Below are 112,142 nucleotides of genomic sequence, written 5' to 3' on the forward strand. Positions count from 1 at the left end.
TGGAGGTGCAGGACCACGAGCTGGGAGCAATTTGTCTCTCCAGCACTTCGACCCTGTCTGAAACCCAAATCAAATTCAAAACGAATTAGACTTGCTTCCAGACAGTCCTACACCGTCGGCGCAAAAGGCCAACAAACGGGAATGGGGGGAAAAGGCCGGATTGTCACTCACCAGACAGGGAAGTTGACTTCTATTTACAGATGCGTCGCCAGCCAGGAACTGGATCCCGCGAATACGCTGCTGGGCGCGGTCGTTTTCTAATTTCAAAAAAAAATTAAAAGATAAAAAAATAACTATTACATTTTATACTACGCAGACGGACTAAACTACTTGAAAAAGATTATAGGGATAGCATCCCTCATTTAGGCGACTACGTAGTCGGTTGCAGCCGGATGGAAGTTTTGCAGAGTCTCGTCGACTCGCCAATAATCAAACGGTCCGTCTGCAGTCGCGGCGCGAAGTGTCCCGCGGAGAAACGCGTCTCGTAATTAAAAGTAAAACTTGAATCAAAAGTGGAGGGGAGGACTGGGAGTCCGGACCGAAAGGTCCCGAAGTTCCCCGAGTGAGGGCCATAAAAAAAAACTCTGATTGAAGTCTCGAAGCTGGTAGCATTGCGTCGACTTTAGCGCTACCTGTTGGGGGCTGTCTGAAATAAAAAAGAATCGACTCGCCCAAGGCGTCTGCTTAAACCAAGGGTTAAAGGGCGCAGTCTAGTGCTACATTCTGGCGGCCTACAGGGTAAGTTGGCTGGGTGGTTAGCGAGTTTGCCGCTAGGTGTCGCGGGGTGGTCCATCTTGGCACACACATTTTTTTTAATGCAAGGCATCCTGGGAGACGGTCGCTGTCTGCTGGGGTTTCTGACCTGTCATTGGCCTTAGGCGAATTCTTAGAACCGAAAGAGGAGGGGGGGAGCAAAAGTGCAACGACGCTGAGAACAAGCGTCCATGACGTGCTTTTCGAGGAGAGAACCTAATACGTATTCGTGACCAGACTTACTTCTCTCAGCAGCTCTCTGAGAAGTAGCAGCTTGCAGCCCAGAAGCTGCTCTATGCAGTTTTGGTCGTGCAGGGAATTAAAATTACAAACTCGGGACGTGACTGCAGGCGAGAGAAATTTCAACTGGGCTGACCATGTCCACATTAGACAGCAAAATATCAGATTGGCCCCCTGGGAAGGGGCTTCGGTCCACTGGCACAAAGTTTAAATACGTGGCGTACACCAGCCTAACAAAAAGTAAATCACCCCCATTAACAACCAGATAAATTTAAAAAAATAGAAACCCCAAAAAATTTTAAAATTATAGATTAAATTAAAAAAAGTGACGAAATGCCTAATTTCCGGCACAGTGTCGTGCAGTCAGTCACTTCTCTCGCGTGCGTGTTTTCTCCGGCAGTTTACGAGTCGCGGAGTTCTTTTGCGGGCTGGATTTTCGCCTTCGTTTGCACGGTAATTTTCGGGTCTTGCTCCTCACGAACGGGACATCACGTATTTTCCCATACATTAACAGTGCGCGGAACCGGGCTCCGCCCTACAGGATCGGTCACAGGCGGGAACGCGGCAGCCCCTTGTAAAGGGTTTGATTTTCCGTACATAAAGAACCTGGAAACCGTCTTTGAGTGTATTAATTGCTATCCTGGTGACTTAGTCCCTTGGCCACGCGGCCCGAACCCTCTCTACCGAACACTGAGTAGCCGGCTAAATACTATCATTCAGGGGCTAGTCGGCCAGGCGATGACAAATTACTAGTATTACGTAGAAAACAAAAGTCCCTTAGAGGTTACACATTTTAAGTTAAGTGGTGGCGAGCTCAAACCGACCGGAGGGTGTCGTGGAGTCTAGAGAAAGTGATTAGTAGAATTTACGCTATTGAAGTTAATGGCCAATGGAACAAAGGTTGATGGACTCCGATGCGCACGACGCAGCTTACCCTGTTGAGACTTGGTGATGAACTGCCATCCAAAATGGCCTCCGCATACCTCCAAGGCCCTCCTTCCCGCTGAAACGTGCAGTGTGCAAAAAATAATACAAGCCATGCTTTCGCCTGGTCGCGCAAAGACACAATTTAATAATTCTTAAATTTAGGAGTGTTTCCATGATTGAAATTGTTTCTTTGAAGGCCCTATGGATAGAACATGATAAATGATCTAGCGGCATATCGGTGACGTCACTGGGCCGGTTTATTGCGTTCGGAGTGCCACGTGCACCCGCACGACCCTAGCGTTCACTATGCTGCACCCGATGACACCCGCATTTCGTCGCACACGCACCCCAGAGAGGCGCCGAGGTGGCATAACGTACTACGCGAACAAAAGGAGCCCTTGGGCGACGTCAATATACATTCACTCTATTTGACATTTTTTTTTAAATTCAAACTAACTGGGTTTTAATTTAAAACACTGTAAAAGATACTAATGATAGAACAATATCAGCAATGTTTTATTTTACATCAGTTCCTTCACTTTGTAAAGACCTCGGCTGCCAACCTTCTTGGGTTCACATATGTGTTGTACAATTTCTTCTACCGAGTACTTAATTTCGTCAAATTTTTGTGGCCATTTCCAATACATTCCACTCTTTGCCATGGCACTTATCATGTAGCTCTCATTCTTCACATTTGTTATCTGGCCAGGGTATAGTTCACCCTCAAAATTTACAATAACATATTTACCTGCTAGCAAATTTTTACCTGTGTCAACAGCTGAAGGGTTTTCGGGAGGAAAATCCAAGTTGGATTCCTCATCTTCCGACAGATTCAGACTGCTGTCAGAATTATGGAGGGAAAAAGCTCCACTGCTATCACTTTTGTCTTCGTCATCAGGCTCCACAACTTCACGAGTTGACTTTCTTGTAGGTTGTATAGATTTATGTTGTTTTTTCCATCTTTGTCCAGATGTACTGGGTGCATCAATCATCATCAGATTGCTAACAGCAGCAGTGTCATTCAAATCAGCTGATCCAATGCTCTTGCCTAGTGGAACATTCAACTTCTTTCGAGTTTGATAGATCTCTTTGATGTTGTTTCTTCTCTTTTCGTCTGAAGATGTTGAATGAATGTGTCTCTGATGATGTCACTTATGCCTGCTAAATAATTCTGCAGGATTGCAGAAGGTAGCTTCCTGAAAACTTGAGATTTGTCAAGGGGGTATATGCCTGTTTTCTGGAAACCAGCCCGCAAATTTTGTGCTGTTCCACTTTCAAAGGCAGCCATCAACTTCTTTAGGAGCATCGGAAATTGATCCTTTGGAATGGATGTGCACCGACTTCCTGCAACACTCTCCTTCCACTCAGAAAGAACTTTCCACCAGTGGCTCTTCATCGGCCGAAAGAATGTCACATCTAATGGCTGAAGTAGATGTGTGGAGTTTGAGGGAAGTGCAATAAACTTGATGTTGTTCGCCTCACATAATCGCAGAACTTCCAAATTGATATGTGAACTCAAGTTGTCCCCAATAATCGCTTTAACGCCTTCTTGTTGTTTAAGGATTGGCAGCATCAAAGATACAAACCAGTTCTCAAAAGACTGTTGGTTAAACCATCCCGACTTTGTTCTGTTGTATCATGCACCATGTGGACCATTTTCTGTCCATGTCGTCCACAACTTATCAGCTTTATTATTGACGTAGAGAGGTGCCACCTCACCTACTGCATTGCCATACACCATAATTGAAGTGCAGGATTTCGAGGCATTTCTTATTTGCTCTGGCTATTTAGTTCCTCGTCGCGTTATCACTTTTGTGCTGCCTGGGTCATCGACTAAGTTTATTTCGTCGAAGTTTCATATGTTCTGTGGATGAATGCCATCCAATTCACATTCAAGATTTTCAAAGAACATGTTGATTACTTCTTCGTCATTAAAAGCTCTTGTATAGCTTTTATTTTTCGACGTTCGTTGTGACAGGACAGCACAGTGTCGTTTCATGAATGCATCCCCCCAGTCCCGTCCTGGAAGACTGTTCGTAAAGCATTTTACTCGTCTTCCTGTCCTATCTAGGGATGATTTCACAAAACATCTGAGGTCGAAATTTGTGACTGGAAATCCGTACATCCACATGACGATTGTATGTCCAACAAACATACGTTCCTCTTCCTGTGTGAATACAGGTTGTCCGCCTGGCATGTTTGTAGCCAGCCCCTTTGTTCTCAGCCACAAAGTGTTTTTGGGAATGTTATATCTGAAAAGAAGCATCGTAACATTAAGGTTTAAAATTAAGCACAATTAACAAACTGGCCTCACCTTGAGGGTGATTAATCATAAATGCATACCTACCTTTGTGAAGCCTGTCTCAGTGACAGTTTTTATTTTTCTTTTAACTAAATTCACAGCCTCTTCCAGGTGTTCAGTGGTGTAGTTTCTATAGGGTCGAGCACCCTGTTTACTTTTATACGACCTCGGCATTCGTACCGGCACCCTGTAACAACAAAAACCTGTGGTTAATTATGATTAATGGTAGGTAACAACTAAGAGGGACTGAAGGAAATATTACAAAAACCTTGTAGAGTGTTTACATTTTGCCGTCAGCTGCGGTCTCGTGTTCAATATCGGGCGCAGGTCCTAACAGGGTGGCTGGCTTTCTTAGAGTTTTCTGTTCCGGGAGGGCGCCAGGCTAGCTCGGTGTCTAACCGTGTGATGGTCGTGGGTTCGTTGCCCCAGCGTGGTCCGCTAGAACCGTCGGCGGTGGTGAAATTTGTTTCCTGATTGGGTTGGGTTGTTTAGGTTAATTTACATACACTGTTCTGGTTGTTCTACGGGTCGCACGTCACGCACGAGGGGTACGGGTGGACTTTTTATTGTTCACGATTGACACTGGTTCATTACATTGGGCGCAAGGTTTACTCGGCGGTACATGACTGCCAATGGGGCATCGGAACACGTAGAAGTTTTGATCACACTATGATTACAATTACACTTGATAAAGAGGCACTCTGTGGTGCTTTTAAGTACATGGTTACACTGCACACGTTATCTGAGAGGGACACCTGCGTGCCTCTACGTGTGTTTACTTATTAAATCCTCACGCCAGTCGCAGTCGAGGGAGAGCGTTCAATTAGCATCGGCTAATTTCGTAATCTGTAACTGGCGACGCGCGGGCCCACCTGTGCGGACCGCGGCTCGCTACTAAATTAAAACACGTTTAATCTTGAATGTAGCCTGTGCCTGTGCACTAGGCGATTAAATGAAGTTCTGGGGTGGCGAGAGACGGCCCGTACCGTATACTGCACGGCCCCATGTAATGCTTTGTGTGGGGCGTGTTAAATTGATGAGGCTGGGTTAGGCCCTACACCGGAAAAGGACCGGGCGCACACGGGGAGTATTAAAAAAAGGTTTTGGTTGTGACTATAATTACCAGATGGACGTTCGTTGAAACAAAGAGATGCTGCCTCCCCGTGGGACGTGCGTCCGTCCCGGTCCGCGAGTCGCGCTGTACTGGCGTGCAGCCCTGGCTCGAGGGGAGGGGTGTGCTCCCTGTCGCGCCAGAGTTTCTAAAGTTCCGTTATTCGTAAAAATCTATATAATTAACTAAATTTAATTGGCTCTAAATTCACATAATAAAACATAATGATTAATTTAATATCTATATACATTATAGAATTGATATTTAATAAGTTTGTCTAAAATAAGTTTGAATATTAGAGTCAAGCTGGAGACTGTCTGTTTCTTGAAAACTACTCCAGTGGCGAACGATAATGCTAATTTGGAGTGGTTTGAATTACATCACACGTTTCACTACTGAAATTAGGCTGAAGGTCGCAAGGGTTGCACTCACAGCTGTTTTAGTAGAAAACTACACGTGAGTGACCCGGGCACTCCTACGTAGCACTTAATTAATTAAGGGCTTTTGTTTGTTTTTGATTACGTTATTATTGCGTGGGGAATTTTGTAGGCACGGTGAGTGCATTGCATGCGTAATTAAAATGGTTCGCTATTCTCTACCTTGGGCTGCAGTCCGCTCACTTGACTCAGGTGGGCCATGGCTAGGGGTGCTTTCCGTTAGCGGAGCCGAGTGCTGGCGGGTGCAGGTCGGGCTTTGGGGTGGCCTTCGGACGTATGATTTTAAAACGCCCCCCCCCCCCCTCGAGAAGCCCCACCTTGCGCCGCGAGTGGCTCCGCCACGTGAGGGCGCCCCTAGCTTCGGCAGCAGCACCGCTTCAGTGGTGTCCGTGATGGCCGCAGCTGGAAGGCTCTGCGTCCTGGGTCCAGGTCGTCCCACGTCGATTGTCCGGGTGCTGGCCTGTTGACGTTGGCCCTCAGCGTCTGGTACGGCGTGGATGGGTACAGCCTCCTCTCCCGTTCCGGTATGCCGGGCGGGTTTGGAGTAGAGGCCTCCTCGTCCCCGTCGTCCAGTTCCATCACCATGAGGGTGGTGTCGGCGTAGTCGTTGTGCGGTTGTGCCTTAAGCACCTCCCTGGAATCGTTCTCGGGGGGTGGCAGTTGTTCCGAGTGTGGCTGCGGTGTCTCGCAGCGTGCGGTGGTGCGGTGGTGGCCAGGGTGCCGGCCGGCAGGGGCGGCGGCGACCAAGATCAAGCGGCTCTCGGCAAGCGGGCAAAAGGCGCGGGTGGTGCTCGGCACGGCCCGGCACAGCTTTGCCGACATGCAGGCGTTTCGCGGCCCGTCGTGCCAGATGGATGACAGGTGTCATCGGCCGAGTGACGGTCAGGTGCGGTGGTGGGGCGGTCGGGCGTCCAGGTGCCATGGCGTCGTCCTGCATTGCGTCGGGCAGATGCAGGGAGCTAAGGAGACCCGGTAGCCGCGGTGACGTCACGAAGTGGTGGCGCGGTGGCTTTGGGGGCCAGGGTGCGCGTCGCCTCGGCGGCTGCTGTGGCAGGCCGACCGAGGGGTGGCGTCGTGGCGCCTGTGGTGGCTTGAGTGCGCGTCGCCTCGGTAGCTGGTGTGGCAGGCCGGGCGAGGGGTGGCGTCGTGGTGCCTGTGGCGGCTTGAGTGCGCGTCGCCTCGGCAGCTGCTGTGGCACGCCGGCCGAGGGGTGGCATCGTGGCGCCTGTGGCGGCTTGAGTGCGCATCGCCTCGGCAGCTGCTGTGGCAGGCCGGCCGAGGGGTGGCGTCGTGGCGCCTGTGGCGGCTTGAGTGCGCGTCGCCTCGGTAGCTGCTGTGGCAGGCTGGCCGAGGGGCGGCGCCATGGCGCCTAGGGGGTTCCTGATGTCGCCTCTTGTGGTGACGAAGACGGCGTCAGCGTCGTGCGCGTCTGTTTCGTTATGGCGGGTTGTATCGACTGAGGCTCGAAGCCAGGCGTGCACCGCGGGGCGAATCCAGGCGGCGGGGCCTCGCACAGGCGTCTCGGTGTCGTGGCCCTGGGCGTTGCGTGGTCCAGCTTCCCTTTATGAGACCGCGTACTCATGTGGCAGTGATGACGGCTGCATGACGTTGAAGCTAGGCGGTGGCGACGGTGTGGCGCGACGTTTCGTTGTCGAGTCTGGTGGCGTCCCGGATGAGGCGGGTGTCGGAGACGATGCGGGTTGCGTCGGAATGGTCCTTCGCGGCACTGTGACGGTGGTCAGGTGCGGTGGCGTGGCCATCCCGGTGTGTTGAGGTGTCTCTGACACGAGGCGGGTGCGGGACGTCGTGACAGACTGCGGTGGAACGGTCGGCGTCATGCGTCGTTCGGTCGGCTTCGGCGGGTCAAGCGTCGTCACAGTCATGTTGAGTGGTGTCTGGTCTGCAAGGGGTGTTGAGGCTGGTGGCTTTGGGCCCAGAGTTGGAGGGAGCAGGATTGGCGGCGAGAGGTTGTCGAGCGTCGGCGTCGGGATGGAAGGCGTCCTTGGTAAGGCATGGTGCGTCGGCGTGAGTGGCGTCAGGTTGATGAAGCGTGGTCTCGCTGGTGACTTGGGTCGGGAGGCGTCAGGTCTACGAGGGATGCCGAGGTTGGTGGCTCCGGGACAGGAGGCGACGGGAGCGGGATTGTTGGCGGCAGGATGACGGTCGTCGGCGTTGGGACGGTTGTACGTGACGGTGCGGATGTCGTCGGGGCGTGCATTCGTGATACGTCATGCGTCTGCGTGAGTGGTGTCTCGATGTTGTGAATCGTCGTGGCGTATTGTAGGGGAGGAATCGTTAGCGTGGCTGCCGAATACTGCACCTGGGTGGCTCGTTCTGCGGTACATCGCGCGCACGTGAAGGTGAAGGACTCGCGCCGCAAAGTTCCTTCACGCTCGTTGGTACAGTCACGATGCCATAGGCCGGCACACTCGTCACAGTGGTAGCCCATGCTACTTCCTCCGGGACACGACAGGTTTCCACACATCGTCATTCCATATAGGCGATACTCTTGACAATAGCCACACTCGTAACCCGCGGCGGTCCTGCCATATGGGTACCAACTCGGGCAGGGATGGTAACACCCGATGCATTCGTCTGCATACATCTCTTGTTATCGTGCGTGTTCAGCTGTGTCATTTCGTGTTTTTCACTCGTGGCTCTGTGCGCACAGTGCAAGTCCTCGCGCGGGGTCGCGCTCACCGGCTGGGCAGGTGGCCGGACAGCCGCACAAAACAGAGGCCGAGAATGGCCGCGGCGCGGGCAGGGGTGCGGATGGGCGTGCGAGGCGATGGCCGAGAGCGCCCGGACAGCCGCACAAAGCGGAGGTCGAAAGTGTCTGCGGCGGAGGAGGGGGTGCGGATGGGCGTGTGAGGCGACGGCCGAGAGCGCCCGGACAGCCGCACAAAGCGGACCGGTGGAGGATTGGGGGAGGGGAAGGGTGTTCGGCCCGTCACGCGAAAGAGAAAGCGGGATGGTGCGGATGTGAAGAGGGGTTGGGGGTGGCCGCTGGGCTGTGACGTCGCTCGCCTGCATCGCGTGTTCTGCTGGAATTTCGTGCACCGGGGAAGGGGGAGAGGGATCCTTTGTCCGCTGCTCCTGGCGCGTCAACCTGTATGACCCTCGCGCGACCAAAATGGCAGTTTTCTTGCATTTTTTTCGGTTTTCACGTATTTTGTTCAAAATTTAGCCACAAGCAGGGGCGCCATTTGCCGTCAGCTGCGGTCTCGTGTTCGAGATCGGGCGCAGGTCCTAGCGGGGTGGCTGGCTTTCTTAGAGTTTTCTGTTCCGGGAGGGCGCCAGGCTAGCTCGGTGTCTAACCGTGTTATGGTCGTGGGTTCGTTGCCCCAGCGTGGTCCGCTAGAACCGTCGGCGGTGGTGAAATTTGTTTCCTGATTGGTTTGGGTTGTTTAGGTTAATTTACATACACTGTTCTGGTTGTTCTACGGGTCGCACGTCGCGCACGGGGGGTGCGGGGTGGACTTTTTATTGTTCACGATTGACACTGGTTCATTACATTGGGCGCGAGGTTTACTCGGCGGTACATGACTGCCAATGGGGCGTCGGAACACGTAGAAGTTTTCATTACACTATGATTACAATTACACTTGATAAAACGGCACTCTGTGGTGATTTTAAGTACATGGTTACACTGCACACGTTATCTGAGAGGGACACCTGCGTGCCTCTACGTGTGTTTACTTATTAAATCCTCACGCCAGTCGCAGTCGAGGGAGAGCGTTCAATTAGCATCGGCTAATTTCGTAATCTGTAACTGGCGACGCGCGGGCCCACCTGTGCGGACCGCGGCTCGCTACTAAATTAAAACACGTTTAATCTTGAATGTAGCCTGTGCCTGTGCACTAGGCGATTAAATGAAGTTCTGGGGTGGCGGGAGACGGCCCGTACCGTATACTGCACGGCCCCACGTAATGCTTTGTGTGGGGCGTGTTAAATTGATGCGGCTGGGTTAGGCCCTACACCGGAAAAGGACCAGGCGCACATGGGGAGTATTAAAAAAAGATTTTGGTTGTGACTATAATTACCAGATGGACTTGATGTAAGTTTTTGGACATACGCCATTGCTAAGAACTTTTTCTGTTGAAGAAAAACTAATAAATAAAATAAATAAATAAAAATACTCAAAAATAAGGCAAAAAACACACAAAATCAAGCAAACAATTGGTGTTGTTTGCTTAATTTTGTGTGTTTTTTTTTTTGAGTATTTTTATTTATTTATTTTATTTATTAGTTTTTCTTCAACAGAAAAAGTTCTTAGCAATGGCGTATGTCCAAAAACTTACATCAAGTCATGCACTCCCATTGCACAAATCTTTTAAAGATAATACCAGATGGACGTTCGTTGAAACAAAGAGATGCTGCCTCCCCGTGGGACGTGCGTCCATCCCGGTCCGCGAGTCGCGCTGTACTGGCGTGCAGCCCTGGCTCGAGGGGAGGGGTGAGCTCCCTGTCGCGCCAGAGTTTCTAAAGTTCCGTTATTCGTAAAAATCTATATTATTAACTAAATTTAAGTGGCTCTAAATTCACATAATAAAACATAATGATTAATTTAATATCTATATATGTTATAGAATTGATATTTAATAAGTTTGTCTAAAATAAGTTTGAATATTAGAGTCAAGCTGGAGACTGTCTGTTTCTTGAAAACTACTCCAGTGGCGAACGATAATGCTAATTTTGGGTGGTTTGAATTACGTCACACGTTTCACTACTGAAATTAGGCTGAAGGCCGCAAGGGTTGCACTCACAGCTGTTTTAGTAGAAAACTACACGTGAGTGACCCGGGCACTCCTACGTCGCACTTTATTAATTAGGGGCTTTTGTTTGTTTTTGATTACGTTATTTTTGCGTGGGGAATTTTGTAGGCACGGTGAGTGCATTGCATGCGTAATTAAAATGGTTCACTATTCTCTACCTTGGGCTGCGGTCCGCTCACTTGACTCAGGTGGGCCATGGCTAGGGGTGCTTTCCGTTAGCGGAGCCGAGTGCTCGCGGGTGCAGGTCGGGCTTTGGGGTGGCCTTCGGCCGTACAATGTCAATTTAAGAGATAAATCCTGTAACAAATAAGCGATAAATTATGTAACAAATACCTATTTCATTTACAAGTTTAATATTTTATTAGGACTTCTTAATTCCATGGGAATGGATTTTATTTATTTAATGTAATATTTCAATAATTTTTATAGGTACTAGATAAAGTTCTGTGTGGGGTGGTTATCAATAAATTGCAATCATATCTTTGAAAAGTCAATTTTTTTTATTTAATTTTAATGATTATAATGGTAAGTTATTCAATATTCATAAAGAATAATAATATTTAAATAGCAAGATTTATGTTAAATGTTGTTATAAATCCTACATATTTAAGTATGGTAGGACAAATATAATAACATTATCAATAACAATTTCCGTGGGGTGACTTTGGGACAGGCAGTTGGTGTCACAAAGTACCTCCGCAAACCTAAAACATTTTGAAAAAATTCCTTCTAATACAAAAATAATTATATAGATCTTAATCTCTTTACATGTAATCACTCACAAGACATTACATTTCAACAAATAATACCTGTTGAATGCTCCGCGTAAGTGATTCGGTCTCCACTGATGAAATTATTCAGCATACGAACCAGCAGCAGTCATACAATTATTCACTTTCAAATGGCTCAAATTCCAATGCCAGCCAGAATAGGTTCCCAAATCGGAAAATAGATAGCATTGCGTGTGTCGCTATCTGTCACGCCCGGACTTGATCTACCAGCGTAAATAATCGATTTGCGAGACCTCGAAAACTAATTTGTCACAAAGTAAACCCTCCAATCATAAAGTCACCCCCCCCCCCCTCTACATTCTTAGGGATTGTTAAAAATTTTAAACAATGAGGGTAAATTGTATCTTGACAACCAATGAACACCACCTTCCATCTTTTAAAGTCTTATAAAAATCCTTAATTTTTATATAATGGATGTTAGGAAATGAAAATAAAAATTAGATGATATTTTATTAAAATTGTAGAATTCCTTTATCCTAGTTCCTTGTCCAACTGGGAAAAACTAAATTTCATTTGTATTATGCTGTGGGGTTGGTAGTATTAATACCATTAGTGACCGATTTCAAAGAAAAAGAACAATTCAAAATTTTTGTTTACTTCTATACTTCTTGGTACAAATAGGAATTATTGTTGGTTATAAACGCTGTTCTCAGATTAAGTAGAGTAATAATTAGTGTCCGTAAAATATTTTCTGGTATTTTATTATTTTATCTACGGAAAATTCGTGATGTAAGGTAAGACCATATTATTTACAACAAACATAACCAACTGATATGAAGCTAGCGTCAAATCCCAGCTCCAGATCGGAACAAGTACCATAGTTGTACCGCGCTTCTCCGCCGGGTTTAAGAGCCCGTCTACAATAGTCCGAACCTGTGCGTGGTCCGTGTCCTTATCCGAATGTGAGTGACGTCACATTGTCTCACCGAAAACTGCCCTATCCACAATTGTGAAGTTCGATGTCCGAATGTATTTATTTCTAAAGTTGTCACGAGAGCGCAGTAAATGTGCCAAACCAAAATTTTTTTGTTTATTGCTTTGATGCTTTGTAGTTTGAGATTGAACTTATGAAAGTTATGTAAGTTATAAGTGACTTACAACACATTTCCTTCAATAAAAAAACAAACACCACGTTTTCAAACGGGAACCGGAAATTCAAATATTGTGAGTGTTCTGTTCTTTTTCTGTGTCTGAAGTACACAGGTTGGGACAAAAAGTTCAAATTGACGAATGTCTTCGGACCAGGTAGGTTCGGACCTTCGCCCACTTGACGCATGACGTCAGAGGGTCACGTGGACCAATCAGCGACGAGTGTCCTTGGGACACAGTTTAGGACATTGTTATTGTAGACGGGCGAAGGTCCGAACCTACCTGGTCCGAAGACATTCGTCAATTTGAACTTTTTGTCCCAACCTGTGTACTTCGGACACAGAAAAAGAACGGAACACTCACGATATTTGAATTTCCGTTTCATGTTTGAAATGTGATTTGATTTCATTTTTTAGCATTTACATTTGCCACTTTGCCTTACTGAATAAATATATAATATTGAACTCCCACAACTTTCATAAGTTCAATCTCAAACTACAAAGCATCAAAACAACAAACAAAAACATTTGGTTTGGCACATTTACTGCGCTCTGGTGACAACTTTAGAAATCAATACATTCGGACATCGAACATCGCAATTGTGGACAGGGCAGTTTTCGGTGAGACAATGTGACGTCACTCACATTCGGATAAGGACACGGACCACGCACAGGTTCGGACTATTGTAGACGGGCTCTAAAGATCATAAAATAAAAGTATTTTGGATTTAAAAAAAAAAAATTCACACATATCGCTCAACTACATATTTACCCAAATAGGCCTATAAACTTCTACTGTGTGTGCAAATCAGGATGGGACAAGCGCGGGTATATGGTTTGGGCAGGGAACGGTATAAAAAAACGTGTCATGAACGGCGATATCTCCTAAAGAATTTAAATTTCTTATTTCCGCCGGGTTTAATGAAAAGAGAAAGTTAAAGAGCATATAATAAAAGTATTTTCGGATTTTTAAATTTTTTTTTTTTTGCAAATACCACTAAACTACATATTTACCGCAGATATTTTATCTTACGTTTTAACAACCCTTGAAATTGGCAGTTTTTGGTGTCAAGAGTTTTCAAAAGGCCTTTTTAAGGGCAAGTATTTATAAATTGGATGGCGGTCAATTTAGTACGGTGAAAGATCCCGGGGACTAGTGCGTTTTATGATTCCCTAACATTACTAATGACGTCACGTCAGGGCGACAGCCATTCCCTCTCTGGTGTTTAGCTCCGGAGACTAGCCGGGCGCTCTTTGCGGAAATTCACATCCACAACACTGAGTTCTCCCCGAGGTTTTGGACACAGCACCGCCGGTGATGGCACAATAACAAACTTAAATCCTAAGTGAAAGAACTCAATCTCTTATTTTCATTTAGGCTAACAGGCATGTAGTTAAGTTCCTTGAAGTGTTATTTTATTTATCAATTGTATATGACTTTCGTTTCCTAATGTAATATAGGTTAATTTTTTTGTTCAAGTTACTTGTAATCATATCATTTATTCTTATTATAAGTAAATCATAAAGTATGTCACAAAGCCTATTGAGTATGAAATACTAAACCAATGAACTACCTACTAAATTCATTTAAAACACTTATCAAATTGCTTCAGCACTTCATACGGGATTTATGTAAGTTAAATACGAGTTTCTCTAGAATCAGCCATTTTCTACACTGCGATCTGAACAAGCAATTGCTTCAGAAATGGCTGCAGCAGTCATGGCAAAGACAGTCTTATTCATGTTCTTAAGCACAGTCTCAACGACTATTTAACATGCTTCTGCGATGGTGTTCTCAAGCAACGACTATGAGACAGAAGAATGCCCTCTCAGAAATAAGAAACATGGGACTATCATAACATGGTCATCATCAAGACTGTCTTGTTTGCGATCCCTTGAGATTATCTCAAGCAATGTCTATGGCACACAAATATTTAAATAAGAATGCATATGAGAATTTCTTGACGAAGGAATTGCTCAAGACATAAATATGAATACCATCCCTCTCTGTAAAAGGTGTGTGCAATATTTTAGTTTACATTTTGATAGCCCTCAAAATTGGTAGTTTGTGTTGTCAGGAGTGCTCATCAGGCATTTTTAAGGGCGGATGTCGACAAACTGGGAAGCGGTCAGCCTGAAACTAATATGTATTCTTATAGTGGTAGGTATGTATACTAATGCATATGTACCTACTATAATGTACATATTTTAGTTTAAGTTTTACAAGCCCTCGAACGTGGAAGATTGTGTTTGTATGGAGCTCTCAACCTGCATTTTCAAGGGCACGTTAACACAAAAGGGGAGGCGGTAAAAACCTGAAGCTGATACGTTTTCTTAATTTGGTAGGTATGCCTAATACTTCACACACACACACACAAAATATTATAATATTAAAATTTTAGTTTACGATTTACTAGCTCATAATTGGCAGTTTGGGTTGTATGAATCTCTTAACAGGCATTTTTAAGAGCATATATTTACAAACTAGGATGCTGTCAATCTGAAGCTGTTATGTTATCTTATAGTGGTAGATGCTACATGTTTTCTTATAGTGGTAGATGCTGCTAATTGCAAACCAGCAGAGAACCTTTTTCTAGCCATATTCACATTGTGAATGGAGGCCTTTAGAGGGTGAAAATACTGTGTTCATGTTATAGCCGCTAAGTTAGCCCGATTCCGATATAAAGTGCAGAATGAATTTGCATCCCGGAAGTAGATACGTATGTTGATTTAAACCAGAGTAAGATAAGGTAAGATTCCCCCAGTACAGAGTACAAAATCCTATTGTAATATCTTAGCCTGTTAACCGTGGCGATTCAATACTGGATTCCTTTCAAAAGTACCAAGCGCTTTTCATAGTTTATTTACCAATACATTTGTTCATAATACTGTTAATTGCATTATTATTATTTTTTTCTTTTCGTAAGATATGTTTTATGTTATTTTTGCACTAAAGCCCCGAGTTTGTCTCACTGTAACATTATAGTATTATGGTATGTGTTCCAACCACTGCTAATGTCACCTAAGTACATAACCATTGGTGGTTTACATTCCATTTCTAACTTAATTCCTTTCACTGAACAGTCTCTGTCGTCTAGGGATTCAACTTTAACGTCCACTGATTTATCTTGTTCTTCCTGTGTTCTTGCATGTTGTCCATTCTTAAGGTTTTTCCTGTGACATACCTCATAAACCAGAGCAGGAAATGGTGAAGTCTGCGAGGACACATCTGGCGTGTTGCGTGCTGTGTCTTGCAGATGGCGACAGAACGCATGTGCCTCGAGGATCCAGTGAGGCTGGAGCCGTGTGACGGAGGGTTGTCCAGCGTGAAGGAGGAGGTCAAGGTAAGGGCTGGTGATTATCTACATTGCCGTCTTTTCCCTGGGGGGGGGGGGGGGGGATCACATAACGGGGATGGCCTTCATTTCCCCCAAAAACAGTTTTTTGAATTCTTACTAGAGCTGTAGCAAACCGTATGTATTCGTTACTGAGTAACGAGTAACGAAACGTTACACACGAATGCATTTCGTTACTCGCATCTTTCGTATGTTTCACGCATGCGCGCGCGTATTCGTTACAAAGAACGATGTTTGTTTATTAATAAAAGTATAATTTGGAAATTCGTCGTCCAAGTTTTTTACTGTTTATTAAAGGTATTGTGTGTGTAGACAAAGGGCGCGGTTACACGGGAGTCTGAACTACTTCAGGTGAACATGTTCAGCTGTTGAGTGCGGTTACACACAGTCTGAACATGTTTCGTTCGAGGCCATTTCTCATTTAACTTAAACAGGTTGGCAAAGTAGTTCAGATCGACATATCTTCTACATTAGCCTCTGATTGGCTGGTTAGAATATAAACAGTCTTTTGCAGAAATTCTAGATGGAAAGTGTTTCTGGCACAAGTTCGAGTAATATTTTACCGAATGCAACAAAAAAAAAACAACAGATAATTACATATATTTTTTAATTTATCCTGACCTTAATTTTCTTAAAACTGAGATAGGTACTCTCGCTCAAAAAATAATAAAAAATAAGTTTAAAAATTTTACTGTGCATGTTTGAATTCCCGATTTGTAAAAAAAATATTGAGCAATATGTAAACACATTTCATTTCTGCTGATACTGCTGTATAAACAAGTGAGAAAATCCCGCGTTTTCTGGATGCAATTAAAAAATAGAGATCAACAACACAGTCATTCGTTGACAGTAGACAATCGGTTTTAGAGCTAAACACACTTTTCAGCAACTACCGTGTAACCGCACACTTTCGAGTTTGTAAACGTACCTGAAGTAGTTCAGGGTCCCGTGTAACCGCGCCCAAAGTTTTAGATTCGAACAGAAACAACGTAAGAAAGTATTTTTTTACAAATTATAAATATGTATGTTTTTGTTTTTTATAATCGCGTATTTTCACGTTTTATGTTCTTATCTTAAAAGATATATTATAATAAAGCCGCTCTAATGAGAGTTAATTGTTTCTTGGTTAACAAAAGCGGTTAATTATCAAATATTTTTAATTGTTTATATTCGATTTATTTTTATTTACGCGACGCCATACTGTACGCGTACGAAATACGACTCGTTTCGATGCTGTTACATAACAAAGCATGTGCCATGTCATGCGGTATCAGAAGTAACGAGTAACGATACGAAAGTAACGAGTACTAATTGTTATAGTAACGAATACATACGGGTACACATTTTTTCGTTACTTTTACACCTCTAATTCTTACTTAATTGTAAGAAACTCAGAAGTGGGTAGGGCCACGAATTTGAGGGGAATTACAGTGAATATAAAATCTTACATCAATATTTATTCATTTACAATTTGCTGAAACACACCATTTTCCCCAGCCTTCAAGGCTGTTTTGGAGGATTTTACGTCAAATAAGCAGTTTTCATTTCAAAAACCACTGGAACCTCTTGGAGTTCAAAGAATTTTTCAAGAATGATTTGATTTGATTTTTTTTATTCAGTCAATTTTATAACATTACAATTTAAGCAAATAGAAAAATCTTTAAATTTTGCATATATTTGATATTCTGGTCACTCAGGAAGAAATGGTGTTAGAAAGCTCAAATATATCTCATTTTAATGAATTTTCATGTGACATGCAATTTGATAGAGTATTATATATAAAAAAATCATGAATATTTCAAATTTTTATTGTTCAAAGACACACTTAAAATAATTTGAAAATATTTGAATTACCTTTTTTTACCATATGAATTTCATCTTTCTAATATTGTTATGTAAATTTAGGGAATAAAACAGAGTTTGAAAAGGATAGCCTAATTAATAAATTTGTTTATTTATTAACTCTAATACACAATAATATTTACAGCTATCTCTTAATAGCTAAGTTCATTTACCCCATTAAAACATCTCTGTATGCCTCCTGTCCTCTGTGTCTGTACACCACTGTTGCCATTACTCAGGTCCTCGGAGCCACTCGGCGCCAATAAACCCGTCTGCTTGCCGCCATTGACTTGCGGAACTCTCCTCTGTGCCTCGCACCTCGCAAGTCACTCGCGCCTCTTCTCATTGCATGCGCACACGTCACTCAACCACACTCCGCTCGACTTCTGCTCCGCTCGACCCTCGGCACTTGTTGCCAGGTGTTATATAGCTCCCCCTCGCCAAGGCCTGTCAGAGTCCCAGGAGCTGCACTGCGCAGCCAGGGACGACGGTCTCTCGGAGACCCTCAGCGCCAGGCGCCCCGGGGGTCAGGGGGCAGAGCCGCCCAGAGACTCGGTGGTGCCCAGGTCTTGGAGAGGGACCGGGCATGTCCAGTTAGACGGACTGTCTGCAGGCTTCGCAACAGTATCATTGAGGGATCGTTATAGGTTCATGAGATATCAGGCGTAAAGCAGTGGCATCAGTCGAGGGCAGGTAATTTAGTAGCACCAATTTTTTTTATAAAATTATTTAGTTTGAACTACTCTCTATTTTTAGTACTCACATACCAAGTCATTCACTTAGATACGTAGGCCTACTATTTATTAGACTGCTAACCAATTTTAAAAGTCATAATTTACATAAACTAATGGCTATTTGTGTGTTATTGTTCGCTCTCACTAGGCATGACTGGCTATGGCATAGATTTTCGCAAGAAAATAAATTACTGGAGAATAATAATTCCAGCATCATATTAGTACTGTGGCATTTTCTCATCCTTACAGCAAGCTTCAACAATTCAGACACCTATCTGGGAGCAACCTTAAAAATATGCTAAATTTAAAATTAATTTTTTCTTATTTTGTAACTTTTGCACACATCTGCACAAGGTGATCCAATCAATAGATGTCCTTACAAACAAATTATTTACAACACTAAACCAATAATTAAGTAAGGTGCCAATCGGAAGAGCCTTAATGAAAGTTAGGGAATAACCTATATTTCAAAAATATTTTTTTGTGATAGACACCATTCTGATTTTGAGCACTATGATAAAACCAAGTTTTGGATTTCAAACTTAACTAACTCTATAATGGTATATATAATCCCACCAAAAACATTCTGTAAAAAAGTTAGCCAAGTCTTGATGGAGCTGCTTGTTTATCTCTAAAAAGTAATGAAATCTAGACAAAGTCGTGCCAAGTCTAAGGTTCCTTACTGCAATTTCTTTATTATTATAGTTAATGTTGTGTGACTTGGCCGTTGAACATTCTTTATACGTTAGTGGGTACAAGTCAATTTTGTTTACACGTAATGTTATATCTGTTTGTTAAGCGAGATAATAGCCCATACTGGTATTGGTAATTTGATGCTAGTGTCTCATTTTAGGCTGTTGTTGATTGTGCAACACATGCATTCAGCATTGACAATGCTGACTTCTGCTCTCTTCTTTTTGGAGTGTCAAATCGACCACCGATCTAACATAAAATAGACGTACAGACGGACTTCTATCAATGATTAGAAGTCTGTCTGTACTGGAAATAATTTTTTATACTGTTTGTTTCAGGCTCACCTACAAATAAGTATTTTTGAAATACGCAGCTTTATCAAGCCTACAATTGACTGGTTATTAAATGAACGTTTTCCAAGTGGCAATTTTCCATCGTCAATGGGTAGCGGTTCTGGCGACAGATTGGTGCAATTGTGTCATTGAGCACCTGGTTTTGTACCCTTGTGTACCCTTCAATAGCCAAGTCACACAACATTAACTATAATAATAAAGGAATCACAGTAAGGAACCTTAGACTTGGCACGACTTTGTCTAGATTTCATTACTTTTTAGAGATAAACAAGCAGCTCCATCAAGACTTGGCTAATTTTTTTACAGAATGTTTTTGGTGGGATTTCACTTCTTTTTGTAGAAACGTGGGCATATTGATTCATTTTATTAGATTTTCTTATTTGACAATTTTTTTTTTCTTTTTAAGAGAATTTTTTTATTATTACAAATCTTTTTTTTCTTTTTCTTTTTTTTTTTGTTCTGTTTCTTGTACAGTAGCAACAGTTTTTCGTATTGCCCATTCGCGTTCATTATTTATTCTTTTAGACGGTTAAGACGGTTTAATTTCTGAAAGATCGGCGCGGTATATACGCCTAGTGGCCGCTTAAGTAACTACCGGTAAAATGTAAACACTTTTTTTGGCCAGCATCGCGAAAGGAACCTGTTAGTATACCGTTCTCATACACTTCAAAAGTGAAGGGAAAGATTTTTCCAGCAGCCATAAGCTCAGAAGCTGAGCCGTAGGTAGTGGGTTTCATCATATCGCTCGTGTAGGATTGCGCACTCGTGTATACGTCACCATCAGCATCACACGTGTACACTTGCATTTCGTCCCAATGTTCAGCAACGTATGCAACTATAGCAGATATGATACTGCAAGTTGAGTCAGTTCTACCATACACCAAGAAAGATATTGAATGGAAGAGACAAGACCCGTCTTTGGGCGTACCAACTACTTGGTAGCCACTAAGTTCATCGTCGTCTTTTAATATTATCAACATTTTTTACGTTATTATCTTACGAAATCAAACACAAATAAACTGAACGACCTTTAGTATAAGGACAACAAATCAGAAATACCGATAATATTTAGACTAAAACAATAATAACCTATATCTTTAAGACTTCTTGTGTCTTAATAAAAAAACTCAAAGATAATATTATACTCAGCATTATCAACATTTTTTACGATATTATCTTACGAAATCAAACACAAATAAACTGAACGACCTTTAGTATAAGGACAACAAATCAGAAATACCGATAATATTTAGACTAAAACAATAATAACCTATATCTTTAAGACTTCTTGTGTCTTAATAAAAAAAACTCAAAGATAATATTATACTCAGCCTACTCAATCTATACAAACTATAAACAAAACATTAACTCTTAATTATTAGACAAGTGTCAATATAATTAATTATCAATGAACTTTGTACCAAAGGTATTACCTACCTAGTACTGAAATACAGCTATATTAATGATATTTTTAAACGAAACGAAGTAATATCTACCTACATAAACTAAACCTAGAATACTAGAAAAGTACTTATAAACACGAACACGATTCGAAGTACTGCCTAACTGTAAATGAAACCTAGAAAACTAAGAGTACTAAATAAATAACAATTAAATAAAGTATTCAATTAAAAGTACTTTTAAATCTAATAATTAAGTAATAATCAGTAATCCGTCACTAATTATAAATTCCTAACCTATTCAAATCTTCGAATTGTTTTAATAACAACCTGCTAATTAACCTTAGCAAACCTCACGAAATAATAAGCGAAATCAACGAAATGCAAATAATCCCTCCTAATCCCTAGCAAACGTTTTCAAGCGCAGTAGAATAATGTCGTAAACGACTGTAACGCGGCCGGTGCCACTTCGCCATATAAGGTTATCGGAAAAACAAACGTAAGCGCGTTTTAAAATACAGTCAGCGCCATCTAGTGACGTGTGCGGGTATCACTGCCACTCTTAGTCCAATGAATTATATTTTGAACAAATTTTGAGCGAAATTAATTAATATTTTAGTGTAATTTGTTTATTTAATTTGTGTAATGTTCGAGTAGAATAAAGTTATTTGTTCGACTATTTGTTCTTGTAAACTTGTAAGTATAAGTATGAAAGCCAGTCTAGTCTTATCCAGAGTTTTCCTTTAATTTTATTTATATGCATATTAAAAGCAGAAGGGGAGGCTATCGCCCAGCAGTGGGAAGCAATAGGCTAGATTAAATTAGATGTGTCCCACTACGCTGGATTTTTGCAATGTCAGTAGATTTTTTTATGTACCAATGTAGAAGGGGGCATTACCATATCTCTAATACAGCTGAGACAAGCTGAAGGTTCTTCATCAGATAATTCAGACCTTCGATTTTTGACTTCAAATGAAAAGGCAAACAAAGTTGAATATTTTTTGTAAAGGCGGTATGTCGATCTTTAATAGTTTGGTTGGGCTCTTGTGTTTTCAAATAAGGGTCACCAGGTACTCCAGATCTTCGATTATCCTAGTTTTTATAGTTTTCCCTTTATGTGGCCATTAAACCCTAACTCTGTACCAAATTTCAGCTCTCTGAGTTTATGGGAGGTACTAGTTCTATTCTGATGATCGTGAGTGAGTGAGTGTCATAGATGCGAAACTTTGCTTTCGCTTAACTTCGGAACTAAATGACCTAAAGACTATAAATTTTATTTTAAGTATGTGATTTTATAGCTTACTGGATGACAAAAATTTCTGCATTCTGGTCTTATCCAGAGGTTCTCAAATAGGGGCCTGAAAATGCGGTGAAATGGTTCCAGTAAAGGATGGTACGGCAGTGTTTGCTTCGCGCTCGACTTGGCGGGCCCCCCGATATACACAAACATTTGTGTAACAATAAGGTCTAATTTACTAATTCAGTTAAAATTATTATTATATAACTCCCAGGGCGCCCTGGTGGGTTTCACTTGCAGGGAACAGTGTGTGGACGGCTCGGACGGCCGTTCTACTGGAGAGAGCAGACGCTCCCAGGTCAGTCTGTGCTCCTCACCTGGAGGGCAGGTTGCTGCTGGTTGTTTATACTTCTGTGTTGTTCGCAAGGCTCGGTATATTGCAGTTATTCAGGGAATTTAATATCTTACGTAGCAAGTTAAAAATTACAATGATATTGGCATTTTTAAAATCATGATATTTTTAATAAAGTATTTATTGTTAACATGCTATTATTTCATTACTAAAGGTTATGTGGAATATATTTGTTTTGACAGTCTCATGTTAAAACACATACAACATTTTTTAATTAAGCTCCCATCATTTATGGCACAATACAGTAGAATCCCGCTGATGCGACCCCTCACGGTTTCCGGAAAAACGGACTTATAAACGGAATGGTCGCAATAGAGAATTCGGGGTGTCACCGCGTCGTCGGATACATCGTGTGAATGCCGCTCGGGCAGTGTCTAGCCGAGCTCGGCGCATCCACTATCGCACGAAAAGCCGTCTCAGCTGTCATGTTATCTTACCCGCCTGCAAGAAAAGCCACTGTGGTAGCTTACCTTCTGCGTGAGAAACTGTCAGCATCCTCCTCCCCTCCCACACCGCGTGCGGCAAAAGCCAGGTTGTATAGTCCATTCTCGGTAAAATAAATATTTTTATGGGCTTATACGACTGTCCTTCGCCATTAATAAATACTTTATAAGTTTTTATGATAAAATTTGTTTATTAGTCACACAGCAGTTTCTGCTGAAAAATCACTAATACTTCAAATTTTATTGAATAGAAAAATTTAGCAGGGCCGTAAATATATTTATTTTACTGCATAGTTACTTTTCCGTCTGCATTCCAACATGTTTTTTTTTCTTCCTTTTTTTACGCTGTGAAGGGCCGTGGAAAAGATAATTGCTTGAGCTGTCAAAATAAACATCGCTGACGGCAAGGTCGGGAGCGCATCCTGTCGGTCTGTCGCTGTGATTATCTACTCCAAAAACATGTCACAGCATTTCAGGATAGCATTGTTCTTATATCTTTCGTTTATAGCCGAATGTTTTCTACCTGATCCACACAAGTTCCTTCGCCACGTTTTGAACGAAAATAACCACCAGCCGGCTAGCATAGCCGAACTCGCGTGACGCGAGTTCACTTAGCGCGAGTATTTATCGGAACCCATTGTTCGGGGTATGCAAGTCCGAGGTGTATATCATAATTCCACACAATTTTTTTTGTTTAGCTGCGCATGTGCGAAGTCTGCGATGTTATAGAAAAATAGACGAGAACCAAACACCTGGCGACGTCATTAACACAGTGAACACAGCCTTTTGTGGCCAGTGACACCTGAGATGCAGCTGGCAAGATCACATCACACTAACCAGTTGCAAGACAAAGGCACGGGACCGGGACGGCAATAGACGTGCGCGTAGATGCTATCAGGTGATGCGCACAGTTTACCGGTACTGGCTAGCGTGGACAGTCTAGAGGGGTGGTATCTATTTTTAGCCGTCTTTTGTATGCCTGCCTGCTTACAGTACAGCGCTCGCCAAGATAAATGTGAACACACAGCGCCCAACAAAGTGCAACAGACTTGTTTTTCAGCCGATTTTACTCAAATTTTCGACTTTCTCTGCTCAAATACTTCACGGTTTCTCAAAAAATGGTTGTATAAACGGAATGGTCGCATCGGCGGGATTCTACTGTATTAGGTATTGCGTAAGCAGTTTCACCTTTAGACGAATCTTACTTCGCAGTTGTATTTTTTAAGATGTCTGCTTTTGTACAATGTAAAAAAAAATTAAATAAAAAAAAAACTCCAAGTCTCGTTTTCGTAGCGTATGTGAGAGTTACCAACACTTTAAGACCTAGGTTCCTTTGCTCCTAACTCTTACAACTCCTAGGGTGCAAAAGAGACTGTGAGTATAACAAGCCTATTTACGGCCGTCTAAAACGGGGGAGATGAAGCACAATATTGATAATAAAAAACCTGCAGCAGGTTTTTGTGATGTCTTGTGTTATTGGTGATCCATCTCCGTCAGGTCTTTGCGAAGGCTGGCGAAGTACGGAACACACTGGTCGAAGGTTATGGGGAATGTCACAGTTCGTCGGCACAACTAGAGGTTATTCGTCCAAGCTGACGTAGTGCAGGACTGAGACATCACTAGTGGAAGTTGAAGAACATTTTCAGATCTCCTTGCTTCAGGTAATGTGAGTCACTCCTCCTAGATTACAAGTCCAGACTTGTACCGTCCCCTCTGCTTCCCGGTTCTGTGTTAATGTGAGAGTATTAGGTGGCATGTTCCACTATAAAAATAACTTGTATAGTGGAAGGGAATTTAACCAGCATTTTTCTTGACTCTTATATATGTACAAGACGTCTAACCCCGAAGGGAAAATAAAGATAGGAGGGTAGGTCTCAATTGTTTTAACACTTTCGAATAGGCAAACCACTCTTAACATAATAAAGGCTGAGAATTGCATCAAATATGTGGTGTTCGCTTTTTCCTGACTGCCAGGATTAGCAAAAGTTTTTGATGCTTGTAGACAAGAAATGGGAAACCTGAAGTGTTAATGAAGTTACTGACGATTGATATCTTTAGGGAACTAGCCAAGCAGGGTCTTCAGACTCGGCAATAGATCGGGATGTGTTCTTCCGTTCATAAGCTTTCCAAGCTCTCTCATCAGTGAATCAGGGAATTTTTTTGCTAGCAAAAATAAGTGTGATAAAAAAAATAGAACAGAAAACTTACGAAAATAAGCACTACAATCCAGCGAAACTTATATGTGAGTGCCGATAGTTACAGCAATGAATTTACTCAATCTGAAGATAATGTAATTATAATAACCTCAGAAACTACTTCAATAATTGCACTTGCAGAAATAAAGAGGTTGTGGTACGATGATCTTCACCTGCGGAAAGTTGGCACGAGTGCAAGGTAATGCGTGAGTTCAAAGCCTCGCATCACATGGTTTGCCAAGCCAGAAAACTTCCGTTATAATTCATGTAAATGCTGTCCGTTAAAATAGGTCTGTAGCCCAATCGATATGACATGTGTAAGTTATTATGAATGTCTTAGTATGTGAGTAGGTACTTAGAATATCAACATTTGTTCTTTAGTGTAGTAAAAATTAAATAATTTTTACAAGAAAGGTGCCTTCAACTCATGCCACTGCTTTATGCCTCATATTTCATGAACCTATAATGATCCCAAAATTATATTAAATGGCTAAAATAAAAATAGTACAAACAATTTTTTTAAATGTGTAAAATTGTCACTTAATGAGAAAAACCAATTTGAAATATTCCATCTCATGTTTTTTTATAAAGCAACCCCTGTGAAGTTTTTTCATAAAATTCCATCAAAAAAGCTTAAAACTGGTACAATTTGATATTTCTAACTCCAACCATTCTCAAGTGTAAATTTTAAACATTAAAATTAGAGGTTTTTTTAAATTAACTTTAAAAACAAACTCACAATATTAAAAAAAAAAAAAATCATTTTTCATTTACTGCAGATATGTAAGCTATGAACAAATGAGAAGGTATTGTAGAATGTCTGTGTTGATTTTACGTGGAATCGCCCAATTCCACTTCCAAATTTCCTAAAATATCATGCAATCAGGATCAAGTATAGAGGATTATTAATGAACTGAACTAAACCAGGAAGCAAGATTATCAACAGTGTCAATGTCATCAGGATCGGGGTATTACTTGTAGCTCAAAAGTGCAAAAAACAGTGAACACTCACCTTTGTCTGAGCAGTTACATCTTATTCGCTTTGAGCACAAAACAGTGATGTTTTCAGTTGCCTAGAACCTTTGATGAAACATGAATTCCCCAAGGTACCCTCCGTAAAATGAGAAATTTGACCATTTAAACTCTCTCAGAAACATCGGCCAGACTCACATTAAGAAATACCCCAGTACCAAACTGACAACTCCTCCAGGAATGACCATCAATTCTTGCTCTTAGCTTATTGATGTTACACCAAGCAAACACCTCACGAAAGGGTACGCAAACAACTAATTCAATTTAACAATTAATTCTTGCCTACATTCCGAACTGTTTGCCACTACATGAGTCGAGCTACGTCATAAAATACATGCAACGCAAATAAATTCACAAGAATGCAAAAAATTTAAACTAATTTAAATGCAAAACCATAATATAATCAGTATTTATAGTTTCAATCTCGTTTTCTTCTGTAAAAATATGAAACAAAATAATTTTCATAATTTAAATAAAACCACACTTTACAAAACTCCAATGAAAAACTAACCTAGTTAAATGGCACTCATAAAGTACTTATATGAATATACCAGTGCTCATAAAGTACTTACATGATTATACCACTTGAACTGTTAACCTTTTTAAGATAATTAAAATATCATAACAGTGCACTCCTGTCTCAAACCATCCACCACAATGGTAAGTAGATCTAAAACATAACTTATTTAAATGTTTTTTTGAATGAAGATTCGCCATTCTAGGTAAATATCTAAGTGCGGAGTGCAGTTACCACGTTACTCTGTAACTATGCTCAAGGCAGTCAGACATTGATCATAGAAAAGTGCTTATTCTGTAAGAGATAAAAGAATTTAATAAAATGTTATAATTTTCCTCTTTAAATAAAAGGACACTCACTGATTTGAGACAGTCTCAAGTTTTGAGTTTTGCTGCAGCTGTTAAAGTAAGAATAATAATTTATAAAATAATGTATTAAAAAAGTTAAATTGGAGCTAGTCTTAAAATATTTATAGATGTGTATCTCATAGAGACAGTTGAAGATGTGCTTAAAATAATTAAGAATGAAAGGTACCTGGGGTGGAAAAATCTGATAGTGAAATCAATAAATTCTCAGAAAAAGTAAAAGTTGATGACGTGGGTAGGGAAGTGGACCTAGTAACATTGAGCAGTAAGGGAAATTTTCAAAACAGGGTTTGTTAAATTGATGTGTACCTACCAGTGATGAATAACATTCCTTCTCGGTCTATAGTCTTTTACTGGACTTGGCTTTATTCTTAAGCATGAGAAAAGGCTGAAAGCGAAAGCCACCTACCCTGACACTCAACATGCATGACTTGAAGGAAGTATTCAGGTAGGTCGAACCTTGTGGACTCCTGACAGTGCGTAGTGGTGCCTAAAATGTCTAGGAATCCTGACGTCAATACCTAGTCAGAATCTGTCACCAATTCTTGGTTTGTTTTCATACCAATTAATGTGGTAATACACTATAATGAATACTATGATTTTTCACAGAATTTTGGCTCTGAAAAACTAAAGGGAATACTTTTGTATCAGATTTTGAGTCATAAACGTTCACAGTAAGTTAGTATTATAAATCCTTGTCAGGGTAAAAAATAGTAATGAAGAAACAAAGGACAACCCTATGCCAAATCAGTGCTACTTTAGGCACGATTTTTTTTATTTTCTTAGTTTTACAAAATTTTAAATTTTTTTATAACTTTAATTTTCCTCCTTCGCCCGCTGCTTTCGCCCCCATCCAAACTTGTTCGGTCGAGTGTACCGGCAGGTTAGCTTGTTGAGCAGTATAGTGCTCTCACTGCCGTTTCCCACCAAATTTGCTGGGTCTAGCCGACTACAGGGCTATCATCAGCAACGGTATCCACTGGCCGTCGCGTTTCGTCACGAGTTTAGCACTACGCGTGACAAAAGTAGCCGCCCTAAGCTTCCCATGGTCACCTCCACCCCTTCTCGGAGGTGTGCTGAAGTTTGCGGTCTCTAACACGTTTTGGTGTCCTTTTTTCAAGCTCCGCCGCACGTCCCGACGCCTGGCCGGCGAAGTCTCCCAGGGCAGGTCATTCACCGGACATACCCCCCACCCCGTCCTGGTCCACAGCGGTCATCGGCCAGCCGCGGCAATGACCAACCTCAAGGCCAAAATCCCCCCCTCGTGCAAAATGGCGGCCACCAAGTTCCGCGATGGTCTCTGCGAGACTCCGATCTGCATGCCCACGCCATCTAGCGGCGAAAGGACGAACCAGCTGAGAGCGAGAGCGCACTACTGACCACCCTATCCCCACCAGGAGAAACAGTCGACCTCACACTCAGTCGATAGGTCGCCGGAGCCCTTTTTTTTCTTTCGGAACCATTCGGGTTCCCTTCGGGTTTTCCGAAGCCCCTCCCCTGGACAGGCGACCAAAGACAGCTTTAATTAGGCGAGCCGGCGCCATTTTTGACGATTCGGCAGGCAGCACGCGGTAAGGGCGGATCTCTCTTCGCAGCCCGAGACAACGCGCTTCTGAAAAGTCGTGAACGGCTTTCTCTAAAGCATGTAGTTGGTTATCGACTAGGCCATGTGCCTTAGCACTCAATTTATAATTTTTCTTGCTGCCCGAAATAGTTTATTTTTTGAAATAGTTTTATTGTCTTTACTTATTATTCTTCATGGCGACAGCAATCTTCCGCGTCGTGCATCACCTGGCCATCTCCAGGGACCGACCTGATCTACTCCACCCCGCAGCTTAGGTAAGTTATTTCGTCGACCCACACACACCTTTTCTTTTCCGGTTCTCGTGGGCTTAACTTCGCCCAACATCAGCCAACTGTTAACCAACCTAATTTGATGGGAATACTGGTTGCAGGCGGGGATCAAGAACTAGGATGAGAGATTCCGCTCCAAATTCAACTCCCATGCAGTTCATGAGTTAGTTCACCGAAATTCATCGCCTCCTGCAATTGGAGAATTTCTCAAGAGTGCCAGCTTTCAACATATTTTTCCCTGAGTGGAAAAAACCATAAAATAATTTATAATTCTGAACAACCAGTTTCAGGACACTTTTATTCATTTAACGAGTAAATGTAATTTTTTTTATAATTTGTCTTATGAAGAGCCTGCGCGCTCAATATTCAATGGCCTGTAAAGTTAAGAAACCAAATTACCTTAAATTCAGTCAAATATAACCATGGTTACTTATTATAATATCTCGCCCCGGGGCGTCCCATTTGGTTTATTGTTTAACAATATTTAATGTATTAAGTATAGCAAATAAGGTCAACAATTTTCTTGGTATTTTGTTTCGGCTGTAATGCCATGGGTTATCTTCAGTGGAATAAGGTTTGTAAAGTAGAAATAACAGCAACAAAATCATTAAGTAAATGCCAATGTAAACCAAACCAGATATTATTTTCTTATCCTTGATCACGATCCACATAACCTTACCAAGTTTTAAGGAGGTTAATCATAAATTTTGTTGTGCGTGCGCTGTGCCCCTATGGGTAATGTGTTTAGTACTGTTTCTGCCTGGCGCTTCCACGTCAATCTATATTTGTTCTTTAGACGAAATTTCATATTGAGCGCAGCGGCACGTTACAACCCCACAAGGATCATTGTCAAAAAATTGGACAAACCATAAAAACTTGGAATTGATGTTATGTTACTGATCCCAACATGGCAATAAAATAAATGACAAAAGAAGTTGACAAAGAAGAGAATACAAATATTGAGTATAGTTGTTGGTTCTTGTTAGGTAATGGAATATGCCTAGTTAAATTCTCATGCTAGTAATAAAACATATTTTTAAAGCTAAGACTATAACTCTAGATGCATGTGTATGGAGGTATCGTAACCATGACCATGGCTGGGCACAGCGTCTAGTTGAAGATGGTGTCTTGTGTGGACAGCTGGAAGGAGCAGTCTCACTTGCAGGCAGTGACTGACTGTTGCAGAGTGAAGACGAGGCAGATTGGAGTACTGCTCCAGCCATGACTGTGACAGGGCCCAGCATCAAGGTGAAGGAGGAAATGACATTTGAAGATGGCGTATTGATCGGACAGCTGGATGGAACTTTCTCACTTGCAGGTAGTAACTATGTTTTTTTTTTTGCCTTACCCTAGTCGTTAATTATAGAGGATGTTTGCCCAGCATTAAGAATAACATATGACTATGTGTGTGAGGTGTGCTGTGTAGGCAAAATATTATTACAATATACACTTTAACTTGAATATATAGACACTCACTACCTGACCTAGGAATTGAGGACATAGCTGCTCACCCAAGGCTGTTTGTAGTGGACGCCACCACGTGAGTGGGCACGTGGACCGTTATTCTTATTATATGATCCCGCGCCAAGGGTTATTTTTTAAGGAAGACACAAAACACTCATAATTTATAGAATCCCTCATCCGGGCTCAGAACCTTAAATATATATTAATACTTAAATAATAATTGTTGTTATTGGTTTCTGGTGACGTCGCACTGCTGCTAAGCGCATGTCTACATACGTCGGCGTACGAATGCCGGGAAGGAGGGAACTGGACAGTGGAGTGGGACCAGGCTTAGGGGGGAAGCCCCGGCTGACGTCAGAATATAGACACTCACCGCCTGCACTTCAGTGGACCGTAATGTAAACATGGGTACTTATTACAGGCTGTCTGAAATAAAATCATAAAATGTTAGTTTGGTTTGTTATTAATTTTTTATGATTAATGGCTATTTTGAATGTTTTGTTAAGTAAAGTAGAAGCAGAAAAAGTAACAAGGCTTAAGTCTGGTTCTCCAAAAAAAAAAATTCATATTGAAAATGGCCAGTGGAAAATTGGTTTCTTTATTAGTAGTTTATATAATTTTGCTGTTTACAAACATGGCATGTTATTTCCATTTTTTGCATGACAAAACTATTTGGGATATTTTTATAATGTTTATAGGTAATTTCTGTCTGATATCTGTGATAGTTTGACCGATACTAACCTGGTAAGATAATTCACATACTGTTTAACTTGGCTGGTATATGCTTCAGACATCTGGTGGGGGTTGGTTCAAGGAGCTGGACAAATGGAAGATCCCCGACCAGGATAGCCACTGCGCACTTAACAACAGGCGGTGATAAAAGCTAAACTGATGGCAACAAAATTTACAAATTATTAATAAATAAATTTAGTTATGAAGTTAGGATGCTGGTTCCACTTACCTCATAATGCAGGGGTATCCAGAGGTTAGTGCATTGTAGAGCGAGAAAACTATAACTAGATAAAATCTACTAGAAAACTATGTTACCATAGGAAAAAGCAAAAAATTGAAAAGTGACTAAATCTGTAGTAACAGTACAGTAATTACATAGTTGTTTCTATTTGAAGTTGCTCGTACGAATTATCTGAAGCAGATATGTTGGACTCTACTTGGATGAAGTAACACAGAGACTACCTCAATGGGACTAGAACATACAATTGTATGTTATCTTTAAAAGATTTGTGCAATGGGAGTGCATGACTTGATGTAAGTTTTTGGACATACGCCATTGCTAAGAACTTTTTCTGTTTGAAGAAAAACTAATAAATAAAATAAATAAATAAAAATACTCAAAAAAAGACAAAAAACACACAAAATTAAGCAAACAATTGCTGTTGTCAACAAGGATATGAACACCACAAAATATTCCGAAACAGGAATATGGTCAGCAAACAAACAAAGAAAAACAAAGAAAAATGTACTAAGAGAACGAAAAAATCCCCACAAATGATGACAACACAAAAATATTGAAACCCAAAATAATTCAGCACAACAGTTGAAGCGAGACAAAAAACATGACAAAACGAAAAGACAAACAAATACAATAGTTTTACCAAAACAGAAACAAGCGACGTTTCAGGAACTGCTATCTGCTCCCATCCTCCATGTGCGTCTCTGCCTGAGGACGGGAGCATATAGCAGTTCCCGAAACGTCGCTTGTTTCTGTTTAGGTAAAACTATTGTATTTGTTTGTCTTTTCGTTTTGTCATGTTTTTTGTCTCGCTTCAACTGTTGTGCTGAATTATTTTGGGTTTCAATATTTTTGTGTTGTCATCATTTGTGGGGATTTTTTCGTTCTCTTAGTACATTTTTCTTTGTTTTTCTTTGTTTGTTTGCTGACCATATTCCTGTTTCGGAATATTTTGTGGTGTTCATATCCTTGTTGACAACAGCAATTGTTTGCTTAATTTTGTGTGTTTTTTGTCTTTTTTTTGAGTATTTTTATTTATTTATTTTATTTATTAGTTTTTCTTCAAACAGAAAAAGTTCTTAGCAATGGCGTATGTCCAAAAACTTACATCAAGTCATACAATTGTAGTTGAAGATACACTTCAAAGGGCAGGGGCCCGATTCTTGATGCTGTCGGAATAATTCCAATAGCAGATTGATGTGCAAGTTTTATTCCCACAGACAGCTAAATGTCTATTTTTGAAACTGCAACAGCAGCCATCAGAATCAACATTGTCGGGTTGACGAAAAGTCTCTATGGAAGCGTGGCAACGTTGTTTTCTTTGTTGACGTCACTGGTAGGAGGCCAATTACGAGGGAAGGACCATTTTAATGGAAGTATATTATAATTTTTTTTTCATTATGTTCATCTTTTTTCTCTAGTTGATGGACGTGGAAGTTAGGTGTATAAATAAATAAGTAATAATTAAAAATGAGTTGTAAAGTTATGCCTGAGAAGTGGAAAATTCTATGACATACGAAAAAACAAAATGTTTTAAGCAGGGTAATATACTGTGTAATGCAATTGTAAACTTTATATCTTGTTGGAAAAGGTACTACAAACACAAAAATATTTACTAAAATGTTTACAGATTCATGGTTTTGTTTGACGTCGACCGGGGCTACGCCCTCTAAGCCCGATGTGCCTCACGTCTCGCCCTTGCAGGCCCCTCCTCCCACCTCCACCCTCTATGACCCGGGCGTAGTGACCCGCGCCCACCGGTGTGACGGCAGTGCTTCGCTCCCGAGTGATGCCGAGCGAGGACGAACATTCCCGAGACAGACTTTATTTAATATTCAATTAGTTATGTAATATAATTTGTTTTCAGACAGTAGACTAATTTAATGAAGGGTTTATGTATGTTAATTCTAGGGATGGGTCGATTCGATTCTCCGATTCCTCGATACCACCGATTATTAAAAAATTTGGGTACTCAGTATCGGGTACTAAAAAAGGGCAAGGTAGGTTAGGAATCGGTTAAGTTAAGAAAATACAGAAGTAATATATTTTCGTCTGAACTTTACTTACTTATTTTAATACATCTTACCTGCCGTATGCGCATAAAATTCCTAATAATGCTCATTATTATTAAATATTAATTTTATACGAATAAAAATAAATAAAAACAATGTTACCGGGCATGTTTAACCTCTAATTAAAACTCCACGATCGAAGAACATTATTCCTCACTCATGTATTAGACGTAAATAAATTGTAAAAAGACTTATTAATTTTATTTGCAGTTAAGAAAAGTCCATTGTTTTTTGTGAAGAAAGTGACGGTTATGAAACGAGTTCACATCACGTGTCGTCACCATTTTAGTTGTGAGCCATTCAAGCATAGAGTAAGTAAAGGGAGAGGCGCCACTCCCATAGTAATGATCGTTTGCTTAAATTTGTAAACAAAACCCTTGCGATCATACCATTTCTTTGCAACTTGACAACGAAAAAATTACAGCCAGATACAACCTGAGAAAGGTTTAGCGTGTGATAGTTGGCACTGTTGGCACCTTTGTTGTTGTCATATTTTATATTTTTTTCGATAAAGGCTACTGATATTGTAAAATTGCTTTATGTTAGTCCTTATAATGGGACGTTAAACTATTTCCGCAATAGAAAAAAAAATGTATTGATTGAAGGTAGATATGAACTCTCAATGGTCACTTTCAAGCCATGACGCCTTTACCCACAAGACCACCAATCTATCTTACAATTGATTCAACAAGTGTATGTATTTATAAAATATTTTTCTGCACTAGTAAAGTCCAAATTAATTATACAGCCAGATTGAAACTAATGATCGTTTAGTAATGAATTTTATTTCTGTTTATTATATTTATTTTCCATTCCATTTTTAATTTTTTTTTAATTTTCAACTTCAAAAACTACAGTAGCAGCCCTAGCAGGTAATATGGAGAACGACAGGCCAACGTGCTCTAATTTTCGTTTTCGGCAATATGCCACGCAGCATCTAGTTTTCAGTGACATTTAAAAAATATATACTTTTACTTTCAAATCCCATTATTACCACGAGACAATACAAAGATGGCCGTATGTAATTATAATAACTGGATATGTAATAAACTAAAGAGATCAAAAATTGTAATTTTTTTTCCGATGTTGGTGAAACATGGTATGATCTCATTTTTAAGGATTCAGTTTGTCCTATCTACTGTCACCCCCCTGCATTCAAGGATGATGGCCTCCACAAAATCTCTGGTGGCCATAAAATATAAAGTCAAGTCGAAACGTATCGATTCGTTGCGTACGGGACAAATTGTAAAATGAAAGCAACAATCGATTTTAAAGAATTCTCTGGCCATACCGCCAACAGAGGCTCGTGTTTATTTCTTGCAAAGGAAAACCGTAATAATTACTAGAAAAACACTTGAAAATAGTTTTAGCAAAACAATATTTGTGCCAAATAAATAGCATAAATGCGCAACAATTCACAGTAACCTCAATAGCACGACGGTGAATTACGGAAAATAGTTTTAGCAAAACAATATTTGTGCCAAATAAATAGCATAAATGCGAAACAATTCACAGTAACCTCAATAGCACGACGTGCTATTGAGGTTACTGTGAATTGTTTCGCATTTATGCTATTTATTTGGCACAAATATTGTTTTGCTAAAACTATTTTCAAGTGTTTTGCTAGTTTGTTAGTAAAAAAAATGTTCGCCGACTGTCGTTTCAAATTACGATGCGAATGGTCTGATATTGTATCAACATGTCTAAAGTTTGGGATCATTTTCGCATCAAAAGTGAAAATGACAAATATGCAATTTGTAATCATGGTAGTGCGCAAATTTCACGGAGCGGTACTTACAAATCTACAACCAATTTAATGAAGCATTTGAAATCCCGGCACACATTACTACCAGAAAAAATAGTCTTTGAAGAAAAACAAACTTTTGTTTACAGCACTGTCACCAACTAAGTCAAAAGGTACCACAGAAAAAAGTAGTGCTACCTTTGAACCCATTTTGAACAAAGATGTTATGTTATCGGCGTTATCGCCTGTTAAAGAACCCTGCGAACTTCTTTGTGCACAGCCTAGTACTTACTAGCAAACAAACTTTATGTGAAGATGTTTCTTCACTGGTAATTGAAAAAAAAAACCCTCAACATTTAATCCTAAGTTTATAATTATCCTTTATACATGTTATTATCATTATGTAATGCATTCAATTCTTAAGTAGTTTTAATTATGTGACCAGAATTACCAGGAATCGAAAACTGGAATGACTCGGAATCGAGAATCGAAATTTAGGAATCGGTACCAGTATCGGAATCGAAAAAAATGTGTACTCAACCCATCCCTAGCTTAATTCCTTTTCCGGTGGCACGCTTGATATAAATACATATTAACAGCTGTTGGCCGTCGCTGCCTGAGGTAAGGAGCTTCACGCGCCCGTCGTCTGCAACTACTACTATTACTGATCTGCGTCCATCTGGCTATTCATTTATAAATCATTTTCTTTAACTTCAGGACTTACCTTGGGCAGTAGACTGTTTTATTTAAGTTTTATTTAACTAACAAATCAGTGTGTTTTGTGCGTGTGGCCACACAGGGAGAGCCTTTGAGAGCCTGCCTTATTGTGTGTTTTAATAAATAGCGAGGGGATGTAGTTACGTGTTGTAATTGATGCTGGGGGAAACAGGCCTCGCTGCACACGGGCGACGTCACGGCCTGAGAATAGAGTCCCGGGTCCACATGCCTGTAACACATGTGATGGTGTCCTAGGTGTAAAGCCAAGTACTTATATCCAGAAATCTGAACCCCCTTTGCGACAGCAAAATATATATACTGTTACGATCGCGCTTGGCTGCAGTGCTTGGCATCGCCGCGCTCGTTCGGCCTGTCTGCGCCCCCTTCCACCTGCATCCTCTCCCTGGTATCTCGTGTCATACTATCGCGCGACATCCTGACCGTCGCAGCGCGCACCTGCCTCAGATCGGGTTACTTAAAAGAGGCCGCACTGCGGAATAAAATGACTCAGACGCCTTTATCGGCGTTCTTAGAGCAGCCACCGCGTCCTTCGAGGACTCACGACGCGTTTCTGGGCATTTCGACGGCGAAGGTCGCGAGATATCTCGGAGACATGCCCGATTGTTCTGGATGGGAACCCAAGGGCTATTTAAGGAGGTTGGGCCGACCTTCGAGTCAGTCAGTCAGAGACTGAGTGGGAGTCCTCCCGCGGCGGAGTTTCCGGGCGATATAGTGGCGAAGTCCTTGGACGAAGGTTCCAGGGCAGGGAGTGAGTGAGTTCAGTGGAGTCGGGAGTTTCCGGGCGATAGAGTCGCGGGCGCGGCGGAGTCCCGAGTGAAGTGGCGAGCGAGTCGTCGAGTGGGATCTCGGCGAAGGGTGTGACGGCGGCGGCGGAGTGCGGCGACGGAGTCCCGCGGCGGAGACCCACGAGGGGTGCTGCGCCGAGAGTTGCGCCGGAAGTGCGGCCCAGTGAGGTGTGTGAAACGAGTGACTGGGGAATTGACATTTCTTTACGTGTAATTAATTATCTGCCAATTTAGAAGATTATTTGTAAGTGACAAGTAGTAGTAATAAATAAAACTGTGTGTGATAAAAATCTTTAATTGGGCTATCCTTTACGAACCCGCAGGGAAATCGTAACATTTTGGTGTCAGAAGTGGGATAGCCCTAATTAATAGATTTAGGATTCAGTTAGAGTATTAGAATAAAAGTTAAGGATAGAATTTAGTTTACGAGAATATAGTTAGTGTTTAGAACTTTAGTGAATTTGAAATTTTCTAGAGTTAGTTTGAGTATACTGTAGTCAGTGTTAGTTTTGAATGTAATAGAGTTATTGTTAGTTAAATTAGAAGGTTCGGCTAGGTCATTTAAAATTAAGAACAGTATTAGAAAAAAATTTATTTAGGCTTGTAGTATATGTGGACAAGAAAGATGGCTGCCGATGAGCTTAAGAATGTCCTGGCATTCTTGGCCGAACTGAAGAGTGGCCAGGAAGAAATGAAGAATGAAATGAAGAGTAACAGGGAAGAAATGAAGAATGAAATGAAGAGTAACAGGGAAGAAATAAAGAATGGCCAGGAGAAAATGGAGAATAGGCTGGACGAGATGAAGAGTAGCCAGGAGAAAATGGAGAATAGGCTGGACGAGATGAAGAGTAGCCAGGAAGAAATGAAGAATGAAATGAAGAGTGGCCAGGAAGAAATGAAGAATAAAATTGATAATTGCCAAGAAGAGATGAAAAAGAAGATCGATGAAACCAGCAACCAGTTGGAAGGCAAAGTACAGTGTTTAGAGCAACATGTGGCAGAACATGAAGAACTAGTAGCACAACAGCTGGCCCAACTCGAGCACACCACAGAACAGCGAATATCAGCGGTAACCGAAGAATGGCGCCGGATGCTCAAGGATGCTACATGTGCTACGAAACGAAGCAGTTATTCTGGAGATGTGAAGGTGGAAGGCGCAACCTGTCATTCAAAGTTCAAGCCACCCACCTTCGATGGCCAAACCTCGTGGGCTGTCTACAGAAGACAGTTTGAGGCAGCTTCTGAGGTAAATGGCTGGGACGAGGAGGAGAAGGCTACAGCACTCGTCCTGGCCCTGCGAGGACCTCCACTCGAGCTGCTTCAGACCATACCAGTACCAGAGCAGAAGAACTATGCGGTACTGGTGGAAGCTTTCGAGTTAAGGTATGGCGACCGACACATGGGCGAGGTATACAGAACAGCCCTGAAGACACGTCAGCAGCGGCCCTCAGAAACATTCCAGGAATTCGAGGCAGACATCGAGCATCTTGTGTACCTCGCTTATCCAGATGCACCAACAGAATTTCGACAACAGCTGGCAACCAGTGCATTTATAGACGGGATCAGAGATGCAGAAGTACAGCAGACTCTTCGTTTGGCCCGGCACAAGAAGAGCTGCGATGCCTTGGTCCATGCCTTGGAAATTGAAGCGGCACGCAGTGCTTCAAGAAACACCAGCATTAGGACAAGGAGAACTGGACTGGAGCCATATACTGAAGGAAATGCCAGAAACAACACTAATGAAGGAGATATCATCAGGGCATTGAAGAAGTTGCTAAATGATTCTCCGGGTACCCAGGCCCGAAGAGTAGGACGCCCACGGTGCTTTGTCTGCCAAGAATTAGGACACATCCAGCGGGAATGCCCGACACACAAGAAGACATCACAGAAAGAAGACAAGCGAGAAGAACAGGGAAACGGGCAGTAGCTGGTGTGAGGGGGCACACGCCAGCTCTACGGAAAATGGTAGCCCCTAGGGTTTTCCCAGTATCCTTACTTCGCAGAGGTCAGGACAGTTTGTTGCTTAATGGATGGATCAATGGTAGACAGTGTTTACTCACTGTTGACACAGGGGCATCAGTGTCTATCATCCGCTCAGACCTTGTGAGTAGGGACAAACTGAAGAGAACACCCATTCCATACAGGCTTAAAACAGCCACTGGGGACACTGCACCAGTGCATGGATGGTTGGAATCGGAAGTAAGGATTGGGACTTGGACATTACCACGGAAATTTCTTGTTGCCGATATCACTGATGAAGTAATTCTAGGAGTGGACATAATGAATCAGTATGGATTTGTTATTGACATGGAGGGACAGGTACTGCGTATAAAAGGGGAAGAGGTGGCTTTGTTTACCCCTGATCAATTGGAAGTTCCTGTAATGCAGGTAGTAGTTAGCGAATCTGTGTCAATTCCAGCAAACCATGAGCAGATTGTAGCTGCTAGAATAATGGGAGACCCTAGGGGCAACATGAGCTACCTGATTGAGCCGGATATGTCTTTAGGATTGGAGAAGCTCCTGATTGCTCGAAGCATTGCTAAGGTCGGCGAGGTTGTACCAGTCAGGGTAGCCAACCTTGATTCGCGAACGAGGGTTCTGAAACAGGGAGACCCAATAGCTAGCTGTGAACCAGTCTCTTGGGTAGGCCTGTATGAGTCTTCTTCACCTAGCATACATACCGAGCAGAGACTTAATCCTAATTTAGAACAGTTATTGGAGCGAAGCCAAGATAATCTGACAAGTGAAGAGATGGAAGAAGTTACTTCTTTCCTGTTGAGAAATCAAGATGTTTTTTCCTTAGGGGACACTGACCTTGGAAGAACCAGCATCGTGTATCACCGCATTAACACTGGCGATACCGAACCAATCCGACAAGCACCACGGCGACTTCCTCTAGCGAAACAAGAAGAGGCAGAGAAGATGATTGCAAGTATGATGGAGGGTGGTGTCATAGAGCCTTCTGCAAGTCCTTGGGCTTCCCCAGTCGTTCTGGTAGCTAAGAAGGATGGCCAACTGAGGTTCTGTGTGGATTACCGGAAGCTGAATGATGTCACAAAAAAGGACAGCTACCCCCTCCCACGTATCGATGACACACTTGACACACTCTCTGGCACCAGATGGTTCTCTACGCTGGACCTAAAGAGTGGTTACTGGCAAGTGGAGCTGCACCCCGAGGATAAAGAGAAGACTGCTTTCTCAACAGGAAGTGGGCTGTTTCAGTTTACTGTGTTACCATTCGGATTATGTAATGCACCCGCAACCTTTGAGAGATTGATGGAACTTGTGCTGCATGGCTTGACTTGGAAAACATGTCTAGTGTACCTGGACGACATTATTGTGGTGGGAAATACTGTAAAGGAGCATTTAAAGAACCTCCAGGACGTATTTGACAGGCTTCGCCATGCACAGCTCAAGTTAAGTCCAAAGAAGTGCTTCTTGTTTCAACATGAGGTAACATTCCTCGGACATATTGTATCACAGGTTGGGGTCCGAACAGACCCTGAGAAGATCCGGTCTGTAAAGGAGTGGCCACGGCCTGAAAACAAGCATGATGTAAGGAGCTTCTTGGGTCTCTGTACCTACTATAGGAGGTTTGTACCTGGGTTCGCAGCCATTGCAAAGCCTCTGCATGAGCTGACTGAGGAAAGGAGGCAATTTCTGTGGACGCCAACATGCGAGACTTCCTTTCAAGACCTGAATAAAGCCCTGTGTACAAGCCCTATTCTCGCCTATCCCCGTCAACATGGAGACTATATCCTTGACACAGATGCAAGTGGAAGGGGGTTGGGAGCTGTACTTTCCCAAGTCCAGGATGGGAATGAAAGAGTCATAGCATACTACAGTAAAGTTTTGTCTAAGCCTGAAAGTAACTATTGTGTCACAAGAAGAGAACTTCTGGCTCTAGTAAAATCCTTCCGACATTTCCACAAATATCTGTATGGTAGGAGATTCCTTTTACGAACTGACCATGCTGCACTTAAGTGGCTGTTACAGTTCAAGAATCCAGAGGGACAACTTGCTAGGTGGATTGAACAGATACAGCAATATGATTGTAAGATTGAACACAGGAAGGGCCGAATTCATAGCAATGCCGATGCTCTTTCTCGAAGACCTTGCAAGGTAGACTGCAACCACTGCAAAAGAGCAGAGAAAAATGAGGGAATCGAAGATATTCGGCGAACTACTATAACAAACGGTGAAAACAAATGGGACAATGCCAGCTTGAAATCGGCTCAGCATCAAGACCCTGACCTGGGACCCATTATAAGCTGGATGGAAAAGGGTACTGGACGTCCATCATGGCAGGAGGTATCTAGTGACCGAAAGGAAGTGAAGGCTTATTGGGCACAATGGGATTCTTTAAGGCTTGTGGATGGGCTGCTCATGAGGGCATGGGAAAGTCCAAATGGAAAAGTAGTTAAGATGCAACTATTACTTCCAAAGAGTCTAGTAGCAGAGGTTTTGAAAGAAATCCACGATGGTACTTCTGGCGGACACCTAGGAGTTAACAAAACTCTGGGTAAGACCCGCCTACGCTACTATTGGTTGAAATGTCGCCAGGATGTGGAGGCATGGTGTAGAAAATGCGAAACATGCTCGGCTAGGAAAAGACCACAACATTGTAGTCGCGGAAAAATGCAAGCCTATAATGTGGGAGCTCCATTTGAAAGGATAGCAATCGACATCGCTGGGCCATTCCCCAAGACTAAAGATGGTAACCGGTATATTCTGGTAGTGATGGATTACTTCAGTAAGTGGCCAGAGGCTTATGCACTTCCCAACCAGGAGGCTACCACCATTGCAGATACACTAGTCAACAACTTCATTTGTAGATTTGGGGTACCAATGGAGCTTCACTCAGACCAAGGCCGCAACTTCGAGTCCACAGTGTTTCAGGAGGTGTGCCGGTTACTAGGCATAAATAAAACCAGGACTACAGCCCTACATCCTCAGTCGGATGGCATGGTGGAAAGGTTCAACCGAACTCTAGAGGAACACCTTGCCAAGGTCGTGGCCGAACATCAGCAAGATTGGGATCAACATATTCAGTTATTCCTGATGGCTTATAGGGCCGCCATTCATGACTCGACTGGGCAGACTCCTGCAAGTATTGTATTTGGACAGGAGTTGAGGCTACCCTGTGACATCAAGTTCGGTCATCCTCACCAAGAGTCGACCAGCACTACCGACTATGTCAATCGCTTGGAGGAACGAATGACATTTATACATGACGAAGCCCGTAGGAACCTCCGAATAGCAACAAACCAAATGAAGACAAGGTACGACATGAAGGCTAACTCGGCAGGATACCACGAAGGCGATTTAGTGTGGCTGTATAACCCTCAGCGAAGGAAGGGCAGGTGTCCTAAGCTTCAGACAGCATGGGAAGGCCCGTATGAAGTATTGAAACGGTTAAATGATGTGGTGTACCGTATCCAGAGGGGGAAAAGAGGACGAATGAAAGTGGTGCATCTAGACCGATTGAAGGGATATGCGGGAAGAAATGAATTACCTGTTCGGGACGAACAGGTTTAAGGAGGGGGCAATGTTACGATCGCGCTTGGCTGCAGTGCTTGGCATCGCCGCGCTCGTTCGGCCTGTCTGCGCCCCCTTCCACCTGCATCCTCTCCCTGGTATCTCGTGTCATACTATCGCGCGACATCCTGACCGTCGCAGCGCGCACCTGCCTCAGATCGGGTTACTTAAAAGAGGCCGCACTGCGGAATAAAATGACTCAGACGCCTTTATCGGCGTTCTTAGAGCAGCCACCGCGTCCTTCGAGGACTCACGACGCGTTTCTGGGCATTTCGACGGCGAAGGTCGCGAGATATCTCGGAGACATGCCCGATTGTTCTGGATGGGAACCCAAGGGCTATTTAAGGAGGTTGGGCCGACCTTCGAGTCAGTCAGTCAGAGACTGAGTGGGAGTCCTCCCGCAGCGGAGTTTCCGGGCGATATAGTGGCGAAGTCCTTGGACGAAGGTTCCAGGGCAGGGAGTGAGTGAGTTCAGTGGAGTCGGGAGTTTCCGGGCGATAGAGTCGCGGGCGCGGCGGAGTCCCGAGTGAAGTGGCGAGCGAGTCGTCGAGTGGGATCTCGGCGAAGGGTGTGACGGCGGCGGCGGAGTGCAGCGACGGAGTCCCGCGGCGGAGACCCACGAGGGGTGCTGCGCCGAGAGTTGCGCCGGAAGTGCGGCCCAGCGAGGTGTGTGAAACGAGTGACTGGGGAATTGACATTTCTTTACGTGTAATTAATTATCTGCCAATTTAGAAGATTATTTGTAAGTGACAAGTAGTAGTAATAAATAAAACTGTGTGTGATAAAAATCTTTAATTGGGCTATCCTTTACGAACCCGCAGGGAAATCGTAACAATACTATCAAAAGGTAAATCAAGTGTGCTTTGGTTGGTCTTTCCCTGTAGGAACCAAATATGCAGGGGAACTGAACGGAAATAAGGATGGTTCGATAACATCTTTGTCCAATAAATAATGTTATGTGATTGTGTATAGTTTTCAACTTAGACCTAACAGCTGATGTGGGTGAAATGTGATAGGGGTACGATATGGGTTTGCTGATTTTAAACACAATGTTTTAAACCACGGTTTTAACCATGGTTAATATCAGTAAATCAGTGGTTTTTTTAAAACTGTATTTTTAAATAGAATATCATAATAAATTTTAATGAAAGGTCTAGTTTCACTAATAACAATAGTTTGCTCATTAATGTTTCTTTTGATTTACGTGAACAAATAATTATATACTAAAAAGATCTCATTATTTAAATTATCTGAATAAGTTGAAATTATACCCATCTAAATACTACTCTAAAATTTTATTAATTAGTAAATTGTAGTCAAAATTGTAAAAAACAAAAAAAAAAACTTTTTTTGTGTGAAAATACCAGACTGTACTGTAAATCCCATTTCTGTGGGAAATACCCATTCAATGGACAGTCCTCCTCCTGTGGGGGAACACCCTTTCTGTGTCAAGTCCCAGTGCAGATTTGCTGGACTTCACTTCTCTGATGTTATAATTGTTCTGGTTCAACATGAGTGGCAGAAAGAGGGATGTTGTATGGCTTTCATTTGAACATGCTGAGAAACATAGTAACTAGTGTGATTAAAAATACCTGGTTTAAACAAAAAAAAAACTTGTCTAACAGAAAAAAAAACATGTTGATTTAATTCCAACCCTGGTTACTATCCAAAAGTTCAATGTCAAATACAAAAAGGTGGGTGCGTTCCAATTTTTTTGTTAAAACTTCAGAACAAAGATTTACTGCATACATTTTGGATTGCCAGTCGTATCACTTTGCTGAGATGGTCCAAAAGTAATATATTTCCATCTTCAGCACTGGGTAGCATAGCAACAGCATGCTGTACCCTTGCACCACAAAAGGGTTATAAACTTGCATATTTAATTTAAAAGTAAAATTTTCTGCTTGGAATTGATTACTAGGCCTGTTTAACAATGTATATAGGAGCAGGTATATCATAGGTGCGTGCGTGTGTCTGACATGACCAGAAGTTCCACAGATTGGCATTTCAGTGTAAACACTGGCTATTATCGTATCAAACAGATACAAAGTCGACAACCTGTGCTGGCACAAGAGACATTTGGATGTGACAGTGTGAAACGTACACACTGTGTTTATGTACTTACATTAAATTCTGTTTCATGTTCTGACATTTATCATGTTGTCTTTTGTAGAGCACGGACGAAGCAGTGACTTGTGCAAGCAGGAAGGGGGGACCGTGGTTGCAAGAGACACGGAACCAGCCGTGAATGATCACGAGATGACAGCACAGTCCCGTCGCTCATTTCAGCCGGCTCATTTGGATATGTTGAGACCGAGTGTGGAGGAGAAAGACACAGAAACAAGACAGTCAGTGAATCTCAAGGGAAGTGCATCTGTGATTCCCAACAAAATCAGTGGTAAACACAACACTAGGAGACCCTTCACATGTTCAGTATGTTCTGCTACATACACTTCTCAGGGTATTCTTAATAGTCACTTTATGAAACACACTGGGGAGAGGCCATTCTCATGTTCATTATGTTCTGCTACATTTGGTGAAAAGAGTGGCATTCGTAGACACTTTATGAAACACACTGGGGAGAGGCCATTCTCATGTTCATTATGTTCTGCTACATTTATTCAAAAGGGTTCTCTTAGCAGCCACTTCATGAAACACACTGGGGAGAGGCCATTCTCATGTTCATTATGTTCTGCTGCATTCACTCTAAAGAGTGATCTGCGTAGACACTCAATCATACACACTGGTGAGAGACCATTCGCATGTTCAGTATGTTCTGCTACCTTTGTAGAAAAGAGTAATCTTCGTAGACACTGTATGAAACACACTGGGGAGAGGCCATTCTCATGTTCATTATGTTCTGCTACATTCATTCGAAAGAGTTTTCTTAGCAACCACTTTATGAAACACACTGGTGAGAGGCCATTCTCATGTTCATTTTGTTCTGCTACATTCACTCTAAAGAGTAATCTTCGTAGACACTGTATGAAACACACTGGTGAGAGACCATTCTCTTGTTCAGTATGTTGTGCTACATTCAATCAAAAGAGTGATCTTCGTAGACATTCAATGAAACACACTGGGGAGAGGCCATTCTCATGTTCAGTATGTTCTGCTACATTTGCAGAAAAGAGTTTTCTTCGAAGACACTGTATTAAACACACTAAGGAGAGTCCATTCTCATGTTCATTATGTTCTGCCTCATTCACTCAAATGAGTGATCTGCGTAGACACTCAATCATACACACTGGTGAGAGACCATTCTCATGTTCATTATGTTCTGCTTCATTCACTCAAAAGAGTGATCTGCGTAGACACTCAATCATACACACTGGGGAGAGACCATTCGCATGTTCAGTATGTTCTGCTACATTTGTAGAAAAGAGTAATCTTCGTAGACACTGTATGAAACACACTAGGGAAAGACCATTTTCATGTGCTCTGCGTTCAGCTAAGTTTGCTGAAAAGAGTAATTTGAGGATTCACATTAAGACAGTACACTTAACTGTGTAGGCTTTTACAAGCAGTTAGCAACAGAAAAGGAAAACAGCAAATCGTGGCAATTGAAATGTCTTAGTAAAAACCTAAAAATTAAAAATTAAAAAAAAAATTAAAATTGGGAGTTTATTTAATTAAGTTGAGATTTTTTTCGCAATATTTGTGTAGTAGTTGTGTTATTGAAAATGGATATAATGGCAGGATAATACTGTATGTTTCGCATTTTCAATCATTTTAGTGTTTTGTCATTAACGAACGGCAAACACTTGTTGCTTATTTTGAAAGTGTAAATGAGATTTTCATTTGATCTTATTTAATTGATATTTCATTATATTCAATCTCGTCACTTTTATTTTTATAATTTCTTTGCATAAGTGAAGTTAAATTTTTTGAGTACTAAACAATTATGTAGCACCTTTAAAAGTGGAAGTATATTACCGAAATACCCAAATAAACTGTTCACAATTTTTCTTAAAAGTGTTGAAATAGCGCGGTGTGCAGTTTTTTCAAAACTTGAGAATGCCGCTTGGCAACACTGCATAGCACAGGTTACATCAAGCTGCAAGGTTGCCGTGGTTCACCTGTTTTAAGTAATGAATGGACAACGGACATCTTGCACAGTATTTGTTAGTGTGTGATCATGTGAGAATGATGTTGAAATATTTACAGAATATTTGTGGTTTTGTTCACATATGGTTGCTGAAAAATTTCTAAAATGATTAACATACTTAAGATTTGGGAAATTATGCTGCAGGAAGAAAGTTCGCTCACTATGTGACAGAAGGAAAAAAATTAATATTGAGTGATGGTAGTATTGTAATAATTATTTTAATTTTATAAGTGAGCATTTGTTGTGTCTGCTTCTTCAGCAATTTCGTAAATTAATTTGGTTTCATTTTTTGTAACATAGCATTTAAACTGTGCCATAAATTTAAGGGACTAATGCATTTTACAATTCCATAACATTACTAATGATATCACCAAGATGGTGTCGCTTACATCATTACCACCCCTACATTCTTATGTGACAAGTGCGGGAAATTGGGGGTTTTAAGCAGAGAAGTATAAACACACTACCGTATTTACTCTCATATAGGTTGCCATCGCATATATGTTGCACCCATAATTTGAGGTCTTGAATTTGGTATTTAAGATTCCCCCCATACAGGTCGCACCGGTTATTTAATGACGCGAACGGCTGGCGCGCCGTGCACGAAAGAGTTAACAGGTACTGTAAAACTCCGCTACTACGAGAGCTGTTAATGGCGTGATAAATTGTTTTAACAATAAGTACTCGTAATAACCGAATATAGAAAATTGTAGTCAAGTTAGATTCCTGACTTCTTAAAATGTCTTAATTGTAGACTATAACTTGAAAACAGTGCTTTGTATTGAAAAAATGTACAGAATAAAAGTTGTAGTAAATTTCATTACGAATAAAAAAGGCTTGTTATGATTTTTTATATCTACAGCGGTTTTCGTTTTAAACGTGCGATTGGTCTGACGCGTGAGGAAGTTCCCGACACAGATAAGATAGTGGCTGGGGAAACCATTGCTTCTCCCCTTCCCTTTTTCTATTTGTTTGCCATCCAGGTGCAACATCGCTCTTCGTTTACCATTTTTTTTGTGTTTACTGTGTGAACATTTTCAACAGTTTTTTTCCCCTTCTTCGAAGATGCCATTTAAATCTTTTGTACTTAAGGAAGGGCCAACAAGGAAGCACTCGTAATTACCAGTTTAATTTAGGTAGTATAATTTACGTAGACACTCTGAAGATGCATTACAAAACTCGTAACTACGAATGTCTCGCAACAACCAGCACTCGCAGCAATGAGTTGTTACCGTACAATTAATTGAACAGCGGTAAACAAAATGGAACACCCTGCTTTCATGTGGCGTGTGGTCCAGGTTTCACCATGTAGGCGCTTATCATTGGTCCGACCTTGAATGGAATGTCCTAATTGGCCGTGTGGGAGAAAGGAATTTGAGCGTGCTGAAGATGCTGTGACGCAATTGTTTTATCTCGTTCAATTGTGTTAAGGTAGTAGAGTGATAACCAGAGTAATTTTTTAAGTGATTTGCATTATGGAAAAGCGTAATTCATATTCGGCGGCGTAAAAGTTGCGAGTGATTGTTTTTGCAGAAGAGAATGGGAATCGGGCCGCGGAACGGTCATTTTCTGTTGGTGAGAAACTTATTCGTGGCTGGAGGAAACAAAAGGACGACTTGAAAAACACTAATTCTATGAGGCGTGCGTTTAGAGGACCGAAACGTGGCAAGCTTTCTGAAGTTGATGTGCAAGTGACTCAGTACATTCACGAATTACGGAACAATGCCTGCAGCGTTTCGTTAGAAATGATAATGTGCAAGGGGAGAGAGATAGCACGTGCACGGGGCATACCACACTGTAATTTCATAGCCAGTCGTGGGTGGGCAACCAGATTCATGCGACGTGAGAATTTTTCTCTTCGAAGGAGAACATCACTCAGCCAAAAATTGCCGAAGGACTTTGAAAACAAAGTGTTAGAATTCCACCACTATGTTCTGTGGATGCGGCAAACAAATGACTATGTACTTCCTCTCGCAGATTGCAAATGCCGATCAAACGCCAGTTTTTTTCGACATGCCACAGAACACAACAATCAATGAGAGGGGGCAGTCAAGTGTGACTATCCGCACTACAGGAAATGAAAGAATGCGTTGTACAGTAATGCTGGCAGTGACGGCCGACGGGCGAAAGTTACCGCCTTATGTAAATTTTAAGCGCAAGACTCTGCCTAAGGGAGAGAAGTTTCTTCCGGGAATTCATGTCCGTGCTCAAGAGAAAGGTTGGATGGACGCTGAGCTCGTAAAGGATTGGCTTAAAACTGTGTGGGAGCGCCGGCCAGGGGGTCTTCTAAAACAAAAGGCCTTGTTGGTGTGGGATAGCTTCCGCGCACATTTGGTTGAGGGCGTTAAGGCGAAACTGCAAGAGTCAAGGACAGACATTGCAGTTATCCCGGGTGGCCTGACGTCGATGCTACAACCACTTGACGTCTGTGAACAAGCCTTTTAAGGGGCAGCTCCGTCGCCTGTATGGGGAGTGGATGGCCAGCGGAACACAAGAGTTGACGAAAGGCGGGAAACTGAAAAGACCTTCGTTGCCCATGGTGTGTGAATGGATTACGAAGAGTTGGGCTCTCATCATGCCTGATATAATTGTGAGGAGTTTCAAGAAAACTGGAATCTCCTGCGCGATAGACGGTACTGAAGACGAAGCGATCTGGGAACAAGACGACACCTCGAACGACGACGTTGATGACCCAGCTGAGTCTAGTGCGTCTGAGTCTGACTCAGATAACGAGTAGGTAAACACTTGGTGAGTGTTCAGACCATTATTTGGACTGTGATACTGTGATAATCCTGTAAATAATGACATATTTTTGATTGATTTTGTGCGTATTTTTGATTGATTTTGTGCTATGTTGCCTTTAATTTTTTTTTGTGTGTTTGATTTCTTGTTATGAAAATTCGCTTGGTTAATTAACTATGTGTACATAGTAAATAAATTTGCCTATACCTATATAAACTTCTTTTTCGCATTTTAAAGCAAAATATTGCAAGAAAATTCCTCAAAAATTAAAAAAAAAATTTTCTTCACATATAGGTCGCACTTCATTTTTTTCCCATCAAATCTGGTAAAATTACCGCGACCTATATGCGAGTAAATACGGTATTTCTCACATATTGCATTTTTTTAATTTTATGTTGTATATGTATTGTAAACATCACTATAATCCCCTATTGCTTTAGACTATTTTGCAATACTGAAATTTCATTATCAAAGACACTTATTTCTGTAAATGAAATTAATTACATTGGTATTGTGAATCATAACAACATGACCTATTTATTGGAGAACTTCATGATTATGAAAAATAAATACTGTGGGAGACGTGAATTATAGATAATTAAAACCAGTATCGAAAAATACACTACACCGGGTGAGACTGTAGTCTACTTCTCTATTCCTAGAAAATATTTCATTACCAAACAATCAATGTCTGTAGACATTATAAATTACTGTTGTATCGTGAAATATAACAGTGCACCCTATTTATAAGTAATCTTCATGATACTGAAAAATAAAAGGTGCGGGAATCGTGACTTTACATTGAATTAAAATTATCACAAAATACAGTAGACCGGGCGGAACTGTAATGTACTTCACGTTACAGTGAATATTTTTGCTATTAGTTATTACTATCAATAAATTATTTACTGGTATTGCAAAATACAATAGACAGGTCGGGACTTTAGTCTTCCTTACAATGCAGCAAATATATTTCCTATAAATTCTTACTTTCAATATATTAATTATCAATATCTCAAAATATTTTATACTGGGTGAGGACTGTAGTCCAATTTACGATACCATGATTTCTTTTTCCTATAAAAAACTTTATTTTCAAATAATTTTTCCCCGTTTTAATACATACAATAAATAGACCGGGTGGAACTGCATTCTACTTCATTATAACTGTAATTTTTCTTTAAATGATTACTTTTGACAATTTAATTACCAGTATTGTGTTATAGACTATACCACGTGGGACTGTATTTTACTTCACGATACCCATTAATTTTTAGTTTTGAAACATCTTATTTCTAATTAAAGAAATACTGGTATCAGAAATTACACTCAGTCTACGTCATACCATGAAGGTTTTTTCTTATAATATTTTTACTTTCCATAATTTATTTTCAAAGGACTATAGTTTGCTTCACAATATTGCTAAACTTTAATTGGAAAATGTCTCTCTTTCACCACTTTAAATTATATTATCCCTAAAGAATATAGTTTGAAATTAAATCTACTTTATGGTTATCTAAACCATCATCTCCCCTGAATTAAAAACACTACTGTCACCTAACATGTACTGTGTTTACTTGCATAATCGTTGCACATTTTATACCAAAATCAAGTTTGAAAATTAGGGGTGCGATGATTATGCGGGAAAAAAAAATTGTTAGGTAAAGTTATTCATAAAACAAAACCCTTTCATAGAATGTATGTTTATTTAAATAAAGTTAGAGTATACAAGAGAACGCCAAACAATTTATATTATTAATTCATGCAACAAAAACCTTTCTTCAGCTTTAAATAGAAAAACAAAATCTGTGACCCAAACGCAAGGGGAACCACACATAACTTAGAAACACACAACTTAGAACAGTCATAACTTAGAAACCTCGAAAAAAATCCATATAACTTAGAACTGTCATAAGTTAGAACGATCATAACTTAGAAACACAAAACAGAACCACACAACTTAGAAACACGTAACTTAGAAACACACAACCCAGAACCACACAACTAAGAACTGTCATTACTTAGAAACATGCAACGCAGAATCACACAACTTAGAACTGTCATAACCTAGAAACACGTAACTTAGAAACACGCAACGCAGAATCACACAACTTAGAAATGCCGTAACGTAGAAAGTTATAACCTAGACCTATCTCAACTTAGAAACACACAACTTAGAATTTTCATAACTTAGAAACACGTAACTTAGAAACATGCAATGCCGAAACACACAACTTAGAATTTTGGATGAGAAAGCGTAAGTAATTTGAAAGGGCTGTAGTGACAGAAAATTTTTTGTACTCTCCCTGAATTCAGAGCTGCACTCTTGTGGTGAAATAGTAACTTTCGCATTTAGTTTGTATCTCAATCTATAGGTGGTGCTGTCAGTTGCACACATAGCTAAATGAAGATCAGGTAAGGGGTTGTCCATTAATCACGTGATGTTTTTTTTAGCAAATTTTTAACCCCCCCCCCCCCTCCCCCTTAGTGATTTGTGGTGAGGTTTTAGACTTACCCCCCCCCCCCCCCCCAAATAAATCACGTATATTTTTTTGGTACAAAATATTTTTTAAAAATTTCAGATTATTATCTTTAAATATAGGTATAATCTAATTTAATTCTGGAAAATTAAGCACGGTGATAAAAATGTCCAGACACACATTAAGGTTGCAGGTTTATTCTCACTTGCATAAAAATAATAAAGGAAAGGCTTATATGTGAAAAAACATATAACTTAATAATTAAATTGGTACATGGATATATTTAATGGAAATATTCCTCGGACCACGGACTAGTGAGTCTTTCTTCAACACAAACAAGTGGATAAGAATCTTGCAAGTCAGCTGTTGGCACTGTGCTTTGTTGAAGATCAACGTCGGTCTAATCAAGCCACTCGGCGGCATCATTTTCGCGCACTACGCAGAGAATCTCTCTCGATCTAGCGATCGATCGTCGCATGAGAATGCGCGAAGGTCGAACATTGTGCATTTCAGGACTATCATTGCTCGGATCTTTAGGTTGCTTGTGACATGAATTTACATGTGCCTTGACATTCTTCTTTGTACAGAAGTACAGTCCACGCTGCTAGCATGCCCTTCCCACAAGCTGCTGACGATCATTCTTCAGGCTAGAGCAATACATGTCATAAGGCAATTTGTCAAAGCCCTCATACGTTGGTGTAGTTTCAAGAGACCGACGCAGAAGAAATGTAGCAAACGTCTTGCCATCATGCTCTTGAGGCTTTGGAATATATAGGCCACTGGATGACTGCAAAATCGGGTAAGGTGGTGTCACGAAGCGTTCCGGAAGAACGCATCGAAGAGAACTCCGCATATATCCACAGCAAGCGTCATCACACTTTACTACTTGGTTATGAAATTAAGATATTTTAATTGTATTGTCATATTAATTAAAAGAAAAATAAAGGACAAAATAATAACAGTGATATTTTACTACTGTACCTGAAGCAAATTCTGGCTCTCTCGCACATGCTCGCTATACCACTGCGGAGAAGGCAGGTCTGGAATAAAGCTTTCACTGCTGTCATCAGGATCGACATACTCTGCTACGACGTCATGGCCGTCTATAACCGTATTATTCCATACTTCTGCAAGAACTTCTCCAGCCTTCTGAAAATTCATTTTTTCAAGATCATGATCCATGGTTCTTCCTTGTTCATCAAGATGGATTACATGTGAATCATGTGGAAGTATGAGTTGTAATGCCCCCTGTGTTCAGTACCACTTTACTTCTGTAAGGCCCTTCACAGTGACAGAGTTAAAATTCTCTCTATAATGCGCTTCTTAACTGTTAATTGTTGTTGGGCACCAGTATCTGAATGTACCCATCTTAAGTATTTATTTAATAATAATTATATTATGTTTATTATTTAACATTAAAAATTATATGACACAAAATTGAAAACAAGGTTGCTTTATGGGACAAGGTTGCTTACACCTATTCATAAAAATAAAACATCACATTAATTAGCTATTAAAATTACGTTTGGGCACAACAGATACAAGAGTTCAGTTGTTTGGAGATAAAAATAAAATTTGCTAGTTCAGAATTTCGTCGGTTCGCATGAGAATCAAAATACATCAAGACCTTTGATTGAAGTCGTATAAAAACATTAATTGTGCCATAAATTCAAGAAACTAGAGGCTTTAAGAGTACTTAAAGACGATTGATTTAAAAACAGTTTGATTTATCAAGCAGCAGATGGTCACAAACACAATTTGTGCTATGACTCAGGATTTAACACAGCATAGTCATACCTGATTATCTGCTGATATATGGTTTTCAGCTTAAGCCCCAATAAAACCAATATTACCAAAGCTTTGCCGAAGCTCGGGGCGTATTTTCTCACCAATTCGGGAGACGTAGCGATGCTTTGAACTATTTAAAATGCCGTGTCGGCAAGGCCTGACGCGACAGAACACACACAAGCCACAAAATGGCACACCGAAGCTTTCTTCTTCTCTATTAAAATTATAGCGTCTCTTACAACAATGTCTTTAAAAGATCTGCCGATCTATCGGCCAATCACCGGCCTTGATTTATGTATTTAAAAGACATAACATAATAGTGTCATTTCCTTCATTTGCACAGATCGGTTCAGAGACGCATATCGTAGGAAGTTTTACAGGTCGACTTGGCTCAGTGGATGTAACTGACGAAATAGGATTGTTCTTGCTGGCAGTCTGAAAATTTAATAATTATCGTGCAAGTAAAATAACCATCCCCAGATACTAAATTTTCTGACATAATAAGAATTGTAAATGGCCACAAACACATGCACAATCCTCATATTTTCCATAATAGGTATGTATGCATAATAGGTACATATGCATAATAATATGAGGGCGTACCGGTGTTGAAATGTGAATATCGGAAGGAATTAATGGGCGCCACCACGTGAGTGGGCACGTGGACCCGGCTGAAAGACTCTACTCAGGACGTTACGTGGCCCGTGTGCGGCGAGGATATTAGCCCTCAAAATGTTATACGCAGCTCCTGTCCCTACCTAAGCCCGCTCTCAGCGTCGGGCACGCTCCTAATTACCGCAGTGGGCTCTCAGGGCGTCCCACACGCCGCTGGCCAGGTGAGGAACCCACGTGGCCCCCCCGAACACAAAAACACGTAACACAGTTAATTGGCTTTTATTCTACTCATGGTACACGTCCTTACACGATCCTCCACTGATAAAACTGTAAAACGCCCGAGGCACGAATCAGATTAGGTGAGGAGGCGAACCACGCACGTGGCCGCCCCAAGCCGTTACTTAATACACCGGTGAGATAAAAACTCCGAGGAGTGAATAATTATTACTTAAACAGTCTCTCCGACCGAGAGAGGCCCCGAGGATGAAAAAGAAAGCGATTTGAATAAATTAAGTTACAGAATTACTACTCGGTGAACCAACGGTGATGTCCTCGGGGTGTCTGCAGAGACGTCCGCTCTCGGCCGGCTGTAGAAGGAGACTGGGCTGAGCTCATGGCTTGCGGGTGGCAACATGGCGCCCTTCGCGCCGAACACAATTACCGTTACAACTTTGCTGTAGCGTGCCCCGGGTTACTCTTAGAAAATACATAACTAATTTTACAATAATTATTAGATTACTTCCATGTCCAGACCGTCTGTAATAATTACTTATAAACATAAAACAGGGTTCAAATGTGTTTCATGCTAGTTCCTCCGTCGCCCACTAGGGAGCGTCCGTGTTCGTGCTTGGACTTATAAAAAATAACAACAGATCATGAAGTTATTAATTAAAAACACATACATGCATAATCATCGTTACACTGTTTTGGGGCGGAAAGAAAAAGGGTTACAGTATTAATTAACATATTTAGGGGTGCGGCGCACTGCAGCTAAGCGCCCTCTTGCTGTAGTTCATGGCACGCAGTTTGAATCGCACACGGCTACGTACGTTACGACACAAATGCCGGGTAGGAAATGTGTTGGGAAAGGGAACGGAGGATGATCAGGCTCGTGGGGCGAAGCCCCGGCTGACGTCAATTGCCCCCCTCTCGAATAGCCTGTCATGCCGACGTTTCCTTTCGTGCCCGGTGGGCGTGGTCGCTCCTGGTGTGCGCGCTGTCTTCCAACGTCCGTATCGCACAGCAGCTGGGTTCTCGCGCGGGCACGCGGGTTCGCAGTTGGTATCGTGGTGCCGGGATCGGTGTCTTCGACACGGGATCTACCACCGCCCCCTGCGCCGTCTCGTCCTCCGGCGGCTCCTCCACTGTCACACTAAACGTAGCGTCCGCCAGAGAGAAGTGTAGCGGCCACAGCGGCTCGTCTGGTGATGCCGGTCTAATCTCCGCTCCCTCTGGCTCCCATACGAGTGGTTGGGGCTCTGGTTGGTCTGATGTTCCGGCCGTGTCACTGAGGAATCCCCTGAAGGGTGAGGCCCCGTCTCCCGAATCCTCAAACAGTCGCCTTGGTCGGGTAGTCGTCGTTGCCGCGGGTGTCCCCCGTTCCGCCTCTACCTCCGGGAAGCCCCTGAACCCGTCCCCATCCGCGTCCGTTGGTGTGTATACCAGCTGGCCGGGGCTCAAGTCAGGTGGTGGGCGTGTTGTACCGGGTGTTCGCAGTGCCTGGTACGCCTCCTGGTTGCGTCGCGCGGCGTCATGCGTCTCGGCCAACCGCCTCAGGCGCATCTCGGGGCTCTCTACATCCACCTCGATCTGTTGTTGTTAGCGCACGTGGTATTCCCCGGGGAGAGTGAGGTTCCGCCCCTGGACCATTGTGGCCGGTGTCTCGCCGGTTGCAGCATTCACCCGTCGTCGGATGCAGTACAGTATGTCGGGGATGTGGGCATCCCACTGGGCGTGGTCGTCCGAGAGTCTTAACCGCAGCTGCACTTTCACCTCCTGATTCCGTCGCTCCGTGGTGTTTGCGCGTGGGTGATATATGGGTGTGGTGTGTAGGATGACCCGCCACTTGCTCCCCAGCTGCGCCCACCGGCGCCCGGCAAACTGAGTGGCGTTGTCTGTCAACAGGACACGTGGGTAGCCCCACCTAGGGAAAAACTCCGTCTCCAGACTGCGCGCAATGATGCTGGCCCAGGCGTTCGTGAGGGGGTACGCCTCTACCCAGCGCGTATAACAATCTGTCACGACCAGCAAAAAACGTTTCCCTCGCGGCGATCGTGGGTACGGCTAGGTATCTGCTGAGCTGTCCCATCTGTACGGCGTGCCTTGTGCCGCTGACAGTGCCGGCACCTCCGTACACAATCTCGTACAAACTGGTTCACCCCTGGCCAGTAGAATTGCCCCCGTACGTCGTGACGCGTCTGGTCTGCGCCGGGATGTCCTGCTAGTCGGTTCACGTGGAACATGTCGAAAACCTCCCGCCTCGTAGTTGACGGTGCGAATGTCCGCCATGGGTCGTCTGTCCCCTTCGGTCGTGCCTGGAGTAGCCTGTCCACCACCCGGTACCCCTCGCATTCCGCCTCTCCGCAGTGACGTATGAGTCCTTGTGTGTTTGGGTCCGTCAGCTGGACCGCCCGCACGTACGCGTCCAGGTCGTCGAGCTCCGCGCCTGGGGGTAGTGTCGGTGTGGTGATCGGCCCGATTGCGCAAAGTGCGGCGTTCTGTGTCGAGGTGTGAGCCCACTGGACGGCGGTAGCAGTTCCTCCCACTCGGCATCGTCGCGTGCTGTTATCGTGACGTCAGGGTTGCGTGACAGCTCGTCCGCTAGGTCGTTATGTTTCTCCGGCACGTGTTCGACCTTGAAATCTAGGGCCTGTAGGAGCATGGCCCACCGAGTCAGTTTTGAGCGCCGCCCCTGCATGGTGGCCAGCCACTTCAGACATTGGCTGTCCGTCCTAAACACAAAGGACTGCCCCTCCAAGTGTGGGCGGTAGCGCCTCAGTGCCCAAACCACGCCGAGACACTCCCTCTCATTAACGCTGTACCGCCGCTCGACGTCACAGAACTTGGCGCTCGCGTATTCGATTACCTGGGGTTCGCCGTCATCGCTGAGTTGTAGGAGGATGGCCCCTATTCCCTTCTCGCTCGCGTCCGTTTGTACGATCAGTGGCTTGGTCGGGTCCAGTCGCGCGAGTAAATGACACCGCCGAAATCTGCTCTTTAACTCGTCGAAGGCGTCCTGGGCCTCCGCAGTCCACCGGAAAGGTCGCTTGGGTGACAGCTGTTCAGTTATCGGCGCGGCTATTACTGAGAATTCCGGAATGAAGGCCCGCAGCCAGTTGGCTAGTCCCAGGAATCTCTGCAGCTGTTTACGCGTGCATGGGGGCTCTTTGTTGACAATGACGTTAAGTTGTTTTTCCGTGGGCCGGTTTCCCTCTGCGTTCACTACCAAACCCAGGAAGTCCAGTTCCGTGGTCCCCAAGTGACATTTCTCGCGATTACACTTGAGGCCGTGGCTTTCCAGGCGTTCTAAGACTAGCGCTAGGTGATGTGCGTGCTCCTCCCACGTCTGTGACCATATAATTATGTCGTATAGGTATGCGGCTGCAAACTTGCCCGAATAATTATCCAGAACGCGTGTCATCATCCCCTGGAATGTGGCTGGGGCGTCTTGGAGTCCGAATGGCATCGCGCAAAATTGAAACCTACGCCCGTCTGGGGCCGTGAATGCTGTCTTGGGCCGGTCCGCCTGCCGTATTGGCACTTGCCAATATCCCGATTTTAAGTCAAGGGAAGAAAATATTTTGGCGTTTCCCAGTCCCGTTAGTGTGTCGGCTATGTTCAATAGAGGGGGCGGTGCGTTAATTGTTACCCTGTTAATAGGCTTAAAGTTGACACAAAAACGTAATATGCCGTCCTTTTTCTCCGCCAGCACGACCTGAAAATTGTATGGGCTCTCGCTAGGCTCAATTATCCCGTCCTGTAACATGTCCTGAACCTGATCTAGGATGGTCTGTTTACCGGCGTGGCCGTAACTACCGGGCGGGATAAACATTGGCTCATGAGGATGGGTTGGGATGGCATGTTCAGCTATGGTGGTACGTTTTAGCGGATCCGCGGATGCAAACACATTACACTGGTGATCGAGGACCTGCTGGATGATGGCATGGAACTCGGGGGGTACCCCGTGCTGAAACTCGTTGAGACTGACCTTGTTTACTGCTGGTGGAGTCGGCCTACCCAGCCCGTGGATGGTGCGCCATCCCTGGGTGCCGACGTGCACGCATCCGGCCCGGACGTCGATGGCAGCGTGCTGCTCGTAGAGCCAGGGCAGCCCCAGGATGACGTCGTCGCGCAGCCGCTCCACTACCAGCGCCGTCGTGGTGGATCGGTGGTCCTGCACGTCCACCTCCAGCGTCGCGACGCCCCGGGTGTGGCAGACGTCTCCCGTGGTGGCCAGGTGGAGTTGGCCTGGGCGCGACTCGACGTCGGCGCGGCCGATCACGCGCGCGGCCACGCAGTTATGGCTGGCGGCTGTGTCAACAAGCGCGTGGACTGCGCGCCCGTTGACAACCACCGGGATCCGCAACAGGTCTGCTTCCGCTGCTCCCACGTGACCCAGGAGAGGCCCCGCCGTTGTTGGTCCGTTGTTGTTGAGCGTGGCGGGGGAGGTGAACCGTTTCAGTTCGCCGCCCCCTGCCGCCCGTTTCCCGACGGCCGTCTGTTCATGATGTCGGGCTGGAACTTGTTCCGCACCGGGCAGTCCTCGTGCCAGTGCCGCGTACCGGGCGGGCACGTGTGGCACTGCGGTGGTTGGCTGCCGTCAGTAGTACGCCTCCGCCATGCCGGCTGGAGAGGGCCGCCTGACCCGGACTCGTCGCGCCGGGTGTCGCTCCGAGTAGGTGTGACGTAGGGCACCAGCGCCTTGGTGTCGGCGGGCGCCACGTCCTCCTGCTTGCCTCTGGAGGGTGTGAGGTCCCTGGTCGGCCTCGCGGCCCGCAGGTCTTGCTCTACGGCGCGGGCATGCTGGACGAACTCCTCGGCCGGACATCGCGTCAGCAGGCGCAGATGTGGCCTAAGTTCCGGGCGCATCAGCTCCACTGCCCGCTCCAGTACCTCCGTCGGCTCCCCGTCGGGGCACAGCCGCTTGTGCAGACGTATTTTCTTGATGACGAACGCCTCCGCCGTCTCCGTCGCCCCTTGCTCGAGGCAGTACAGCTCCGCCCGCACTCTCATTTCCGCCTTAACGTCAGCAAATCGTGTCTCGAACTGCCTTGCAAACTCCGCCCACGGCATGTCGTACTCGTGGGTGATCTGACACCACGTCTTGGCGTCGCCCTTAAGCGTGCTGCCGACCCTGTCCGCCCACTCGCACTCCGGTACCCCGTAGCGACTCAGACGTTCTTGGCACGCGCGCACAAATTTCCGCGGGTCGTCACTGGTCCTCCCGGCGAACTCCGGCAGCTCGACGTGGCCTACAAGGGGTGTCCTGCCACGTGGTGTGTCAGCGACGTCCCTCACCGGGCTGTGACTCGGCACACTCGCTCGCCTCGCGTGGTGACATTATTGGCACGTGTACCACCCGTCCTGAAACGAGGTGATTTCGGCTTTCGTGAAGCATGCCGTGTGCTTGAACGCGCGACAGTTCCGGCACCATCCTCCTCCCCGCACGTCTCCGCCGCACTCCGCGCCCGTACACTTCCCGTGTTCCGACCCATAATGTTCCGCCCGTACCGCCTGCTCGTGATACCGTGGTACGTCATACTGCCCTAAGCACACGCACGTGTCCATCCAGGAGGTTCCCGCCGTCCCGCTCATCTGGCACGGTCGCGCGCACATAACACAATACAAGTTATTCTTTTTAAACAACTCACTTGCCTGAATCGCGCCCGGATTGTTGTTAAGTCCGTGATTGTCCGACATTGCTGTGTGGGGGTGAGACCGGTCGATTGTCTCTCTTCTCCTTGCTACGCGACGCGACGCGGCTGGCGGTACACACACACACTGACTGCGCCCAGTTGTTGTTTTTGCCAGGAATGCAGCCACCTGGCTGCTCGCTGCGAATTCTTGGAAGCACGCGCACTTTGCTGGTCACGTGGCCGCTCGGTCCCGTTATCTCTCGCGCTCCGGTGCACAACCGCCTAACACGCGCTAACTCGTGTGGGCCTGGTATTCATGACACGTTAAATATCCGGCCACACGCTCACGGGCGCCATTTGAGGGCGTACCGGTGTTGAGATGTGAATATCGGAAGGAATTAATGGGCGCCACCACGTGAGTGGGCACGTGGACCCGGCTGAAAGACTCTACTCAGGACGTTACGTGGCCCGTGTGCGGCGAGATATTAGCCCTCAAAATGTTATACGCAGCTCCTGTCCCTACCTAAGCCCGCTCTCAGCGTCGGGCACGCTCCTAATTACCGCAGTGGGCTCTCAGGGCGTCCCACACGCCGCTGGCCAGGTGAGGAACCCACGTGGCCCCCCCGAACACAAAAACACGTAACACAGTTAATTGGCTTTTATTCTACTCATGGTACACGTCCTTACACGATCCTCCACTGATAAAACTGTAAAACGCCCGAGGCACGAATCAGATTAGGTGAGGAGGCGAACCACGCACGTGGCCGCCCCAAGCCGTTACTTAATACACCGGTGAGATAAAAACTCCGAGGAGTGAATAATTATTACTTAAACAGTCTCTCCGACCGAGAGAGGCCCCGAGGATGAAAAAGAAAGCGATTTGAATAAATTAAGTTACAGAATTACTACTCGGTGAACCAACGGTGATGTCCTCGGGGTGTCTGCAGAGACGTCCGCTCTCGGCCGGCTGTAGAAGAAGACTGGGCTGAGCTCATGGCTTGCGGGTGGCAACATGGCGCCCTTCATGCCGAACACAATTACCGTTACAACTTTGCTGTAGCGTGCCCCGGGTTACTCTTAGAAAATACATAACTAATTTTACAATAATTATTAGATTACTTCCATGTCCAGACCGTCTGTAATAATTACTTATAAACATAAAACAGGGTTCAAATGAGTTTCATGCTAGTTCCTCCGTCGCCCGCTAGGGAGCGTCCGTGTTCGTGCTTGGACTTATAAAAAATAACAACAGATCATGAAGTTATTAATTAAAAACACATACATGCATAATCATCGTTACACTGTTTTGGGGCGGAAAGAAAAAGGGTTACAGTATTAATTAACATATTTAGGGGTGCGGCGCACTGCAGCTAAGCGCTCTCTTGCTGTAGTTCATGGCGCGCAGTTTGAATCGCACACGGCTACGTACGTTACGACACAAATGCCGGGTAGGAAAGGTGTTGGGAAAGGGAACGGAGGATGATCAGGCTCGTGGGGCGAAGCCCCGGCTGACGTCAAATACTGCCATCGTATCAGTGAATCTTTCATTTCAATATAAGCAGTATGAACTATGAATAGCAATAGAAGTATATGTTGATTTTCACAATGTGGCAAGATGTTAATATAAAAGGCGCAAAATGTTTTAGAATAGAAATTTATAGTGTTTATTAATTGTACAGTAAGTCCTCTATTTACGTTGTACCGATTTACGTCGTTTCGGATTAACGTCGCTAATTTTATGAGTACTCATGTTTCTGTTTAAGTTGTCGCCGATTCACAATAACGTCGTTTACAATGACTGTAAATCTTTATTTTAACCAAAACACCGTATATAATTCGTTTATAATTCTTTGTTTCCTTCGGTAGTTAATTTATGCTTTGTAGCGTAAGCTACACGTTCACCGCCTTATCTTATCATACATCATGAGGGACGCTTCCTGCTCTCCGCTGCTCTCCGCGCGGTGATGCAATACTACCAGCCCGCCCGCTCGGCCACCCACGTATCTCGCACGTAGAAGTGTTATCTACTTCCCGCAACGACATAGCATTTTATCCTACCCCTTTTCGTCCAACTCCTTGGCACTTCAGTCGCTATGATATCATTGAGTTGGCCGGAGTTTTAAACGTGCCGTTGTTAACTTTATCGTGATTAAATGCATTTGTAGTAGGCCTACAGTATCAGCTCACTGCAATTTATGATTTTTTCTTCATAAGATGTCTTCCAAACGACTAAATTTATCTTCAAACGTAATTTCAAAAAATAAGAACAGAACACATGTTTCATTAGCCACGAAAATGGAAGTTTTGAGACGTTTCGATATGGACGAGAGGGCTGTTGAGATTAGTAAAGTGTTAGGTCTGCCACCTACCACAGTTCGTACAATTCGATCAAACGCGGACAAAATTAAGAGTAGTTTACTGAACATGTCATCTGTCAGTGCTACAAAGACGAGTTATACACGTAATAGCGCTATGGAGAAAATGGAGAAGATGCTTGCCGTATGGATTGAAACACAGAACCAGCACAATTGCTCCGTAAATTTAACGCTTATTCAAAGCAAAGCTCTATCATTGTACAATGAGGAAATGAAAAATGTTGAAGGTACTTCAACCGTTAAAGAGGAAGTGTTTAATGCCAGCCGCGGGTGGTTTCAGCGATTTAAAGCCAGGTACAGTTTCCATAATATAAAACTGACAGGCGAGGCAGCAAGTTCCGACACTGACGCCGCAAAGGAATTCATCCCGAAACTTGAGAAGATCATTGAAGAAGGTGGCTACATGCCGAAACAAGTTTTCAATGCAGATGAAACGGGACTTTTCTGGAAAAGAATGCCGGCGAGAACCTACATCGCTAAACAAGAGAGGACTGCGCCTGGTTTCAAGGCTGCAAAGGATCGTGTGACAGTATTGTTAGCGGCAAATGCAGCTGGCGACTGTAAAATGAAACCGCTGCTGATAACCAAGTCAGCCAACCCACGAGCCTTGAAAGGTTTTTCAAAGGAGCACCTGCCAGTGATTTTAAGAGCAAATAATAAGGCCTGGATAACTGGCCCCCTGTTCAGGGAATGGCCCCAAGGAACTGACATCACGAGGGATGGAAAAGGGAGAAGTTGGTAGCAATTTTTATAAAATTCAGCAAATGAAATTTTGGCAGGTTGTCGTATAGTTTTCAGAGTTACAATGACAGTTGACGCAGTTATACAATCAGGAACCAACTGTACACAAAATTTTATGAACTGCCATATTTACCCGCATATGAGTCGCACATTTTATGCAGATTTTTTTGTTTAATAACATGTACTACAACGTTTATCCAAATTTTTGCATTTTTGGTAATAAAATAAATTAACATTGCACTGTGTGGTTGTTGAATATGTGTGTTTTATGTGTATCTGTATTGGTGTTTACTAATTATGTTATGAGTAAGTATAAGTTGTTTAATGAAAGCATCATGAATTGCGCTGTTGAGATGTGTGTGCTGCCTGTTTGGCAGCTACCCGACCGCCATCGGTAAGTGGCGTGGCTGTCTGTAAACCGTACTGGCATCTGGCAACAAGAGAAATATTTAAAAATAAACCAGCCAGAGAGTGAAAAAAGGTGAGCGAACATTGTATGCAGCATTGTTTATGGTTCTCCCTCTTCTCGTTCTAAATGTCCGTGAACTGGATCCGTACACAAACATCATGTCTATCTCGACAGGTTTTTGTGACGAAGCTGTATCCAAACACTGTTTTTTGGCATGAGATTTCCCACACTCTCTACTACAACATGGCATGACAGGACTGCTGTTAAGGGCATGCTTGTTTTTATTGATGGAAAGGATAAAACATAATGACATATTTTGTCTCTCTGGGAAGGAGCTGGGTAAAACAAATATGCAACAGACAAGAAGACAAGTATAAAAAATAGTAATCTTGGGCCATGAAGGATGAAAAGGGGAGAGACGAAGAACCGGTGCCATGTTTTTGGAAATAAGTTGAGACACGTAACTTGTATTCTACTGGAGACAGATATATGGTGCTACCCATATTCAAGGATGGCCCTTACCGTGAAAATGTCATAATTTTTTGGCACAAAATTATTGGTGCAATCCATATGCAGGGGCAATCCTTCTGCTGGTAAATACGGTACAGCCATTTTCCTTGAGTCTTACTTAGCTTGTGAAAATTTTTACTTACACCACAGCCATATAATAGGCATTATCTGTTTTCTTTGCTTATTTATTTTCAAGTTATATTTATCAATTTTATTTCATATAACATTTAAAATTAATAAAATGGTAATTGATTCCTCATTGAATAATGACGAGGTATCGCTAGGCAGTCAACAAAATTGTAAAACAAGTTTTGATTCCAACAACCAGCATGACTCAATGCGAATGAAGCAAGATTCGTCTCTGAACTCGGTTGTGCCTTTCCAAAGGCAATCGGTTATGGTGTGGGGAGTAATGAATTTCCAGCTCCTACTGAATTGTTTTCTTTGTCCGGAGCGTACGTTGAGAAAGTGCTTCTAGAGGCTGTGATCCTGTGTGCTCCATTTATTGGTGAACAGTTCATTTTGATGATGGATATGCATATAGGCAGGGATCGAAAATGGTCACTTAACTCACTTAGTCACTTATTTTGCATCAATCACTTTTTTGTCACGTATTTTTAAACAGTCACTTAATTTACTTTTTTTTCGATATTGGTGCCCAAAATTTGCATTTCGGTTTATGAAAGTGACATTAATTAAATGCTTGAATTTGTGCTTTTGACCGTCATCAAGGTATTTGCCGTTTTCCATAACACGGATTGTGTCGAGATTGTTTTTTACACGCGTAAAAGCATAAACAACAACTGAAGTCAAACTATCCATTAATCGATTCGCCCTACAGTATCGATCGGCTGACGTGATGGCAGATAACCTATGTTCGCGCCAGTGTGTTCTGTAGTTTGTCTGATTACGGTCTTAAGTTAGTTTTGTCCTTAGGGGCCTTGGCTAGCGATATGACTTGTGTCATGCTATACTATTATTTGAGATAAACAAATAACTGGGAAATAATATCGTAGTGTTTTGATGTTTTCTTGTGTGGTGAAGATGGGGAAGTGTCATTTTCGTAGCGAGTGGCTAGAGAGGCGCGATGATAATGGATATATCATTAACGAGTGGGCAAAAAAACGTAACGATACTGATGTTTTTTGTGCAGTTTGCTGTGTCACAATCAAAATATCAACCAAAGGGTATCAAGCACTATCTCAGCATGCTACTTGCGAACGACATAAGAGTGAATGTCGGAATAAGTTGGCTCCTAGTCAGCTAAAATTCACGGTCGTTCGACCTTCATGTTCAGCTTCCACATCAAGTGAAGTGTCATCAGAAAACCATGTTAAATGTCTTTACAGTGTACGAGATCGTGCAACAAGTGCAGAACTGAAATGGGTAATGAAATGTATTATTTCAAATTATTCAGCATCATCTTGTGGAGGAATAGCTGACGTTTTTAAAAGTATGTTTGGTGAGGGTGTGCCTGAGGACTTCAGCCTGAGCAGCACTAAATTTAGGTATCTACTAACAGATGCATTAAGCCCATATTTTCGCAATGTTATTTTGAAAGACATGGATGGTGCATACTATTCAGTATGCTACGACAAAACAACAAACCACACAGGTAGAAAGGAACTGCAAATTGCTATCAGGTACTGGTCTAAAACGAAGCTACAGATTATCACTCACCATCTTGAAACCTTTTTTATTGGATCAGCTACAGGCGAAATACTAGTTAATAAAGTTGCTCGTATTATATGTGAAGAGTTGGTTTCTATTCGCAAGGCACCCTTTGTTAATATTGGCACATGCAGCATCCACACACTTCACAATGCATTTCTCAGTGGACTTGATAAACTTGGAGAAGATGTAGCAGATTTGGTAATGGCTGTCCATGATTTTTTTGATGGTTGGCCTTAAAGATGTGAGGACTACTTACAAATACATGATAACCTATCTCTTCCAAAACATAGTTTCATCAAGCATGTTCCGTCAAGGTGGCTTACCTTAGAAGTAGCTGCATCATGATTGATCGAACAATGGGAAGCTCTCAAAAAATACTTCCTAAGTTATGTCCCCAAGAAGAGAAATAGCCTAGGCAAGAGCAACAACTACAAGAGAATAGTGAGTTTACTAAAGAAGTCTGCTCTAAAGGCTGAACTTCTTTTCGTGTGCAGCAGTGCCAGAGTATTCACACGCTTCACTGGTGCATTCCAGAAGGAAGAACCAATGATGCTTGTTATGCATGATGAACTAGACACTCTTGCTAACAGTTTGCTTGGAAAGGTTTGCAAACCAGGACTTATACAAACTGTTGGTGTAAGTGAAGATTTACTAAAAACAGAGAACCTACTTCCTGCCCAGAAAATCCATGTTGAGAAAGAGATTTTGACAGAAATTTCAAAGGTAAGTTCTAGATTTAGTTTAAGATTTAAATCTTTAAATTGTACTTTCAGGGTGGCCACTTGACCTGGAAATTTTTTTCCCCCTGTAAGGAACAGTAGGGGGATTTTTTTTTTTAAGAACCTGGAATCATTTATGTTTTTTGATATATTTCTTATAGTAGCATACCATTTTTAACTTTGCTTCCAACGTGTAAACAATGTACTAAATTATGCACAGATCATTGCAGTAAGTGCAATAAACCATTTTGCAATTGTCTAGAATAAAGGCATTTTCAAAAATGTTTAAAAAATTAAAAAATATATTAATTAAATAGTATTCACCTCCTTTAATAATGCTGTAAAAGATTTTTTTTTTTTAATTTGAAAAAATTTTACCCCTATTATTAATCTTCTCCTCCTCCTCCCCCCCCCCCCCCCCCCCGGCTAGTTTAATACGTTTGTGCCTACTGTTTTTTTTTTTTTTTTTTAAATATCTATAATTTATTTTTAAAAAGGAGATCCCTAAAAAAACAAAACTAGCAGGCAGGAGGTGTGATTAACTTACCTCGAAATGTTATTGATGATAGGGGTGAAAAAAATTCTAATTTGAAAATCATTTTAGGTTATTGATGAGAAAGGTTGTTACTATTGAGTGCACCCTATTTTCAAATTTTAATTTGACATTTTTTTTTAAGTTTTTCACAAGAGACCCTATTCTAGACAATTACCAACACTTTTAACACCTGGTAAATTTGTTTTAGAATTTGCTTTTGCAGTTAGGATATATAAGTATATATAGTGGGCACCCTAACTCTTGGTTCGAAACACATTTACAAATCATAAAAGGTATATGTTACAGGTGGATGAAAGGTTTCAGCTGGAGTTTTTGGCCGGAGTGAAAAACCATTATGTTGAAGCTGTTACTCATGTTATCAGAAAGTCACCCCTAATATTGAAACCACTTCTGAAGAATTGCCGTTGCCTCCAGCCAGAAGAAAGGGTTTTACACCGCAGTTGTCGAGACATTGTTGCTCTAGCAAAGGGTCTGCCCATTGTAATTGATGAAAGTATTCTGTTATATGAATGGAAACTACTCCAGTGTGAAAAGGAAAGTGTGTGTGTAGTGGCCGTATAGATGACTACCGGGCTCAGTTTTTTGTTTTGAAGAACAGCATTGGTGATGTTAAATACCCAAACGTTGCTAAAGTTGTAAAATCTGTTTTGGCTCTTTCACACGGAAATGCTGACTTAGAGTGAGGGTTTTCTTTGTCCTCCCACATCTTAACTCAAGACAAAGCTTCCATGTCGGAAAGAACACTCAATGCAGCAATGACTGTCAAGAGTGCAATAATGAAGATGTACCACAGCAAGCCTGATTTGGTTCCCATTACAAGAGAGCTATTAGCAATGGCTCGTGTAGCTCATAGTGCTACCTTACACACTTGCAAAATGAGAAGGCTCTAAAAGAAGAAGCAGCTCGGAAGAAGTTGGAAACAGATGAAAATAAATTAGTGGAAGCAGCAGAGAGAATACAAAAACTGAAAGATGAGAGAAAGATAATAGCTGGCGCTGAGAACAAATAGAAGAGTTTGCAAAGTGAAGAGCAGCAAAAAAGAAAGACTGCAGATGTACTTTTTGAGGAGTGAATAAGAGATTAAAGAGGGCTGAAGAAAAGAAAGATATGCAGGAAATTGGATTGGCCCAGGCCATGTTGAAAGGTGTTAACAGTCAGAAAAGAAGCTGCAGAGAAGAAGCTTGAGGTTGATACTGTACAACACTCAGTGGAGAAAAGGAAATATAAAATTATTTCTGACTATTTTTCAAAATACTCAAAAAATTAGATGTTTTGTGTTGATGGAGTGTTGTGACATAAGTTTGTTGATGTTGAAATGTTCTTAAATTGGACTAGATACAGTTTTGTAATGGGCCTATGGTGTCTTCTTAATTAATATAATTCTTAGTTCATTTTATAAGACAATATAAAAATGTTAATCTTGACCGAATTTTCATGGAAACCACTTTTAAGTCACAGTTTACACAGTTGACTTTTCTTTCACCATCTTACGTATGTGAATAATTTGTTTCTTTTAATTTTGTGCTACTGGTGCATAATTTGTAACTTGTGTTTTTAAATAGTTAATAGAATAACTGTCAGTATTTTATTAGATCCATATATAACCTAACATTTTATTTTACTACAATCAGAAATTTTTTGTAACATTTATTTCAGTTATATTTCAGATCACCTTTTTAGTCACTTATTTTCCTGGAGATCACTTTTTTCTCACTTTTTCTATCACAAAGGTCACTTTTCTCACATTTTTCCAGTGAATAAAGCACTTTGAGGCCTGATATAGGTACTGCAAGAATCGTCCCCAGATTCTCGGAGCACGTGGGACTGGCCTGCATGATATCCCGATATGAATCCCATAGAGCATTTGTGGAATAGTGTAGGGAGACATGTTAGGAGCCGTCACCATCCTCCTCCTAGTGACTTAAGTCAGCTTCAAATTGCTCTTCGTGGACAATGGGATGCGGTGTCGGTGGAGTTCTTATTCAAAATGTAATAACTTCAATGCCTGACTCGCTTAGTGCCATTCGCCGTGCAAGAAGGGGTTATACCCGTTATTAGGGGCCAATACTTGTCAGGGAACCTCGTGAAAACGAATTATCAGTTTTTAAATAAAGTGTGAATTTCGTATTTTTGTCATTTGTATTTATTTGTATAGTATTATTAATAAAAAGTATTTGTGATGAACTTTGTTTAAACAACCTATAAAAAGAAACTAATTTGTACCAATAATAAAAATAATATATATATTTATTATAACTATAAGGAGAAATCAGTGACTCCTTTTTTTTTATTTTGCTAAAATAAAAAAAATTTGTGATGAAATGTTAACTGTTAAGTCTTAGATGTTGAACCAGCTCAATGAGGTTTAGGTTTGATTGTAGGAAGTATTTGCAGGCTGATTTTTTTTTTTGTTTGAGCAAAAATAAATATACATATACTTAATGTTATAATATGTGTTTTTTAAAAATGTTGCAGTTTAATATTTTAGTAATGTCATAGAAGTATAAATTATGTGTGTACCTTAGTACATACTTTCATTTCTTGAGAAATCATTAGTACCATCTTGTTAAACAGAATTATTGTTGGTTTATAAAGTGGGGAAAATATTTTACAGTTTTCACCTAAAATGAAAACATAAAAAGTTACAGCCATTTTAAGATATTAAAATAACGCCATTCCTAAAGTGTCCCCAGAAGCAAAAAGGGTTTTACACCAAGAACATCAGAAAACCAATGAATCACTCCAAAGCAAAATTGATACAAGTATTTATTTTTAACAACCAATGGTAAATTCTTGTTAAACAGAAATATACTTCTGTTTTAAATTGTTGGATGGGGGGGGGGAGGGGGGGAGATTTTTCAATTGTTCCCTTGAAAGAATACTTCAGAAGATAAAAGCACTTTACTGTTGTGGTGGTTGTAATATGTTCCAATTTATATATAGGTACAGTAATTGTGTAATATAAATATTGATGGTTTTATATATAACACTGTGTAGTACTGACATCGCCCTGGGCTGCACCCTTCTGAGCTCGATGTGCCACCACCTCCCCCCTTACAAGCTGCGAGCCCCCTCCTTCCACCACCGCCCGCCAAAGTGTGTGTGTGTCGGCCCGCACCCGCCCGTGTGACGTCAGTGCTCTGCTCCCGAGAGTTGCCGAGCGAGGACGAATGGGCAGTGAGTCGCGAGCGCTGCGAGAGGAAGGAGCTTCACGCACATGTCATCGTTTTCGGAGCTGTTTAGTGATACAGGAGGATACACACGGGTAACTTTTAACCACCTTTTCAGAGGAGGTAAACTGTTCCTTCTTTCTGTATACTGCATTTGGTAGGAGTAATTACTTGAAACTGGAATGGAAGTTAATGAACAGAAATATGACACAAAGATTGCGGACATGCATACAGCAACAAAAAACCCATATTTAGTCACTTTCGTCAACACAAGGTGATGTGCCAAATGAATCTTTGTGATCGTTCAGTAATCCTTTATATTTTATAAGTTATAATCATAAAAATAAATAACGACAAATTTAATATATATATATATAATATAATTTTGGCAATCCTTGTAGAACATTGACATTTAGAAATAGTGCAGCATTTGCATGAGTAAAATAAATTTGTGGTTAAATTTTTACTGTTAAATGTTAAGTCAGCTGAATATGTTTAAAGGGGTTATTTTTTGGCAAAGGGGGGAGGATATACGTGGTGATTTCCATCATTAAACAAAAATAAATATATATACACATACTAAGTATCATATTATATGTTTTAAAATCATTCAGGTAATATTGTTTTAATGTATTAAATTAAACTGCAACTTTTAGGTGGAAAATTATACAAAGTTAGCGCCATGTTCACAATGCTTTAAAGAGCCAAAAAATGTTAAATATATTGGATGCCATGTTTGTTCCAACAAAATTGTTATGGCTAATAAATTATAGTTATTTTTAAAGTTGCGATCATAACTTGTCAATAAGTTTACAAAATGTATTCCAGGATAGTTTCATAGACGTTTATGGGCAAGCGTTAGGTATAGCACTGGCTACCATGCTTACGTGTGCTATAATGTTATGATTTAAGATTTTAGTTATATTTATTTTTATAAAAGTATCTCTGAGCCCGTCTATAAAAGCACTAGTGGCTAGCTGACGGAACTTAATTGGTGCTTCTGGGTAGGTGAGGTGCACAAATCGCTCGATGTCAGCTTCGAATTCTTGGAGGGTTTCCGAAGATCTCTGTTGACGTGACTTCAGGGCTGTTCTGTACACCTCGCCCATGTGTCGGTCGCCATACCTCAGCTCAGGGGCCTCTACTAATACCCCATATTCTTTCTGGTCTGTAACTGGTATGGTCTGCAGCAGCTCTAGTGGAGATCCTCGCAGAGCCAAGATTAGTGCCGTAGCCTTTTCTACATCGTACTTCCCTTCACTCGGAAGGGGGTGCGGCGTTTGTCCTAAAATCGTTTGTCCTAAAGCGTTTATCCTAATTTCGTTTGTCCTAAAAATTAGGACAAACGACGTTAGGACAAACGACTTTAGGACAAACGACATTAGGACAAACGACTTTAGGACAAACGACGTTAGGACAAACGACTTTTAGGACAAACGACGGTTCCAGTATCGATAAATCCTTACTCTGAGTTTTAGGACAAACGACTTTAGGACAAACGACATTAGGACAAACGACTTTAGGACAAACGACATTAGGATAAACGACTTTAGGACAAACGACATTAGGACAAACGACTTTAGGACAAACGACATTAGGACAAACGACTTTAGGACAAACGACTTTAGGACAAACGACTTTAGGACAAACGACTTTAGGACAAACGACTTTAGGACAAACGACTTTTAGGACAAATGATTTTAGGACAAACGACATTATGAAAAACCAAGTTAGAACAAATGACTTTAGGACAAAAAACTTTGAGTCAAACTATTTTATTTAAAAACCACAGAGCATGTGAGAACTTACAGTAAAAGAAAACGTTTGAAAAAATAATGTTATATACTGGGGAAATTACATTCTATGTAAAAAAAAATTCAGCGTTTACGATCGTTACAATTTTTAGACATCTAGGAATAAACGACTACGGTTTCGACCTAAATCTGTTTTTTTTTTTTGCCATCTTGGATCCGACATATTTAAATAGAGCGCCCCACTCATTATGATGAAATTTTCGTCATGACCGCCATATTGAATTTTTCTGTTCCACTGGAGGCCGCCATCTTGGATGCCGTCGACTTTGTTTCTGTTCTTTGTTCCTAGATAGTGCCAGCAACGCTCTTGATTTTTTTTTGTTCTTCTGGAGGCCGCCATCTTGGATACCGTTGACTTAGTTTCTGCTGTTTGTTCCTAGAGAGCACCAGCCTAGCTCTTTTTTTTTTTTTTTTTTTTTTTTTTTGTTCTTCTGGAGGTCACCATCTTGGATACCAAGGACTTTATTTCTGCTGTTTGTTCATAGAGAGCGCCAGCGTCGCTCTGATTCATCACATAAGCTCGATGTTCCATTACCTACCATTGCTATTATGGTCCTTATCGACATATTAAATTTAAATTTTTTAACAAAATACATTGGAAGCGCTGTGATTCGAACCATCGCAGCTCTGATCTCTAGATTGGAAAACATACTCCTTTAACCGCACGGCCATCGAGACATTTACCAAACTGAGAATAAAAAGGTATATATAAAAATAACATGCATATTCGGAAATGTAATTTTTTTTTATTTGAAGTAATAATAGCACCACCTGTTCGAGACAGAACCACCATCATGTATTAAGACGTAACTGTAACAATTATCGTTATGGTCACAATCTTGAATATCCGTAATTGTTTTGTTAGAAAATCGGGAAAAAATTTAAAAATCATTAAAAAATTAATCAATCAAATGAAATAATAAAAATCTTAAAAAACACCGTTGCACTTTTCATTACGGTCGATATCTTGAAAATACATAATTTTAATGCTAGAGATTCGAAAAAAAAATTACTTATTAGAATACTGATTAATTAGTTCGATTCCTGTCCTTGAGTCGAAACTATTAGAGCAAAAAAAACAGTGAAATTTTCTTTGACCTTGAAATATGATTTTACCTTGACGACCATCATGGATCCGCCATTTCTCGTTCAGTACATGCTACCAGGAGCTACCACCTGCTAAAGGTCATTGCCACCATCTTGTTTTCGTCTGCTGGAGGACACCATCTTGTGTGTGTACTCGTCTTATAGACATTACCATCATACTTGTCTAAGTTTTACTAAGGTTAATTCTACTACAGGTTAGGAAGAAAACGGGTTTTCTTATGGGCGAGTTTGGCACAGGGAAAAATTCTGCCGCTAGGTGCGCTGGCGTAGCGAAAGGGTAACACTTTACACACTGCCATTGAGGGTGAACGTGAGAAAACCGCATTGAAGTTAAATAAAATAGTCGGTATGGTATTTAGTTATGTGCTTTTTGTTTGCAAGAATTATATTGAACAAGTCTTCCGTTAAGAACGTGTAAATTTCACAACTTTGTGCCTTTTGGGCACGTAAATAAAAGCTATACTGCGTTTATGTTTCGCCGCGAGCAATCTGCATATGAAGGTAAGCAAATATTTGAGGTAAGTTATGTCTGGATGAAAAAAGATGTGCTTGTTTGTGTTTTTATCGGTTTGATATCACAGTAACTATACTATTTAGTTTGTGAATGTTGTTGATTCTCGGATTAATGGAAATTAGGCGAATAATAACTAAAGTGAAGTTGAGGTCATGACCTTACTTTACCTTACTTCACTTTACCTGCAGGTAAGCTTTGTACTTCAATTACAGATTTACTTGTTAATATAGCAAGCATAACATAAAAAACCTTTCGCTTGGTTATTATTCGACTGATTTCTCGGGATATGCGACAGTCTTTCCAAGCTTAACGTAAATTTTATTCATGCCACTAATACAATTTACATACCATATTCCATTATCAGTTACAGCAAGTCCGAATTTAAAATTTACGGACACAAAACATTGGTGATTTACTAAGATATTTAAGAGAAAAATAATTGTTTTTTCAACTTTTCATCGCTTCACTGTGAAATTTGGTTTTCAAAACTATGAGTGTAGTGAGCTTGTATGGTGCACCCATCTACTTGCAGCATTTGTGCTTGTTTAGAAATTTTAAATAGGGATAAAATGTGGTAGGTAAATGGTTGTTCCTTTTGTGCTTAATCTTCAAGCACTATGTGAAGCAGGATGGAAAATATATTCAATTAAAAAAATTAAATAATTAGATCAATGCCATTGGATGTGTAGTTTAAAGGGGCGGTTCTTAACTAAACGATTTTACTATTTTTTTTTGTAGTTAGCCTAACTCAACTGACTATTTTAATATCTCAATCGTTGTAATGTAACTAACCTAACCAACTGTCCACACCCACTATTTAAGTATTTTAAACGCAGCTTACTAAATATAACCTAACCAACCATTTTCACAGTATCAAAATTCTTGACATATTTTTTAAAAATTATGTTATTGTAGTATACTGTTTTAACATGTAGAAACGTTAGGTTAGCTACATTAAAATTACTGTGAAATGGAGTGAATGATTGGTTAGGTAAGTTTTATGTGTATGTTGCAGAACTATTAGTTATTAAAATGGAAACGGGACAAACAAAATAATTCAAATTTTCAACCACATGGTTGCCTTCATAAGAGTGGAGAATACACCATGTAGATATGTGTAAAGGTTTTAAGTTGGATTTTTTATATTTAATTTACTTATTTATTATGCTGTAAGTGATGGCCTCAATTTAATTATTTGTTTATTAAATTGAAATCTCATTGCAAAGTACCACACTTAATTAAAACATATATTCTATATCCATGTAATATGTTTTAAAATTGTGAACTTTTATAATGAAGTACCAAAGCTGTATTTTTTATGTTTCAATGGAATTTCACTGAAGTCAAAACATATGTTTTAGAGAAGTAATATAAGCAATTGTAACTATCACGTTTTAAAATTACTAGCTGATTGTTTTTAAATATATCAAATTGTGCTGGAAAAATCAGTGAAATAATATGTGTATTTGTATTACTAAGCCTGCACTAGAATTAATTTGTCCCTTGGCATGTAGTGTCTCTTGCTCCTGCCCTCTCTGTCATCACCAGGTGCTCAGAGGCAGGGAATGCCACAGTTGATATGTCCATAAATTTGTCCCTATTTTTCATTTTCAACACTGATTACTTTCCTGCATTTCATAACATTTTTTTCTGAGGTCTCAAATATAGTTATTGAAAATTTTATAAGGCAAAAAAATTAAATTCCAATTGCAATATTGAACTTTTCCTATAGACATCACATAAGGATTAGTTAATTAGCTATTATTTGCTTTAAAAAATCAGCAATGAATGTTTTTTTTAAATAATACATACCTCCAATATGTTTTGGTTGACCTTTGATGTGAGAAGGTAACGAAAGCCATTAGAATTAAGTGTATGTGGCAACTCAATGATTGATGTTATCATTACTCTTATTCCACAGGCTGTTGATGGTGAAAGAAACAATTCTGGCTGATATTTGGTGGATAATTCCCATGTGTCAATATACTCCAAGAAACCAAGAAGTGTCTACATAAGAAATAATCATTAAGTATTTTTCATGTTCCAATACAGGAAAATCTTTATTGTTAAGTGCAGATTATGAATAGAAGCAAATATTTCTTTTAATGTTAAATTATTACTGTATTGTTTTTATATCAGTTATTATAAAAATTAACTAAGCAAATAATTCTGAGTAGCCTATTTGTTATGTACAGACATAATATTGAAATATTTCAAAATTTAGAGTTTTACCTTTTCATCATCTGATCCAACAGTCAGGCCTTTCCATGGTTTGTTGTTGTCTAGTATGGAATAAACTTGTGCAACTTTTTCTATGTAATTTACGGTGCCAGAAATATTTTCTATACCAGGCTTGTTACTGTAAAACTTCAAAGCTGCAGCTGTTTCCATTGTGAAAAGCTACAAGCATGAAAATTTCATTATAATTTTTACAGCAATAAGAAATTATTTTTTTTTAAGGTGAGTTTCATGTAAGTTTCTAACCAGTTTTAATCATGTAATTACCCTCAATGTATTGTGTTTGTGTGATACATAAATTAAATTATTAAGCTAGGTTGTTTGTATAAAAAAATGTTAAATATAAAACTATACTGGTGACATACAATTTATTAATTTTTTTAGTTCTTAAATATAATGTTTTCATCAGTGATTATTGGATTATTTCAGTTAATGCATATGCCCAATACAAATAACTTAATAATTTAACGTCTGGTGTAGCCTAGTAAGTTGAATTTTAATTTGTAGTAGTATCAAAATAATTAAGTAAAACTTTTGTTGTCTCCCCATGTTACAAATATAAATAATTAATGGTAAAAAAATAAACTGTCTATAAAATTATTTTTGTGTACTTATTTAATAAAACAAGTATATATATTTAATTTACAAAATAATTTTTATGTGTTGTGTGCACAGGATGTGAATAAATTGGCAGAGTCCATATTTCCCATATCATTCCCAAAAATGCTCTTGGAAGCAAAAGAAAATTGTGTTCATAAATTCATTAGTGCCACTGGTAGTTATTCGGTAAAGAAAACAATGACAAGTACCATTATCGCTTAAATTTTGATGTGTGTAACTTTTATTATGAATAACTGCATTATGGAAATTACATAATTTGTACAGCAATTTGTAGTTACCTGCTTCATGAGAGTAACACTCATTTTCTGGAAATTTTTTGGCTGCACATGTTTATATTTTTAATTTGGGGCCGTTCTTTGTAAACCATTGTGTGATAAAATAGGATTTTCTAAGCCCAGTGTAAAGGAATTTTTCAGATTGAAATTAAAATTCCCTTAAAGCTTTACTTAACAGTGATTAAATTAACTCACATAGGTTTTGTTTTATTGAAAAGCAAATACTTTGAAAATTATTATTCCTATTGTAATACATTCAAAATATTTAAAAGAATTTCATCTGTAATGTGTTATATTTCATCTTTTTTTTTTTTTTATTTTTTTCTTCTGAATTGTGCTGGTGCCCAAGTTTTAATAAACATTGCAAATTATACTGCAATAAGGTAATTTTAAACAGACAATTATAGTCAAGTCTTTAAGTGAACATAGATTAACTGAATTTCATGTTACGATTCTCAATTCTATACCTTTAATAATAAAACTTAAATGTATTTCTTTCAATTTTATGTTTTACTTAAAAGATATGAAATAAAATATCATGTGATGCCTGCCCTGCAAATAGAGCACTTTTCTGCCATAATTGTTTTACAGCAGATCCAATGTTCCTGAAGAGCCAAAAAATTGCGGATAAAAAAAAAGGCAAGTTAATTTCCCCTGCCATGAAGAAGAAAAAAATATTTTGTAGGACTTAATGCAAAAAAACTATCATAATGCACACACAAAATTCACAGCTATGCTATGCTGTAGAATAAAATCATGTAATTATCTTAAAAACCACTTTACTACTGTATGGTAAAAATTTTTCATTAAAAGTAAAAATGCCATCAGCAACTGTAAATTGTTTTAAGTGCGATTTTGGTTACTTTGAAATTTTAAATTTAAATGGTCGTAACTGCAGCAAGTATTGTATTTGATTCAAAAATGAACTTACACTCATCTCTAGTTTTCTTCTGTATGGCTTGCGCTGTGTCAAGTATGAAGGAAAGTTTGGATAAATAGTTGGCACTGCAGATTTTGTTAAAGTTACTTTACCTCTTGGTATCTTGATGGTTTCACCTTGAACTTCGTGAACATAATTTCTTAATATCATTTGTTCCTGAAATGTGTATACATAGTTGCTAATTACTTGACAGATTACAGCTGTAATAACAGCTGTGTTCAACATGTATGCCACATGCCACTTCATGTCCTGTAACAATTTGTGCTCTTTAAAAACTGTGCATAGTTGAATTTGAGCACATTATTGTTCGAGCTAAGTGGTTGTTAATGGATTTTCTCATTTTCAACCCAATCCACAATAATAAGCCCTCATTTGTTGTATTCAAATATAAGTATAAAAATAAAAATTTTGAGTAACATTACAGTCAACCCTAACAAGAATTAAATAGTTATCTCATTTTGTATTGTAAGTTTGGAACTATTAAATCACTTCATTCATTCATTCACACACACACACACACACATATGTTTTTTTTAAAATCAATTGTGCTTTTTGTTCATCAATATTTTTTGCATGAATTTATTTAAACCAATATAATATTTAAAATCAAAATGCAATTAAGGTAATAAAGGGATTTTGAATGAGCTTCAAATAGTCATTGACTTCAAATGAATTTAAATATTAAATAATGTACCTACAGCACGCATTGATATATTTTTCAGTTGGTTGGAGCGAACTCAGGGCAGTTGGAAAGTAAATTATTATCTTTATACACTTGTGGTTGGGCTTACACCCGTTGGTAAGGAGCTCCCCTCTAGCTCTACCAATTTCTGAAGTCCGTCCCTCCTCTCCCATTCAGTACCCTTCCCTCAAGCCCATTCCACTCTCGCCCTGTCCTCACCAGAAACACCTGCTTTCCTGGTTCAGTTCGTCTCCACTCCCTCTGGGTCTTCCACTGGTGATCCCTCCTCCCTCTGTACACCCCTCAGGTCAGCCTATCTCCCGGATTTCCCCAGCCCCTCTACCCAATTACTATTTTATATGACCTCACTCGTTAAATCTATTTTTCCTACTTTATATTAAACTGAGGATCTTGTGTACTAAGTCACGTGCGTTTAGATTTTCCTAGTTGTGAAAGGAAATTGTACAGGTCTATAAATATATCATCTTAGGACATCTGGCTTCCACAATGTGTTTTTTTATGTTCCTTAATGCACAGTGTGTGTTCTCTGTGTTGTGTCTACTGGAAGATTGAGCAACAATTTAGATTGAATTGTTATTAATGCCAACAAAGTTTCAAAGTGCTGTTAACTTTCTCTAGTAAGCGCAATTGCATTTAAATTAACACACATGTAGTTCTGGTGAAAACTTTTTCAATTAGAATATTTTGATTTAATTGGTTATCTAAAAAAAATGTGTTAAATATAGTCAACAGATTGGAATCCTTGAGCAAAATGATAACCTGAATGAAAATTGCAACAAAAGAAATATTACTTAGTGGTAAGTAGTATTATGGCAAACTAAAAGGCTATTTGAAAAAATTACACTACTTAAATGATTTTCGATAAAATATAAATAATTTTATTTAAATTTTCCAAGAGCAAATTTTATATTTAAAGTACCTATTACAATTATCAACAGCCCAAAACGTACTGAAAATATGAATGCCAATTTTTTTTTTTAAATTTTGGGGTTATTGGCATACAAAAGATGTAACCTGAAGTTTTTTTTTAATTATACAGAAGCGAACACGAACCTTAACATAAACAAAAAGATCATAATGCATGTTGTAATACCATTTTTATATCTGGTTTGATACAAACGAACTCATCCTACTACAGAGCCTAACGTGACTATCAAGCTGGAAGTCGGGATGGAATTGGTTAGGATAAACAATTTATTTTCACGAACCTCGAAATTTATTTCACATACATTATCAGTTTTCCTCAAATCTCTATCACTCCTTGGGATCCTTCTGTTCCATAATTCTCTTTTTTTTTTCGTCTGCAGGAGCCTTAAATACGTTAATGCTTGCGTCGTACTTTCTCTACTACATCCAGTTTTGCAACCGGGCACAAAACAACACTTAGGCATATTGAAAAACTAAATTAAAAACTACTTAAAGATGAAAGTTAAGCTATCCTAATTTTAAATTCAAAACGAACTGAGAAGTTTTACACATATTGTTATTTCACTTTGAAAAATGCAAACGGCCCATTTAAATGCATTGAAACAGATGAAAATGACCCCCTCATGGAACACTACTGCTACCTGGCGGAGAAACCAAATAGTGTGCCAAACTTATAACATTGATCTTCCCAACCTGTAGTAGAATTAACCTTAGTTTTACCCGCTAGAGTGCAGTAATCATTTATTATTACTGAAGTGCCTGCCATCTTGAAATTTGGGCGCCATCTTGGAATCGTGTAATTATTTAGCTAGAAATTCTGGATAAAATTACAAAATTCATCAAAAAATTCACTCATTAAAGAAATGATTGATTATATCAATTCCTGTTCTTGGATCGATCCTTGGATGATGCAAAAAAATAATTTTATGGAAAAAATAATTATTATAATAAATTATTATCAAAGTCCTAAAAGTGACTTAAAATCATCTATTACCATCATCCTTTAAACCATTACGACCGCCATTTTAGATATTTGTATTTATTGACTTATTAGTTCGGGAAAAATTTCAAAATTCACCGAAAAAATCACACATTATTTTACATATTGAATCGAAACTTTCTTCGATCTATGAACGAAGCTGAAAATAAATTTAATTTAAATACCAGAAAAATGTCAGCTTCGAGAAATAAAACACCGCAAGTTCTTTTACAAACATAATATTTATTACATAATTTCTATCCTACTAAAGGATCACTTGCAAAAGCCAGCAATCTTATAAACATTTAGCCCTGCATAGACGTGAAACGACTAATTCTTAGCTCCAACAGCTCCAAATGCTCCAACAGCTCCAAATGCTTCAAATGCTCCAAATGCTCCAACAGCTCCAAATGCTCCAACTGCTCCAACAGCTCCAAATGCTCCAACTAATTTCAATTACTTTTTTTTATCGAACATGACATGAATACATGCATGACTTTATCAATATACATTTTGGATGTCAGTGGTGACTTTTTTACACCTTTTAGTTATAAATTTATTTAGATATGAGCTTTCGAGAAATGATAAAGTACATTTTTAAAAAATCTTAATTTTTCTTCAAGTTTATACACATGCAATTAATGGAAACCATTATTTTATGTAGCTAGCTTCCCTCAGTTCTTTAAGTATGACGGATATTTCTTTGATGCTCGAATAGTTTCCTGCACAAAGCGAACCATGTAGAAGTCTTAGCCTGTCAACCAATATGTTAGGATCTTCCCATGAGGTATAATCAATCTCTCTGCTACGTTCATCTTCCGTGTATGTTTATAATAAAAATGATTATCCCTGGTGTCTTCTGTTTCAACACCAACCACAAGGTCACTTTCGTCATCGACCAGTGATTATCACAAGCTTGATTAGGATAATTTATTTTGTGCCGGAAATTAAGCATTTCGTCACCTTTTTTTAATTTTTCTATAATTTTAAATTTTTTTTTGGAAATATTTTTTTAATTTATCTGGTTGTTAAGGCGATTGGTGCACGGTAAAAAACGGTCACAGGCCCGAAAACAATGAATTTTGTATCATATGACCACTAAAGAGTCTAGATGCCTATGTGGGTGACCGTCACTATGTAGGGAGGTCAGGAGCTTAGTTCCAGCTCGTCAGTGGCGAGATGGCCTTCATACGGGAAGGGTGTCGCTGGTGGTCGCTCTGCGGCCTGCCATCTAGCGGGAACTAACAAAACCTCGAAGGTTGTATCTCGCTCTCCCTCTAACACACAGCCGATAAGGTTTTTCGTGCCCGGAGGAGGGGAAGGTTTATCAGGTTTCTCTTTCACTCATCCTTCGCCATGGGGAGGCGGAATGGATTATTTTTTGTCCGCAACTGCGCAGACGTCATGTGGCCACTCCCGCACTCTTCTCACTCAACTCGCTCATTCTCTCACACTATTTCAATAAATCTTTTCAAATCTTCAACATCAATACTTTAAACCATTGCGCTTCCTACGGATTAATTATATTTCAGGCAAGTGCCTGAATTCAGCTGCAAAAAAATAAAACGCGTAGTCAATTTTTTTCTTCAAAAACCTTCCCAAACACTGTGTGTTAAAAAACATTCTGAAAGCCCATTTTTCTAGATAAATGGAAATTCTAAATCACCTACGCCACAAGGAAACATTGTGCTTTAATATGATGTAAAGAAAACACCTCTTAGTTTTATAGTTATGTAAAGGTGGTGTGATATGTTTTAGATGTCGCACCATCTTATCATCCATGTAGAAGAGTTACCCGAAAAGCTAACAAGACTATTGCCATGGAAATGGAAATATGGTTAAGGAAATATTTTTCAAATGTTTGTAAACAGTAAACAACATATAAAAAATCTTATAACTGTAAAATTAAAATACAAACAACCCTATAGCAAATTTAATTCCAATATGAAAAAGTCTACAATAATGTTTACAAGAAACGAAATTGCAATAGCAATACAAAAATATCGCAATTTTGTTACATTGTTAATATATATATTATTTTTAATAAAGGCAATAAAAATGACATACTCAATATTTGGAATACAATAAATACCTTAAGCCCTACATAATTGCTGCGATATTCACAATAAATGCTTTTCTTAAATATAGTAATTAAAAAACATCGTAAATAAATTATGTACATACATATTATGGTGAAGGAAAGTGGACACTATCACACTGAAAAATCTTAGAGGGTAGTTTTCCTCATCTTATTTCTTTCTTTGCGTTTTTGGTCTTGTTCGTTAAAATATTTCATGTTCAAATACTTGATACGCATATACGTTCTTGTCCTGACAAAACTTCTTCTCGATATTTATTTTCAGTAGTTCCGCAAATAATTTTAGTCAGTGATTCAAAAATCCGCTCTTTTTTGCACAAATTGTTGCCATGAATATTATCAAAACACATTTCAGCGATCTTTATTAATTCAAAAAATGCATTAGTGGGACATTTTAAGTTACCCTTTGATTATACATGTATCCAGCTATCGTCCTCCGAATTGAAATCCGTAGTGCCAAGGTCAGGATATTTATTTCTGAAACGGTGAGCTATATAGCCAGAAACATATTTCAGCCCTTCAAGAGAAATCTCGTCACTGGAAAGGGGCCTGGCCTCTAAATCTAAAGCTGGGTTTACGATTGATTTCCTTAAGAATTATAACTTAACATCGAGCACACGATTAAGTCAAAACTACATTTTACAGTTTATGATTGCCATAGAAGTCGTTAATTCTAAACAATCACAGAACAAAACACATGGTCGGCCATTGTTCGAAACGGAGAAGCAGGTTTGAAATAGGTTATTGACAAATGGGATATCTATTTTTCGAAATGGATGATGATTACAAATTACAAATATACGAATTCTAACCCAAAATACTGCCTCGCTCAGTCCAATAATAAGACATAAACTTCCGGTTGAAAGGTTCCGGTTTGTTGTGATTGGTCGCTTCCCTTAAGTCTTAACGAAAAATATAAAATATAACCATTTCTGTTAAGTCTTAAGTCATCATATGGTTCGCACACGACCCGTCAAAATTCACACACGACAATCATAAACCATTCCACTAGTTTACATAGAGTCATATGGTAAGTACAGGACTAAGTCTTAAGTCTTAATTCTTAATTTTCAATCGTAAACCCACCTTAAGTCTATTTCTTCCATGTCAGCAAGATCTATTTCATTTAAAGGTGATTTCTCTTGAAATGTATTTGTAAAATACATTTCCTTGCACAAAAGTAGTTCTGTAATTTCATTCTGATAAGCACTGTCTCTGTCAATACCTACTTCATGTCCTGGGGAATCCTTCCCAACCCCGCCAAGACAGAAGCAATTCTTTTCACCAGACGCCGCCCCCGTCAGCCACCAGCACTGTTCGTGGGAGGCGCAGTGATCAACTGGAGCGATTCAGTGAAATACCTCGGTGTGACACTGGATCGCACACTGCGCTTCTCACAGCACTTCTCGTCGGCCACTGCCCGGGCCTATCGCGTATTCAACTCGCTCTCCCCCATACTCCGCCCCTACAGCCCCCTCCCAGACCAGGACCGTGTACGCCTCTTCAAGGCGTACATAGTACCTATCTTATTGTATGCATCAGTAATATTTGCCCATGTACCCGACAACCGTTTCCACCAACTAAATACATGTTTCAATAAACTACTCAGAGCCACACTCGGGAAATACAGACACGTAACCAACATACAGCTACATGACCTTGCAAACACACAATCACCAAGATCTCTAGTCACACGATACACAGACAAATTCTTCCACAAAGCTGCACAACACCCGTCTACACTGATACAGAACATTGGCAAACACGACATCACCAGACCCTATCCACACAAACTCATTACAGATTACCACCCCGGCAGGCCACCCTGACTGGGCGGCCCCAAGATCTCCAATGGGACACCATCCAAAGTGAAAGTGCAGTGTATATCATGTATATATGTGTATAGTATGGACGCCAACCACAGTGCCATACCGGTGTAGCCATTAACGGACGGCAACCATAGCGCATTGTTTATTTGTTTGTTTGATAGCTTAGTTTTTAAACCAATAATATTCAGTTTTCTTGTAACACTTATCTGTATTTATTCATTTTTAATTCTTTGTAAATAATACTAAATGTAATAATGTGTGCATTTCCCAGTGATGTGAAGACATTGAGCCCAATGGCTCCAAAGGCAAAGACAAAAGGTTTTTTAAAGTTTCCTTTTATGATATGTATATATTCTGTGACATGTAAAAACTGAAGTGTTAATATGTAAAAATTTGGCAAAAGAGCAGGAAACTGCTGGTATGTCTAAATAACCCTGCAAACCATGTACCTATTGTGACAATTACGAAAAATAAAAACCTATTAAAAACCTAAAAAAAACTTCTGAGACGTCAGCTTTCGGATTCAGCGATCGTGGGTTCTACTCCCGGCCACGCCGGAAAAAAAATGTTTTTTTTTTCTGGTAAATTCTAAGATTATATCCATACATCTAACTGTAAATGATTCGGAGAGACTTTACCATTTCTTTGTGACGTTGCAACTCCAAATAGTTATCTCAGATGGTAATAGGTAGTGTCGGTAACTCATTTCCCTATGATAATTATACATAAATATAGTTTAAAAAACTAAAAAAAACATGCTTTTAAAGAATATCAAACTAAAAAGTTAAAAATAAATATAGTTTAAAAAACTAAAGAAACATGCTTTTAAAGATTATCAAACTAAAAAGTTAAAAATAATTTTAAAATTAAATTTATGACAATAGTATATAAGCAATACTAGTATAAATGAGAATAAAGCATGGGGTGCTTAATATACCAAAAATATGGCACAAAGTGCCTCAAGCTTTTTTTCTCATTTATACTAGTATTTCTTATATACTATTGTCATAAATTAAATTTTAAAATTATTTTTAACTTTTTAGTTTGATAATCTTTAAAAGCATGTTTCTTTAGTTTTTTAAACTATATTTATTGATGTTCCATACCTCTAATATACGGACAGAGAAAAAACCACTCTAACACATCTTAGTTCAGTTTAACTGTTAACAAATATTTATATTTTCAGGTCCTATACATATTTCCGAATGTTTTACTGACTGAGTTATACTGGACATTAATTAAATTGATCTCTGATATTTATACTTTTAAACGAAATTTTGAATTTATCATTTTATGTAAACTCTAATGCGTTAAAAAGTGTAACGCAACACTACACACAGGTAGTGATGTCTAGTGCACTGCCCTATGCACATTAGTTAACAAAAAAATAAAATGAAATATTAATTACTGATAAATAATACCTTGATGTCGTGATACAAGTAACACATGCTTATCTGATATTTATCTCAATTAGAATACGAAATAGGAAGATAAAATAATTAACTGATTTTAAGACTGATTTATTACTTACACAGTACAGTGCATTTTGAAGACAAATGGGTCTTAAGAAGCGAAAATCGTACTCGATTAAAGGATGGTATGGTGTTCGGTATATTAAGGTTTCCCTCAAAGTAACGGTTTCAGAATGCTTTTAAGATATTAGTTACATCCCAACATAAGTTTAAAACATTTCTCTTAAGAGTGTGCTTCGTAGCATTAAAAGATGTGCCTTAATTATTTTGCAAATTTATCATTGTTATGGTGACGATGTCAGGGGTTTTCGTAATTTTTTTTTAGAAATATAGTACAGTTTTAGCAACTACGTTAAGAACTGTTATTTTATTCACACAGAGAAAAGAAATACAAAATGCTAAAATTTGGCGTTTGTCTTTTTATATACTATATAGGTTTGTTATTATATGTGTGTTGTAACATGTATAAAAATGTTAAATATATTCAACAATAATTGGTAATTATATATATTAAAAAACTTTTATGTACGCGACATGAAACTACGTGAAAGGTTTTCAGTCTATAAAGGCCTATTCTATGATTTTTTTAAAATTATTAATTCTTATGAAAACAATTAATAAAATTGGAAGTTTCTTACATTGTCGGTATATGCATAGAATTACAGTTATTCCAAAATATTCTCTACCAGTGTTTACCTAAGGTTTGCATGTTACGTTGGTTCTTCTACTAATACACGTATCTTACAAGAGGTTTGTAATAGATTAAATGAGGTAAGTAAGAATTCGTTTTTATAAACATTGTGTATGAAATTATAAATTTTGAGATGTATAATAACAAAAAGAAGTGCGTTCCGAAGACATATGTCGGTAGTGTTACCCACTGAAACATTAGTCCCACTTCAACTCTCTGTAAAAATAGAAGTATGGGGTTGAATGCTCAAAAGGGGTATATAAATAAAATTTGAGGCTTCTTCCTTATTTCATACGCTAGTGTCCCCCACTTACAATTGCAAACAAAAAATTTTCCTCGATGTTGTAATTTACTCTGCGTAATCACAAAATTTTTTGGCAGTAAATAAGTATTTAATTTTTAAAAATGAAAGCATTCATGTTTCGAAAAAAATATTAAACCGATGTGGGTTAAAATGTTTATAGATACTCCAGTAAAATTTTCAGTTTGATTGTTTTGATAGTTTCGGAGCTGTTGCGAGTTTAGTTTGGAGGATTCTTCGGCCGCGCGAGGCGAGTTTGGCTCTTTTTCATTTTCTTCCAGCCGATACCCGGCTTCACCTCGCATCCTCTGCTGGTCTTCCCTTGTCCTCTCCAGATGTATTACTGTATATTAGCTCCATGAACGCGACCTTGACAGACCCTTTGTTTCTTCCGTCTCCTCTCTCGTCATCCCTCTACACCCCATTCTTCCCCCTCCCCCCCCCCCCCCCCAGGCAGCGGCCCGCCGACCGGAGCTCCGCCAGACTACCTGGTTGCGACAAGCGCCGCCCTCAGCGCCACGTCGCGGGGACATTCTTCCCGGCGGCGAGAGTTTTACACGCAGCACTAGAACTGTCACTCCAGAGGGCATGTTTTGAGTCGGATCGTATCAAAAACAAAAGGATATGAAAATATATAAATAACTCAATAGTGTTCTGCCAATAATGTTTTCATTTTCATTTAAATTTATTCTTTAATTCGCTCCTGAAGTAGTCCAGCAGTGATCAATGGAAATTGTCAATATTAAACTGTAATTTTGACGATGAAAATTTTTTCTTCTTACTTTTATATGTGCAGAAACCTATTCGTACTCTCGTTTCTTGAACTATAATTAAGTTTAACATAATTATGTGTTTTCTAAATAATTCTGGCTTGGAATAAAAATAAATGCATTTAAAATGACATAACTCAGTAAAAAAAAGTTTATTAAAAATATCCTAGGTATATTATGTCTTAAAAAAAAGCATCAAAAATAAATATGTACAGGTAAATAAGTTTTTTCGTAATATTTTCCATGTACCAATCGCCTTAAGGGGGTGATTTACTCTTTGTTAGGCCGGTGTACGCCACGTGTTTAAACTTTGTGCCAGTGGACCGAAGACCCCTTTCCCAGGGGGCCTATCTGATATTTTGCTGTCAAATGTGGATGTGGGCAGCCCAGTTTAAATTTCTCTCGCCTGCAGTCACGTCCCGAGTTTGTAATTTTATTTCTCTTCGTGACCAAAATTGCATAGAGTGGCTTCTGGGCTGCAAGCTGCTACTTCTTAGAGGCCTGCTGAGAATAGCAAGTCTCGTCACGAATGAGTCTCCAGTGGACCTGTGTTCCCACCTTAGTGGCTATTTCTGTCCCCCCTTCCTCTCACTCCACCTCACATTTGTTCTGAGAAATCAAGTCGGGAGCAATGACCTGACGTGAACTTAGTCAAAACGATGGGCTAATTCAAGGACTTTCTCCCTGGTCTTACAGAGACGTCCACGATATCTAGCGGCAGAAAAAGTAACCGCGGGCCTGGTCGCCAGTGTGTATAGCACACCCTCTTGACACCTGGTGGCAAGTCAGCACACCGCCTCAATTAGTTCCCCTTTACGCCGCTAGAAAGCAGCACCGCAGTGCCATAAGGCACTATGTTTCTTCTCGCGGCCAGTAGAAGTCGATTGTTTGTTGCCTTCTGTACTTGCCAGTAGAGAGTGCGCATGTCTGTGTTCTTGTCACGACCGCCTCGGACTCCTTCGCATGTTTGCGGCCATGAGTCCACCCTTCCCCTTCTTTTTTCCTAGGGCCGACCACCCGATTTAATTAGTAGCTTTGACCGTCATCGCCAGGTCTCAGTAATCTGACGTCGACTGCTGACCACGTCTTCTCGGCGTCCTCTGCGCTAAGAGGCTTTTCGCGGGAATGGCGACTTTCGGTTGCATAAAAGATGTAGTCAGTTGCTTAAGGGATGTGATCCCATTTGTACAGTAGCCAGGCAGATGTAGTTGTTAGAAAAAGTCATGTGTAGTTAAAATTTTTAATTTTTTTATTCTTTAAAAATTTGTTTTCCTAACGCGCATCCGCGGTTTCTCGGTGCGCGTCATCCTGATGTCGGCGCGAGACACCTCGGAGGCCCAGTTTCCACACCCTGTTTGGTATGTAATCCGTTTTTTCCTCCTCCCCATATTCCCGATTGTTGGCCTTTCGCGCCGAATGTGTATGACTGTCTGGAAGCAGGTCTAATTCGTTTTAAATTTGACTTGTGTTTCAGACAGGGTCCAAGTTTCTGGGGAGAGAAATTGCTCCCCACATGATCTTCGGGTCCTCCAGCTAAATTCCCCCTTTAGAAGAGTTTTCCTCTCGGAGCGACGTCATCCTGGGAAGATCCGGGTGATATGAGCTATATATATTTTCCGCTTGCATGGAAGGAACTAAATTCATTAAAAAGATACCAGCGAGCAGTGCTTTAAGAACGTAATCCTCAAGAACATGTAAAATCAAGGAAACTAATATATATGTAATCGTTGGGAGAATCAAATTATGGTGCTATACTTGAAATTTTGTTAATGTAATAATTTGTTTGTTAAGGTGTAATATGTATAAGTTAATTACCAGAGGGGACACGAGGCGGTGAACACGACAAAATTTACACTCGTTGCACTCTAGTAACTTGGGAGTTCGTGGATCGTTATGTAGAAGAAGGTATATGATAAATAAATACACTATATAAATAATTGTTAATTACTAAGATCTTTATTATCATGTCGAAATAATACTAAAACAAAACCTCTTAATGATAAACCAGGAAAACCTATAGACCAAATTATTTATATAGTGTATTTATTTATCATATACCTTCTTCTACATAACGATCCACGAACTCCCAAGTTACTAGAGTGCAACGAGTGTAAATTTTGTCGTGTTCACCGCCTCGTGTCCCCTCTGGTAATTAACTTTAATTTTCTTAATATTTTGCCCAGCAGTTTCCAAGGTGTTTTTAATTAATTTAAAATAATATATTTTTTGGGCACGAGGGGCGTTACAATTTTATTACGTCATTTCCATCGTTTTGATCTCAAGCCACCATCACTGTCTGCGCTCTTGACCGCTTTAGGTGCTTCAGCACAGTACTCAATTATATCAGCATCACAATCTTGATCAGGAAATTAATTTTATTACGTCGTTTCCATCGTTTTGGTCTCAAGCCACCATCACAGTCTTCGCTCTTGCATGATTTAGGTGCTTCAGCACAGTACTCATTCATGTCAGCCTTAGATTTGTCAGCACAGTCATCGATCATGTCAGCCTCAGATGTGTCACCACAATCTTCAATAATGTCAGCTTCAGATGTTTCATCACAGTCTTCGGTCTTGTCAGCTTCAGGTGGTTCTCCATCTTTCACATTTTCATGGAGATGACTAGATATTGATGTAAATATATTTTAATTTCTAATGAGATTTCTACTTTCTTCGTTTTTTTTTTTTTAAATTATTGTCTTGATATATATCAGTATTTTTAGCATTAGCTTTTTTACATTCTTCATAATCATTATTGTCGTCTAATATTCTGCCTTCGTTCCTCTTCCACGATGTTGGAGCACAGTCTTCGTTATCTTTATTCATCTTAGTTGTACAGTTCTTGCAATGTCTATCCAAGTAATATCTTCAACCAAAGGATTTATGACACTGACTGCAATTATATGGTTTTTGACAAGGACCCAAATTAAACTCCTTCTCTCATGTCGTTTAGCATTTTTTCTCAAGTTAAACATCTTGCTCCAGTATGTACAGTGATGTCGTTTTGATACAGCTACAGGCAACAAATCAGGGTACATGTTAGATTCTGCGACTAATGGCAGATGCAAACTAATAGTTTTAAATTAAAACCATTACTTAAATAGAATTTTTTAAATATTTCGTCAGCGAGAGTTAAATTATCTCATGCAAAAGTACTGGTTGTAAGTAGTTATGCTTTTCAACAACAGATGATGCCACGTGTTGCTGCAGGTAAATAATATTTATTTATTTTATGCGGGATGCGGATGTTCACTAATGATCGCAAAAGAAGGATAGCTTTGCTAGACTCCAAGGAGAAGGAAGTTTGTTCATCCAGTTAGTGTTTCTCAGATTTCTCAGGGCATATTATTATTTGACTGAATAATGATTTTTTTTAAATTCCACCTGTTAAAAATATTGCAAGTGATGATTTAGTAGCAGAAATTCACTAATTAAATTTAACCTTGAATATAATGACATGTCTCATAAAAGTAAAACTCCTTCATGGAGAGATCGGTTTCTCAGAAATAACCAGAAGCACTTGGAGAAACCATAGGAATGATCGCAAGCGCACGGAAAAAAACCATCAAAATATTGACAAGTATAATTAGGAGCACATGGAGAAAACCATCATAATATTGACATGGATAATCGGGAGCACACGGAGAAAACCACCACACATTTTTTTTGATAAATTACAAAAAAAAAATTAAACAAAAATTACAAAATATAAAAAAACTGATTCTGCTAGCTTATAAAATTCTCATTATTGAGCAAAGATAGAGTTCTAGTCCAAGCCAGAATCAGGCTGACATGATTGAGTACTGTGCTGAAGCACCTGAAGCGGTCAAGATCGAAAACTGTGATGGTGGCCTGAGACAAAAACGATGGAAACGTCGTAATAAAATAAATTATCCTGATCAAGCTTGTGATGCTGACATGAATGAGTACTGTGCTGAAGCACCTAAATCATGCAAGAGCGAAGACTGTGATGGTGGCTTGAGACCAAAGTGATGTAAATGACGTAATAAAATTAATTTCCTGATCATGCTAGTGATGCTGACATAATTGAGTACTGTGCTGAAGCACCTAAAGCGGTCAAGAGCGAAGACAGTGATGGTGGCTTGAGATCAAAACGATGGAAATGACGTATAAAAATTGTAACGCCTCTCGTGCCCAAAAAATATATTATTTTTAATTAATTAAAAACACCTTGGAAACTGCTGGGCAAAATATTAAGAAAATTAAAGTTAATTACCAGAGGGGACACGAGGCGGTGAACACGACAAAATTTACACTCGTTGCACTCTAGTAACTTGGGAGTTCGTGGATCGTTATGTAGAAGAAGGTATATGATAAATAAATACACTATATAAATAATTTGGTCTATAGGTTTTCCTGGTTTATCATTAAGAGGTTTTGTTTTAGCATTATTTCGACATGATAATGAAGATCTTAGTAATTAACAAAGTTAAGGGGGAGCCCCTACATTATTTAAAACAATACATATTACACCTAAACAAACAAATTGTTACATTAACGAAATTTCAAGTATAGCACCATAATTTGATTCTCCCAACGATTACATATATATTAGTTTCCTTGATTTAGCATGTTCTTGAGCATTAAGTTCTTAAAGCACTGCTCGCTGGTATCTTTTTAATGAATTTAGTTCCTTCCATGCAAGCGGAAAATATATGTAGCTCATATCACCCGGATCTTCCCAGGATGACGTCGGACCGAGAGAAAAACTCTTCTAAAGGGAGAAATCAGCTGGAGTTCCCGAAGATCATGCGGGGAGCAATTTCTCTCCCCTGAAACTTGGACCCTGTCTGAAACACAAGTCAAATTTAAAACGAATTAGACCTGCTTCCAGACAGTCATACACAGTCGGCGCGAAAGGCCAACAAACGGGAATATGGGGAGGGGTAAAAAACTGATTACTCACCAAACAGGGTGTGGAAACTGGGCCTCCGAGGTGTCTCGCGCCGACATCAGGATGACACGCACCAAGAAAGCGCGGATGCGCGTTAGGAAAACAAATTTTTAAAGAATAAAAAAAATAAAAATTTTAACTACACATGACTTTTTCTAAAAACTACATCTGCCTGGCTACTGTAAAAATGGGATCACATCCCTTAAGCAACTGACTACATCTTTTATGCAACCGAAAATCGCCGTTCCCGCGAAAATCCTCTTAGCGCAGAGGACGCTGAGAAGATGTGGTCGGCAGCCGAGGTCAGAGTACTGAGTCCTGGCGATGACGGTCATAGCTACTAATTAAATCGGGTGGTCGGTCGGCCCTAGGATAAAAGAGGGGGAAGGCTCGGCTCATGGCCGAAAACATGCGAAGGAGTCCGAGGCGATCGTGACAAGAACACAGACATGTGCACTCTCTACCGGCAAGTACAGAAGGCAACAAACAATCGACTTCTACAGGCCGCGAGAAGAAACATAGTGCCTTATGGCACTGTGGTGCTGCTTTCTAGCGGCGTAAAGGGGAACTAATTGAGGCGGTGTGCTGACTTGCCACCAGGTGTCAAGAGGGTGTGCTATACACACTGGCGACCAGGCCCGCGGTTACTTTTTCTGCCGCTAGATGTCGTGGACGTCTCTGTAAGACCAGGGAGAAAGTCCTTGAATTAGCCCATCGTTTTGACTAAGTTCACGTCAGGTCACTGCTCCCGACTTGATTTCTCAGAACAAATGTGAGGTGGAGTGAGAGGAAGGGGGGACAGAAATAGCCACTAAGGTGGGAACACAGGTCCACTGGAGACCCATTCGTGACGAGACTTGCTATTATCAGCAGGCCTCTAAGAAGAAGCAGCTTGCAGCCCAGAAGCCATTCTATGCAATTTTGGTCATGAAGAGAAATAAAATTACAAACTCGGGACGTGACTGCAGGCGAGAGAAATTTCAACTGGGCTGCCCACGTCCACATTTGACAGCAAAATATCAGATAGGCCCCCTGGGAAAAGGGTCTTCGGTCCACTGGCACAAATTTTAAACACGTGGTGTACAGCGGCCTAAAACAGAGTAAATCACCCCCTTAACAACCAGATAAATTAAAAAAATAAGATTTCCAAAAAAAATTTAAAATTATAGAAAAATAAAAAAAAGGTGACGAAATGCCTAATTTCCGGCACAAAATAAATTATCCTAATCAAGCTTGTGATAATCACTGGTCGATGACGAAAGTGACCTTGTGGTTGGTGTTGAAACAGAAGACACCAGGGATAATCATTTTTATTATAAACATACACGGAAGATGAACGTAGCAGAGAGATTGATTATACCTCATGGGAAGATCCTAACATATTGGTTGACAGGCTAAGACTTCTACATGGTTCGCTTTGTGCAGGAAACTATTCGAGCATCAAAGAAATATCCTTCATACTTAAAGAACTGAGGGAAGCTAGCTACATAAAATAATGGTTTCCATTAATTGCATGTGTATAAACTTGAAGAAAAATTAAGATTTTTTAAAAATGTACTTTATCATTTCTCGAAAGCTCATTTCTAAATAAATTTATAACTAAAAGGTGTAAAAAAAGTCACCACTGACATCCAAAATGTATATTGATAAAGTCATGCATGTAATCATGTCAAGTTCGATAAAAAAAAGTAATTGTAATCAGTTGGAGCATTTGGAGCATTTGGAGCTGTTGGTGTAATTGGAGCTGTTGGAGCATTTGAAGCATTTGGAGCTGTTGGAGCATTTGGAGCCTTTGGAGCATTTGGAAATGATGGAGCTGTTGGAGCATTTGGATCTGTTGGAGCATTTGGAGCATATGGAGCATTTTGAGCTGTTGGAGCATTTGGAGCTGTTGGAGCATTTGGAGCATTTGGTGCATTTGGAGCCTTTGTAACATTTGGAGCTGTTGGAGCATTTAAAGCATTTGTAGCTGTTGGAGCAGTTGCAGCTGTTAGAGCATTTGGAGGAGTTGGAGCTGTTGGAGCTAAGAATTAGTCTTTTCACGTCTATGCAGGGCTAAATGTTTATAAGATTGCTGGCTTTCGCAAGTGATCCTTTAGTAGGATAAAAATTATGTAATAAATACTATGTTTGTAAAATAACTTGCGGTGTTTTATTTCTCGAACCTGACAATTTTCTGGTATTTAAATTAAATTTATTTTCAGCTTCGTTCATAGATCAAAGAAAGTTTCGATTCAATATGTAAAATAATGTGTGATTTTTTCGGTGAATTTTGGAATTTTTCCCGAACTAATAAGTCAATAAATACAAATATCTAAAATGGCAGTCGTAATGGTTTAAAGGATAATGGTAATAGATGATTTTAAGAGTCTTTTAGGACTTTGATAATAATTTATTATAATAATTATTTTTTCCATAAAATTATTTTTTTGCATCCTCCAAGGATCGAACCAAGAACAGGAATTGATATAATCAATCATTACTTTAATGAGTGAATTTTTTGTTGAATTTTGTAATTTTATCCAGAATTTCTAGCTAAATAATTACACGATTCCAAGATGGCGCCCAAATTTAAAGATGGCAGGCACTTCAGTAATAATAAATTATTACTGCACTCTAGCGGCTAAGACCTAGACAAGTATGATGGTAATGTACTCTATAAGACGAGTACACGCACAAGATGGTGTCCTCCAGCAGACGAAAACAAGATAGTGGCAATGACCTCTAGCAGGTGGTAGCTCCTGGTAGCATGTACTAAACGCAAAATGGCGGATCCATGATGGTCGTTAAGGTAAAATCTAATTTCAAGGTTCAAGGTCAAATTTCAATGTCAAAATCAAATTTCAAGGTCAAGGTCAATGTTCAATGCCAACAGTTGAGGACAAAGTTATGGTGAACAGAATATTATACTAACATGGAATCAGCACACTCTAGCAGACGAAAACAAGATGGTTTTCTCCAGCGGATGAAGACAAGATGGCGGACATGTCGTCATACTAGCTGACGATATATATATATATATATGTATATACCTTGCTATTGGTGGCGGATATCAATCTGTAGGTGGTTTCTGTGGAGGAATGATTTTTTTTTAATTTTTGCTCTAATAGGTTTGAATCAAGGACAGGAATCGAACTAATTAATCAGTATTCTAATAAGTAATTTTTTTTTTGAAATCTCTAGCATTAAAATGATGTATTTTCAAGATAGCGACCGTAATGAAAAGTGCAACGGTGTTTTTTAAGATTTTTATTATTTCATTTGATTGATTAATTTTTTAATGACTTTTAAATTTTTTCCCGATTTTCTAACAAAACAATTACGCATATTCAAGATTGGGACCGTAACGATAATTGTTACAGTTACGTCTTAATATATGATGGTGGTTCTGTCTCGAACAGGTGGTGCTATTATTACTTCAAATCAAAAAAATTACAAGTCCGAATATGCATGTTATTTTTATATATACCTTATTTTATTCTCAGTTTGGTAAATGTCTCGATGGCCGTGCGGTTAAAGGCGTAAGTTTTCCAATCTAGAGATCAGAGCTGCTATGGTTCGAATCACAGCACTTCCAATGTATTTTGTTAAAAAATTTAAATTTAATATGTCGATAAGGACCATAATAGCTATGGTAGGTAATGGAACATCGACCTTATGTGATGAATCAGAGCGACGCTGGCGCTCTCTATGAACAAACAGCAGAAACAAAGTCCTTGGTATCCAAGATGGTGACCTCCAGAAGAACAAAAATAAATAAAATAAAGAGCTAGGCTGGTACTCTCTAGGAACAAACAGCAGAAACAAAGTCAACGGTTTCCAAGATGGCGGCCTCCAGAAGAACAAAAAACATCAAGAGCGTTGCTGGCGCTATCTAGGAACAAAAAACAGAAACAAAGTCGACGGCATCCAAGATGCCGGCCTCCAGTGGAACAGAAAAATTCAATATGGCGGTCATGACGACAATTTCATCATGAGTGGGGCGTTCTATTTAAATATGGCGGATCCAAGATGGCAAAAAAAAAACAGATTAAGGTCGAAACCGTAGTCGTTTATTCCTAGATGTCTAAAAATTGTAACGATCTTAAACGCTGATTTTTTTTTACATAGAATGTAAAGTATTTCCCCAGTATATGACATTATTTTTTCAAACGTTTTCTTTTACTGTAAGTTCTCACATGCTCTGTGGTTTTTAAATAAAATAGTTTGACTCAAAGTTTTTTGTCCTAAAGTCATTTGTCCTAACTTGGTTTTTCATAATGTCGTTTGTCCTAAAATCATTTGTCCTAAAAGTCGTTTGTCCTAAAGTCGTTTGTCCTAAAGTCGTTTGTCCTAATGACGTTTGTCCTAAAGTCGTTTGTCCTAATGTCGTTTGTCCTAAAGTCGTTTATCCTAATGTCGTTTGTCCTAAAGTCGTTTGTCCTAATGTCGTTTGTCCTAAAGTCGTTTGTCCTAAAACTCAGAGTAAGGATTTATCGATACTGGAACCGTAGTTTGTCCTAAAAGTCGTTTGTCCTAAAGTCGTTTGTCCTAAAGTCGTTTGTCCTAATGTCGTTTGTCCTAAAGTCGTTTGTCCTAAAACTCAGAGTAAAAATATTTTGAAGCTGTTCCGTCGTTTGTCCTAAAATTCGTTTGTCCTAACGTCGTTTGTCCTAAAGTCGTTTGTCCTAATTTTTAGGACAAACGAAATTAGGATAAACGCTTTAGGACAAACGATTTTAGGACAAACGACGTGTACCCACTCGGAATCCGCTCGGAACTCCCTCGGAGGCCGGCATCGTGGCTTATGTACTCTGGTGCCCTCAAACCAACGAGAGCAGCGGTGAAGAGTCACGTCATCCCGGGCCGACCCGATGACCAAACAGTCGAGAAGGGCGTCGCTTGTTCACTCCACTTCGCGCGGCGGCCCACGGAATTCACATTATATATATTTATATATATATATATATATATATAATTGAAATTTAAACTACCTACACTTTAATAACTGTGAGGTATCTTTCTGTACGTGTCTCAAACCTTGTTGGATGAAGAGCGGACCTATGAAGTGTCGGAGTTGTAGTCGGCTCTAGTGTCTGAGTGAAGCTCTCTGCAAGACCCAAAAAGGGCGTGTGATGCGAATATATAGCCTCTCCCGCTTACGGCAACCCATAGCCTTCTCGTGGCGCCAGTGTTTAAACAAATATGGGCGATGCCGGGGGTGCCCACTCCTCAGACTTCCTCGGTATGTCGGAACGGGAATTCTGGTGGATTAGTAAGATGGGGGTAGGTGACTACGACTTGCCTCTGCAGAAGGTCCACTGGGGGGTTTTTGACCCCCAAACCCTAGGTGGTGTCTCAAAGCATCGGATTCAAAGTGAAGAATCCAGGATGCATATGGAATAGCGAAGGGTGGCAGCGTGGCGGGGTTTCGCTCCCTGTCCGGGCACCCGGGCTCTGGCAAAGCTGTAACCTTCGGGCGGTGGATAGTCCAAGGGTCGGCAATTAAGGCAATCCTTGGTACGGTGTTACCATACCTACCCGGGCTCTGGCAAAGCTGTAACCTTCGGGCGGGGGATATGCTGATATTGAAGTACCCAAGGACATCCAAGTCCGGATTAGGGGGTGCTCTCCCGCTATGAGGCTGCCTGGGAAAGCACTATACCTGAAGATGAAGGGTGCCATGGGACTGATCCTTTACTGTGATAGTTCCCTGCTGAGATTTCCTCTAATGGCTCAGGATCAGGATTGGAGTAGGAAAACGTGGTGGTAGTGGTCCTCCTACGCTTGGAGAACACTCCGAAGGTTCCCCGCCCTGTTGACGAGTGGAAGTGTTGAGCTACTTAAGCTCGGGTACTAGCCTGCTGAGCTAGTAGAGGTTGGATAGGCCTCAGCTGGATCACGAGTAACTGGGTGACCGAGGGGTCCCAGGGATGTGAGAGGTATGGTTCCATGTCGTTGCTACTCAGATCCCTCAGAGGGGGCTGGCTCTGTTGGAGGTCAGGGGGTGGACGGCGGAGCTGAAGGTGTTTTGGTGGGGCCGAAGTTGGGATGGGTCTCCTCAACCTCTCGACCTAGCTGGGCACTCCCCAGTAACATGCCGCGATTGGAAATGGCGTATCTATTTCTCGGTTCTAGGAACCCATGTCAGACTCTGGAAACAGTGTCTGGCATGTAAAAGAACCATCTTTCTCCTAACCGGGATCAAGCCCTAACGGGATTATCTGCCTGGGGGAGTTATGATGTAATTTTGAGATGTGAATCTTTGAATCTGTACGTGTCTCAATAACCAAAATACCTGATAAGGTAAAATAGTACTGATCTAAAATTATTGTTCAGGCAATATAACCACTTAACTGAAATGAGCGCCAAATTAATTTATTTGTATATACCGAAATCTTCCAATTGAATAATACAATATTAAAAAGGAAATTATTTCAAGAAAATAATTAAATGTTAAGCAATTTACAACTAATAATTTAATTGTATCCTAAATTAATGGTTGATACTTAAATAATACGAAAATTAAAATATAAGCACAAAGACTAATTAAACATAAAATGTCATGACTTCTGAGGGAAAATACTAAGTTTTTCAGGAATAGTTGTGCAATATACGAAGTTAATCAAAGTTAAATTTAAATTAGGAATTATACAAACTTTAACAGAAATCAATGATAATATGAAGAATTTTGGATACAAATAACCTATTTCTCAATATTAATCTATTGACGCCGTCCCCGCTGCCTGATTACTGAATTAATGATTTAAGCTGCGGAAATTTAGAATTTTAACCCGAGGGCGGGGTTCTTTGCCTCGTGGCTGCAGGCAGGGACGCGTCGACAAAGGACTCCCCGGGCTGTTTAGGCCACCCAGGATGCCCTAACGATTAAGGGAAAAACACGTGAATGTAAATGAATTTATTCGCACGTCACATGATACAATATGTCACATGGTACATGGCTCCGTCACGTAACTGGCCATATCATCGTCTACCTTTTAATCTCCGCACCCGCAGCCCTCGAATGGCGGCACTGATTCACGGCTTGCGGAACGTCACGGAAGTAACCAACCAGGGGTTGCGGGCTATCCTGAGACTAGCAATAGGACAGATGGTGGCGCTTGACGCGTCGGGAAGCTGTGATTAAGGATGGGCTGTACGGCGAAGCAGTGAATGTCCATGACTACAAATTAAAATACCTATAAATTAACCTATATGAATAATGGAGTTACAAAAGTACACGTGGTGGCTACCTCCACACTTGGCACGCCCTTGGCATAGGTAGATAACACACGTGGCTGATGGCTGAAGCTAAGACTATAATTATTACCGTAGGATAAAATCTGACATGGAATTGTTCTGCAGTGTGATGTGAACTTGATACAGGAATACAGTTCCGGTTGGATTGACATAGTTACCCGAGTTCCGTCCTCACTGTGTCGTAGCGGACACGTATGCTGGTTGTGGGTTCGGCGATACCGGGGCACGGCGAACTCACATGCGACCGCGGCACATCCCAGAAACTGAGTCGTTAGTAAACGACACTGGATGCATTTAGCTATTAAGCAGCACCACATGGGCAAAGTCTAAATTCCTGGCGGAGGTATTACAGCGTGAAGCGCGGGCACGATACCCTTAACAAAAGTACTTACGTATTATAATAAAAACTGCTCATGCCTGAGCCACATAAAATTAGTAAAAGACCGCGCGAAACTTCGCGCGGTCGGTTTAGGGCCGGCCGTGGAGCGGATAAAAACGGATTAAAAGATTGAACTATTGAAAACTACATGCTGGTTTTGGCGCGAAAATGAAGGCCCACGTGCGCGGGGCTGCCGGCCCTGATGAGTGCTTGATGGCTACTGACTCCAATCCCTGGCAACCCGGCTAGGGAGGGCTCTTTTTCTCGCGGAAAGTTACGGAGGGCGGGAAGATGGTGATGGCCAGTTTTGTAACACAAAAAAAAAACCTGGATCAACATGAATTAATTATTTACAGATTTTAAAGACATAAAAATTTTTAGTTTTCCTCTGAATTACAATTACATGTGCACTATGATTTGCTGGTGATTGCCACACCCAGCCGGGCACGTCGCACAACACAGCTGGTCGTGACTAGCGTCACGCCGTTCGGTGCACTGCCCTAACTCATTCTCCCCGGCCCGTGTGGGCATTTTCGTTACCCTCGTCTTATAAGTTTGAGGGCATACCGGTATTACGTTTTGAACTAATTGTGTTAATGGTGGGCGCCACCATGTGAGTGGGCACGTGGACCCGACTAGAGACTCTTGTTCAGGGCATTACGTGGCCCATGTGAGGCTAGATATTAGCCCTCCTGACCTTGAATCCAACACCTGTTCCTAAACCGAGCCCGCTCTCAGCGTCGGGCACGCTTCTACCTAACCGCAGTGGGCTCTTAAGGCGTCCCACATGCCGCTGACTGGGTTAAGGACCCACGTGCCCCCCCCCCCCCCCCCCCGCGGGCACAAAGACACGTCACTCGATTAAGTTGGTTTTATTGATACGTTACACATCCTCCTAAAATCCTCCCTTTACACAGTTAAAACGCCCGAGGCAATAATCGGTATAAGTTGAGGAGGCGGACCGTACACGTGACCGCATAAACTTTTACGTAAAACAAAGGTGGTGAAAAATTCCTGAGAATATAGAAATTAATTATTAAACAGCCCCACCGACCCAGAGAGGCCCCGAGGATGAAAAATAAAATGATTTGGATTAGTTATGTTAACAGAGCTACTTATCGGTGAGACAATACTGATGTCCTCGGGGTCTCTACAGAGACATCCGCTCTCGGCCGGCTGTAGAAGAAGACTGAGGCGAGACAAGGCTCGCGGCAGGAAACATGGTGCCTTTCGCGCCGAACTAAATTACCGTTAACATCCTTGCGACTGTGTGCCCCGGGTTACTATAGAGAATAACATGAACTCTTTATAAAATTAACATACACACATCCACGACTAGACCGTCTGTAATAATTACTTGTACATGAAATTAGTTTCGATAAAGTTATATATTAGTTCCACCATCGTCCGCTAGGGAGCATCCTGGGCCGTGCTTGCACTTACTTTATTACAAAAAATATTATACTAAGAAAACAAAAGACACTCACTTGACTGACCCATCGTGACACTGTTTAGGGGTGAAAAGAAAATGTTAATAATATTATTAAATTACATTCAGGGGTGCAGTGCAGTGCTGCTAAGCGCCATCTTGCAATAGTTTGTGGTGCGCAATTCAAATACTCACAGGACTACGTACGTCACGGTACAAATACCGGGTAGGAAAGGTGTGGAAAGGGAACGGAGGATGATCAGGCTCATGGGGCGAATCCCCCACTGACATCAATCCCCCCCCCCCCTCGAATAGCCTGTCATGCCGACGTTTCTGCTAGTGCCCAGTGGGCATGGTCGCTCTCGGTGTGCACGCTGTCTTCCATCGTCCGTATCACACAGCAGCTGGGTTCCCGTGCGGGCACGCAGGTTCGCAGTTGGTATCGCGGCGCCAGGACTTGTGTCTCTGATGCAGGATCTACTCCCCTCCCATGTGCCGGCTCGTCCTGCGGCTCCTCCACTGTCACGCTGAATGTAGAGTCCGCCAGAGAGTAGTGTAGCGGCCACAGCGGCTCGTCCGGTGACTCTGGTCGACCTCCCACTTCCTCCGGTTCCCATACGAGTGGCTGGGGCTCTGATTGGTCTGTCATTCCTTCGGCCGTGTCACTGAGGAACCCACTGAAAGGTGAGGCTCCATCCCCCGAATCCTCGATCAACCATCTCGGCTGGGTAGTCGTCGTTGCCACGGTCGTCTCCCGGGAAGCCCCTAAACCCATCCTCGTCTGTGTCCGTTGGGGTGGATGTGGCCGGCTGTGAGGCTGCTCCGTCCTCCATCACGTTCTCCGCCTCCTCTCGCCGCTCTGTCATCCATCACGTCTGTCGCCTCTTCCTTCTCTTGCCATGCTATCCTGATGTCGTCCTGATGGTACTTTGCGGCCCGGCCGGAGGGTAGTTTTATCACAACTGCCGTGGGCCCCGCTTTGATCACCGTCACCGGGCCGAGCCACTTCGGCGTTAGTCTGGCGCAGACGTTGCAATGGCCGGAGGAAAGTGGGTGAATTCTGGCGTAGACCAGCTGGCCGGGGCTCAAGTCAGGTGGCGGGTGAGTCGTCTCAGGTGTGCACTGCGCCTGGTAAGCCGCCTGGTTGTGTCGCGTGGCGTGCATCTCGGCCAACCGCCTCAAGAGCCTCTTGGGACTCTCTACCTCTGTCTCGACCTGGTGTTGTTGGCGCACATGGTATTCGCCAGGGAGGGTGAGGTTGTGGCCGGGGTCTCTCCAGTTGCAGCATTCACCTGCCGTCGGATGCAATACAGTATGTCGGGGATGTGGATATCCCACTGGGCGTGGTCGTCCGAGAGTCTCAGCCGCAGCTGCACTTTCACCTCCTGATTCCATCGCTCTGTGGGGTTTGTGCGGGGGTGATATATGATTGTGGTGTGCAGGATGACCCGCCACTTCTTCCCCAACTGTGTCCACCGGCGCCCATCAACTGAGTGGCATTGTCTGACAACAGGACACATGGGTATCCCCACCTAGGGAAAAACTCAGTCTCCAGACTGCGCGCAATGGTGCCGGCACGGGGGTTCAAGAGGGGATACGTCTCCACCCAACACGTATAGCAATCCGTCACGACAGGTCAGTCTGTAGGTGGCTTCTGTGGAGGAAGGATCTGATTTATTTATTTTTGCTCTTAGCTGTTTCGAACCAAGGACGGAAATCGATATATTCAATCAGAATTCTAATAAGTTAATTTTTTGATGAATTTTGGAATATTTTTCATTAAAATCGGATAATAAATAAAGATTTGCAATATGGCGGCCGTAACGTAAATTGCAACGAAGACGTCATAATTAAAAATGGCGGAACACAAAATGCCGGAAAGTTCGAGAAAACAAAATGATGTCATGCAAGATGGCCGCCGGGGTCAACGTCTAATAAAACTATGAACGCCGGCTGCATGCACGAAAAAGTGTCCCGTTACGCACATGGTCCTGTTGCGCACATTGTCCATAACGCTGTGTCCCATTACTCTCACTGTACGCTTGCGCCGCATCTGGCTGCTGTGAAGTCACAATCCAAGATGGTGGCTCGGCTCCCGGCTCCACAGCCAGAAGCCAGGCGCCAGACATACATTCACATACTACTCATATGATACCAATGCTGGAAGAATTAAGTTGCCAACTTAGCAATAAGGCAGTCTTCATGGTGTTGGATCTGAAAGACGGTTTCTATCAAATTGAGCTAGATAAACAGTCAAGTTGTTACTGTACATTCAGCACGCCATTTGGGTGCTACAGGTTTAGAAGACTCCCATTTGGTGTATCCAGTGCACCAGAAATATTTCAATGTGTGAATGTGGAGAACTTTAGTCACATTCCAGGGGTAATAGTATAATTTGATGATTTGTTGATTGCAGCAGCTGATGAGCAGGAACATGACAAGATCTTATTGCAGGTAGCACGGAGAGCTAACGACCTTAATGTAAAATTCAACAAAGCCAAGATTCAGTTCAAACAACCTGAAGTGAAGTATTTTGGACATGTCTTTTCCAAGAACGGTATGCAACCAGATCCAGAACAGATGCAGGCAGTGCTCGCGCTACAGGCACCCATCAACAAGGTAGAACTTCAACGGGTATTGGATTTCATAAGCTATCTACGAAAATTTTTGCCTAACCTAACCTCCTACATTGCACCCCTGCATGAATTACTGAAAACTAATGTTGAGTGGTGCCATCACCCGGGGTTTTGAACTCGATACCCGGGGTGAGCCTAGTAGTTGCTGGTGTTTCTGTTGAGGTGTTTGTTCTCCGGGAGGGCGCCAGGCTAGTCTTAAGCGTCTAGCCGTTGTTGTGGTGGGTCGTCGGCCCCAGCGTGCACTACTAAGCTCCTAGGCTATATGGTGGCTAAACACAATGAACACACGCACGTTTTTGAACGGATGGGAAACGCGGGGAACGGCACGTCCGTCCTAGTTGATGACCCGTTGTCGACTGCCGTTGACCGCGGCCGGCCTAGGAGGGGGGGCGGCAGCGTCAGCCTGCATAGGCTAGGCTAGGGGTGCGGTATCACAGCGGGGTAAGGTACTGGCGGGGTGGAGACCGGGCTTCACTGTCACAGGCGGTACGATGTCAAAGGCCCCCCCCTGGAGAAGCCCGGTCTTTCCCTGCGAACGGTACCCCGCAGCATGGTTGCACCCCTAGCATTGGCAGCAGGTCCAGGCTGGAGGCACTTGGAGTGGCAGCAGCTGGTAGGGCCCGCGCTCTGCTCACAGGTCATCCCGCTGTGTGAACACGGGGGCTTCTTCAGCATACCGGGCGCCCCGGATTGTTCCCAGGTGATAGTCTGCGAGGTATCTCGGTGGCCGTCTGACCCGTTGGGGCCGTCCGGTCAGGTTGTCATGTTGGCAGAGGTCAGTTTGGGTAGCCGACGTGGTCTCTTCACTTTCTGGAATCCCGGGTGCTGCCAGACCACTCAAGTTCTGGTTGGTTCGGTCCTCCTCTGGTTCCATTGCGGGTGGTGACAGCGCGTGGTCGCTGCTCCTATCAGGTGTGGTGTCTGCGCCTGTGAACAGCCTTGTTCTCATTTTTCGATGCATTTGTCGCTGTGGGGTCATTGGCTCATTGAGGCCATTATCATCCAGGTGACACGGGTGCTGGGATGGCCGGCGGGGCTGTTCGTTAGCCTCGTCGTTCGGCTCGATCACATGGACAGTGAATTGGGCATCCTCCAGGGATGCCAGGTGGCCCCAGGCACCCCGGGTCAGTGACACAGGTGCATCGGGTTCAGTCTCGTACGGTTCGGTCACGACCGGTGGTGTACTTGGTGCCTCGTCTGCATCGAATGTCGTTTCATCTGCCGAGACATCAGTGATAATTACTCGTGGTAATCGTTTGCGTCTGAACCGTCGGCGTGAGACTTGCCCACCGTTCTGGTCCTCGTCCCCCTCACCCTCAGGGGTGGTCAGATCGTCCAGTTCTCTCCTGGGTGCTGGGTGTTCTGGTGGAGTCAGTGTTACAGGCGATTCTGGGAGCCTGTCTCCCAGGAGTTTGGCAAGGCGCAGGTCATCACGATGAATCTTCTTCACCCGCCGTCCACCTAGGCGCACGAGGTATGTGGTCTGGCCCAGGCGTCTCTGTACTGTGTAGGGGCCTCCCCAGCGGGGGGCCAATCCTGCGCAGTAATTACGTGGTGTGGCCGACAGGGGATGGACACGCACAAACACTTGGTCTCCTGCTTGTACGGTGGGTGGCATGTGGTTCGTCGTTGGTGTTATTTCCATCGCGTAGACTTTTTGCCGTTGGCGTGCTTCTTCATGTGTGGCTGTGCGGCGGCGGTCTCGCTCTTCCGGTCCTTCTGTCGGGTGTGGTACTCCATGCGTGGCCCATTCACCGGGCAGGGGTAGATTGTGTCCCTGAACCATCTCGGCGGGTGTTCTACCAGTTGCCGCATTCACCCGACGGCGCGTGCAGAACAGGGCATCTGAAATGTGCCTGTCCCACTGCGCATGGTCTGAGCTGAGGCGTATGCGCATCTGTGCCTTCAGCTCCTGGTTGCGGCATTCGGTGGGGTTTGCCCGCGGGTGGTATGCAGGTGTGGTGTGGTGCTGTATTTGGTGGTCGTCGCACCAGGTCCTCCACTGTCGGCCCAAGAACTGGCTGCCATTGTCGGAGAGGGCTGACTGCGGGTAGCCCCAGCGCGGCAAGAACTCTTGTGCCAGGATCTTGGTGATGGTGGCGGCTCGCACATTTCGACAGGGATAGGCCTCCGTCCACCGGGTGAACAGGTCAGTTACTACAAGCAAGAACCTGTTCCCCCTCGGTGTTCGTGGATATGGGCCCATCACATCCAGTGCTATTGTCTGGAAGGCTGTGGTGGGTTCCCGTGGCCGCTGCTGCTCCTCCCCATCTCGCCGTCTTGCCTTCCGTGATTGACAGACTTGACATTCGTGCACGTACTCGCGTATATCGCTGGCGACTCCGGGCCAGTGGTAATATTGGCAAACAGCCCGCTTCGTCTGATCGGTGCCGGGATGGCCGGCTAGGTCGTGGTCATGGTAGAACCATAGTACAGCTTCCCGGGCTTCAGGTGGTACGTACGTCTTCCAGTCCACTTGGTGTCCAGGTGTACGGCACCACACTGTCCCGTCTCGTACACACCAGGTGTCATGTTCTCCCATCGTCGCCTGTTGGCGCCGTCGATTGGCCTCTGGTGACGTCCCTTGGGCTTCCAAAACTCGGCGGTGGACGTCGGCTGCTGTACTCGGTGGTACGTTGTCTTCCTGGGCATCGGCTGTAATCCGCGTGCATGTTGCATCTGGTTGGGCTTGCCTGTTTTGGTGGCTGGGTGGCAACATATACTCCCAGTCTTCATGGTCGGCTAGCTCGCTGTTCTCGTCTGGCTCGCGAGACAGAAGGTCGGGCAGCTGGTTGTCTGTTCCAGGGACATGTTCGACTTCAAAGTCAAAAGATTGCAGGAACAATGCCCACCGGATCAGCTTGCCCTTCCTTCCCTGCATGGTGTGCAGCCAGGTCAGGCACCTGTTGTCGGTGCGGAGCGTGAATGGTTTTCCTTCCAGGTGCGGGCGGTACTTCTTCACAGCCCACACGACAGCCAGGCACTCCTGCTCGTTACTGTGGTAACGACACTCTGCCGAGCCGAACTTCGCACTCGCATAGTCGATGACTTGTCGGTCTCCATTTTGGTCCAGATGGAACAGCACAGCTCCCACTCCTAGGGCACTGGCATCGGTTTGCAGGTACAGGCGGCGCTCTGGGTCCACCCGTGCCAAAGTGTGGCAGCTCGTGAATGCGGCCTTGATGTGGTCAAAGGCATTTTGTGCGATCGCATCCCACCTGTAGCGCAACTGTGGTGATAAAAGGTCTGTGAGTTGAACAATGATACTTGAAAAGTTGGGTATATAGCTCCTTAACCAGTTAACGAGTCCCACGAAACGTTGTAGCTGTTTGCGGGTCTTCGGCACCTCAGCCTCCGCGATTTTCTGCAGGTGGACTGGTTGTGGGCTGTTGCCTGCCGCATCCACCAAGTGCCCTAAGAACTCGACTTTGAGCGCCCCGACATGACACTTGGCTGGGGCTGCTGTTAGGTGATGTGTCGCGAGCCGCTCTAGGACGAGGGCAAGGTGGCGGATGTGGTCCTCCCATGTCTCGGAAAACACAATGACATCATCGAGGTAGGCTATGGCAATCTGTCCCACATACCCCTCTAGCACCCGCGTCATCATCTCCTGGAAGGTGGCTGGTGCGCACTTTAAGCCGAATGGCATGGCCCTGAATTGGAAGCGCCGCCCATCTGGTGTTGTAAAAGCAGTTTTACCTCGGTCCCCAGGCCGTATGGGCACCTGCCAATAGCCAGCCTTGAGGTCAAGCGTGCTGAACACTTTGGCTCGTCCTAAGCCTGCGATGGCGGCCTCGACACTGATCTGGGGCGGAGGTGAGCTGATGGTGATGGCATTCAGGGGCCGGAAGTCCACACAAAAACGCAGCGAGCCGTCCTTTTTCGGGGCCAACACCGCACATGAATTATAATGGCTATTGGAGGGCTCGATGACGCCATCCCGTAACATTTCTGATACCTGCTCTCTGATGGCGCTCTGCTCTCGGAAGCCATATCCCCTGGGTGGTTCATGAATGGGTTGATCATGCATGGTTGGGATCCGATGCTCTGCCACTGTGGTGCGTTGCAGGGGGTTGGCAAGTGCAAACACATCCTGCCTCTCTTGCAGCACCTTTTCCACAGCTGCCTGATACTGCGGGGGTACATCGTGACGCAGTTGCGCCAGTGTAAGCGGTTCGCCAGGTGGTTCGGGTGCGAGCCCCGTGGCATACACTGTGTATCGCTCCCGGGTTCCCACGTGGACTCGTGCAGCCTTTAGCTCCACCACAGCATCATGCTCTGCCAGCCAGGGCTGTCCTAATACGAGGTCTTCATGCAGGTCCTCCACAACAAGGGCAAGAACTGTGGTCGACATTTACCGAAGGCTTACCTGGAGTTCGGCTTGGCCCACTGTCATCCCTGGCCGTGTAGTGGTAGCGAGGCGCAGCTCGGCGCGGTGGGGTTGGAGTGCTCCCGGGGGTACCAGGCTTGGGGCGACAAACACATGGCTCGCGCCTGTGTCGACCAGTGCCGCCGTCGGCTGGCCATTCACCTCCACCGGGATGTGCAGCAGGTGGTCGTGTGGCCGGAACAGTTGGCCCAGCGTTGGTGTGGTACCTGGCATCATCCCGATAGGTGGTGGTGCAGGTGGCATTGAGGGCATTGGTCCTGTGGCCAGTGATGCCGTTGGTAAGGATGGTGCCAGTAACACTGCTGGTGGTGTGGCTGGTGGTGCCAAGAGTGAGGTTGCAGCAGGTGGTGCCCTGGCTGAGGTCATGGCAGGTGGTGCCGAGAAGGGAGTTGCGGCAGGTAGTGCCGAGGAGGGAGTTGCGGCAGGTGGTGCCGAGGAGGGAGTTGTGGCAGGTGGTGCCGAGGAGGGAGTTGCGGCAGGTGGTGCCGAGGAGGGAGTTGCGGCAGGTGGTGCCGAGGAGGGAGTTGTGGCAGGTGGTGCCGAGGAGGGAGTTGCGGCAGGTGGTGCCGAGAAGGGAGTTGCGGCAGGTGGTGCCGAGGAGGGAGTTGCGGCAGGTGGTGCCGAGGAGGGAGTTGCGGCAGGTGGTGCCGAGAAGGTTGTGGCAGATGGCGCCATTCTCGCGGGGGGTGGGCCCCTCAGTCCCGCACCCCCGGTGGTCCATTTCCCGACTGCGGCACTGTCTGCTGCTGGCGTAGTGGTGGGGGAAGTGGGCATTCACTGTGCCAGTGATATGCCCCAGTGGCGCAACCCCGTTGGCACTGAGGTGGCCGCTCATGGTTGCGTTGCGATTGGTTGTCCCGGCGGCCTGGCTGCGTGGTGATCTGGCGTGACGCCAGTGCATCCTCGATGGCCCGCTGCCGCCTGGGTGATGATTGAGGCTCACTCGGCCTGGCTTGGTGGTTGGTCACTGGTGCGCCCGGTAACGCTAGGCTGTGGTACCCCCGGTCTGTCATTGATGGGTTTCGGCGCCACACTATCTGTAGGTTTCTTTCAATGGCCACTGCCTGTTGCACATAGTCTTCTACCGAGGTGTGTCGGTAGCAGCGGAGGAAGGGCTGAAGCTCATCACGCAGCAGGGTAGTGCTGCCATTGGTTCTGTGTTCGGCATGATCCGCCGAAACAGCTGCAGTTTGTGGGCGACAAACTGCTCCACTGGTTCCCCGTCTCGCTGCTGTCTCCCGTAGAATTGGGAGGTACACTGTACTACCGCCTCTCCTGTGTCAAAACGCTGCATGAACTTGGTGGTGAACTCCGGCCACAGCATTCCGAACTGGCCCCAGAGGCTCCACCAGTGACGTGCCACGCCCCGCAGCTGCTCACTCGCACGTTCTGCCCATTCGTCAGATGGTATTCCCGCCCTCTGTAGGCGCACCTCGCATTGCCGTAGAAACTCGCCCGGGTTCTCCTGCGGCAGTCCACTGAACTCCGGTAGTGTTGCTCTACCCGTGTTCGTCACCATTCGCGGTGCCCCCCATGTGGCGCTCAGGTCGGTCAGTGATGTGTGTTCCCGTGCCTGCCTTGGTTTCTGCTCGCGCTGTGCGCAGTTTGCACACTCTGTTGTTTCTAATTTATCTGATGGGTTTCCCGTGGCGGTGTGCGTGATTGGTGCTGTGGTCACTAGGGCAGGCGGCGCAGTTGGTGGTAGCCCCGCTTCGTCCTTCCCTGGCCACACAGGATTCCATTGCATTTCCCATGTGGACTTTACTGTTTCCTGCTTGATCGGGAATTTTAAGGTGTCGGGTGCGCATCGGCATGTGTTATGCCACGGTAGTGTCCCTGTTAATAGGTCCATGCCCTTAGGTAGGTAGCAGTTTGCACAGACTGTGGTTGAAATGTGTGGTAACATTTTACCGGTGAGCAATTGTGTTGTTGATGTCACTGGTAGGTGTCAGTTAATTTGGTGTAGCTAATATAATTTAGAAGGATTCGGTCGCGTAACAATTTTTACCAATATAAAAGAAATTCACACACAATGTCCGGTGCTGTTTGGTGTAGTCGTGGTGCGGAATCGTGCGCGCGCACTGGAGGGAGGGGTGGCGCGGTAGGCCGCTCCCGGACGACCGCACAAAGAGTAGAGCGATAACTTCGGCTGGTGGGAGAAGCAGGGTGGGCCGTAACGGAGTTCTCGCGGTGCGGGGGGGAGGGGTGTGGGCCGCTGCGCGGGCAGTCGCACAAAGAGAAGAGCGTTAGCTCCGGCTGGTGGAAGGGGGAGGTCCGTCTCGCTCCTTTGGAATGTCCAGAAGTGAAAGGGAGGGGAGCCCTTTGTCCGCTGTCCTGGTCGCGCCTGTCTGTCTAACCCCAATTCCTTCACACGCACGAGATGGCCGTTTCACGCGCACTGGTTTCCTTGGTGTTGGCGGATCGCGGAAAAACACTGGAATTATTAATTTTTGTCACACGCATGGGCGCCAAATGCCATCACCCGGGGTTTTGAACTCGATACCCGGGGTGAGCCTAGTAGTTGCTGGTGTTTCTGTTGAGGTGTTTGTTCTCCGGGAGGGCGCCAGGCTAGTCTTAAGCATCTAGCCGTTGTTGTGGTGGATCGTCGGCCCCAGCGTGCACTACTAAGCTCCTAGGCTATATGGTGGCTGAACACAATGAACACACGCACGTTTTTGAACGGATGGGAAACGCGGGGAACGGCACGTCCGTCCTAGTTGACCCGTTGTCGACTGCCGTTGACCGCGGCCGGCCTAGGAGGGGGGGCGGCAGCGTCAGCCTGCATAGGCTAGGCTAGGGGTGCGGTATCACAGCGGGGTAAGGTACTGGCGGGGTGGAGACCGGGCTTCACTGTCACAGGCGGTACGACGTCAGTGGCTATGGCTGCCGGTACACGAAGAAGCATAGAGGTACATCAAAGAGTTTGTCAGGACGACTCCAGTGTTAGGTCTGTTCGACACCAACAAGCCTCTGTCGATGCAGTGTGATGCCTCCAAGGATGGCCTGGTGTGTTGTTTGATGTGCGGGGATCAACCCATCGCCTATGCTTCTCGTAGTTTGTTCTCAGCACAGAAAAACTATGCACAGGTAGAGAAGGAAATGCTAAGTACAGTGTTTGCAGCACAGAAATTTCGTCAATTCATATATGAGAGTAACGTCACTGTGTACACTGATCACAAAAATCTTGTGCCCATATTCAAGAAAAATGTGGCAGAGGTCTACTCAGTACGACTACAGTGTATGAAACTTAAGTTGCTGTGGTACACACTGTTAGTGGAGTACATTCCAGGCAAACTGATGCTTGACCACGTACCAACCATGGCCTCTAAACCCGTGCTCCACACCGCCAGTACCGGATCCCGTTTTTGGAGCGCACCCCTTGCCCAGCCGGAATGAGTCAAACGAGCGCCTTGGGCGTGACCTCAATAAACTCGAATAAACTTCAGGACACGACACCCCGGGGACTCGATTTCATAAAACAATCAATGAATGAGACACTATAACAATAGTAATTATTCTTAAGCATTAAGCAAGTGCGTCGTAGGTAATACGTGCGAGCACCGCATGCACGGAGTGGGCAACGAACCTCATTACCAGTCGCCGCGGCTACTGGCCTTAATTACAGTGCCTGTGTACCTGATCAAGTCAGGTTAGGAGAAATCCAACCTAAACATTTTACACTGAGACAATTTGTCACTATATTGACTGTTGCCAACTTGGTGCGACATTTCTAAATCATTAAATAATACAAAACAGCTGTTAAGCCTTAAGCACCTAATTACCAGGTGCTAGTTTTTATTTAAGCTCCTGGAATATATTTTTTGTTATAATTCAACCAATTAATATAATATAAGTTTTTGGCGCCGTCTCACTAGGGAAGTGAAATTTTCCCCCCTCCCCCCAACACCTTGCGAGGCGGCCATGTTCGGCAGTCTCGAACCACTCCGCGCTGTGTCAACATGTGTT

General features: G+C 42.2%; 1 protein-coding gene and 1 long non-coding RNA gene across 6 annotated transcripts; one reads left to right on the forward strand and one right to left on the reverse strand.

Annotated features, from left to right (window-relative positions):
- Positions 1-4,334: 4,334 nt before the first annotated feature.
- Positions 4,335-11,526, reverse strand: LOC134540017 (uncharacterized). The gene is made up of 3 exons (XR_010076384.1): positions 11,355-11,526; positions 10,704-10,842; positions 4,335-4,409 (listed from the first exon to the last, which is right to left on the reverse strand). It is a non-coding gene; the product is annotated as an uncharacterized LOC134540017 (long non-coding RNA).
- A 373-nt stretch (positions 11,527-11,899) lies between these two features.
- LOC134540488 (gastrula zinc finger protein XlCGF57.1-like) lies at positions 11,900-76,183 on the forward strand. 5 transcript variants are annotated; one of them, XM_063383292.1, is made up of 4 exons: positions 11,900-12,070; positions 15,682-15,768; positions 30,043-30,175; positions 75,267-76,183. In XM_063383292.1, the coding sequence occupies exons 2-4, from the start codon at positions 15,682-15,684 to the stop codon at positions 75,272-75,274; spliced, it is 228 nt and encodes a 75-aa protein (XP_063239362.1). In that variant the 5' UTR covers positions 11,900-12,070; the 3' UTR covers positions 75,275-76,183. The 5 variants fall into 5 exon arrangements, 4 of the variants coding, with proteins under 4 accessions (XP_063239362.1, XP_063239361.1, XP_063239360.1 ...); XM_063383291.1 differs by lacking the exon at positions 75,267-76,183 and adding an exon at positions 44,342-45,778 and having other exon boundaries at positions 15,682-15,778; XM_063383290.1 differs by lacking the exon at positions 75,267-76,183 and adding an exon at positions 44,342-45,778 and having other exon boundaries at positions 30,027-30,175.
- The last annotated feature ends 35,959 nt before the right edge of the window (positions 76,184-112,142 follow it).

This window comes from Bacillus rossius, chromosome 16 (genome assembly GCF_032445375.1).
Source record: "Bacillus rossius redtenbacheri isolate Brsri chromosome 16, Brsri_v3, whole genome shotgun sequence".
Taxonomy (NCBI): domain Eukaryota; kingdom Metazoa; phylum Arthropoda; class Insecta; order Phasmatodea; family Bacillidae; genus Bacillus; species Bacillus rossius.

Excerpts from the sequence above, each read along its gene's own strand:
- LOC134540488 (XM_063383288.1), top strand. The coding sequence starts at position 15,682 with ATGGCGACAGAACGCATGTGCCTCGAGGATCCAGTGAGGCTGGAGCCG. Across the intron at positions 15,769-30,042 it reads GCGTGAAGGAGGAGGTCAAG|AGTGAAGACGAGGCAGATTG; the intron begins GTAAGGGCTGGT and ends TGACTGTTGCAG. Across the intron at positions 30,176-44,341 it reads TGGAACTTTCTCACTTGCAG|AGCACGGACGAAGCAGTGAC; the intron begins GTAGTAACTATG and ends TGTCTTTTGTAG.